General features: G+C 42.4%; 2 protein-coding genes and 1 pseudogene across 3 annotated transcripts; 2 read left to right on the top strand and 1 right to left on the bottom strand.

Moving 5' to 3' along the window:
• Nucleotides 1–1,926: 1,926 nt before the first annotated feature.
• Nucleotides 1,927–6,300, top strand: LOC139412456 (uncharacterized; annotated as a pseudogene).
• A 48,396-nt stretch (nucleotides 6,301–54,696) lies between these two features.
• Nucleotides 54,697–55,815, top strand: LOC139412251 (cyclin-dependent kinase inhibitor 1B-like). Its single transcript, XM_071159091.1, has 2 exons — nucleotides 54,697–55,291; nucleotides 55,439–55,815. Exons 1-2 carry the CDS (start codon nucleotides 54,751–54,753, stop codon nucleotides 55,552–55,554), a joined length of 657 nt encoding a protein of 218 aa, XP_071015192.1. The 5' UTR covers nucleotides 54,697–54,750; the 3' UTR covers nucleotides 55,555–55,815.
• A 3,397-nt stretch (nucleotides 55,816–59,212) lies between these two features.
• Nucleotides 59,213–127,571, bottom strand: LOC139411686 (potassium voltage-gated channel, KQT-like subfamily, member 1.1). 2 transcript variants are annotated; one of them, XM_071158321.1, is made up of 17 exons: nucleotides 127,488–127,571; nucleotides 117,448–117,538; nucleotides 88,646–88,772; nucleotides 85,990–86,068; nucleotides 81,563–81,659; nucleotides 81,190–81,330; nucleotides 80,731–80,841; nucleotides 80,215–80,310; nucleotides 79,045–79,161; nucleotides 78,429–78,578; nucleotides 77,318–77,374; nucleotides 77,014–77,186; nucleotides 69,024–69,099; nucleotides 63,224–63,318; nucleotides 62,545–62,591; nucleotides 61,812–61,873; nucleotides 59,213–61,171 (listed from the first exon to the last, which is right to left on the bottom strand). In XM_071158321.1, the coding sequence occupies exons 1-17, from the start codon at nucleotides 127,547–127,549 to the stop codon at nucleotides 60,938–60,940; spliced, it is 1,815 nt and encodes a 604-aa protein (XP_071014422.1). In that variant the 5' UTR covers nucleotides 127,550–127,571; the 3' UTR covers nucleotides 59,213–60,937. The 2 variants fall into 2 exon arrangements, with proteins under 2 accessions (XP_071014422.1, XP_071014421.1); XM_071158320.1 differs by lacking the exon at nucleotides 127,488–127,571 and adding an exon at nucleotides 126,859–127,476 and having other exon boundaries at nucleotides 77,014–77,137; nucleotides 78,440–78,578.
• Between the last annotated feature and the right edge of the window lie 16,608 nt (nucleotides 127,572–144,179).

The raw sequence follows: 144,179 nt of genomic DNA, 5'->3' as shown, positions 1-144,179 counted from the left end.
CTGTTCCACTGAGGATATGACACATTTTCGAAGCAAAGTTGTTTTGTTAAAAGGTAAAGGCCAACCCGGTTTAAAACCATTTAAAACAGCCGCATTTATTAAAGGCTGGAATCAATCCGTATCGCGGAAATATCGCAGATAATCTGCGTTGAAATGTAAAGGCAATTTAAGATTGAGCCGATATAGACAGCGTTTACAGTTAATGCCGTCTCCGCTCATTCCTTTTACATTTCAATCCAGCTATGACGCGGATCTTCCGCGATTTCGACGATACAGATTGAATCCTGCCCCAAACAGCAGAAATACGTAGGCTACAATCACTCCTGCAGTGCAGAAAGTCTGTCATTAAACTTCCTGCAAGGATGCAAAAGTGAACCTCATTTGGTGCCATTCCAAATACCCCCCACCAAGCCACCCAATTAGACTTGTTTTTCTCTCTATCTCTACCGCACCTGCTGTCTCTAACTCTTAATGATCGGCTATGAAAAGCCAACTGACATTTATTCCTGAGGTGCTGACCTGTTGCACCCTCTACAACCACTGTGATTATTATTATCTGACCCTGCTGGTCATCTATGAACGTTTGAACATCTTGGCCATGTACTGACCACCGCACACTGCTCTTGATAGTATCACTGATATTTAAAAAGTTTACGTATCAGCCTCACGGCCTTCGTCAGAGCTTTTGTGAATTTTTAAAAATTAGGGTTAGGGTTAAAAATTCACAAAAGCTCTGACGTAGGCCGTGAGGCCGATACATAAGCTTATTAATTATCACTGATACTATCAAGAGCAGTGTGCCGTTTCCTTTTCCCTTCATCTTGTTCAACTGTTGCCAGGCACCAGCCAATAAGATTGCTCAGATGTGCGAGTGCCTTCTGAATTTAGTACAGCACTTTGTGACATCGGTTGATGTAAAAAGGTCTTTATAAATACATTTCATTGAATATCTGAAAGGTTGCTGGATCGAATCCCCGAGCTGACAAGGTCATTTGCCCCCAGTAATAGCAATATTACACGTCAATACAGGGACATTCTTGTGAATACAATGAAACAATAAAAAATAGAACCCACCCCCCCCCCCCCCCCCCCTCATTATGTCCATAACCCCATGTACATTTGTGAATATAATATTAGGCCAGGAGAATAATGATGTTAATAAAATAGTTATGATCGGAATTACAAGGATAAGCATAATGCCATTTAACATCATGAAATGTGAACATAGGAAATTCTGGAGATTTTATACACGACCATTCATGAATTTCAATCCTTAGTTCACTAGGATGGCGGCACGAAAAAAATAAATGCTGTATAGATTCTAAATCAGAGGAACATAAAACACAAGGCATTTTGTCAAAATGGAATCTTTTGGGCAAGAAATCATTAACGGGATAAATGGAAGGACATATTTTAAAATGAGTTTCTTTAACTTTTGGGATAACCGGACAATTAAGGTAAAAGATAGTCGCTTTTGACCCTAGCATGAGGGTTGGTCACTTCCATAGCAATATATTGAATTATAATCACCAAAAATGACTTCATTAACTGCCAATCATATCCACTTATTGTTGCATTTTTTTTATCCAAAAGATTCAAGTCATTATTTGTAGACTTGGAAAACAGAGAACAACCTCAAATAACAAAGTGTTCATAATAAGTCCAAGTAAAGAAAGTGGAATTGCTTTGCAAACCTTCATATATTCTCTCTGAGCAATATTAACCTGAAATTGCCCAATGAACTGATCAAACGGCAAAAACTCCTAATTAGACTACAGTCACGCCATTTAAAAGGTGAAAGGGGCGTGTTTTCACTCAAATGGACAACCAATAATCAAGACCGGACAATAATATAGTCGGCATCCTCGGGCCTTTAAATAGCCTACCGCTCACAAAATGTCAGTGATCGCATCGGAAGTCAGAGGTAACATCCATTTTTTTTTTCTTCAATCTGGACATATTGCAGGACGTCATGACGAATGTTCCGACGCCAACTGGTTTGGAGAGCGCGGTAGCACAGAGAGCAACTCTTCCCCGTCGCCATTCAAGCGTTTGTCGGAACTTATTTGGACCCGTCGACCATGATGCGCTGAACCGCGAGTTGAAGGCGAAGCTGAAGGAAATATCTGAACGAGACCAGCGTCGATGGAATTTCCACTTCGAGACAGACGCACCGATTCCCGGGATTTATGAATGGGAAGGAATGTCAGCGGAGTCGATGCCAGCCTTCTACCAGGTGTCGGAAGTTGGAGCACGCAGGTAAGCCAAGCCCTAGCCTTTTTCTGACCAATCAGTCTTCACTGAGCTCAGTGGCGACTATGTGAATCTTGGTGGTGCGAACTCCATATTTTCTTATGCATACAAGCAAAGCCACAATACATTCATTGCACTAACCACGACAAGCGTTCCCACAAACTGTTAGGGCCTACATATAGTTATCCCAGTAGAGTTCTTTCCAGCACAATGGAGCGAATGAAGTCTCTTACAACATTAGATGCCATTTCTCGAACGGGTTATAGGCTGCATGTGCACCACCAAGTCAGAACAGGTGAAAATAGACACAATTATTATTAGGTTGAGGCATATGTGCTACTATCAGTTTGATACACAACATACACTTAGTATTTATCTACAGTATACATATCTCCCTGGCATATTACATCATTGATGCAGCACCATACAATATGTTTTTGATTCACCTTGTGATCTGATCACGTAAACCGGAAGATTCCGTGGTGGTCCTTTGTTGGCATTTTTTTAGTCTGGCATTCTCTAGCTTTATGGTAAACGCACAACCACTCCGTTGAATAGCAGGCTAGTTGTTGCTTTGCAGTTAGCCACTGATTCCTTCCAAACGACTAATTGTTGAATTTTGTTATTTCCAACTTGTGTGATCTTTATAGCCGATGAGCACCAGTATGTTAAGTTTAATTCATCTTCATATGACAAGGATTAAAATGCATTGGTTTGATTTAATGATGCCCACTAGCTAATTGGCAGATGAGGGGCAACCCTGATTAGAAGCACCTGCTGCTCACCTGTTCCCTATGCTGGTTTGAATGAAAATGATGAATACCCACACTGAAGGCTAAAGCAGAAACGTCTGTGTACGCTTCCCTGACGCAGCGACAATAAGAAATTAAGTGAACGTTAAGCAACTACTTTATGAATGCGGACCATCACATTTTATCTTATCTAAAATTACGGGTTTTACGCACCAACTTAACTTCTAGGCGAGTCCGATGTTCCTCTTTTGAAAGGCCACGACTTTTTCCCCGCTTGATTATACGTTTTCAATAGTTTCTCCAAAATGTCCTACAGTTTGGATTGGCAGAAACGCTTAAAGTAATAACCAGTATATCATTGGAACCGGCTTCAAATGACGGCATATGTTCTGAAACCTATTAGCTGTACCTGTCCTGGAGTGTTGGGTGCCAAGAGGTATTTTAAAAACGAACATGTTCATAACCGAGTAGTACGTTACTTTTAGGTCCACGTTTGCACCTATACTTGGAATAACTGGGGACATGGGCTGGGAACCAGGTGAGATGGATGGATGGCGTCTATGGTGACATTTTGGAATAGACTGTTGGATTTGCCAGAATAGTTAGCAGTTTCAGTGGTATCTATCCTGGGCAACTGAAATGTCTTGACTGAACATCTGCACGAATCTAATTTAAGGGAGACATGGATATTATTAAACAACTGATGCAATATGAAGACGATGGGTGGAAGAGATTAATCATGAGCCTGTTTGAGTTAAGGGTGAATTCGTAAGATATTATGTCGGACCTTTCTAAAAGCCAGGATATTGCCTCTGCGTAGTGAAACACTTCGGTATTGTGGTGAAGAGGAAAGACGATGTAACTATTGTGACCTTGAAAAATGCCGGATAAAATTAGGGTAATTCTCTATTGGCCTTTTCTACCATGATATAAGCTTGCTCTTATTCCAGAAACCACACCAGATATGCACTATGTGGCTGAGTGAGGAGGAATTATTTATTATTATTTTTGTCCCTTGTATTTCCGTTTGAGGAATATTTAGATAAAGCCTAGAATAAAAGGGCTGCCTGTAATTAAATTGTACAAATATGTTTTCTGTGTGTATAGGCTTGTCTGTCATGAGTACTTTGTGCCAGACTGCATCCTAGTGACTAATGTTTGTTTTTCTGTGTTTACTGCTCCAGGGTTGTAATTGTTTGTATAACCTTATTTACTATGTATTGATTTATTTTTCACTGATGCGCAATGCAGACAACGACGGAATAATTGATTTACCATTGTGAATTATTCATGTTTGTCAATTAATCCCATAAAGGGTGGGTTGACGATATGACAAATACATTTTAATTCCATTCAACGCCGATATTCCGCGATTTCAACGATAGATTGAATCCAGGCCTAAACAGAAGAAATACGTAGGCTACAATCCATCCTGCAGTGCAGAAAGGTTAAATAATTCAACCCCCTGCAAGGATGCAAAAGTGAACCTCATTTGGCGCAATTTCAGGTTGTGACATCAGACTATAGCGCCGAGGTTGTCACTGATCATGTGCGTGGTTGTTGCCTCAACCAAACCCCTCTGACTTCACTTTGTTCCAACGAAGTTAACCAAGAGAATTGGTCCAATACGAGAAAATGTAACTATAACCCAACACGATCTCTTCGGTGTAAGAGGTCGAGGACAACATTTTATGAACGTACAGTCAACGCCACTCAAATTATAGGTAGGTCTATACAGTGGCGATTTTAGCGTCCGCATTTTGGTGGGGCAAACAAATAATATATATATTTTTTAGATGCAACACAACACATTTCACTGTGACACACTGTTAGGGCCTACATACAGCTGTCCCAACAGTTTACCACTGCTACACCTTTCTATCAGTGGAGTCTTGTCTGGCAGCGAAATGGTTAATTCGGCCTAATTTTCCAGTAAAAAAAAAAAAAAGAAGACTTGCCTAAGTCTTTTCCACTGACAATTTGAAATGGGGTGGCAGGTAGGCTAGTGGTTCGAGCGTTGGACTAGTAACTGAAAGATTGCAAGATTGAATCCCTGAGCTGACAAGGTAAACCTGTTCTGCCCCCTAACAAGGCAGTTAAACCCACTGTTCCTAGGCCTTCATTGAAAATAAGAATTCTTAAATGACTTGCCTAGTTAATGTGGGCCTTTTTTTGTTTGGTTCTGACTTGGTGTACAGGAAACAGGATAAAGGGGGCATATAAACAGACAATGAAAACTCAAAATAATCTGACAGTTCCATAAAATAGGCTAATATGGGAGGAGGGGAGGGACCAAATTGTTAGGGTAGTCACATGGGCTACTAACGGCTTACTACACAACATACCTTAGCTACAGTATACCTCCTTGGCATATTACATAATTTATGCAGCATACAATAAATTTTTGGACAGGAAGATGGCACAGCGGTCTTTGTGGGCAAATTGTCATGTGACTGTTAGTTTTGCATTCTCTGGATTTATGGTGCTTTCTAGATCACTGGGGGTTTGAAACGAGGTTGAATCGTCAGCACTCTAAACTTGGAACTCGGAGTTACATTTTGAATGCTCATCCATTTCCAAGTCTGCACTTTATTTTATTTTTTATCCTTAGTTCCCAATTGTCTTGAATGTGGCAGAATATATTTAACCTTTTCTGGCCCATGGTGTTGCTGTGAATGTTTATCCTTAAGCTTGGAAAAGAGCCTTAAACCCAGACTTGGACCCCACACCCTCCACCAACTAGCTGGCAGTGGAGGTCAACATTTTTAGGGATTGTTTTGCAACTCCGTCTCTGACTCCTTCCAAACCACTCATTGTTGAAATTGCAATTTCCAACTTGTGTAATGGCCGATGCCCTTTAGGCTTCTTGGATTGGAATGTCTAATGTAACTATGGCAGCACCCGAGGGGGCATGAACTTTCTAGCTCTCCCTGTAGTTTTTTTTTCTTAACAAGACTGGTGAGGCTCCGCTGCCCTGAATGACTTGTCACTAACAAACTCTTTAATGAGAAACTTGTTTTAATGACTTGTCGACTACATAATGTTGATATTGTATTATTGACTAGTATGGATTGAAGGCTAAACGTTCTGCACTTCTTCCCTGCAGATTTGTTCCCGAGGAGAAGATCGATGTCTGAGATGACTAGCCCCCAGCACAATTATTCTCTCAATTCCCCTTGAAGAAACGAGGGAACCTTTTCGATTAACCACGCTGACAAATGCTACCATCTGCCGCTTCTGCAGTTCATATTTTCTATCTCGGGCCAAAAAAAGATGGAGTAACCCTCCCAAATAAGCAACATGTGTTTATGTATTTAAAGAGAATAATTCAAGTAACTTGTGTTAATTTATTACGTGTCTGATTGTTTGAAATGGCATCTGTGAAAGACAAACAATTTTGTTGACTTTCTGCTCACTTTATTGCATTAGTGAGCCCTCAAATGATACTTAAGCTTAATTTGCTACATAGGTTATCTGCCTTTTTGCAATTGTTTTCCATTGGACAAAAGATGTAACCCACAAATATGTTGGCTTAGGTTTTTTGCCAAAGTAACAATGTTTTTAAATTATTTTATTTGATTTCAACTAATTTATGTTTTAATTCAATTAAGTTTTCGATTGTTTAAATGGTAGCTGGGGAAACTATTAAAACAATGTAGTTTACATTTTGACTTTCTGCTCATTTTATTGTATTAGTGAGCCCTCAAATGGCTAACGAGATGAACAGGGACACCACCTGCCCATGCCCACCTCACACTAGAGAAACAAGAGCAGCAGTCGTTTGATTTGACAGCACTTGAGTGCCTCAACAAATTGCTGCAGCAGTAGACCTATGGACTAGCCCTACACTGAATCATTTGAGATCTGCCTCATTATGGCTCGTTGGTAGATATACTAATCCCACGAGCTTTAAATTTACTGCTCATTATTCCGCACGGAGATGCAGATGCTATTACCCTCGCTGTCGATATGCAAATCAACTCATCCATTCTACAGCAGGTCAGCATATTTCCGATATGAGACTAATGTGGGGGGTTTCCGATTGACTAGCCCTTAACAGGGATTTGGGGAAGATTATCTGATTTGTGCCTTAACACCTAAGACGGCTGTCTAGTAATACACCAAACAATGTAACACGTAATCAATACTTTTACACACATGATTGGCGGTTCTTTTCAAATTCTGTATTAACTCCAAGTGCTTTCGCTTTTCAATATCGGGCTATGAAGATGCCCAACCGTTAAGTCAAATAGTGTGCCCCTGCCATTATCTGTTATAAAGCAAATACGTCAGGTGTATAAAATAAACACGTTTAGAAGTGCAAAACATTGTATCTTAACCTACGTCTGCCTGTATAGAGTAACGTGTCAACTTTTAAATTGACCTATCAAATAGACTGATTTATGTATCAGATTTGGTCTGGTTCTAGTAGAAGTATAACCTAATAGTTTTATTGAGAGTAATGAATAAGCGGGACTATGGAAATGTATGTAGTTAAGTCAATAGTGACTGCGATAGCAATCGTGCAAAAACCGTGAGTAATATGACCGAATTAGATCCATGAGCGACGCGCGCGCATATACATTACGCAGTAGGAGGCTGGGAGATTTGCAGGACAATTTAACGTCTCAAGGATTGGCCATACAGCAGGAAATTATTTAAATATAGATATCAAGTAAAGAAATCTTTATACACCAAGTCTAGATGTTTAATGAAAAAACGAATCAACTAGTCTAGTACACACTAGTGGTATATTAATGGTTGACTATATTCATTTTCACAGCATTTCATTTTGGTTCCATATTTAATGGAGTTGTCAATATTATAGTCCGTACCTGCAGTAGTGTAGACTGAATTCTGCCCGGACTAGTGCACTTTCCTCCCGTAACAGATGGTCTATATTGTGTCGCCCCAAGGCATCCAACTTTACCATCAATGTTTCATTAAATCTGTCCCAAGGGCTTGTCATTGCCCACCCACTGATAGAATTCCCTCGATGTAACTTTGTTCCCTCTCCTTTGTCCAGTGTGTGTGATACAGTGACAGTTGATCTGCCTGTAGGGGAGACTATATGACACACCACACGTGGACAAGCAGCTTTAATTGGTAATAGTTTGGTCTGCACTGTAACGGATGTTATTATAATGGAATCAAAAGGATGAAAGACCATCTATGCATTAATACTGTCTTGGCCAATCAGTTTGATCACTGAACTGTCTCTTAGGACCAATATGGATGGTGGTACGGAACCATTTCTAACATGGTGTAACAGTGTTCCCTTGTCCTACTGGTGCCAGTGAAGTCATGTTCCCCACTCGTCCTGTTGCCCAGTGTCTCCTCGTCCAGCTGAGTAGCAACAGCAGGCCAACAGAGCACTGCCACAGCACAGAGACACGTTATACATCGCACATCACATACAGTATTTACAGTCCAGTCATTAACAGTCCATGACAAACACAAACCACTCCTACCTTTGCTCCAGTGACCACTCCTGTACATCGTGGGCATCGTCTCTGCAGCGGTAGCGCCCCCTATAGACAGAGCACCCAAAGTGCACAACATGACTTTTACCCCACAGCCAGGTAAATCTAAGCCAGAATCATTCACCAGTCACTCTGCTGTTGATGACAAGTGTGAGGCATCTCCAAGAGCTTAGACCTATATGCAAAGCATATGTAGTTAGCCTTTTCATTTTTGCTCTACATGCAAAAAGCTTCCTGAGCTCTGTCGTCATAGTGAACCACATGCTCTCTGTAGAAGGGGGGCAGCGGCGGCGGCTCTGAGCTCCATTTGCCCTCTACATTTGTTTAACAATTAGAAGGTAAATATACAAACATTGGGTGACAAATCACAAATGAACAAAGCAGTCGGATCACATGCTAGCTTGTTCATTTTATTTTTATTTAACAAATGAGTGCGTGCTAGCTAGAAAGCTAAACATGAATGTTTAACAACAATATAAAAACCTACATAAGTTCCCCAAGAAGCAATGTCAAACATGTTTCCTTGGAAGTGATATTTTCATAAGATCTTCACTGCTTATGTATTCAAGAGACCTGGATAAACCCACTGTCAGTACCCCTTTATCAATACACATTACTACCAACTATATCACACTGTCAGCACTCCTTTATCAATACACATTACTACCAACTATATCACACTGTCAGCACACATTACTACCAACTATATCACACTGTCAGCACCCCTTAATTCACATTACTACCAACTATATCACACTGTCAGCACCCCTTATCAATACACATTACTACCAACTATATCACACTGTCAGCACCCCCTTATCAATACACATTACTACCAACTATATCACACTGTCAGCACCCTTTATCAATACACATTACTACCAACTATATCACACTGTCAGCACCCTTTATCAATAAACATTACTACCAACTATATCACACTGTCAGCACCCCTTAATACACATCACTACCAACTTTATCACACTGTCAGCACACATTACTACCAACTATATCACACTGTCAGCACTCCTTTGTCAATACACATTTTTACCAACTATATCACACTGTCAGCACACATTACTACGAACTATATCACACTGTCAGCACCCCTTAATACACATCACTACCAACTATATCACACTGTCAGCACCCTTTATCAATACACATTATTACCAACTATATCACACTGTCAGCACCCCTTAATACACATCACTACCAACTATATCACACTGTCAGCACCCTTTATCAATACACATTATTACCAACTATATCACACTGTCAGCACACATTACTACCAACTATATCACACTGTCAGCACACATTACTACCAACTATATCACACTGTCAGCACACATTACTACCAACTATATCACACTGTCAGCACACATTACTACCAACTATATCACACTGTCAGCACCCTTTATCAATACACATTATTACCAACTATATCACACTGTCAGCACCCCTTATCAATGCACATTATTACCAACTATATCACACTGTCAGCACCCCTTATCAATACACATTACTACCAACTATATCACACTGTCAGCACACATTACTACCAACTATATCACACTGTCAGCACACATTATTACCAACTATATCACACTGTCAGCACACATTACTACCAACTATATCACACTGTCAGCACACATTACTACCAACTATATCACACTGTCAGCACCCTTTATCAATACACATTATTACCAACTATATCACACTGTCAGCACCCCTTATCAATACACATTACTACCAACTATATCACACTGTCAGCACCCCCTTATCAATACACATTATTACCAACTATATCACACTGTCAACACCCCTTAATACACATCACTACCAACTATATCACACTGTCAGCACCCCTTATCAATACACATTACTACCAACTATATCACACTGTCAGCACCCCTTTATCAATACACATTATTACCAACTATATCACACTGTCAGCACCCCTTAATTCACATTACTACCAACTATATCACACTGTCAGCACCCCTTATCAATACACATTACTACCAACTATATCACACTGTCAGCACCCCCTTATCAATACACATTACTACCAACTATATCACACTGTCAGCACCCTTTATCAATACACATTACTACCAACTATATCACACTGTCAGCACCCTTTATCAATAAACATTACTACCAACTATATCACACTGTCAGCACCCCTTAATACACATCACTACCAACTATATCACACTGTCAGCACACATTACTACCAACTATATCACACTGTCAGCACTCCTTTATCAATACACATTTTTACCAACTATATCACACTGTCAGCACACATTACTACGAACTATATCACACTGTCAGCACCCCTTAATACACATCACTACCAACTATATCACACTGTCAGCACCCTTTATCAATACACATTATTACCAACTATATCACACTGTCAGCACCCCTTAATACACATCACTACCAACTATATCACACTGTCAGCACCCTTTATCAATACACATTATTACCAACTATATCACACTGTCAGCACACATTACTACCAACTATATCACACTGTCAGCACACATTACTACCAACTATATCACACTGTCAGCACACATTACTACCAACTATATCACACTGTCAGCACACATTACTACCAACTATATCACACTGTCAGCACCCTTTATCAATACACATTATTACCAACTATATCACACTGTCAGCACCCCTTATCAATACACATTATTACCAACTATATCACACTGTCAGCACCCCTTATCAATACACATTACTACCAACTATATCACACTGTCAGCACACATTACTACCAACTATATCACACTGTCAGCACACATTATTACCAACTATATCACACTGTCAGCACACATTACTACCAACTATATCACACTGTCAGCACACATTACTACCAACTATATCACACTGTCAGCACCCTTTATCAATACACATTATTACCAACTATATCACACTGTCAGCACCCCTTATCAATACACATTACTACCAACTATATCACACTGTCAGCACCCCCTTATCAATACACATTATTACCAACTATATCACACTGTCAACACCCCTTAATACACATCACTACCAACTATATCACACTGTCAGCACCCCTTATCAATACACATTACTACCAACTATATCACACTGTCAGCACCCCTTTATCAATACACATTATTACCAACTATATCACACTGTCAGCACCCCTTAATTCACATTACTACCAACTATATCACACTGTCAGCACTCCTTTATCAATACACATTACTACCAACTATATCAAACTGTCAGCACCCCCTTATCAATACACATTACCAACTATATCACACTGTCAGCACCCCCTTATCAATACACATTATTACCAACTATATCACACTGTCAGCACCCCTTTATCAGCACACATTACTACCAACTATATCACACTGTCAGCACCCCTTAATACACATTACTACCAACTATATCACACTGTCAGCACACATTACTACCAACTATATCACACTGTCAGCACACATTATTACCAACTATATCACACTGTCAGCACACATTACTACCAACTATATCACACTGTCAGCACACATTACTACCAACTATATCACACTGTCAGCACCCTTTATCAATACACATTATTACCAACTATATCACACTGTCAGCACCCCTTATCAATACACATTACTACCAACTATATCACACTGTCAGCACCCCCTTATCAATACACAATATTACCAACTATATCACACTGTCAACACCCCTTAATACACATCACTACCAACTATATCACACTGTCAGCACCCCTTATCAATACACATTACTACCAACTATATCACACTGTCAGCACCCCTTTATCAATACACATTATTACCAACTATATCACACTGTCAGCACCCCTTAATTCACATTACTACCAACTATATCACACTGTCAGCACTCCTTTATCAATACACATTACTACCAACTATATCAAACTGTCAGCACCCCCTTATCAATACACATTACCAACTATATCACACTGTCAGCACCCCCTTATCAATACACATTATTACCAACTATATCACACTGTCAGCACCCCTTTATCAGCACACATTACTACCAACTATATCACACTGTCAGCACCCCTTAATACACATTACTACCAACTATATCACACTGTCAGCACACATTACTACCAACTATATCACACTGTCAGCACACATTATCAATAAACATTACTACCAACTATATCACACTGTCAGCACCCCTTAATACACATTATTACCAACTATAACACACTGTCAGCACCCCTTTATCAGCACACATTACTACCAACTATATCACACTGTCAGCACCCCTTAATACACATTACTACCAACTATATCACACTGTCAGCACCCCTTAATACACATCACTACCAACTATATCACACTGTCAGCACACATTACTACCAACTATATCACACTGTCAGCACACATTACTACCAACTATATCACACTGTCAGCACTCCTTTATCAATACACATTATTACCAACTATATCACACTGTCAGCACACATTACTACCAACTATATCACACCGTCAGCACACATTACTACCAACTATATCACACTGTCAGCACCCCCTTATCAATACACATGACCAACTATATCACACTGTCAGCACCCCCTTATCAATAAACATTACTACCAACTATATCACACTGTCAGCACCCCCTTATCAATACACATTATTACCAACTATATCACACTGTCAGCACCCTTTATCAATACACATTACTACCAACTATATAACACTGTCAGCACCCTTTATCAATACACATTACTACCAACTATATCACACTGTCAGCACCCATTATCAATACACATTATTACCAACTATATCACACTGTCAGCACCCTTTATCAATACACATTACTATCAACTATATCACACTGTCAGCACCCCTTAATTCACATTACTACCAACTATATCACACTGTCAGCACCCCCTTATCAATACACATTACTACCAACTATATCACACTGTCAGCACCCTTTATCAATACACATTACTACCAACTATATCACACTGTCAGCACACATTACTACCAACTATATCACACTGTCAGCACTCCTTTATCAATACACATTTTTACCAACTATATCACACTGTCAGCACACATTACTACGAACTATATCACACTGTCAGCACCCCTTAATACACATCACTACCAACTATATCACACTGTCAGCACCCTTTATCAATACACATTATTACCAACTATATCACACTGTCAGCACCCCTTAATACACATCACTACCAACTATATCACACTGTCAGCACCCTTTATCAATACACATTATTACCAACTATATCACACTGTCAGCACACATTACTACCAACTATATCACACTGTCAGCACACATTACTACCAACTATATCACACTGTCAGCACACATTACTACCAACTATATCACACTGTCAGCACACATTACTACCAACTATATCACACTGTCAGCACCCTTTATCAATACACATTATTACCAACTATATCACACTGTCAGCACCCCTTATCAATACACATTATTACCAACTATATCACACTGTCAGCACCCCTTATCAATACACATTACTACCAACTATATCACACTGTCAGCACACATTACTACCAACTATATCACACTGTCAGCACACATTATTACCAACTATATCACACTGTCAGCACACATTACTACCAACTATATCACACTGTCAGCACACATTACTACCAACTATATCACACTGTCAGCACCCTTTATCAATACACATTATTACCAACTATATCACACTGTCAGCACCCCTTATCAATACACATTACTACCAACTATATCACACTGTCAGCACCCCCTTATCAATACACATTATTACCAACTATATCACACTGTCAACACCCCTTAATACACATCACTACCAACTATATCACACTGTCAGCACCCCTTATCAATACACATTACTACCAACTATATCACACTGTCAGCACCCCTTTATCAATACACATTATTACCAACTATATCACACTGTCAGCACCCCTTAATTCACATTACTACCAACTATATCACACTGTCAGCACTCCTTTATCAATACACATTACTACCAACTATATCAAACTGTCAGCACCCCCTTATCAATACACATTACCAACTATATCACACTGTCAGCACCCCCTTATCAATACACATTATTACCAACTATATCACACTGTCAGCACCCCTTTATCAGCACACATTACTACCAACTATATCACACTGTCAGCACCCCTTAATACACATTACTACCAACTATATCACACTGTCAGCACACATTACTACCAACTATATCACACTGTCAGCACACATTATTACCAACTATATCACACTGTCAGCACACATTACTACCAACTATATCACACTGTCAGCACACATTACTACCAACTATATCACACTGTCAGCACCCTTTATCAATACACATTATTACCAACTATATCACACTGTCAGCACCCCTTATCAATACACATTACTACCAACTATATCACACTGTCAGCACCCCCTTATCAATACACAATATTACCAACTATATCACACTGTCAACACCCCTTAATACACATCACTACCAACTATATCACACTGTCAGCACCCCTTATCAATACACATTACTACCAACTATATCACACTGTCAGCACCCCTTTATCAATACACATTATTACCAACTATATCACACTGTCAGCACCCCTTAATTCACATTACTACCAACTATATCACACTGTCAGCACTCCTTTATCAATACACATTACTACCAACTATATCAAACTGTCAGCACCCCCTTATCAATACACATTACCAACTATATCACACTGTCAGCACCCCCTTATCAATACACATTATTACCAACTATATCACACTGTCAGCACCCCTTTATCAGCACACATTACTACCAACTATATCACACTGTCAGCACCCCTTAATACACATTACTACCAACTATATCACACTGTCAGCACACATTACTACCAACTATATCACACTGTCAGCACACATTATCAATAAACATTACTACCAACTATATCACACTGTCAGCACCCCTTAATACACATTATTACCAACTATAACACACTGTCAGCACCCCTTTATCAGCACACATTACTACCAACTATATCACACTGTCAGCACCCCTTAATACACATTACTACCAACTATATCACACTGTCAGCACCCCTTAATACACATCACTACCAACTATATCACACTGTCAGCACACATTACTACCAACTATATCACACTGTCAGCACACATTACTACCAACTATATCACACTGTCAGCACTCCTTTATCAATACACATTATTACCAACTATATCACACTGTCAGCACACATTACTACCAACTATATCACACCGTCAGCACACATTACTACCAACTATATCACACTGTCAGCACCCCCTTATCAATACACATGACCAACTATATCACACTGTCAGCACCCCCTTATCAATAAACATTACTACCAACTATATCACACTGTCAGCACCCCCTTATCAATACACATTATTACCAACTATATCACACTGTCAGCACCCTTTATCAATACACATTACTACGAACTATATAACACTGTCAGCACCCTTTATCAATACACATTACTACCAACTATATCACACTGTCAGCACCCATTATCAATACACATTATTACCAACTATATCACACTGTCAGCACCCTTTATCAATACACATTACTACCAACTATATCACACTGTCAGCACCCCTTAATTCACATTACTACCAACTATATCACACTGTCAGCACCCCCTTATCAATACACATTACTACCAACTATATCACACTGTCAGCACCCTTTATCAATACACATTACTACCAACTATATCACACTGTCAGCACACATTACTACCAACTATATCACACTGTCAGCACTCCTTTATCAATACACATTTTTACCAACTATATCACACTGTCAGCACACATTACTACGAACTATATCACACTGTCAGCACCCCTTAATACACATCACTACCAACTATATCACACTGTCAGCACCCTTTATCAATACACATTATTACCAACTATATCACACTGTCAGCACCCCTTAATACACATCACTACCAACTATATCACACTGTCAGCACCCTTTATCAATACACATTATTACCAACTATATCACACTGTCAGCACACATTACTACCAACTATATCACACTGTCAGCACACATTACTACCAACTATATCACACTGTCAGCACACATTACTACCAACTATATCACACTGTCAGCACACATTACTACCAACTATATCACACTGTCAGCACCCTTTATCAATACACATTATTACCAACTATATCACACTGTCAGCACCCCTTATCAATACACATTATTACCAACTATATCACACTGTCAGCACCCCTTATCAATACACATTACTACCAACTATATCACACTGTCAGCACACATTACTACCAACTATATCACACTGTCAGCACACATTATTACCAACTATATCACACTGTCAGCACACATTACTACCAACTATATCACACTGTCAGCACACATTACTACCAACTATATCACACTGTCAGCACCCTTTATCAATACACATTATTACCAACTATATCACACTGTCAGCACCCCTTATCAATACACATTACTACCAACTATATCACACTGTCAGCACCCCCTTATCAATACACATTATTACCAACTATATCACACTGTCAACACCCCTTAATACACATCACTACCAACTATATCACACTGTCAGCACCCCTTATCAATACACATTACTACCAACTATATCACACTGTCAGCACCCCTTTATCAATACACATTATTACCAACTATATCACACTGTCAGCACCCCTTAATTCACATTACTACCAACTATATCACACTGTCAGCACTCCTTTATCAATACACATTACTACCAACTATATCAAACTGTCAGCACCCCCTTATCAATACACATTACCAACTATATCACACTGTCAGCACCCCCTTATCAATACACATTATTACCAACTATATCACACTGTCAGCACCCCTTTATCAGCACACATTACTACCAACTATATCACACTGTCAGCACCCCTTAATACACATTACTACCAACTATATCACACTGTCAGCACACATTACTACCAACTATATCACACTGTCAGCACACATTATTACCAACTATATCACACTGTCAGCACACATTACTACCAACTATATCACACTGTCAGCACACATTACTACCAACTATATCACACTGTCAGCACCCTTTATCAATACACATTATTACCAACTATATCACACTGTCAGCACCCCTTATCAATACACATTACTACCAACTATATCACACTGTCAGCACCCCCTTATCAATACACAATATTACCAACTATATCACACTGTCAACACCCCTTAATACACATCACTACCAACTATATCACACTGTCAGCACCCCTTAATTCACATTACTACCAACTATATCACACTGTCAGCACTCCTTTATCAATACACATTACTACCAACTATATCAAACTGTCAGCACCCCCTTATCAATACACATTACCAACTATATCACACTGTCAGCACCCCCTTATCAATACACATTATTACCAACTATATCACACTGTCAGCACCCCTTTATCAGCACACATTACTACCAACTATATCACACTGTCAGCACCCCTTAATACACATTACTACCAACTATATCACACTGTCAGCACACATTACTACCAACTATATCACACTGTCAGCACACATTATCAATAAACATTACTACCAACTATATCACACTGTCAGCACCCCTTAATACACATTATTACCAACTATAACACACTGTCAGCACCCCTTTATCAGCACACATTACTACCAACTATATCACACTGTCAGCACCCCTTAATACACATTACTACCAACTATATCACACTGTCAGCACCCCTTAATACACATCACTACCAACTATATCACACTGTCAGCACACATTACTACCAACTATATCACACTGTCAGCACACATTACTACCAACTATATCACACTGTCAGCACTCCTTTATCAATACACATTATTACCAACTATATCACACTGTCAGCACACATTACTACCAACTATATCACACCGTCAGCACACATTACTACCAACTATATCACACTGTCAGCACCCCCTTATCAATACACATGACCAACTATATCACACTGTCAGCACCCCCTTATCAATAAACATTACTACCAACTATATCACACTGTCAGCACCCCCTTATCAATACACATTATTACCAACTATATCACACTGTCAGCACCCTTTATCAATACACATTACTACCAACTATATAACACTGTCAGCACCCTTTATCAATACACATTACTACCAACTATATCACACTGTCAGCACCCATTATCAATACACATTATTACCAACTATATCACACTGTCAGCACCCTTTATCAATACACATTACTACCAACTATATCACACTGTCAGCACCCCTTAATTCACATTACTACCAACTATATCACACTGTCAGCACCCCCTTATCAATACACATTACTACCAACTATATCACACTGTCAGCACCCTTTATCAATACACATTACTACCAACTATATCACACTGTCAGCACCCTTTATCAATAAACATTACTACCAACTATATCACACTGTCAGCACCCCTTAATACACATCACTACCAACTATATCACACTGTCAGCACACATTACTACCAACTATATCACACTGTCAGCACACATTACTACCAACTATATCACACTGTCAGCACCCCCTTATCAATACACATGACCAACTATATCACACTGTCAGCACCCCCTTATCAATAAACATTACTACCAACTATATCACACTGTCAGCACCCCCTTATCAATACACATTATTACCAACTATATCACACTGTCAGCACCCTTTATCAATACACATTACTACCAACTATATAACACTGTCAGCACCCTTTATCAATACACATTACTACCAACTATATCACACTGTCAGCACCCATTATCAATACACATTATTACCAACTATATCACACTGTCAGCACCCTTTATCAATACACATTACTACCAACTATATCACACTGTCAGCACCCCTTAATTCACATTACTACCAACTATATCACACTGTCAGCACCCCCTTATCAATACACATTACTACCAACTATATCACACTGTCAGCACCCTTTATCAATACACATTACTACCAACTATATCACACTGTCAGCACCCTTTATCAATAAACATTACTACCAACTATATCACACTGTCAGCACCCCTTAATACACATCACTACCAACTATATCACACTGTCAGCACACATTACTACCAACTATATCACACTGTCAGCACACATTACTACCAACTATATCACACTGTCAGCACCCCTTAATACACATTACTACCAACTATATCACACTGTCAGCACACATTACTACCAACTATATCACACTGTCAGCACACGTTACTACCAACTATATCACACTGTCAGCACCCATTACTACCAACTATATCACACTGTCAGCACTCCTTTATCAATACACATTACTACCAACTATATCACACTGTCAGCACTCCTTTATCAATACACATTACTACCAACTATATCACACTGTCAGCACCCCTTAATACACATTACTACCAACTATATCACACTGTCAGCACCCCTTATCAATACACATTACTACCAACTATATAACACTGTCAGCACCCCTTATCAATACACATTACTACCAACTATATAACACTGTCAGCACCCTTTATCAATACACATTACTACCAACTATATCACACTGTCAGCACACGTTACTACCAACTATATCACACTGTCAGCACCCATTACTACCAACTATATCACACTGTCAGCACTCCTTTATCAATACACATTACTACCAACTATATCACACTGTCAGCACTCCTTTATCAATACACATTACTACCAACTATATCACACTGTCAGCACCCCTTAATACATATTACTACCAACTATATCACACTGTCAGCACCCCTTATCAATACACATTACTACCAACTATATCACACTGTCAGCACCCCTTTATCAATACACATTATTACCAACTATATCACACTGTCAGCACCCCTTAATTCACATTACTACCAACTATATCACACTGTCAGCACTCCTTTATCAATACACATTACTACCAACTATATCAAACTGTCAGCACCCCCTTATCAATACACATTACCAACTATATCACACTGTCAGCACCCCCTTATCAATACACATTATTACCAACTATATCACACTGTCAGCACCCCTTTATCAGCACACATTACTACCAACTATATCACACTGTCAGCACCCTTTAATACACATTACTACCAACTATATCACACTGTCAGCACACATTACTACCAACTATATCACACTGTCAGCACACATTATCAATAAACATTACTACCAACTATATCACACTGTCAGCACCCCTTAATACACATTATTACCAACTATAACACACTGTCAGCACCCCTTTATCAGCACACATTACTACCAACTATATCACACTGTCAGCACCCCTTAATACACATTACTACCAACTATATCACACTGTCAGCACCCCTTAATACACATCACTACCAACTATATCACACTGTCAGCACACATTACTACCAACTATATCACACTGTCAGCACACATTACTACCAACTATATCACACTGTCAGCACTCCTTTATCAATACACATTATTACCAACTATATCACACTGTCAGCACACATTACTACCAACTATATCACACCGTCAGCACACATTACTACCAACTATATCACACTGTCAGCACACATTACTACCAACTATATCACACTGTCAGCACTCCTTTATCAATACACATTATTACCAACTATATCACACTGTCAGCACCCTTTATCAATACACATTACTACCAACTATATCACACTGTCAGCACCCCTTAATACACATCACTACCAACTATATCACACTGTCAGCACACATTACTACCAACTATATCACACTGTCAGCACACATTACTACCAACTATATCACACTGTCAGCACTCCTTTATCAATACACATTATTACCAACTATATCACACTGTCAGCACCCTTTATCAATACACATTACTACCAACTATATAACACTGTCAGCACCCTTTATCAATACACATTACTACCAACTATATCACACTGTCAGCACCCATTATCAATACACATTATTACCAACTATATCACACTGTCAGCACCCTTTATCAATACACATTACTACCAACTATATCACACTGTCAGCACCCCTTAATTCACATTACTACCAACTATATCACACTGTCAGCACCCCCTTATCAATACACATTACTACCAACTATATCACACTGTCAGCACCCTTTATCAATACACATTACTACCAACTATATCACACTGTCAGCACACATTACTACCAACTATATCACACTGTCAGCACTCCTTTATCAATACACATTTTTACCAACTATATCACACTGTCAGCACACATTACTACGAACTATATCACACTGTCAGCACCCCTTAATACACATCACTACCAACTATATCACACTGTCAGCACCCTTTATCAATACACATTATTACCAACTATATCACACTGTCAGCACCCCTTAATACACATCACTACCAACTATATCACACTGTCAGCACCCTTTATCAATACACATTATTACCAACTATATCACACTGTCAGCACACATTACTACCAACTATATCACACTGTCAGCACACATTACTACCAACTATATCACACTGTCAGCACACATTACTACCAACTATATCACACTGTCAGCACACATTACTACCAACTATATCACACTGTCAGCACCCTTTATCAATACACATTATTACCAACTATATCACACTGTCAGCACCCCTTATCAATACACATTATTACCAACTATATCACACTGTCAGCACCCCTTATCAATACACATTACTACCAACTATATCACACTGTCAGCACACATTACTACCAACTATATCACACTGTCAGCACACATTATTACCAACTATATCACACTGTCAGCACACATTACTACCAACTATATCACACTGTCAGCACACATTACTACCAACTATATCACACTGTCAGCACCCTTTATCAATACACATTATTACCAACTATATCACACTGTCAGCACCCCTTATCAATACACATTACTACCAACTATATCACACTGTCAGCACCCCCTTATCAATACACATTATTACCAACTATATCACACTGTCAACACCCCTTAATACACATCACTACCAACTATATCACACTGTCAGCACCCCTTATCAATACACATTACTACCAACTATATCACACTGTCAGCACCCCTTTATCAATACACATTATTACCAACTATATCACACTGTCAGCACCCCTTAATTCACATTACTACCAACTATATCACACTGTCAGCACTCCTTTATCAATACACATTATTACCAACTATATCACACTGTCAGCACCCCTTTATCAGCACACATTACTACCAACTATATCACACTGTCAGCACCCCTTAATACACATTACTACCAACTATATCACACTGTCAGCACACATTACTACCAACTATATCACACTGTCAGCACACATTATTACCAACTATATCACACTGTCAGCACACATTACTACCAACTATATCACACTGTCAGCACACATTACTACCAACTATATCACACTGTCAGCACCCTTTATCAATACACATTATTACCAACTATATCACACTGTCAGCACCCCTTATCAATACACATTACTACCAACTATATCACACTGTCAGCACCCCCTTATCAATACACAATATTACCAACTATATCACACTGTCAACACCCCTTAATACACATCACTACCAACTATATCACACTGTCAGCACCCCTTATCAATACACATTACTACCAACTATATCACACTGTCAGCACCCCTTTATCAATACACATTATTACCAACTATATCACACTGTCAGCACCCCTTAATTCACATTACTACCAACTATATCACACTGTCAGCACTCCTTTATCAATACACATTACTACCAACTATATCAAACTGTCAGCACCCCCTTATCAATACACATTACCAACTATATCACACTGTCAGCACCCCCTTATCAATACACATTATTACCAACTATATCACACTGTCAGCACCCCTTTATCAGCACACATTACTACCAACTATATCACACTGTCAGCACCCCTTAATACACATTACTACCAACTATATCACACTGTCAGCACACATTACTACCAACTATATCACACTGTCAGCACACATTATCAATAAACATTACTACCAACTATATCACACTGTCAGCACCCCTTAATACACATTATTACCAACTATAACACACTGTCAGCACCCCTTTATCAGCACACATTACTACCAACTATATCACACTGTCAGCACCCCTTAATACACATTACTACCAACTATATCACACTGTCAGCACCCCTTAATACACATCACTACCAACTATATCACACTGTCAGCACACATTACTACCAACTATATCACACTGTCAGCACACATTACTACCAACTATATCACACTGTCAGCACTCCTTTATCAATACACATTATTACCAACTATATCACACTGTCAGCACACATTACTACCAACTATATCACACCGTCAGCACACATTACTACCAACTATATCACACTGTCAGCACCCCCTTATCAATACACATGACCAACTATATCACACTGTCAGCACCCCCTTATCAATAAACATTACTACCAACTATATCACACTGTCAGCACCCCCTTATCAATACACATTATTACCAACTATATCACACTGTCAGCACCCTTTATCAATACACATTACTACCAACTATATAACACTGTCAGCACCCTTTATCAATACACATTACTACCAACTATATCACACTGTCAGCACCCATTATCAATACACATTATTACCAACTATATCACACTGTCAGCACCCTTTATCAATACACATTACTACCAACTATATCACACTGTCAGCACCCCTTAATTCACATTACTACCAACTATATCACACTGTCAGCACCCCCTTATCAATACACATTACTACCAACTATATCACACTGTCAGCACCCTTTATCAATACACATTACTACCAACTATATCACACTGTCAGCACCCTTTATCAATAAACATTACTACCAACTATATCACACTGTCAGCACCCCTTAATACACATCACTACCAACTATATCACACTGTCAGCACACATTACTACCAACTATATCACACTGTCAGCACACATTACTACCAACTATATCACACTGTCAGCACCCCCTTATCAATACACATGACCAACTATATCACACTGTCAGCACCCCCTTATCAATAAACATTACTACCAACTATATCACACTGTCAGCACCCCCTTATCAATACACATTATTACCAACTATATCACACTGTCAGCACCCTTTATCAATACACATTACTACCAACTATATAACACTGTCAGCACCCTTTATCAATACACATTACTACCAACTATATCACACTGTCAGCACCCATTATCAATACACATTATTACCAACTATATCACACTGTCAGCACCCTTTATCAATACACATTACTACCAACTATATCACACTGTCAGCACCCCTTAATTCACATTACTACCAACTATATCACACTGTCAGCACCCCCTTATCAATACACATTACTACCAACTATATCACACTGTCAGCACCCTTTATCAATACACATTACTACCAACTATATCACACTGTCAGCACCCTTTATCAATAAACATTACTACCAACTATATCACACTGTCAGCACCCCTTAATACACATCACTACCAACTATATCACACTGTCAGCACACATTACTACCAACTATATCACACTGTCAGCACACATTACTACCAACTATATCACACTGTCAGCACCCCTTAATACACATTACTACCAACTATATCACACTGTCAGCACACATTACTACCAACTATATCACACTGTCAGCACACGTTACTACCAACTATATCACACTGTCAGCACCCATTACTACCAACTATATCACACTGTCAGCACTCCTTTATCAATACACATTACTACCAACTATATCACACTGTCAGCACTCCTTTATCAATACACATTACTACCAACTATATCACACTGTCAGCACCCCTTAATACACATTACTACCAACTATATCACACTGTCAGCACCCCTTATCAATACACATTACTACCAACTATATAACACTGTCAGCACCCCTTATCAATACACATTACTACCAACTATATAACACTGTCAGCACCCTTCATCAATACACATTACTACCAACTATATCACACTGTCAGCACACGTTACTACCAACTATATCACACTGTCAGCACCCGTTACTACCAACTATATCACACTGTCAGCACTCCTTTATCAATACACATTACTACCAACTATATCACACTGTCAGCACTCCTTTATCAATACACATTACTACCAACTATATCACACTGTCAGCACCCCTTAATACATATTACTACCAACTATATCACACTGTCAGCACCCCTTATCAATACACATTACTACCAACTATATCACACTGTCAGCACCCCTTTATCAATACACATTATTACCAACTATATCACACTGTCAGCACCCCTTAATTCACATTACTACCAACTATATCACACTGTCAGCACTCCTTTATCAATACACATTACTACCAACTATATCAAACTGTCAGCACCCCCTTATCAATACACATTACCAACTATATCACACTGTCAGCACCCCCTTATCAATACACATTATTACCAACTATATCACACTGTCAGCACCCCTTTATCAGCACACATTACTACCAACTATATCACACTGTCAGCACCCTTTAATACACATTACTACCAACTATATCACACTGTCAGCACACATTACTACCAACTATATCACACTGTCAGCACACATTATCAATAAACATTACTACCAACTATATCACACTGTCAGCACCCCTTAATACACATTATTACCAACTATAACACACTGTCAGCACCCCTTTATCAGCACACATTACTACCAACTATATCACACTGTCAGCACCCCTTAATACACATTACTACCAACTATATCACACTGTCAGCACCCCTTAATACACATCACTACCAACTATATCACACTGTCAGCACACATTACTACCAACTATATCACACTGTCAGCACACATTACTACCAACTATATCACACTGTCAGCACTCCTTTATCAATACACATTATTACCAACTATATCACACTGTCAGCACACATTACTACCAACTATATCACACCGTCAGCACACATTACTACCAACTATATCACACTGTCAGCACCCCCTTATCAATACACATGACCAACTATATCACACTGTCAGCACCCCCTTATCAATAAACATTACTACCAACTATATCACACTGTCAGCACCCCCTTATCAATACACATTATTACCAACTATATCACACTGTCAGCACCCTTTATCAATACACATTACTACCAACTATATAACACTGTCAGCACCCTTTATCAATACACATTACTACCAACTATATCACACTGTCAGCACCCCCTTATCAATACACATTATTACCAACTATATCACACTGTCAGCACACGTTACTACCAACTATATCACACTGTCAGCACCCCTTATTACTACCAACTATATCACACTGTCAGCACTCCTTTATCAATACACATTACTACCAACTATATCACACTGTCAGCACTCCTTTATCAATACACATTACTACCAACTATATCACACTGTCAGCACCCCCAACTTATCACACTACATATTACTACCAACTATATCACACTGTCAGCACCCCTTATCACATACACACGTTACTACCAACTATATCACACTGTCAGCACCCATTACTACCAACTATATCACACTGTCAGCACTCCTTTATTACACATTACTACCAACTATATCACACTGTCAGCACTCCTTTATCAATACACATTACTACCAACTATATCACACTGTCAGCACCCCTTAATACACATTACTACCAACTATATCACACTGTCAGCACATTACACCCATTACCAACTATATCACACTGTCAGCACCCCACACTTTATCAATACACATTAGCACCCCTTAATTCACATTACTACCAACTATATCACACTGTCAGCACCCCCTTATCAATACACATTACTACCAACTATATCACACTGTCAGCACCCTTTATCAATACACATTACTACCAACTATATCACACTGTCAGCACCCTTTATCAATAAACATTACTACCAACTATATCACACTGTCAGCACCCCTTAATACACATCACTACCAACTATATCACACTGTCAGCACACATTACTATATATCACACTGTCAGCACCCCACATTACTTAACTACCAACTATATCACACTGTCAGCACCCCTTATCAATACACATTACTACCAACTATATAACACTGTCAGCACCCCTTATCAATACACATTACTACAATACACATTATATCTACCAACTATATCACACTGTCAGCACCCTACCAACTTATCACACTGTCACACATTACTACCAACTATATCACACTGTCAGCACTCCTTTATCAATACACATTACTACCAACTATATCAAACTGTCAGCACCCCCTTATCAATACACATTACCAACTATATCACACTGTCAGCACCCCCTTATCAATACACATTATTACCAACTATATCACACTGTCAGCACCCCTTTATCAGCACACATTACTACCAACTATATCACACTGTCAGCACCCTTTAATACACATTACTACCAACTATATCACACTGTCAGCACACATTACTACCAACTATATCACACTGTCAGCACACATTATCAATAAACATTACTACCAACTATATCACACTGTCAGCACCCCTTAATACACATTATTACCAACTATAACACACTGTCAGCACCCCTTTATCAGCACACATTACTACCAACTATATCACACTGTCAGCACCCCTTAATACACATTACTACCAACTATATCACACTGTCAGCACCCCTTAATACACATCACTACCAACTATATCACACTGTCAGCACACATTACTACCAACTATATCACACTGTCAGCACACATTACTACCAACTATATCACACTGTCAGCACTCCTTTATCAATACACATTATTACCAACTATATCACACTGTCAGCACACATTACTACCAACTATATCACACCGTCAGCACACATTACTACCAACTATATCACACTGTCAGCACCCCCTTATCAATACACATGACCAACTATATCACACTGTCAGCACCCCCTTATCAATAAACATTACTACCAACTATATCACACTGTCAGCACCCCCTTATCAATACACATTATTACCAACTATATCACACTGTCAGCACCCTTTATCAATACACATTACTACCAACTATATAACACTGTCAGCACCCTTTATCAATACACATTACTACCAACTATATCACACTGTCAGCACCCATTATCAATACACATTATTACCAACTATATCACACTGTCAGCACCCTTTATCAATACACATTACTACCAACTATATCACACTGTCAGCACCCTTTATCAATACACATTACTACCAACTATATCACACTGTCAGCACCCCTACACATTACTACCAACTATATCACACTGTCAGCACCCCCTTATCAATACACATTACTACCAACTATATCACACTGTCAGCACCCTTTATCAATACACATTACTACCAACTATATCACACTGTCAGCACCCTTTATCAATAAACATTACTACCAACTATATCACACTGTCAGCACCCCTTAATACACATCACTACCAACTATATCACACTGTCAGCACACATTACTACCAACTATATCACACTGTCAGCACACATTACTACCAACTATATCACACTGTCAGCACCCCTTAATACACATTACTACCAACTATATCACACTGTCAGCACACATTACTACCAACTATATCACACTGTCAGCACACGTTACTACCAACTATATCACACTGTCAGCACCCATTACTACCAACTATATCACACTGTCAGCACTCCTTTATCAATACACATTACTACCAACTATATCACACTGTCAGCACTCCTTTATCAATACACATTACTACCAACTATATCACACTGTCAGCACCCCTTAATACACATTACTACCAACTATATCACACTGTCAGCACCCCTTATCAATACACATTACTACCAACTATATAACACTGTCAGCACCCCTTATCAATACACATTACTACCAACTATATAACACTGTCAGCACCCTTTATCAATACACATTACTACCAACTATATCACACTGTCAGCACACGTTACTACCAACTATATCACACTGTCAGCACCCATTACTACCAACTATATCACACTGTCAGCACTCCTTTATCAATACACATTACTACCAACTATATCACACTGTCAGCACTCCTTTATCAATACACATTACTACCAACTATATCACACTGTCAGCACCCCTTAATACACATTACTACCAACTATATCACACTGTCAGCACCCCTTATCAATACACATTACTACCAACTATATAACACTGTCAGCACCCTTTATCAATACACATTACTACCAACTATATCACACTGTCAGCACCCATTATCAATACACATTATTACCAACTATATCACACTGTCAGCACCCTTTATCAATACACATTACTACCAACTATATCACACTGTCAGCACCCCTTAATTCACATTACTACCAACTATATCACACTGTCAGCACCCCCTTATCAATACACATTACTACCAACTATATCACACTGTCAGCACCCTTTATCAATACACATTACTACCAACTATATCACACTGTCAGCACCCTTTATCAATAAACATTACTACCAACTATATCACACTGTCAGCACCCCTTAATACACATCACTACCAACTATATCACACTGTCAGCACACATTACTACCAACTATATCACACTGTCAGCACACATTACTACCAACTATATCACACTGTCAGCACCCCTTAATACACATTACTACCAACTATATCACACTGTCAGCACACATTACTACCAACTATATCACACTGTCAGCACCCCGTAATACACATTACTACCAACTATATCACACTGTCAGCACACATTACTACCAACTATATCACACTGTCAGCACACATTACTACCAACTATATCACACTGTCAGCACAAGTTACTACCAACTATATCACACTGTCAGCACCCATTACTACCAACTATATCACACTGTCAGCACTCCTTTATCAATACACATTACTACCAACTATATCACACTGTCAGCACTCCTTTATCAATACACATTACTACCAACTATATCACACTGTCAGCACCCCTTAATACACATTACTACCAACTATATCACACTGTCAGCACCCCTTATAAATACACATTATTACCAACTATATCACACTGTCAGCACACATTACTACCAACTATATCACACTGTCAGCACTCCTTTATCAATACACATTACTACCAACTATATCACACTGTCAGCACCCATTACTACCAACTATATCACACTGTCAGCACTCCTTTATCAATACACATTACTACCAACTATATCACACTGTCAGCACCCCCTTTATCAATACACATTACTACCAACTATATCACACTGTCAGCACCCCTTAATACACATTACTACCAACTATATCACACTGTCAGCACCCCTTATCAATACACATTACTACCAACTATATCACACTGTCAGCACTCCTTTATCAATACACATTACATTACCAACTATATCACACTGTCAGCACTCCTTTATCAATACACATTACTACCAACTATATCACACTGTCAGCACCCCTTAATACACATTACTACCAACTATATCACACTGTCAGCACCCCTATTCAATACACATTACTACCAACTATATCACACTGTCAGCACCCCTTTATCAGCACACATTACTACCAACTATATCACACTGTCAGCACCCCTTAATACACATTACTACCAACTATATTACACTGTCAGCACACATTACTACCAACTATATCACACTGTCAGCACACATTATCAATAAACATTACTACCAACTATATCACACTGTCAGCACCCCTTAATACACATTATTACCAACTATATCACACTGTCAGCACCCCTTTATCAGCACACATTACTACCAACTATATCACACTGTCAGCACCCCTTAATACACATTACTACCAACTATATCACACTGTCAGCACACATTACTACCAACTATATCACACTGTCAGCACCATTTATCAATAAACATTACTACCAACTATATCACACTGTCAGCACCCCTTAATACACATCACTACCAACTATATCACACTGTCAGCAATCATGACTACCAACTATATCACACTGTCAGCACACATTACTATCAACTATATCACACTGTCAGCACTCCTTTATCAATACACATTATTACCAACTATATCACACTGTCAGCACACATTACTACCAACTATATCACACCGTCAGCACACATTACTACCAACTATATCACACTGTCAGCACCCCCTTATCAATACACATTACCAACTATATCACACTGTCAGCACCCCCTTATCAATAAACATTACTACCAACTATATCACACTGTCAGCACCCCCTTATCAATACACATTACTACCAACTATATAACACTGTCAGCACCCTTTATCAATACACATTACTACCAACTATATCACACTGTCAGCACCCATTATCAATACACATTATTACCAACTATATCACACTGTCAGCACCCTTTATCAATACACATTACTACCAACTATATAACACTGTCAGCACCCTTTATCAATACACATTACTACCAACTATATCACACTGTCAGCACCCTTTATCAATACACATTACTACCAACTATATCACACTGTCAGCACCCCCTTATCAATACACATTATTACCAACTATATCACACTGTCAGCACCCCTTAATTCACATTACTACCAACTATATCACACTGTCAGCACCCCCTTATTAATACACATTACTACCAACTATATCACACTGTCAGCACCCTTTATCAATACACATTACTACCAACTATATCACTGTCAGCACCCTTTATCAATAAACATTACTACCAACTATATCACACTGTCAGCACCCCTTAATACACATCACTACCAACTATATCACACTGTCAGCACACATTACTACCAACTATATCACACTGTCAGCACACATTAGTACCAACTATATCACACTGTCAGCACCCCTTAATACACATCACTACCAACTATATCACACTGTCAGCACACATTACTACCAACTATATCACACTGTCAGCACACATTACTACCAACTATATCACACTGTCAGCACCCCGTAATACACATTACTACCAACTATATCACACTGTCAGCACACATTACTACCAACTATATCACACTGTCAGCACACATTACTACCAACTATATCACACTGTCAGCACACGTTACTACCAACTATATCACACTGTCAGCACCCATTACTACCAACTATATCACACTGTCAGCACTCCTTTATCAATACACATTACTACCAACTATATCACACTGTCAGCACTCCTTTATCAATACACATTACTACCAACTATATCACACTGTTAGCACACATTACTACCAACTATATCACACTGTCAGCACCCCTTCATCAATACACATTACTACCAACTATATCACACTGTCAGCACCCCTTATCAATACACATTACTACCAACTATATCACACTGTCAGCACCCCTTCATCAATACATATAACTACCAACTATATCACACTGTCAGCACACATTACCAACTATATCACACTGTCAGCACACATTACTACCAACTATATCACACTGTCAGCACCCCTTTAATCAATACACATTATTACCAACTATATCACACTGTCAGCACCCTTTATCAATACACATTACTACCAACTATATCACACTGTCAGCACCCTTTATCAATACACATTACTACCAACTATATCACACTGTCAGCACCCTTTATCAATACACATTACTACCAACTATATCACACTGTCAGCACCCTTTAATCAATACACATTACTACCAACTATATCACACTGTCAGCACTCCTTTATTAATACACATTACTACCAACTATATCACACTGTCAGCACTCCTTTATTAATACACATTACTACCAACTATATCACACTGTCAGCACTCCTTTATTAATACACATTACTACCAACTATATCACACTGTCAGCACCCCTTAATACACATCACTACCAACTATATCACACTGTCAGCACCCCCTTATCAATACACATTACTACCAACTATATCACACTGTCAGCACCCTTTATCAATACACATTACTACCAACTATATCACACTGTCAGCACCCTTTATCAATAAACATTACTACCAACTATATCACACTGTCAGCACACATTACTACCAACTATATCACACTGTCAGCACACATTAGTACCAACTATATCACACTGTCAGTACCCCTTTATCAATACACATTACTACCAACTATATCACACTGTCAGCACACATTACTACCAACTATATCACACTGTCAGCACCCCTTAATACACATTACTACCAACTATATCACACTGTCAGCACACATTACTACCAACTATATCACACTGTCAGCACCCTGTAATACACATTACTACCAACTATATCACACTGTCAGCACACATTACTACCAACTATATCACACTGTCAGCACACATTACTACCAACTATATCACACTGTCAGCACAAGTTACTACCAACTATATCACACTGTCAGCACCAATTACTACCAACTATATCACACTGTCAGCACTCCTTTATCAATACACATTACTACCAACTATATCACACTGTCAGCACTCCTTTATCAATACACATTACTACCAACTATATCACACTGTCAGCACCCCTTAATACACATTACTACCAACTATATCACACTGTCAGCACCCTTTAATCAATACACATTACTACCAACTATATCACACTGTCAGCACACATTACCAACTATATCACACTGTCAGCACACATTACTACCAACTATATCACACTGTCAGCACCCCTTTAATCAATACACATTATTACCAACTATATCACACTGTCAGCACCCTTTATCAATACACATTACTACCAACTATATCACACTGTCAGCACCCTTTATCAATACACATTACTACCAACTATATCACACTGTCAGCACCCTTTATCAATACACATTACTACCAACTATATCACACTGTCAGCACCCTTTAATCAATACACATTACTACCAACTATATCACACTGTCAGCACTCCTTTATTAATACACATTACTACCAACTATATCACACTGTCAGCACTCCTTTATTAATACACATTACTACCAACTATATCACACTGTCAGCACTCCTTTATTAATACACATTACTACCAACTATATCACACTGTCAGCACTCCTTTATTAATACACATTACTACCAACTATATCACACTGTCAGCACCCCTTAATACACATCACTACCAACTATATCACACTGTCAGCACCCCCTTATCAATACACATTACTACCAACTATATCACACTGTCAGCACCCTTTATCAATACACATTACTACCAACTATATCACACTGTCAGCACCCTTTATCAATAAACATTACTACCAACTATATCACACTGTCAGCACACATTACTACCAACTATATCACACTGTCAGCACACATTAGTACCAACTATATCACACTGTCAGTACCCCTTTATCAATACACATTACTACCAACTATATCACACTGTCAGCACACATTACTACCAACTATATCACACTGTCAGCACCCCTTAATACACATTACTACCAACTATATCACACTGTCAGCACACATTACTACCAACTATATCACACTGTCAGCACCCCGTAATACACATTACTACCAACTATATCACACTGTCAGCACACATTACTACCAACTATATCACACTGTCAGCACACATTACTACCAACTATATCACACTGTCAGCACAAGTTACTACCAACTATATCACACTGTCAGCACCCATTACTACCAACTATATCACACTGTCAGCACTCCTTTATCAATACACATTACTACCAACTATATCACACTGTCAGCACTCCTTTATCAATACACATTACTACCAACTATATCACACTGTCAGCACCCCTTAATACACATTACTACCAACTATATCACACTGTCAGCACCCCTTATCAATACACATTATTACCAACTATATCACACTGTCAGCACACATTACTACCAACTATATCACACTGTCAGCACTCCTTTATCAATACACATTACTACCAACTATATCACACTGTCAGCACCCATTACTACCAACTATATCACACTGTCAGCACTCCTTTATCAATACACATTACTACCAACTATATCACACTGTCAGCACCCCCTTTATCAATACACATTACTACCAACTATATCACACTGTCAGCACCCCTTAATACACATTACTACCAACTATATCACACTGTCAGCACCCCTTATCAATACACATTACTACCAACTATATCACACTGTCAGCACTCCTTTATCAATACACATTACTACCAACTATATCACACTGTCAGCACTCCTTTATCAATACACATTACTACCAACTATATCACACTGTCAGCACCCCTTAATACACATTACTACCAACTATATCACACTGTCAGCACCCCTTATCAATACACATTACTACCAACTATATCACACTGTCAGCACCCCTTTATCAGCACACATTACTACCAACTATATCACACTGTCAGCACCCCTTAATACACATTACTACCAACTATATTACACTGTCAGCACACATTACTACCAACTATATCACACTGTCAGCACACATTATCAATAAACATTACTACCAACTATATCACACTGTCAGCACCCTTTATCAATAAACATTACTACCAACTATATCACACTGTCAGCACCCTTTAATCAATACACATTACTACCAACTATATCACACTGTCAGCACTCCTTTATTAATACACATTACTACCAACTATATCACACTGTCAGCACTCCTTTATTAATACACATTACTACCAACTATATCACACTGTCAGCACTCCTTTATTAATAGACATTACTACCAACTATATCACACTGTCAGCACTCCTTTATTAATACACATTACTACCAACTATATCACACTGTCAGCACCCCTTAATACAAATCACTACCAACTATATCACACTGTCAGCACCCCCTTATCAATACACATTACTACCAACTATATCACACTGTCAGCACCCTTTATCAATACACATTACTACCAACTATATCACACTGTCAGCACCCTTTATCAATAAACATTACTACCAACTATATCACACTGTCAGCACACATTACTACCAACTATATCACACTGTCAGCACACATTAGTACCAACTATATCACACTGTCAGTACCCCTTTATCAATACACATTACTACCAACTATATCACACTGTCAGCACACATTACTACCAACTATATCACACTGTCAGCACCCCTTAATACACATTACTACCAACTATATCACACTGTCAGCACACATTACTACCAACTATATCACACTGTCAGCACCCCGTAATACACATTACTACCAACTATATCACACTGTCAGCACACATTACTACCAACTATATCACACTGTCAGCACACATTACTACCAACTATATCACACTGTCAGCACCCCGTAATACACATTACTACCAACTATATCACACTGTCAGCACACATTACTACCAACTATATCACACTGTCAGCACACATTACTACCAACTATATCACACTGTCAGCACAAGTTACTACCAACTATATCACACTGTCAGCACCCATTACTACCAACTATATCACACTGTCAGCACTCCTTTATCAATACACATTACTACCAACTATATCACACTGTCAGCACTCCTTTATCAATACACATTACTACCAACTATATCACACTGTCAGCACCCCTTAATACACATTACTACCAACTATATCACACTGTCAGCACCCCTTATCAATACACATTATTACCAACTATATCACACTGTCAGCACACATTACTACCAACTATATCACACTGTCAGCACTCCTTTATCAATACACATTACTACCAACTATATCACACTGTCAGCACCCATTACTACCAACTATATCACACTGTCAGCACTCCTTTATCAATACACATTACTACCAACTATATCACACTGTCAGCACCCCCTTTATCAATACACATTACTACCAACTATATCACACTGTCAGCACCCCTTAATACACATTACTACCAACTATATCACACTGTCAGCACCCCTTATCAATACACATTACTACCAACTATATCACACTGTCAGCACTCCTTTATCAATACACATTACTACCAACTATATCACACTGTCAGCACTCCTTTATCAATACACATTACTACCAACTATATCACACTGTCAGCACCCCTTAATAAACATTACTACCAACTATATCACACTGTCAGCACCCCTTATCAATACACATTACTACCAACTATATCACACTGTCAGCACCCCTTTATCAGCACACATTACTACCAACTATATCACACTGTCAGCACCCCTTAATACACATTACTACCAACTATATTACACTGTCAGCACACATTACTACCAACTATATCACACTGTCAGCACACATTATCAATAAACATTACTACCAACTATATCACACTGTCAGCACCCCTTAATACACATTATTACCAACTATATCACACTGTCAGCACCCCTTTATCAGCACACATTACTACCAACTATATCACACTGTCAGCACCCCTTAATACACATTACTACCAACTATATCACACTGTCAGCACACATTACTACCAACTATATCACACTGTCAGCACCATTTATCAATAAACATTACTACCAACTATATCACACTGTCAGCACCCCTTAATACACATCACTATCAACTATATCACACTGTCAGCAATCATGACTACCAACTATATCACACTGTCAGCACACATTACTACCAACTATATCACACGGTCAGCACTCCTTTATCAATACACATTATTACCAACTATATCACACTGTCAGCACACATTACTACCAACTATATCACACCGTCAGCACACATTACTACCAACTATATCACACTGTCAGCACCCCCTTATCAATACACATTACCAACTATATCACACTGTCAGCACCCCCTTATCAATAAACATTACTACCAACTATATCACACTGTCAGCACCCCCTTATCAATACACATTACTACCAACTATATAACACTGTCAGCACCCTTTATCAATACACATTACTACCAACTATATCACACTGTCAGCACCCATTATCAATACACATTATTACCAACTATATCACACTGTCAGCACCCTTTATCAATACACATTACTACCAACTATATCACACTGTCAGCACCCTTTATCAATACACATTACTACCAACTATATCACACTGTCAGCACCCTTTATCAATACACATTACTACCAACTATATCACACTGTCAGCACCCCCTTATCAATACACATTATTACCAACTATATCACACTGTCAGCACCCCTTAATTCACATTACTACCAACTATATCACACTGTCAGCACCCCCTTATCAATACACATTACCAACTATATCACACTGTCAGCACCCCCTTATCAATAAACATTACTACCAACTATATCACACTGTCAGCACCCCCTTATCAATACACATTACTACCAACTATATAACACTGTCAGCACCCTTTATCAATACACATTACTACCAACTATATCACACTGTCAGCACCCATTATCAATACACATTATTACCAACTATATCACACTGTCAGCACCCTTTATCAATACACATTACTACCAACTATATCACACTGTCAGCACCCTTTATCAATACACATTACTACCAACTATATCACACTGTCAGCACCCTTTATCAATACACATTACTACCAACTATATCACACTGTCAGCACCCTTTATCAATACACATTACTACCAACTATATCACTGTCAGCACCCTTTATCAATAAACATTACTACCAACTATATCACACTGTCAGCACCCCTTAATACACATCACTACCAACTATATCACACTGTCAGCACACATTACTACCAACTATATCACACTGTCAGCACACATTAGTACCAACTATATCACACTGTCAGTACCCCTTTATCAATACACATTACTACCAACTATATCACACTGTCAGCACACATTACTACCAACTATATCACACTGTCAGCACCCCGTAATACACATTACTACCAACTATATCACACTGTCAGCACACATTACTACCAACTATATCACACTGTCAGCACACATTACTACCAACTATATCACACTGTCAGCACACGTTACTACCAACTATATCACACTGTCAGCACCCATTACTACCAACTATATCACACTGTCAGCACTCCTTTATCAATACACATTACTACCAACTATATCACACTGTTAGCACACATTACTACCAACTATATCACACTGTCAGCACCCCTTCATCAATACACATTACTACCAACTATATCACACTGTCAGCACCCCTTATCAATACACATTACTACCAACTATATCACACTGTCAGCACCCCTTCATCAATACACATTACTACCAACTATATCACACTGTCAGCACACATTACCAACTATATCACACTGTCAGCACCCTTTATCAATACACATTACTACCAACTATATCACACTGTCAGCACCCTTTATCAATACACATTACTACCAACTATATCACACTGTCAGCACCCTTTAATCAATACACATTACTACCAACTATATCACACTGTCAGCACTCCTTTATTAATACACATTACTACCAACTATATCACACTGTCAGCACTCCTTTATTAATACACATTACTACCAACTATATCACACTGTCAGCACTCCTTTATTAATACACATTACTACCAACTATATCACACTGTCAGCACTGCTTTATTAATACACATTACTACCAACTATATCACACTGTCAGCACCCCTTAATACACATCACTACCAACTATATCACACTGTCAGCACCCCCTTATCAATACACATTACTACCAACTATATCACACTGTCAGCACCCTTTATCAATACACATTACTACCAACTATATCACACTGTCAGCACCCTTTATCAATAAACATTACTACCAACTATATCACACTGTCAGCACACATTACTACCAACTATATCACACTGTCAGCACACATTAGTACCAACTATATCACACTGTCAGTACCCCTTTATCAATACACATTACTACCAACTATATCACACTGTCAGCACACATTACTACCAACTATATCACACTGTCAGCACCCCGTAATACACATTACTACCAACTATATCACACTGTCAGCACACATTACTACCAACTATATCACACTGTCAGATCACATTACTACCAACTATATCACACTGTCAGCACACGTTACTACCAACTATATCACACTGTCAGCACCCATTACTACCAACTATATCACACTGTCAGCACTCCTTTATCAATACACATTACTACCAACTATATCACACTGTCAGCACTCCTTTATCAATACACATTACTACCAACTATATCACACTGTTAGCACACATTACTACCAACTATATCACACTGTCAGCACCCCTTCATCAATACACATTACTACCAACTATATCACACTGTCAGCACCCCTTCATCAATACACATTACTACCAACTATATCACACTGTCAGCACACATTACCAACTATATCACACTGTCAGCACACATTACTACCAACTATATCACACTGTCAGCACCCCTTTAATCAATACACATTATTACCAACTATATCACACTGTCAGCACCCTTTATCAATACACATTACTACCAACTATATCACACTGTCAGCACCCTTTATCAATACACATTACTACCAACTATATCACACTGTCAGCACCCTTTAAACAATACACATTATTACCAACTATATCACACTGTCAGCACCCTTTAATCAATACACATTACTACCAACTATATCACACTGTCAGCACTCCTTTATTAATACACATTACTACCAACTATATCACACTGTCAGCACTCCTTTATTAATACACATTACTACCAACTATATCACACTGTCAGCACTCCTTTATTAATACACATTACTACCAACTATATCACACTGTCAGCACTCCTTTATTAATACACATTACTACCAACTATATCACACTGTCAGCACCCCCTTTATCAATACACATTACTACCAACTATATCACACTGTCAGCACCCCTTAATACACATTACTACCAACTATATCACACTGTCAGCACTCCTTTATCAATACACATTACTACCAACTATATCACACTGTCAGCACTCCTTTATCAATACACATTACTACCAACTATATCACACTGTCAGCACCCCTTAATACACATTACTACCAACTATATCACACTGTCAGCACCCCTTATCAATACACATTACTACCAACTATATCACACTGTCAGCACCCCTTTATCAGCACACATTACTACCAACTATATCACACTGTCAGCACCCCTTAATACACATTACTACCAACTATATTACACTGTCAGCACACATTACTACCAACTATATCACACTGTCAGCACACATTATCAATAAACATTACTACCAACTATATCACACTGTCAGCACCCCTTAATACACATTATTACCAACTATATCACACTGTCAGCACCCCTTTATCAGCACACATTACTACCAACTATATCACACTGTCAGCACCCCTTAATACACATTACTACCAACTATATCACACTGTCAGCACACATTACTACCAACTATATCACACTGTCAGCACCATTTATCAATAAACATTACTACCAACTATATCACACTGTCAGCACCCCTTAATACACATCACTACCAACTATATCACACTGTCAGCAATCATGACTACCAACTATATCACACTGTCAGCACACATTACTACCAACTATATCACACTGTCAGCACTCCTTTATCAATACACATTATTACCAACTATATCACACTGTCAGCACACATTACTACCAACTATATCACACCGTCAGCACACATTACTACCAACTATATCACACTGTCAGCACCCCCTTATCAATACACATTACCAACTATATCACACTGTCAGCACCCCCTTATCAATAAACATTACTACCAACTATATCACACTGTCAGCACCCTTTATCAATACACATTACTACCAACTATATCACACTGTCAGCACCCATTATCAATACACATTATTACCAACTATATCACACTGTCAGCACCCTTTATCAATACACATTACTACCAACTATATCACACTGTCAGCACCCTTTATCAATACACATTACTACCAACTATATCACACTGTCAGCACCCTTTATCAATACACATTACTACCAACTATATCACACTGTCAGCACCCCCTTATCAATACACATTATTACCAACTATATCACACTGTCAGCACCCCTTAATTCACATTACTACCAACTATATCACACTGTCAGCACCCCCTTATCAATACACATTACTACCAACTATATCACACTGTCAGCACCCTTTATCAATACACATTACTACCAACTATATCACTGTCAGCACCCTTTATCAATAAACATTACTACCAACTATATCACACTGTCAGCACCCCTTAATACACATCACTACCAACTATATCACACTGTCAGCACACATTACTACCAACTATATCACACTGTCAGCACACATTAGTACCAACTATATCACACTGTCAGTACCCCTTTATCAATACACATTACTACCAACTATATCACACTGTCAGCACACATTACTACCAACTATATCACACTGTCAGCACCCCGTAATACACATTACTACCAACTATATCACACTGTCAGCACACATTACTACCAACTATATCACACTGTCAGCACACATTACTACCAACTATATCACACTGTCAGCACACGTTACTACCAACTATATCACACTGTCAGCACCCATTACTACCAACTATATCACACTGTCAGCACTCCTTTATCAATACACATTACTACCAACTATATCACACTGTCAGCACTCCTTTATCAATACACATTACTACCAACTATATCACACTGTTAGCACACATTACTACCAACTATATCACACTGTCAGCACCCCTTCATCAATACACATTACTACCAACTATATCACACTGTCAGCACCCCTTATCAATACACATTACTACCAACTATATCACACTGTCAGCACCCCTTCATCAATACACATTACTACCAACTATATCACACTGTCAGCACACATTACCAACTATATCACACTGTCAGCACACATTACTACCAACTATATCACACTGTCAGCACCCCTTTAATCAATACACATTATTACCAACTATATCACACTGTCAGCACCCTTTATCAATACACATTACTACCAACTATATCACACTGTCAGCACCCTTTATCAATACACATTACTACCAACTATATCACACTGTCAGCACCCTTTATCAATACACATTACTACCAACTATATCACACTGTCAGCACCCTTTATCAATACACATTACTACCAACTATATCACACTGTCAGCACCCTTTAATCAATACACATTACTACCAACTATATCACACTGTCAGCACCCTTTAATCAATACACATTACTACCAACTATATCACACTGTCAGCACTCCTTTATTAATACACATTACTACCAACTATATCACACTGTCAGCACTCCTTTATTAATACACATTACTACCAACTATATCACACTGTCAGCACTCCTTTATTAATACACATTACTACCAACTATATCACACTGTCAGCACTGCTTTATTAATACACATTACTACCAACTATATCACACTGTCAGCACCCCTTAATACACATCACTACCAACTATATCACACTGTCAGCACCCCCTTATCAATACACATTACTACCAACTATATCACACTGTCAGCACCCTTTATCAATACACATTACTACCAACTATATCACACTGTCAGCACCCTTTATCAATAAACATTACTACCAACTATATCACACTGTCAGCACACATTACTACCAACTATATCACACTGTCAGCACACATTAGTACCAACTATATCACACTGTCAGTACCCCTTTATCAATACACATTACTACCAACTATATCACACTGTCAGCACACATTACTACCAACTATATCACACTGTCAGCACCCCGTAATACACATTACTACCAACTATATCACACTGTCAGCACACATTACTACCAACTATATCACACTGTCAGCACACATTACTACCAACTATATCACACTGTCAGCACACGTTACTACCAACTATATCACACTGTCAGCACCCATTACTACCAACTATATCACACTGTCAGCACTCCTTTATCAATACACATTACTACCAACTATATCACACTGTTAGCACACATTACTACCAACTATATCACACTGTCAGCACCCCTTCATCAATACACATTACTACCAACTATATCACACTGTCAGCACCCCTTATCAATACACATTACTACCAACTATATCACACTGTCAGCACCCCTTCATCAATACACATTACTACCAACTATATCACACTGTCAGCACACATTACCAACTATATCACACTGTCAGCACACATTACTACCAACTATATCACACTGTCAGCACCCCTTTAATCAATACACATTATTACCAACTATATCACACTGTCAGCACCCTTTATCAATACACATTACTACCAGCTATATCACACTGTCAGCACCCTTTATCAATACACATTACTACCAACTATATCACACTGTCAGCACCCTTTAAACAATACACATTATTACCAACTATATCACACTGTCAGCACCCTTTAATCAATACACATTACTACCAACTATATCACACTGTCAGCACTCCTTTATTAATACACATTACTACCAACTATATCACACTGTCAGCACTCCTTTATTAATACACATTACTACCAACTATATCACACTGTCAGCACCCCTTAATACACATTACTACCAACTATATCACACTGTCAGCACCCCTTAATACACATTACTACCAACTATATCACACTGTCAGCACCCCTTAATACACATTACTACCAACTATATCACACTGTCAGCACTCCTTTATTAATACACATTACTACCAACTATATCACACTGTCAGCACTCCTTTATTAATACACATTACTACCAACTATATCACACTGTCAGCACCCCTTTATCAATACACATCACTACCAACTATATTCAAAGGAAAATGTAACTGCTGCACTATGTACCTTAATAGGACAGCTCTTATAAGGATGTGAATTAAATGAGACTGGATTTTATCAGAGGGAGTTAGATGGACAGGGAGAGGAGGAGAGGTTAACCTCATTGGTTGCGAAGTTGAATACCAGAAAAACTTTCTCCATGTAACTGAAAGGAGTAGTTGGCTTTTATTTTTCTTCTCAATCGATGGATGCCACTCAGCTCAGGGCTGAGGGTTGGCTGTAAAATGAGATTAGACTGCTGCATTTAACCTATATTCTCCCCTAGACTGAGCTAAGGGTTGGCTGTCAGATGAGATTAGACTGCTGGAAAAGAACCATAAAAGATTTGTCACCTACTGGCAGCGATTAAGAATTTGCATCGGAGTCAACATTACTTGACGGTGCTCATTTGCATAGGATGCCTGGTAAAAGATGATCATCAGAAATGGGAAGAGATTCGAGGCCCATGCCTGCACAGCAAAAACAAGCAGCTTCAGCTTATTACCGTATTTGGCCACTCAGTAAAATGTATCTGGATCATGGCAGTCGTTTGGACAAGTTATGGGCAAAGATCCACATAACACATTTAGGTTTTTCACCCCTAAAGTATATTTCATCCTTTTTTTTGCCTCATAGTAGAACAAAGGTGCTCTTTTCATAAGAAAATACAAGTTAGTCATAAACTAGTATTTCACTGCTTCTCAAAACTGATACTGGGGTCCATTCTTCCTGTCACTGTCCTTCAGCTCACTGTCCTCAGAGGGCATGTATGATCCTAACTGCTCTGTGAAGCTCCGCCCATAGAATGTCTGTCAGTGTCCTTCAGCTCACTGTCCTCAGAGGGCATGTATGATCCTAGCTGCTCTGTGAAGCTCCGCCCATAGAATGTCTCTGTCAGTGTCCTTCAGCTCACTGTCCTCAGAGGGCATGTATGATCCTAGCTGCTCTGTGAAGCTCCGCCCATAGAATGTCTCTGTCAGTGTCCTTCAGCTCACTGTCCTCAGAGGGCATGTATGATCCTAGCTGCTCTGTGAAGCTCCGCCCATAGAATGTCTCTGTCAGTGTCCTTCAGCTCACTGTCCTCAGAGGGCATGTATGATCCTAGCTGCTCTGTGAAGCTCCGCCCATAGAATGTCTCTGTCAGTGTCCTTCAGCTCACTGTCCTCAGAGGGCATGTATGATCCTAACTGCTCTGTGAAGCTCCGCCCATAGAATGTCTCTGTCAGTGTCCTTCAGCTCACTGTCCTCAGAGGGCATGTATGATCCTAACTGCTCTGTGAAGCTCCGCCCATAGAATGTCTCTGTCAGTGTCCTTCAGCTCACTGTCCTCAGAGGGCATGTATGATCCTAACTGCTCTGTGAAGCTCCGCCCATAGAATGTCTCTGTCAGTGTCCTTCAGCTCACTGTCCTCAGAGGGCATGTATGATCCTAACTGCTCTGTGAAGCTCCGCCCATAGAATGTCTCTGTCAGTGTCCTTCAGCTCACTGTCCTCAGAGGGCATGTATGATCCTAACTGCTCTGTGAAGCTCCACCCATAGAATGTCTCTGTCAGTGGATATGTTGGAGAAAATATTCACCAATGCTTTCATTTTACATCAACTTTCATAGAGCCTGATATTACCCTGAAAAGTAGCCAAACTGACAACGTTGCCCTGAGGCGACACAAAGAAACCTACAAAATGGCATTGTGCTGAGGGCACCGATGTGCACTAGAGGGTTAAGACATACTGATGGCGTGCAGTTTGTCTTGATTGTTTTTTTTAATGTAAAAGTGAGTCTGGTCTCGACGGGTCTTATTTGAATGAGGGGCAGGAGGGACTGTGAGGCTAAAGGACTGGGGGGGGGGGGGGGGGTGGGAGGGTGGAGAGGGAATACGTGGGTGCCTGTTTGTATACGTGTACGGTATGCTCCTCAGTATAGAGGCGTGCTCCTCGGTATAGAGGCGTGCTCCTCGGTATAGAGGCGTGCTCCTCGGTATAGAGGCGTGCTCCTCGGTATAGAGGCGTGCTCCTCGGTATAGAGGCGTGCTCCTCGGTATAGAGGCGTGCTCCTCGGTATAGAGGCGTGCTCCTCTGTATAGAGGCGTGCTCCTCGGTATAGAGGCGTGCTCCTCGTTATAGAGGCGTGCTCCTCGGTATAGAGGCGTGCTCCTCGGTATAGAGGCGTGCTCCTCGGTATAGAGGCGTGCTCCTCGGTATAGAGGCGTGCTCCTCGGTATAGAGGCGTGCTCCTCGGTATAGAGGCGTGCTCCTCGGTATAGAGGCGTGCTCCTCGGTATAGAGGCGTGCTCCTCGGTATAGAGGCGTGCTCCTCGGTATAGAGGCGTGCTCCTCGGTATAGAGGCGTGCTCCTCGGTATAGAGGCGTGCTCCTCGGTATAGAGGCGTGCTCCTCGGTATAGAGGCGTGCTCCTCGGTATAGAGGCGTGCTCCTCGGTATAGAGGCGTGCTCCTCGGTATAGAGGCGTGCAGGCTTGAGTCAGTGTGTCTTGTATTGTGATTTCTGCTCCACTAGATTAGTGGGCTGTTATCACTCAAATAATGAGGTCACGGGCCAATAGTTGGACGAGGTAACTTCAACCAACTCTACAGTCTCAGGAAGTATGATGCACACTACGTCATAACTTGTTTACAAATCAATGCTGAATTTTCTATGAGCTCAAGTGTTCTACCACTTTAATAATGAAACATATTTGGAAGGTAAGGTAGAGTACTGTTGACTTTTCTTTTAAAACTAGTCATTTATGTTAAGGCCCACAGGCAATGTTGAATTAAACAATTTGTCCCACAGCTATTTGAGTATCACTGTTTAAACCCCCCAACAGGAATGAAAGCCACACACTGTAAGATGTGTTTACCATCAGAGTGGGTCCACTGACAGGAACAATATTCCAAGAGGCATTTCAAGACCTTTTCAAAAGGAAATATAGCACTTGATTATATTCTATGATTATATACTACAGATAATATCCGTAGTGACATTCCACTAGACGAGAGACACATTACACCATGAATCATATGATTACAACATGTCTACAAATCACAAAGAAGAATGCAGTAGTGCATCCAAACTGTAAAAATGTATAATTTTCCGTCTCTGTAACAGGTTGTGAAATAATATTTCCAAGAACCAAATAAATGTCAGAGGAAATGATTCTTAAAAGCTGAACACTTGATCACAGACATGCATATAGAATAGTGCCTGCACACTCAAATGGAAAAAATCAATTAAAAAATGACGACAAATTAACAGAAACGTTGGAGAGTTTGGTCAACCTGTTCAACAGTGCCTCATAAAATGTGATCCACTTACAGTCGCTAACATAGTTACTTACCAGAGGCGTGTCTTGTCTCTCTGGTCTCTCTGGCCTGTGGTCTAATGTGCAGTCAGCTTCACTCCAGTCACCAATCTCTGTCCTGCGGAAGGTGAGCCCTTGGAGACTCCAGGAAGCAGCAGGTAGGTAAACCACGCCCCGGCCTTCCTCTGACCAATCACAGTCCCCAATGAGCTCCATTATCTTTGCGTCATTATCTGCACCACCAGTGCACCTGTACAGGAGTCCCATCAGAACAATGTGATACACATGGCTACACTACAGGGAATTATTCAATGGGCTAGAATACAGCAACTGATAACTGATATAATACAGCAACTGATCTAATGCAGCAACTGATATGGCCCAGATCCCCATCATTTGCTTGAAGAGAAGGCAGAGAAAAAGGTGCTGGAGGGCGGGCTACCTTCTGAGAATTTGTAGGCGATCGAAGAAAAAAAACCCACTGCCTTCCGTTCTGCTAGCAAACGTGCAATCTTTGAAAAATAAAATGGATGACCTATGAGGAAGATTAAACTACCAACGGGACATTCAAAACTGAAGTATTTTATGCTTCACGGAGTCGTGGCTGAACGACGACATTATCAACATACAGCTGGCTGGTTATTACGCTGTATCAGCAGGATAGAACAGCGGCGTCTGGTAAGACAAGGGGTGGCGGACTATGTATTTTTGTAAATAACCGCTGGTGCACGATATCTAAGGAAGTCTCGAGGTTATGCTCGCCTGAGGTAAAGTATCTCATGATAAGGTGTAGCCCATACTATCTACCTAGAGTTTTCATCTGTATTTGTCGTAGCTGTCTACACACCACCACAGACCAAGGCTTATTTTCCACCAGAATTTGCAAATAATTCATTAAAAATCCTACAATGTGATTTTCTGGATTTTTTTTTCTCATTCTGTCTGTCATAACTGAAGTGTACTGATATGATGCAACCAACTGATAACGGATATGATGCAACCAGCAGATAACGGATATGATGCAACCAACTGATAACGGATATGATGCAACCAGAAGATAACGGATATGATGCAACCAACTGATAACGGATATGATGCAACCAGCAGATAACGGATATGATGCAACCAACTGATAACGGATATGATGCAACCAACTGATAACGGATATGATATAATAACGGATAATGGATATAATACAACAACGGATAACTGATAAGATAACGGATATGATACAACAATAACGGATACGATACAACAACGGATAACTGATAAGATAACGGATACGATACAACAACGGATAACTGATAAGATAACGGATATGATACAACAATGGATAACAGATATGATACAACAGTTATAATACAATAACTGATAACTATCATATAACTGATATTTTATTTAACCTTTATTTAACTAGGCAAGTCAGTTAAGAACAAATTCTTATTTACAATGACGGCCTACCAAAAGGCAAAAGACCTCCTGTGGGGACGGGGGCTGGGATTTTTTTTATTTATATATATATATATTTTTTACATAGAAATATAGGACATAACACACATCACGACAAGAGAGACAACACAATACTACATAAAGAGAGACCTAAGACAACAACAAAGCATGGTAGCAACAACAACATGGTAGCAGCCCAAAACATGGTACAAACATTATTGGGCACAGACAACAGCACAAAGGACAAGAAGTTAGAGACAACAATACAACAACATAATACTATAATACGATATAATACAATAACGGATATGATACAACTGACTTAAAGCAGATGACATTCCCTGGTCCACATGGGAATCATATCTGCTCTTCACAATGTATTTCTATGTTATTGTAAAATTGCCTTCACCTGAACAAGCCCCTGTGTCTCCCAAATAGGACCGACAATAGGTTAAGTCGTGGATGCTCTAATACTTGCCACTGGGGGTCAGTATATCACCATAAAGTCACAAATAAACAGCTCCAGGCTGGTCTAATGTGGTCTTAGGTTGGTTTTAATGAAACATGGTTGATGGGTCTTCTATCTTTATCTGAGGCTAAACCCCATAGGTATATGAAGAACATTTTATTTATATTGAACATTTTAACTTGTATACAGGTAGACCAGAGACGCCACATCCCTTTTGATTGGCAGGTGAGTGGCAACCCTGATTAGAAGCACCTGCTGCTCATCGGTTGCTCACCTGTGTTCCCTATAAATGCTGTTTAGAATGGAAAAGGTTTGTACCTACACACTGAAGAAGGGTGCAAAGCAGAAACGTCCGTCTTCACCAGGTCTGGACAACTCCAGTCCTCAGGGCCTGATTGGTGTCACACTTTTCCCCCAGTCCCAGCTAACACACCTGTCAGTCCCAGCTAACACACCTGTCAGTCCCAGCTAACACACCTGTCAGTCCCAGCTAACACACCTGTCAGTCCCAGCTAACACACCTGTCAGTCCCAGCTAACAGACCTGTCAGTCCCAGCTAACACACCTGTCAGTCCCAGCTAACACACCTGTCAGTCCCAGCTAACACACCTGTCAGTCCCAGCTAACACACCTGTCAGTCCCAGCTAACACACCTGTCAGACCCAGCTAACACACCTGTCAGTCCCAGCTAACACACCTGTCAGTCCCAGCTAACACACCTGTCAGTCCCAGCTAACACACCTGTCAGTCCCAGCTAACACACCTATCAGTCCCAGCTAACACACCTGTCAGTCCCAGCTAACACACCTGTCAGTCCCAGCTAACACACCTGTCAGTCCCAGCTAACACACCTGTCAGTCCCAGATAACACACCTGTCAGTCCCAGCTAACACACCTGTCAGTCCCAGCTAACACACCTGTCAGTCCCAGATAACACACCTGTCAGTCCCAGCTAACACACCTGTCAGTCCCAGCTAACACACCTGTCAGTCCCAGCTAACACACCTGTCAGTCCCAGCTAACACACCTGTCAGTCCCAGATAACACACCTGTCAGTCCCAGCTAACACACCTGTCAGTCCCAGCTAACACACCTGTCAGACCCAGCTAACACACCTGTCAGTCCCAGCTAACACACCTGTCAGTCCCAGCTAACACACCTGTCAGTCCCAGCTAACACACCTGTCAGTCCCAGATAACACACCTGTCAGTCCCAGCTAACACACCTGTCAGTCCCAGCTAACACACCTGTCAGTCCCAGCTAACACACCTGTCAGTCCCAGCTAACACACCTGTCAGTCCCAGCTAACACACCTGTCAGTCCCAGCTAACACACCTGTCAGTCCCAGATAACACACCTGTCAGTCCCAGCTAACACACCTGTCAGTCCCAGCTAACACACCTGTCAGTCCCAGATAACACACCTGTCAGTCCCAGCTAACACACCTGTCAGTCCCAGCTAACACACCTGTCAGTCCCAGCTAACACACCTGTCAGTCCCAGATAACACACCTGTCAGTCCCAGATAACACACCTGTCAGTCCCAGATAACACACCTGTCAGTCCCAGCTAACACACCTGTCAGTCCCAGCTAACACACCTGTCAGTCCCAGCTAACACACCTGTCAGTCCCAGATAACACACCTGTCAGTCCCAGATAACACACCTGTCAGTCCCAGCTAACACACCTGTCAGTCCCAGATAACACACCTGTCAGTCCCAGATAACACACCTGTCAGTCCCAGCTAACACACCTGTCAGTCCCAGCTAACACACCTGTCAGTCCCAGCTAACACACCTGTCAGTCCCAGCTAACACACCTGTCAGTCCCAGCTAACACACCTGTCAGTCCCAGATAACACACCTGTCAGTCCCAGCTAACACACCTGTCAGTCCCAGCTAACACACCTGTCAGTCCCAGCTAACACACCTGTCAGTCCCAGCTAACACACCTGTCAGTCCCAGCTAACACACCTGTCAGTCCCAGATAACACACCTGTCAGTCCCAGATAACACACCTGTCAGTCCCAGCTAACACACCTGTCAGTCCCAGATAACACACCTGTCAGTCCCAGCTAACACACCTGTCAGTCCCAGCTAACACACCTGTCAGTCCCAGATAACACACCTGTCAGTCCCAGCTAACACACCTGTCAGTCCCAGCTAACACACCTGTCAGTCCCAGCTAACACACCTGTCAGTCCCAGCTAACACACCTGTCTGTCCCAGCTAACACACCTGTCAGTCCCAGATAACACACCTGTCAGTCCCAGATAACACACCTGTCTGTCCCAGCTAACACACCTGTCAGTCCCAGATAACACACCTGTCAGTCCCAGATAACACACCTGTCAGTCCCAGATAACACACCTGTCTGTCAGTCCCAGATAACACACCTGTCAGTCCCAGATAACACACCTGTCAGTCCCAGATAACACACCTGTCAGTCCCAGATAACACACCTGTCAGTCCCAGATAACACACCTGTCAGTCCCAGATAACACACCTGTCAGTCCCAGATAACACACCTGTCAGTCCCAGATAACACACCTGTCAGTCCCAGATAACACACCTGTCTGTCCCAGCTAACACACCTGTCAGTCCCAGATAACACACCTGTCAGTCCCAGATAACACACCTGTCTGTCAGTCCCAGATAACACACCTGTCAGTCCCAGATAACACACCTGTCAGTCCCAGCTAACACACCTGTCAGTCCCAGATAACACACCTGTCAGTCCCAGATAACACACCTGTCAGTCCCATCTAACACACCTGTCAGTCCCAGATAACACACCTGTCAGTCCCAGATAACACACCTGTCAGTCCCAGATAACACACCTGTCAGTCCCAGATAACACACCTGTCAGTCCCAGATAACACACCTGTCTGTCCCAGCTAACACACCTGTCAGTCCCAGCTAACACACCTGTCAGTCCCAGATAACACACCTGTCAGTCCCAGATAACACACCTGTCTGTCAGTCCCATTTTTTAACTGATCTTCAGTTAAACAATGCAATTAGTTTAAATCAGGTGTGTTTCTAGGGATGGAGAAAAGTGACACCATTCAGGCCCCTGAGGACTGGAATTGCCCTGGCCTGGTCTACGCTATCCATGATGCAGTGAAAATAATAACAAATTCATTTATGTGACATCTTTTTGAGTTGGGACCCATTACACATTTTTGCTTATCTGAATTTACCACCAACCAAACTTCTGGGAGAGCCTGACGGTCCCCTTTTGATTGGCCACGACACCACACAATTTTCAGCTTGAATCCATCCAAGGTTTCAATTCATATTTCTTTCTCCAAATTGTCCGTCAGCTTGGATAGGCTGAAACGCCTAAAGTAATTAATAAACAGAGTGTAATAAATACTGGTAATAACCAGTATATTGATAAGCATATCCTCGTCTATCATTTGAAAATGCTTCTAATAACCTCATAATGTTCTGAAACGTGTTTGTGTTTGTGTTTGGCCGGGGTAGACCTTCATTGTCAATAAGAATTTGTTCTTAACTGACTTGCCTGGTTAAATACAAAATAACTAAAATAAATGCAGGGTTTACCGTGGCTTCAGTCTCTGCTGATTGGCTTTACATTTAAATCCAACTATAACGCGGACCTTCCACGATGTCGACGTGGAGGCTACAATCCCTCCTGCAGTGCAGAAAGGTTAAATCATCAAACCCCTCGCAAGGAGGCAAAAAGTCAACCTCATTTGGCGCCATTCCAAATACCCCCCAGCAAGCAGAGTAGTAAGAAAGGGGCGTGAATAAACCAAGGGGCAACCAATAAGCAAGACCTGCTATTATATAGGCGGCATCCTCTGGTCTTTAAATAGCCTTCCTATATCCACATTATATCAGTAGTCGCAGTTGAAGTTACATTGTAGTTAGGTGAAACAGCCCAGTGTGAATCCATTTTGTATTTCTTCAAGACTGGATATATTGCAGGACGTCATGACAAACTTTCAGACGCCAACTGGTTTGGAGAGCGCGGTGGCACAGAGAGCAACTCTTCCCCGTCGCCATTCAAGCGTTTGTCGGAACTTATTTGGACCCGTCGACCATGATGCGCTGAACCGCGAGTTGAAGGCGAAGCTGAAGGAAATATCTGAACGAGACCAGCGTCGATGGAATTTCCACTTCGAGACAGACACACCGATTCCCGGGAGTTACGAATGGGAAGGAATGTCAGCGGAGTCCACACCTGCCTTCTACCAGGAGTCGACGGAAGTTGGAGACATGAGGGTTCAGGTTGTGACATCAAACACCGACTATAGCGCAGAGGTTGTCACTGATAATGTGCGTGGTTGTTGCCTCAACCAAACCCCTCTATCAGACTGTGAACAGACTGCACTTTGTTCCAACGAAGTTAACCAAGAGAATTGGTCCAATTCCCCCAATACGAGGAAATTGAACTCCAAATCAACACAATGTATTCGGCGTAAGAGGTCGAGGACATCTTATGAACGTGCAGTCAACGTTACTCAAATTACAGGTAGGTCTACTTTTTCTTTGTAACGCTATATAACTCCTTAATAAGCAACTCGTTTTAATGGCTTGCCGACTACATAACGACGATGTTCTCATATGATTGACTCTAATGTGAATTAAAGACTAACCGTTCTACATTTCTTCCCCGCAGATGTTTTCCCAAAGAGAAGGAGAAAATCAACGTCAGAGATGAAGAGCACCCAGCCCAATTCTTCCCTCTCAATTCCTCTTGAACAAACGCCACGCAAAGCTCAAATAATTCGATAAACAACGTGGACAAATCGTACCATCGCCTATGTGGAAAATTAGGCTATCTGCCTCTTTTTGTTATGTTATTATTATTGTCTGTCTTGGACAAAAAAAAAGATGGAGTAACCATCCAAAATATGTTGGCCTATGTTTATGCCAAAGTAACAATGTTTTGTATTTTATTTAAAATATTGTTTAATTTATTTTATTTAAGTTTCAAATGTGTTTAATTCAACTAAGGTTTATGAGATATTGTTTGTCTGTTGACTTGTATCCGTGAAAAATACTATTAAAAAAAAACTATTTAGTTTACATTTTGCTGACGTTCTGCTCATTTTATTATTGAATTAGTGAGACCTCAAAACGACTATCAGTGTGCTAACGAGGTGAACAGGGACACCACCTGCCCATGCCCACCCCTCACACACACTAGAGAAACAATAAGAGCAGCAGTCGTTCCATTTGACAGCACTTGAAGAGTGCCTCAACAAATTGTAGCAGCAGTAGACCTATGGACTAGCCCTACACTGAATGAATGCGTTATGTCCATGGGCATTGTTCAAGAAAATAAAATCAGTCTGCATTGTGCCTTTTTGGTAGATACACCAATCACGAACTTTCACTTGCTGTGCATAATCCCGCATGGACACATGGCGTGCGCACATAGAACAGCAGACACACTATAACCTAATTACCATCGCAGATGCTATTACCCTCACTGTCGATATGCAAATCAACTCATCCATTCTACAGTATGTAAGCATAGACCAATGTGGGGGTTTTCCGATTGATTAGCCCTTAACAGGGATTTGGGGAAGATCTCTCTGATTTGTGCCTTAACACCTAAGACGGCTGTATAGTAATACAACCAAACAATGTAACACGTAATCAAGACTTACACAAATGATTGCCGTTTCTTTTCAAATTCTGTATTAACTCCAAGTGCTTTCGCTTTTCAATATCAGGCTATGAAGATGACCAACAGTTAATGGCAGGTGCACACTATTTAACGTATCTTTTATAAAGAAAATACGTCTGTACATAAAAATAATACACAAATATTTTTTTAAGTTTAGAAGTGCAATACCTTTTAAAATAAATCTTAACCTACGTCTGACGGTAGAGATTATTTAATGTGTCTTTGAAATTGTTGACCTAACGGTCCCTATAAAATAGACATGAATACATCAACCACAATGAAATGTATTAGATTTGGTCTGGTTCTAGTGAGAGAATAAAGTATAAACTAATAGTTGTTTTATTGTGAGAAGAATGAGTAAGCGTGACTATATGGTAATGTAATGCATATACTTAAGTCAATAGTGACTGCAAAAGCAATCGTGCAACAACAGGAAGTAATAGATCCATGAGCGATGCGCGCATATACATTACGCAGTGGGAGGATGGGAGATTTGCAGGACAATTTAAGGTTCGCACGTCTCAAGGATTGGCCATAGAGCAGGAAAAGAACAATACCCTGAAGAATTTAAGTGGCCATCTGGCATCGGGGCTTGCGACATGGAAGAAGGGACATGTGGAGAAAGAGTGTGCCATTTCTTTCACCTGCAAATGCGGATTGGTGGCTAAATGAACGCTCCCAGACCCCCCGCGTTTTTACTGACGAAGTTACATTCTTCTTTTTCAGTTAAATGCGTTTTATTATTCTTACTTCTCGTGCCGAAACCCATTCGAATGGTTATTTTTAGTTCCAAACTCTATTAGCCCTTCGTTCTATCTGTAGGCCTAACCAATTAAGATCTATGGGCTACACAGAAAAAACACTTATTAGTTTAAAAAAATGGCACTATCTTTATAAATTATAGATATATTTATATTTATACAATATTTATCTTTATACACTATCTTTACTTCAGATACGTCTTTAGACATGAATGAACAACGAATAAACTAGTCTAGTACACAGTAGTGTTGTATTATATGTTTATTGACTATAGTCACTTTTTCACAGCATTTAATAGTTCATTTTGGTTCCATATTTAATGGAGTTGTCCATATTATAGTCTGTACCTGCAGTAGTGTAGACTGAATTCTGCCCGGACTAGTGCACTTTCCTCCCGTAACAGATGGTCTATATTGTGTCGCCCCAAGGCATCCAACTTTACCATCAATGTTTCATTAAATCTGTCCCAAGGGCTTGTCATTGCCCACCCACTGATATAATTCCCTTCATGATGTAACTTTGTTCCCTCTCCTTTGTCCAGTGTGTGTGATACAGTGACAGTTGATCTGCCTGTAGGGGAGACTATATGACACACCACACGTGAACAAGCAGCTTTAATTGGTAATAGTTTGGTCTGCACTGTAACGGATGTTATTATAATGGAATCAAAAGGATGAAAGACCATCTATGCATTAATACTGTCTCGGTCCCATCTGTATTAATACTGTCTCGGTCCCATCTATGTATTAATACTGTCTCGGCCCATTTGAGATTTAATCAATAGACCTACTAAGAAGTCAAACACAGATGGAATTCTATTATGACCTCAGCAGAACTTAATTCGGGAACATTTTCTGTCTAGGCTCACTAGGGCATGTTAATAGCAGAAACATCACGTTCCCTCTACATGACTGACTTACTCTAGACAAGATACTTCATGTTTCTTGACATGTCGGCAGGGTAGCCTAGTGGTTAGAGTGTTGGACTAGTAACTGGAAGGTTGCAAGTTCAAACCCCCGAGCTGACAAGGTACAAATCTTTCATTTTGCCCCTGAACAGGCAGTTAACCCACTGTTCCTAGGCCATCATTGAGAATTTGTTCTTAACTGACTTGCCTGGTTAAATAAAGGTAAAAATTTAAATAAAATGTTGTTGATTCAATGCCAATTAGTGCAGTAGCATAGGGGTTTATTTGTCTCTCTACCCAGAATATGAGGACCATTCTGAATGTATCATAGACCAACATTGAAACATAGTAGCGATCACCAGCGTGATAAAGGATGTGTTTGTGGAGCTGTTATTTCCCTCTTTGTTGGTCAGAATACCAAGCCCGTCTTATCACAATGACCAGTAAGACCAGTCAACCGGACCTCTACAAAGCTCTAGAACCCAGCAGTGTCCCTATAGCAACACCTCTCTCCTCTCCCCTCACCCACCCCCAAAAGCACCACAATGACTGCCACAACGACCCCCACACTTACACACCACACTTAGAGAGGGGGTGCTATTGTCACGAGCACCCAGGCAGAAGGCAGGCAAGGCCCAGATGGTCATCTGCTCTTTTATCTGTGTGCCTACTACTACTGAAGGAATGGAAGGATCCCCGGAAGGCAAGCGGGATGAGGTCACCATCTGCTGCAGCTGAGGTCATCTGTCCAAAGCTCTGGTATTAGCCACGCCACTGGTCCTTCCATCCACCATCCCCCAAGGCACAAGACATGAGAGGGGAAGGGGGATCTAGGTGCAATTAACTCTTCCCTCCCTTTGGTCTTCATGGAATGGAGTCTACTCCGGGGGGGAGGCAGGGGCAAGGTTAATGTTGTGGGTTTTAAAGGGACAGGACAATGTATCTGAAATGTTATAGTCCTTTAAGGCACATTCCACACATACAGCTTCCAATGGGACATTGATATGACCTAACTTGGATGTAATAATCTATAACTGAATTATTGATGTAAGATCCATGGTTGAACAGAATTGTTTGACAATAAGAAGTTATGGATATTTGCCACATTCATTTATTGGCAATTCAAAATCTTTATAAAACAGGATAGCTACACAATTTGATTGCATTTGAAAATCTACATAAAAGCCCTCACCCCGACCCCAACACTTCAGTTTATGTTTCGACGGTACATACATGGAGAACCTTTTGAAAACATAGTGTTATTATAACTGCCTACTTTTAGTATGGACATCATTCCATATTCACCATCAAAAAACATAGCTACCTTTATACTGAAGTGTTGGCTTTGCATAGCAACATATTTCAAATCAAATAGAACACTACCGTTACTTTTTGACGTTGTAACATTCCAATGCTCTTACACAGCCGGAATAATGTTATATGTGCACTCTAATCTTATTTCCTTTTGATTGAGGGGAAAGCGTTTGAATATGGCGCTTGCTCACATTTCCCCCTGGAACATTGACAATTGCAGTAAATGAGAATTCAGAATCATAATCATATCCAGGATCTGTGAAAAATATGTCCCGTCGGTGTGTCTAGCTGGCTTGTCCTGTAGGCTGAGGCACTGTTCTGTTCTAGGGAAGGGAGTCCTGCAGCTACCTCGCTGTCCAACCAAGGTGCATGAATTGAGGAGCAAACTGAAGTAGAGAGGAGATATAGCAACTCTTGGGAGGACATTGGAATTAAATTAAATAATCTTTGTTTAAAGGCCAAAAGCTGAATCGTGTTGGTTCCACTTTTAACAATAAAAACAAATATTTTTATTTAATTCGATTGTCCTCCAAGAGTTGCTAAATCTCCTGTCTATACGGTTCTTCTCTAGGGCAGGGTTTCCCAAACTTGGTCCTGGGGCCCCCATTGAGTGCACATTTAGTTTTTTGCCCTAGCACTACACAGCTGGTTCATTATCATGAAGAACACTGATCTCAGAATAAGACAAAGAGAGAAAGCGTTAAAATGGTTTTGGTGTTTCTCTGCATCAGGAGCTCTTGTCCTAGCTGAGGCTGGGGTTGAGGGTGGATGGAGGGTCGATTCAGGAGCTCTTGTCCTGGCTGGGGTTGAGGGGTGGATGGAGGGTCGATTCAGGAGCTCTTGTCCTGGCTGAGGCTGGGGTTGAGGGGTGGATGGAGGGTCGATTCAGGAGCTCTTCTCTTGGCTGAGACTGGGGTTGAGGGGTGGATGGATGGTCGATTCAGGAACTTTTGTCCTGGCTGAGGCTGGTGTTGAGGGTGGATGGATGGTCGATTCAGGAGCTCTTGTCTTGACTGAGGCTGGGGTTGAGGGTGGATGGAGGGTCAATTCAGGAGCTCTTGTCCTGGCTGAGGCTGGGGTTGAGGGTGGATGGATGGATGGTCGATTCAGGTGCTCTTGTCCCGGCTGAGGCTGGGGTTGAGGGGTGGATGGATGGTCGATTCAGGAGCTCTTGTCCCGGCTGAGGCTGGGGTTGAGGGGTGGATGGATGGTTGATTCAGGAGCTCTTGTCCTGGCTGAGGCTGGGGTTGAGGGGTGGATGGAGGGTCGATTCAGGAGCTCTTGTCCTGGCTGAGGCTGGGGTTGAGGGGTGGATGGAGAGTCGATTCAGGAGCTCTTGTCCTGGCTGAGGCTGGGGTTGAGGGGTGGATGGAGGGTCGATTCAGGAGCTCTTGTCCTGGCTGAGGCTGGGTTTGAGGGGTTGAGGGGTGGATGGAGGGTCGATTCAGGAGCTCTTGTCTTGGCTGAGGCTGGGGTTGAGGGGTGGATGAAGGGTCGATTCAGGAGCTCTTGTCTTGGCTGAGGTTGAGGTTGAGGGGTGGATGGAGGGTCGCGGTGGAGAGCTGCTCGTAGCTGGGTAGGCTATCCTGGCTGGGGACACCTGCCCCACCCTGTGACCTCCTCCTACCTTGCCCCTGTGCTCCCCCCATGTCCCCCTGCCCCTGGCTTGTCCCAGACAACAGCTGGGTAAGGGACTCTGCGATTTGGTTGAGTGTCTGGTCCATGCGTTGTATCTGTAAGTAGATGGACAAACAGAAAAGCTGTACACATCAATATAATATAATTAATAGATACTCTTTCTATTTTATTGTCTGTTTTTGCAGAAAATGGAAATGTGTATTCTAATTTTCTCTTTATCTGCCTTTTTCAGGCAAATCACCAAATCCTTTTCCTCTTGGGAAAACAAACCAAGACATTATCATCCCTCATTAAATGATCAAAAGAGTTTTAATGAAAGCCAAAACAAATAGAAAACTTGAAAGGTTTTGTAAATGAAAATCCACCCTGGTTTCTCAACTCCTATTTAGGGGTATCATTAGGGGACTGATTATGTCGGTATAGAGTGAATTCCCTCCTATCAGACCTCTGTGCTGGAGAAAAAAAAACTGACTGTCCTCTGCAAAGCATCAGTCTGAACACAGTTGAACCAAATTGGTGGCTTTTCTATAGTCAAACTGACTTGGCACAAACCGATTTGGCACAAAATGGCTGCTGTGTGTCACTGAGTTGGGTGCTTAACATTGGCTGTGGGTAAGGTGGCACAAAATGGAGGGCTTTGAAATCTGATTAAAGGCACAATAGAAATGACACTTGTAGATGAGTAGCCATACTCTGTTCAGAGAGCAGAGGGTGTAACGTGGCGTAACGTCCTACCTTGTCCTCCATCCTGTTGAGTCTGGAGCCGATGGTGTTGGTGCCTTTGTCTTTGGCTTTGTCTTTTGCCCCAGGAGCATCATGGTCCAAGTCATAGAACAGCGAAACAAGACGACGTAACAAGAAACAAGAAGAGACGTAAGATTCTGTAAGATACAGTAGAGATATAGTACACTGTGTCCAGCCCCTCTAAGATGCTGTAAGATACAGTAGAGATATAGTACTGTGTCCAGCCCCTCTAAGATTCTGTAAGATACAGTAGAGATATAGTACACTGTGTCCAGCCCCTCTAAGAGGCTGTAAGATACAGTAGAGATATAGTACACTGTGTCCAGCCTCTCTAAGATGCTGTAAGATACAGTAGAGATATAGTACACTGTGTCCAGCCCCTCTAAGATTCTGTAAGATACAGTAGAGATATAGTACACTGTGTCCAGCCCCTCTAAGAGGCTGTAAGATACACTAGAGATATAGTACACTGTGTCCAGCCCCTCTAAGAGGCTGTAAGATACAGTAGAGATATAGTACACTGTGTCCAGCCTCTCTAAGATGCTGTAAGATACCGTAGAGATATAGTACACTGTGTCCAGCCAATCTAAGATTCTGTAAGATACAGTAGAGATATAGTACACTGTGTCCAGCCCCTCTAAGATGCTGTAAGATACAGTAGAGATATAGTACACTGTGTCCAGCCCCTATAATATTCTGTAAATTACAGTAGAGGACTGTTTACCTGAGCTAGTCTGGAACAGGGTCAGCTTCCCTAGAGACTGGTCCAGTCTAGAGGAGAATTAAACACATTGAATGCAGTGCTTTGGGTTATATACAGGTGCAGTCACGGCACAGCATGCCGCACTCACCTGGGTCAAAATCTGAGAGAGAAAGTCAGACACAAAATGTCATTTCCGTGGTGATAAGGAGGATATTTATTATTTCAATGTAATGCAGTAAAAAAAAATCTTTGTGGATTTTGACCCAGACGAGTGACAACAAAAAGACTGCATCCCCACTGTGCAAAAACAGGTTGAAACAACGTTGTTTCCACGTCATTTAAACCCTCAAAAATCTATGTGATGACGTTGTATCAACGTAGAAAACAAATTGGTTTTTGCAAAACGTCACGAACGTGAGGTCATTCATCTTTTTTTTTCACCCAACTTTTAACCTAAATCTAATGACATGGTGATTGTTTTTGTTGATTTGACGTTGTATTCACATTAATTGACAACTCAACTAAATGTAAATCAAAACTAGATGTTGAACTGATGTCTATGCCCAGTGGGTCTGTAGTGTGCAAGTCACATGCACTTTTATCAGTGAGTTAATTGCAATGAATGAGCTAACCCGCATAAAGACCTTGATATCAATTTCAAATGAACGGGACTTAGGAGACCGTTTGAGATGCAGCCCACCTCCTCTGTAGCTCCTTGATGCGCACCATGAGATTCAGGTGTCCTTGGGAATACTGCTCGATCACGTCTCGCACGTCATAGGGTTTACGTGCTTGCTGCAGAACACACACACGGTGTTAATCACCCTCAGCAGTAAAAACTCTAAAGAACTCAACAGATCAAAAAGCTGCCATCGTGTAAAAATGAGTCTTTCTAACACAGTTTAAGTTGCAGACTAGATAATATATGAAAAGATCTCTCTCTGACGTAAACACATCAGACAGTCATACCACACGAACACACAATTATTGAAAGCAGCCAAGACAATACACAGACACACCCCCCCCCCCCCCCCCCCCCCCCCCAAAAATGGCATATTGCAGCTTTAAAGCTGAGAACTATGATTTATAACACTCGTGGTTTTAACCCACTAATCTGAGAACTATGACTTAAAACACTCATGGTGTTAACCCACTTTAATCTGAGAACTATGACTTAAAACACTCAGGGTGTTAACCCACTTTAATCTGAGAACTATGTTTTAAAACACTCATGGAGTTAACCCACTTTAATCTGAGAACTATGACTTAAAACACTCATGGTTTTAACCCACTGAGTGTTTTTTTTCCTGTCATAAACCAACATGATGTACAGCAGTTGTGTAAAGTACTTAGGTAAAAATACTTTAAGGTACTTCTTAAGTCATTTTTTGGGGTATCTGTATTTTACTATTTATATTTTTGACAACTTTTACTTCACTACATTCCTAAAGAAAATATAGTACTTTTTACTCCACACATTTTCCTTAACACCCAAAAGTACTCATTATATTTTGAATGCTTTGCAGAAGAGGAAAAGTCCAATTCATGCACTTATCAAAAGAACACCCCTGGTCACTCTCTGATCTGGCAGACTCACTAAACAGAGAACATCCCTGGTCACTCTCTGATCTGGCAGACTCACTAAACAGAGAACATCCCTGGTCACTCTCTGATCTGGCAGACTCACTAAACAGAGAACATCCCTGGTCATCCCACAGTCTCTGATCTGGAGGACTCACTAAACAGAGAACATCCCTGGTCATCCCTACTGCCTCTGATCTGGTAGACTCACTAAACAGAGAACATCCCTGGTCATCCCTACTGCCTCTGATCTGGAGGACTCACTAAACAGAGAACATCCCTGGTCATCCCTACTGCCTCTGATCTGGCAGACTCACTAAACAGAGAACATCCCTGGTCATCCCTACTGCCTCTGATCTGGAGGACTCACTAAACAGAGAACATCCCTGGTCATCCCTACTGCCTCTGATCTGGCAGACTCACTAAACAGAGAACATCCCTGGTCATCCCTACTGCCTCTGATCTGGCAGACTCACTAAACAGAGAACATCCCTGGTCATCCCTACTGCCTCTGATCTGGAGGACTCACTAAACAGAGAACATCCCTGGGCATTCCTACTGTCTCTGGTCTGGCAGACTCACTAAACAGAGAACATCCCTGGTCATCCCTACTGCCTCTGATCTGGCAGACTCACTAAACAGAGAACATCCCTGGTCATCCCTACTGCCTCTGATCTGGAGGACTCACTAAACAGAGAACATCCCTGGTCATCCCTACTGCCTCTGATCTGGTGGACTCACTAAACAGAGAACATCCCTGGGCATCCCTACTGCCTCTGATCTGGTGGACTCACTAAACAGAGAACATCCCTGATCATCCCACTGCCTCTGATCTGGAGGACTCACTAAACAGAGAACATCCCTGGTCACCACTACTGTCTCTGATCTGGAGGACTCACTAAACAGAGAACATCCCTGGGCATTCCTACTGTCTCTGATCTGGTGGACTCATTAAACAGAGAACATCCCTGATCATCCCACTGCCTCTGATCTGGCAGACTCACTAAACAGAGAACATCCCTGGTCATCCCTACTGCGTCTGATCTGGCGGACTCACTAAACAGAGAACATCCCTGGGCATTCCTACTGTCTCTGATCTGGTGGACTCATTAAAAAGAGAACATCCCTGGTCATCCCTACTGCCTCTGATCTGGCAGACTCACTAAACAGAGAACATCCCTGGTCATCCCTACTGCCTCTGATCTGGCAGACTCACTAAACAGAGAACATCCCTGGTCATCCCTACTGCCTCTGATCTGGCGGACTCACTAAACAGAGAACATCCCTGGTCATCCCTACTGCCTCTGATCTGGCAGACTCACTAAACAGAGAACATCCCTGGTCATCCCTACTGCCTCTGATCTGGCAGACTCACTAAACAGAGAACATCCCTGGTCATCCCTACTGCCTCTGATCTGGCAGACTCACTAAACAGAGAACATCCCTGGTCATCCCACTGCCTCTGATCTGGAGGACTCACAAAACAGAGAACATCCCTGGTCATCCCTACTGCCTCTGATCTGGCAGACTCACTAAACAGAGAACATCCCTGGTCATCCCACTGCCTCTGATCTGGCAGACTCACTAAACAGAGAACATCCCTGGTCATCCCACTGCCTCTGATCTGGAGGACTCACTAAACAGAGAACATCCCTGGTCATCCCTACTGCCTCTGGTCTGGTGGACTCACTAAACAGAGAACATCCCTGGTCATCCCTACTGCCTCTGATCTGGCGGACTCACTAAACAGAGAACATCCCTGGGCATTCCTACTGTCTCTGATCTGGTGGACTCATTAAACAGAGAACATCCGTGGTCATCCCTACTGCCTCTGATCTGGAGGACTCACTAAACAGAGAACATCCCTGGTCATCCCTACTGCCTCTGATCTGGCGGACTCACTAAACAGAGAACATCCCTGGTCATCCCACTGCCTCTGATCTGGAGGACTCACAAAACAGAGAACATCCCTGGTCATCCCTACTGCCTCTGATCTGGCAGACTCACTAAACAGAGAACATCCCTGGTCATCCCACTGCCTCTGATCTGGCAGACTCACTAAACAGAGAACATCCCTGGTCATCCCACTGCCTCTGATCTGGAGGACTCACTAAACAGAGAACATCCCTGGTCATCCCTACTGCCTCTGGTCTGGTGGACTCACTAAACAGAGAACATCCCTGGTCATCCCTACTGCCTCTGATCTGGCGGACTCACTAAACAGAGAACATCCCTGGGCATTCCTACTGTCTCTGATCTGGTGGACTCATTAAACAGAGAACATCCGTGGTCATCCCTACTGCCTCTGATCTGGAGGACTCACTAAACAGAGAACATCCCTGGTCATCCCTACTGCCTCTGATCTGGCGGACTCACTAAACAGAGAACATCCCTGGGCATCCCTACTGCCTCTGATCTGGCGGACTCACTAAACAGAGAACATCCCTGGTCATCCCACTGCCTCTGATCTGGCAGACTCACAAAACAGAGAACATCCCTGGTCATCACTACTGCCTCTGATCTGGAGGACTCACAAAACAGAGAACATCCCTGGTCATCCCTACTGCCTCTGATCTGGCGGACTCACTAAACAGAGAACATCCCTGGGCATTCCTACTGTCTCTGATCTGGTGGACTCATTAAACAGAGAACATCCCTGGTCATCCCTACTGCCTCTGATCTGGAGGACTCACTAAACAGAGAACATCCCTGGGCATTCCTACTGTCTCTGATCTGGAGGACTCACTAAACAGAGAACATCCCTGGGCATTCCTACTGTCTCTGATCTGGCGGACTCACTAAACAGAGAACATCCCTGGGCATCCCTACTGCCTCTGATCTGGCGGACTCACTAAACAGAGAACATCCCTGGGCATTCCTACTGTCTCTGATCTGGTGGACTCACTAAACAGAGAACATCCCTGGTCACCACTACTGTCTCTGATCTGGTGGACTCACTAAACAGAGAACATCCCTGGGCATCCCTACTGTCTCTGATCTGGTGGACTCACTAAACACAAATGCTTTGTTTGTAAATTATGTCTGAATGTTGGCGTGAACCTCTGGCTTTCCATAAATTAAAAAAAACAAGAAAATGATGTCATCTGGTTGGCTTAATATAAGGAATTTGGAATGATTTATACTTTAACTTTTTATACTTTAGTACAGATATGTACTTTGGATACTTAAGTTTATTTTTAACCAAATACGTTTAGACTTATACACAAGTACAATTTTACTGGGTGACTTTTACTTGACTCATTTTCTATGAAGGTATCTTTACTTTTACTCAAGTATGACAGGGACTTTTTCCACCACTGATGTCCAGTATCTATCCTTCATGAGCCACTAGGTGTGTTTGACTGTAGAGTCAGTTTCTCTGTGCGTGCCGTGCAGTGTGCTAACAGGGTAGAGCCGTGGGCCTGTAGCCAGGAGAGTAGCTACCTCAGCTGAACTCAGGCCTCGACTGACGTGGACTCAGACGTTACTGTACTTCAACACAGCCTCACAGTAGATGGTGTTCCAAAGATGTCACCAGATCAAACACACCTACTTCACACCAAACATAAAGACATTCCACACACACACACACACACACACACACACACACACACACACACACACACACACACACACACACACACACACACACACACACACACACACACACACACACACACACACACACACACACACACACACACACACACACACACACCACCAGTCTCTTCAACTAAAACCCTGGAAAACACACCACAGAGTATTCTAGAACCCTAAAGACAGCCGGATCACTCAAACACTAAGCCCATACACACAACCATAATAACACTACAATCCAAAACCAAGTCCAAATCCTCCCCACCGCCACCCTCCCATCCCCCACGCACACTACTGAGAACCCAGACACACACAGACTCAAAGGCAAACCCACAACTTGAGTGATGTCCGCTGTCCTGCTTTTTAGCCTGAGAGAAGAGCCTCTTCATTGATTGACTATGTTAGTTTTAGGCTGAGCTCCACAACACCTGCTCAGACAGCAGTGTGAAGCTGCCTGTTTGTCCTGGAGTCCCGGTGTGACTTGATCAAGGCAGCCTGTCTGGAAGGCAAACAGTCACACCGAAGTGAGGACAAGCAGACCCGTTAAGAGGACGTGAGGACAGGCAGTCCCGTTAAGAGGCGGGCAAACAGTCATCAGCGTGACATCATTGTCCCAAACACTATCTAGCGCTAGTCTGCGGCTAACAGCCTGCTGATAAAACAGGATATGCTGTGTGTTGACTGCTGAGGGCAAGCAGAAAGAACCAGGATGGGGGGGGCGAGAGAGGAGGGAAGAGGGGGGGGGGGGGGGGGGGCGTGTGAATGTATGGAGTGGATTGTAATGGTGTTAGGGTAGAGAGGGACGGAGGAAAGAGCTGAAATAGCAGTAGACCTGGGTGCAAATATATGTGCATTTGAGTATTTATCTAAATACTTTTTTTCTGTGTATTTGAGTATTTTCAAATAAACAGCCCAAAACAAGTACTTTTATTTGAGGATTTTAATGGTTATTTGTAAAAAAAAATAATAATAATTGTCGATCAGAATGTATGTGAAAGTACTTTCAAATTTTTCAAATGCATGGGTTCAATGCATGGGTTCAATGCATGGGTTCAATGCATGGGTTCAATGCATTCGAGTCAGTGTATTTGAGTATTTGTTTTATACTTTCCAAGTCTATTTACAAATACATTTCAATATTCAACTACTTGTTTTTTTAAAATCTTTTATATCTGAATACTTGTTTTGAAAAGTAATTAAAATACCTGAAATAGTATTTGAACCCAGGTGTGGTAGCCTATACCAGAATGTAGGTAGTGGTATCTGTCAATACAGTGGATCGTTCCGCTGGTCAAAAACACTCCTACAAACAACGTACCCACCTGGAATCTCTTCTTAGCGACAAAGTAGCGCATCCGTAGGATCACGTGGATAGCTGCTCTGTGACTCCCCTGCAGCCTGTGTGAGGGAGATGGCTATGAGTGATTTTTTTATAGCACAGTATTCAGAAAGTATTCACACCCCTTTACTTTTTCCACATTTAGTTGTGTTACAGTCTGAATTTAACATTTATTAAATGTTTATTATTTTAAAATTAAAAACTGTGTCACTGGCCTACACACAATACCCCATAATGTCAAAGTGGAATTGTGTTTTTCTATTTTTGTTTACAAATTAATTAAAAATGAAAAGATGAAATGTCTTGAGTAAATAAGTATTCAACCCTTTTGTCATGACAAGCCTAAATACGTTCAGGAGTAAAACAGTTTCTTAACAAGTCACATAATAAGTTGCATGGACTCACTGTGTGCAATAATAATATATATATATATATATATATATATATATATATATATAATATATATATTTTTGAATGACTACCTCATATCTGTACACCACACAAACAATTATCTGTAAAGTCCCTCAGTCGAGCAGTGATTTTCAAACACAGATTCAACCACAAGGACCAGGGAGATTTTCCAATGCCTCACAAAGAAGGGAACCTATTGGTACTACAAAGGTACAGGTGTCGTTCCTAACTCAGTTGACAGAAAGGAAGGAAACCACTCAGGGATTTCACCATGAGGCCCATTGTGACTTTAAAACAGCTACAGAGTTGAATGGTTGTGATAGGAGAAAACTGAGGATGGATCCACAACATTTGTAGATACTCCACAATACCGATCTAAATGACAGTGTGAAAAAAAGAACGCCTGTACAGAATATATCTATTCCAAAACATTCATCTGTTTTCAACAAGGCACTAAAGTAATACTTCAATACAATGTGGCAAAGCAATTCACCTTTCGTCCTAAATACACAGTGTTATGTTTGGGGAAAATACAATAGAACACATTACTGAGTACTACTCTCCATATTTTCAAGCATACTGGTGGCTGCATCATGTTATGGGTATGCTTGTAATTGTTAAGAGCTGGGGAGGTTTTCAGGATAAAAAATGTAACTGGCGCTTAACACAGGCAAAATCCTAGAGGAAAACCAGGTTCAGTCTGCTTTCCACCAGACACTGGGAAATGAATTAACCTTTCAGCAGGACAATAACCTAAAACACAAGGCCTATTATATACACTGGAGTTGCTTACTAACTATCCAGGAATATTCTCAAGTCAAAACTAGTTAAGTAAACCATACTGTCACAAGGAAATTCATTTGTACAGCACCCTACAACAGTGGTTCTCAACTGGTTTTGCCTCGGGGATCCAAATTGAACCAGGTCGTCTCAGTCGCGCCGCAATATTGGAATCGCGATAAATAATCACCAAAATACAATCTGGAAAACTATATTTGTATTTTCAAATGCTATATTGATAGTAAATGTAGCAATTATATGACAAGGGAACAACATTCCCAACTCTTTCATTGTCAATAATACCATTTTGCCCTTATGAAGAATGTTAATAAACTCATTGGCTTGAGACCACAAAATCAACAAACATATCACTGATAATAGCTCTATATTGGAAATACTGTGATTGAAGAAAACATTTTCAGAAATTAAATTACTCATAAAAAAATATGTGTTATCATGTCTACACACTTTCTCCTTGTTTGAAGTTATTTGAGTTCAGAGTATTTCTTCATACCTTATTATTATATTTTATACTCCCATGACCCACTCAAAACCTCCCTTGACCCAAATTTTGGTTGCGACCCACCAGTTGAGAATCGCTGTCCTAGAGCATGAGGGTAATTCTGTAGCTGAAGAGTGTCAGGGTGTGTCAGCATAAATGCTGCCTAAATTGACCCCGGCCTCATTTCTTCTGAATAAACAGATGGAGCCAGATTGAGACGGGGCCATTCCCTACAGACTACACTTCCAGCAGAGAGTTTAGGTCTGATTATCCTATGAGGCTTCATTCACAGCAATCCCTGCCCACTGGACACAGACAAGTTTAACGTTTGGTTTTGATTTACATTTGGTTGAGTTGTAAACTAACGTCAAATAAATATAAAATTAACAAATAAAATAGTCTATGTCATTGGATTTAGGTAAACATTTTTGGTGAAAAAGACACAATTCCCTTATGTTGGCTTTTTGCAAAACCAATCCGTTTTCCACAGTGATTGAACGTCATCACATAAACATTTTTCAGGTTGAAATGACGTGGAAACAACATTGATTCAACCACTTTTTGCCCAGTGGGTGTCAACTAAGTGGTTTTGCAACATACAGTAAATAAATATATTGATGAATATGTATGTGGCTCAGAAACACTAATGTTTTATTCTCAATGTCTCTGTCATTTGCCTCTGATAAAGTGGCTCAAAAAACACGGGTGTTTCCAAAACATCAGTGGATCGGTCTCTGAGTGTCGTTGTGAACACTAAGCCCAGAGTGGTGCTTTAACTAAGTGGTGGATGGTCCTGGTGCTTAGCATCCATTAGAGGGAACCTGTACTCTCTCAGGCCTCATCACCCTGGTAGAACCTGTAGTCTGTCTGGTCTCATCACCCTGGTAGAACCTGTACTCTGTCAGGCCTCATCACCCTGATAAAACCTGTAGTCTGTCTGGTCTCATCACCCTGATAGAACCTGTAGTCTGTCTGGTCTCATCACCCTGGTAGAACCTGTAGTCTGTCTGGTCTCATCACCCTGGTAGAATCTGTAGTCTGTCTGGTCTCATCACCCTGGTAGAACCTGTAGTCTGTCTGGTCTCATCACCCTGATAGAACCTGTAGTCTGTCTGGTCGCATCACCCCGATAGAACCTGTAGTCTGTCTGGTCTCATCACCCTGATAGAACAGTGAGGGAGCCAGCAGCACACCACTCTGATCTGGGGAGGACTGAGAAAGGGAACTGGGGACATCCACCATAGAGGAAGAGGAATTGAAAGGGGGGAGGGGGGGTGTGTGACTGGGTAGGAAACTAATAGTCTATTTCAATCTATCGTCCCTGCACTCTTGCAGTAATCTTACCACCCCTACACGACCATACACACCAAGCCTAAACCTAGAAGACCATGCACTAACTTTTTCCCCTAGCCTAGACAAACACCCATGGATTTAATCCTGCCTTCTCTCTCTCCATCTCTCCCCCTCTTTCACCAAAGTGACACTTGGGTGACAAGAGGAGAAATGACCTTGGTAGTGTGGGTCTGGACTGTGTCTGTCTGTCTGTCTTTCTGTTTGTTTGTTTGTTTGTTTGTTGGGGACAACAACAAGGCAGGCGTATGAAAGGAGCTGAAAGTGACAGGAAAAGGTAATGTCATTACTGGTGTCAACACCCTGGTCTAAACAGCCACTCCCTCTCTCTCTGATCTCAGAGCAGCTGACACTGTGATGTCACAAGCAACGTTGACTCCTCCTACTTTCTTTAAGCCAAAAACAACCCAGATGAGTTAACGTCTTTGACTTGCCACGTTATGAATGTCTATAGTTGCTACTCTATCTTCATACTAGTAGCTGTCAATGACCGAGGGGAGTCTTAAACCAAACTACAAACAGCAGCACTATCACAAAATGGCCGCCCCCTCCCCTGCTGTCATTGTGCTAAAGATTGTGGAGTCATCTTGGCTGTTATCTACCAGGGAGCTGAACAGTAGCTGCCTGCCAATCATTCCTCTCCAGTGCCCTCCCCTGATGGGAAAGAAAAGAGCTACCTCCTCGACTGCCCAACACTGCAATCAGGATAAGATAAACAGGAACCTTATCTTGTTGGTCAAAATACACCACATGTTAACTCATCAAAACAATTGCAAGAAACATTAAAGGCCAGTAGGAAGATCCAGGAACGTTTTACAAATCTCAAATAACTGCTGTGTCATCTGAGCAAAATCTGCCCATAATAAGCCTGCATCTATCTATCTATAGCCAGTAGCTAGTAGACACCCATTGTTGGAGTCACAGGCCCCAATAAACCAATGATATACCTTACTGTACCTGACAGTAGCCTATCAGGGTAAAACCATTAGCCTATAACACACAGAGATCACTAGAGGACCTGATGTCATAGATCCTCATAGTTACACAGTGTGCTGATTGTGGCAGCCATTTTAGTGAAGGATAAATCCGTCTAATATGCCTAGAAAGTTATTATAATTTTTTTTAAACAATTTTGTACATTTAACCTATATTTAACTACGCCAATGATTATTTACAATGACAGCCAACCCCGGCCAAACCTGGATGATGCTGGGCCAATTGCAAGTAAAACTAAATGCATGCTCTTCAACCGATCGCTGCCTGCACCTGCCCGCCCGTCTAGCATCACTACACTGGACGGTTCTGACTTAGAATATGTGGACAACTACAAATACCTGGGTGTCGACTTAGACTGTAAACTCTCCTTCCAGACTCACATTAAACATCTCCAAACCAAAAATGAAATCTAGAATCGGCTTCCTATTTCACAACAAAGCATCCTTCACTCATGCTGCCAAACATACCCTCGTAAAACTGACTATCCTACTGATCCTCGACTTCGGCAATGTCATTTACAAAATAGCCTCCAATACCCTACTCAATAAATTGGATGCAGTCTATCACAGTGCCATCCGTTTTGTAACCAAAGCCCCATATACTACCCGCCACTGCGACCTGTATGATCTCATTGGCTGGCCCTCGCTTCACACTCATCACCAAACCCACTGGCTCCAGGTCATCTACAAGTCTCTGCTAGGTAAAGCCCTGACTTATCTCAGCTCACTGGTCACCATAGCAGCACCCACCCGTAGCACTCGCTCCAGCAGGTATAGCTCTCTGGTCACCCCCAAAGCCAATTCTTCTTTTGGCCGCCTCTCCTTCCAGTTCTCTGCTGCCAATGACTGGAACGAACTGCAAAAATCTCTGAAGCTAGAGACTCTTACCTCCCTCACTAGCTTTAAGCACCAGCTGTCAGAGCAGCTCACAGATCACTGCACCTGTACATAGCCCATCTGTAAACAGCCCATCCAATCTTCCTCATCCCTATAGTGTATTTATTTATCTTGCTCCTTTGCACCACAGTATCTCTACTTTCACATTCATCTTCTGCACATCTACCATTCCAGTGTTTAATTGCTATACTGTAATTACTTCGCCACCATAGCCTATTTATTGCCTTACCTCCCTTAATTTACCTCATTTGCACATACGGTATATAGACTTTTTCTACTGTATTATTGACTTGATTATTGTTTGTTTATTCCATGTGTAAATCTGTGTTTTTGTATGTGTCAAACTGCTTTGCTTTATCTTGGCCAGGTCGCAGTTGTAAATGAGAACTTGTTCTCAACTTGCCTACCTGGTTAAATAAAGGTGAAATAAAAAAAATAAATAAAATAAAAATTGTGCACCGCCCTATGGGACTCCCAATCACAGCCAGATATGATACAACCTGGATTTGAACCAGGGACTGGTTTAGATCGCTGCATCACTCGGGAGCACAGTGGTCCCTGCTTGTTTAATTAAGGAGCATTGTTTAATGGGGCCGTGCTGGTTTCAAGGGGTTTAGCAGGCAATGGGGCAGAGAGAGGGTCACAGTTAATGATGTCCCTGCATGCAATAGCTAGCCTGACCCATTACCCCACTGTTTAGCATGGAGCCTTCAGGGACAGGAACTCAGCCTCATTTACACCACTTATCTCACAGAGGTCTATATCACAGTGGCTTTCACCATGCCCATGATACGCATACTATGCAAGTGCGTTTGTGTGTGTTTGTGAGTGTGTGTGCGCATGCGTCTTTGTGTCTATCTGTGTGTGTCCTCAGGGAGCTAAGTCTTCAGGTATCAGACAAGGTTAGTCATCATCAAGAGAGTTGCAACCGCTGTTACGGTAACTGAGGCTCAACCGCTGCCACGGTAACTGAGGCTCAACCGCTGTTACGGTAACTGAGGCCCAACCGCTGTTAGGGTAACTGAGGCTCAACCGCTGTTAGGGTAACTGAGGCCCAACCGCTGTTAGGGTAACTGAGGCCCAACCGCTGTTAGGGTAACTGAGGCCCAACCGCTGTTAGGGTAACTGAGGCCCAACCGCTGTTAGGGTAACTGAGGCCCAACCGCTGTTAGGGTAACTGAGGCCCAACCGCTGATACGGTAACTGAGGCCCAACCGCTGTTAGGGTAACTGAGGCCCAACCGCTGATACGGTAACTGAGGCTCAACCGCTGTTACGGTAACTGAGGCCCAACCGCTGTTAGGGTAACTGAGGCTCAACCGCTGTTACGGTAACTGAGGCCCAACAGCTGTTAGGGTAACTGAGGCTCAACCGCTGTTACGGTAACTGAGGCTCAACCGCTGTTACGGTAACTGAGGCCCAACCGCTGTTAGGGTAACTGAGGCTCAACAGCTGTTAGGGTAACTGAGGCTCAACCGCTGATACGGTGAATTAGACTCAACCGCTGTTACGGTGAATTAGGCTCAACCGCTGTTACGGTAACTGAGGCCCAACCGCTGTTACGGTAACTGAGGCTCAACCGCTGTTACGGTAACTGAGGCTCAACCGCTGTTACGGTAACTGAGGCTCAACCGCTGTTACGGTAACTGAGGCCCAACCGCTGTTACGGTAACTGAGGCCCAACCGCTGTTACGGTAACTGAGGCCCAACCGCTGATACGGTAACTGAGGCTCAACCGCTGTTACGGTAACTAAGGCTCAGGCTGGAAATAGAGCACAGACTGAAAGGGAAACAGACTCACTGGGATGATGTCATTATGATGGGACCAATCAGAAAGCAGGGTTATAATGATGTCATTACGAAAGGCACAATCACAGAGCAGGGTTATAACAATGTCATTATGAAGGGACCAATCCGAGAGCAGGGATATGATGACGTCATTATGAATACACCACTTAGAGAGCAGGGTTATAACAATGTCATTATGAAGGAACCAATCAGAGAGCCGGCTAATGATGATGTCATTGTCTCACTGTGACACGTGGGTGATGGACCACAGACTGAAAGGGAAACAGACTGACTGTGACATGTGGGTGATCGACGACAGACTGAAAGGGAAACAAACTGACTGTGACACGTGGGTGATGGACCACAGACTGAAAGGGAAACAGACTGACTGTGACACGTGGGTGATAGACCACAGACTGAACGGGAAACAGACTGACTGTGACATGTGGGTGATCGACGACAGACTGAAAGGGAAACAAACTGACTGTGACACGTGGGTGATAGACAACAGACTGAAAGAGAAACAGACTGACTGTGACACGTGGGTGATAGACCACAGACTGAATGGGAAACAGACTGACTGTGACACGTGGGTGATAGATGACAGACTGAAAGGGAAACAAACTGACTGTGACACGTGGGTGATAGACGACATACTGAAAGAGAAACAGACGACAGACTGAAAGAGAAACAGACTGACTGTGACACGTGGGTGATAGACGACAGACTGAAAGAGAAACAGACTGACTGTGACACGTGGGTGATAGACGACAGACTGAAAGAGAAACAGACTCACTGTGACACGTGGGTTATAAACGACAGACTGAAAGGGAAAAAGACTGACTGTGACACGTGGGTGATAGACGACAGACTGAATGGGAAACAGACTGACTGTGACACGTGGGTGATAGACGACAGACTGAAAGAGAAACAGACTGACTGTGACACGTGGGTGATAGACGACAGACTGAAAGAGAAACAGACTCACTGTGACACGTGGGTTATAAACGACAGACTGAAAGGGAAAAAGACTGACTGTGACACGTGGGTGATAGACGACAGACTGAAAGAGAAACAGACGACAGACTGAAAGAGAAACAGACTGACTGTGACACGTGGGTGATAGACGACAGACTGAAAGAGAAACAGACTGACTGTGACACGTGGGTGATAGACGACAGACTGAAAGAGAAACAGACTCACTGTGACACGTGGGTGATAAACGACAGACTGAAAGGGAAAAAGACTGACTGTGACACGTGGGTGACTGGGGTCAGAACACACTGGTCCTCCTGGTCCAGATCGTCCCCAAAGCTGCTGTTCCTCTGGAGGGGATGAGGGTGCTGCACCTCCAACAAACCAGGGGTCTTTTTCACTGCCAACACATACAGTCCCACGCACGCACGCACGCACACACAAACACACTCAGAATATGCATAGCCAAGTAACAGAAGATTTCCCTATGATCTTATAATGTCATTTAAAAAAATCCAAGCAAACCTTTCACATTTCTATATTTCTGTAGTGAAAACAAAACAGCTCAGTGCTTTGTTACCTGGGAGTGGAGAGCTGAACGTAAGGGAGGAAAGAGAGGTCCAGGACTGCTGGGTATCTGTGAGACCAAGAAGAGGAGGGAAGGGAGGGATGGAGACAAACACACAAGAGGATCATGTAGCTAGCAACTTAGTAGATACATGATCCTCTGGGTGGGATTGGAAAGGCTGGGAGGCATGCTTTCTACGGGTCATGGAGAGGGGTGGGGGCTAGGCGGGATGGGATGGGATGGAAAGCATGGTTTCTGGGTGGGGACGGAGGATTGCGGCAGGTGGATGGGGACTAAGGGGGCAATGGGTTGGGGTTATCTTTGTATGCATTCAAATGTATTTTTTTAAAGCCCTCTTTACATCAGCAGTTGTCAACGTGCTTCATAGATACCCAGCCTGAAACACCAACAAGCTACTAAGATAATCACGATAACAAGATAGAAGGGTGGCACAACTGAGACATTGTGAAGGGGGTTCCAGAACCACTACAACCTCAATGTGCTGGAACCAACACAATCAACTGAAGACTGATTTATCTGCAGTTGACTGACTAAAGGGTTATTTACCTATACACACAGGCAGTGAGAGACAGATATAACAGTAACCGAGACAGCGATTGGCCAAGAGGACAGCTGCAGTGATTGGTCATGAGGACAATGACAGATGCAGTGATTGGTCAAGAGGACAATGACAGATGCAGTGATTGGTCAAGAGGACAGTGACAGATGCAGTGATTGGTCAAGAGGACAGTAACAGATGCAGTGATTGGTCAAGAGGACAGTAACAGTGACAGTGATTGGTCAAGAGGACAGTAAAAGTGACTGGACAGGAGGAGTGGACACTAACAGGAGCTCACCACATCCTAGTGCTTCAGCTAAACAGAAGCCAGAAAAAGCAGATACGGAAAAAGAGAGAGGGGGAGAAAGAGAAACAGAGAGGTAAAGAGAATAGAGAGTGTGTGGGAAATGTCTAATACATTCATAAAATGAATCATAATTCATTTGACAGAAATGGAAATGACTCTTATAACCCCTGGCAGAGTGCCATTAAAATGGGGGTGAACTGCCCCTTTAGGTTACTCCAAGTCACTAAGATGCAGTGTAAATGTATATAAGAGAGTACCCCTCTCCTACCTGTACACACAGTGCTGTAGACATCAGAGCTGAGCTCCCTCCCACTATTGAACACTGAGTCGTAGGAGATACTGGGAACAGTGGGAGAACCAGGCCCGTCATCCTTCTCACTGCTCTTCAACTTCCTCCTCAGCTTCACCTGTTTACAGAGGGACAGACGTGAATGGATGGAAGGACGGATGGATGGGTGGGTAGGTGGATGGATGGGTGGGTAGGTGGATGGATGGATGGATGGATGGATGGGTGGGTGGGTGGATGGATGGATGGGTGGGTGGATGAATGATGGATGGATGGGTGGGTGGGTATACGGACAGTGGGTGAATGGATGGGTGGATAGATGAATGGATGGGTGGATGGATAGATGGATGAATGGGTGGATAGATGAATGGATGGGTGGATAGATGGATGAATGATGGATGGATGAATGGATGGATGGACAGATGGATGGGTGGGTGGGTCAATGGACGGACGGAGAGCGGATTGGCTGGATGGGTAAATGGATGGGTGGGTAAATGGGTGGGTGGATAAATGGATGGGTAGAAGAATGGATTGATGAATGAAATAGCATCGATCTGATAACCAGTGATTCTATATGGACAGCTGACCGTTTTCTTGGGCTTGGGACTGGATACAGAGGAGCTGAGCAGAGCAGGTCTCCTCCTCACAAACATCTTGAAGGTGGCCGAGTCAGGGTTCTCCACAGCAAAGACCCTCCACGAAGTCTGGACAGAGAATGTGATCAGGAAGTAAACAGACATTAACATTGCAGGTGACTACTAGAATCTACACCACAGTTGACTCGAGATGAAGGTACTTTTAAGGAATAGTGAGGAATGCATCTCCCTAACCAAGCTCCACAGCATCTCCAGACTAACAGGTTTTCTGAAATGCAACAGGTGTTGTGAAGTAAAAGAGCATGCTGGTATAACAGAGATGAGAACGGGCCCGAAAAGCTCACTTCACGGCTAGCTTGAAATGTCGCCAATTGTGCCATCGAATTGGATCCTTTTCTATAGCTCAACTGGTTCGTACGTTGTCAAGGGAGGGGCGGTCAAGCGTGTTAGCGAGGCAGAGGGCCCCAGGTTTGAGCTGTGGAACAGACAGTTTACTCTGAGTTGTAGTCAGAGAGAAGGAAGCTAATGTTGCTTATCTAGCACACTGATGTCAGTTCCACTGGGTACTGTCTCTGTCAGACTCACCTGGATGAGAATGGCAGCTGCAGGGATCTGTCTGTTGAAGTGCTTCTGTCTCTGTCAGACTTACCTGGATGAGAATGGCAGCTGCAGGGATCTGTCTGTTGAAGTGCTTCTGTCTCTGTCAGACTCACCTGGATGAGAATGGCAGCTGCAGGGATCTGTCTGTTGAAGTGCTTCTGTCTCTGTCAGACTTACCTGGATGAGAATGGCAGCTGCAGGGATCTGTCTGTTGAAGTGCTTCTGTCTCTGTCAGACTCACCTGGATGAGAATGGCAGCTGCAGGGATCTGTCTGTTGAAGTGCTTCTGTCTCTGTCAGACTCACCTGGATGAGAATGGCAGCTGCAGGGATCTGTCTGTTGAAGTGCTTCTGTCTCTGTCAGACTCACCTGGATGAGAATGGCAGCTGCAGGGATCTGTCTGTTGAAGTGCTTCTGTCTCTGTCAGACTCACCTGGATGAGAATGGCAGCTGCAGGGATCTGTCTGTTGAAGTGCTTCTGTCTCTGTCAGACTCACCTGGATGAGAATGGCAGCTGCAGGGATCTGTCTGTTGAAGTGCTTCTGTCTCTGTCAGACTCACCTGGATGAGAATGGCAGCTGCAGGGATCTGTCTGTTGAAGTGCTTCTGCCTCTGTTTCTGTTGAACCTTCAGTGCAAAGCCTGAACCCAGGATCCCCTGCAAACAAACGCAGAGGATTACTACACTAGAAAAGCCTGAACCCAGGATCCCCTGCAAACAAACGCAGAGGATTACTACACTAGAAAAGCCTGAACCCAGGATCCCCTGCAAACAAACGCAGAGGATTACTACACTAGAAAAGCCTGAACCCAGGATCCCCTGCAAACAAACGCAGAGGATTACTACACTAGAAAAGTAGGGGGTGTTACCTAGTACCATAAAGGGTTCTTCAATTGTCTCCTAAGGAGAACCCTCTGAAAATAACTATTTGGGGTTCCAAGTAGAACCTCCAAAGGGTTCTACCTGGAACGAAAAAAAAGGTTATCCTATGGGGACAAACGAATAAACTTTTTTTTCTAAGAGTGGTGTTACTGATGAACAAACAGTATCTTTCCACCTGATTACTCCTGCACTCACAGCTGGTAGGGCGAAGAAGGAGATGGCAAAGACTGAGAAACACGATGCAATGGTTTTACCGATCCACGTCTGAGGCACCTTGTCTCCATAGCCTATAGTTGTGACGGTCACCTGCAAAAGACAAAAGACTGCTAGGAGAGTCATCCCAGACACCTGCCTTGTTAAGTGAAGCCAGACACACACACACACCAGTGGAGGCTGCTGAGAGGAGGACAGCTCATTATAATGGCTGTAACGGAGCCAATGGAATGGCATCAAATATCTGGAAACCATGGAAACCATGTGTTTGATACCATTCCACTGATTCCGCTCCAGTCATTACCATGAGCCTGTCCTCCCTGATTAAGGTGTCACCAACCTCCTGTGAAACATACACACACACACACACACACACACACACACACACACACACACACACACACACACACACACACACACACACACACACAGCAGCCTTACCACCCCCCACCACAAGGCGTCAGCGTAGCTCCCGAACTCATTGGCTCCATTGCTGTCCACAGCATCCTTCTCTGCCAGGTACACAAAGTAGGAGGAGAAGATGAGCCCCAGGAAACCAATGTACAGCGTGGTGATGAGCTCCTGGAAACACACACACAGTCCCGCACACACACACACACACACACGACAACTTATTTAACATAGTTATCTAGAGAGGAATAAATGTATTCATAAAAAATAAAAGTTTGTCGCTCAGCATTAAATTAGGAGTGTGTGTTAGTGTTAGTCAACTGTGTTAATCTGTGCAGTGAACAACTCATAATAATAAGAATACATGGTATTTATATAGCGCTTTTCAAGGATCCAAACTAACCTGCCTGTGGATGAAGACCACAGAGCCCAGCAGACGCCACGTCCCTCCCTGCCGGTCCACATGAAGCATACGCAGGATCTGCAGGAAGCGAATTCCTCTGGAACAAACAACACACGGTCTGTGATCGGGGCTCCAGACAAACATTTTCCCCTGATGGAACTGCACACAATAGAAAACAACTGGTAATCATCTGATAAAGTGATTTAGTTATAGACAGACGACTGAGATGGTATTACAGATATTACCAATTAGTAATCATCTGATAAAGTGATTTAGTTATAGACAGACGACTGAGATGGTATTACAGATATTACCAATTAGTAATCATCTGATAAAGTGATTTAGTTATAGACAGACTCCTGAGATGGTATTACAGATATTACCAATTAGTAATCGTCTGATAAAGTGATTTAGTTATAGACAGACTACTGAGATGGTATTACAGATATTACCAATTAGTAATCGTCTGATAAAGTGATTTAGTTATAGACAGACTACTGAGATGGTATTACAGAAATAAGCTGTTTCATCTAACATGTCCACGCCAGGAATGCATGATTCAACGAATCCAGTGATGTCATGAATTTTGGGACAAATAGTCTATAGTTGTTATAGCTGTTTTTTTTTTTTTTCTTTTTGTTCAATAGAGATACATTTGCGCACATCTTTAATGCGCAATAATATCATAGGCTGATTTATTTGGGACTATTTCACCACCTGAGTAAGTGGAAACTCCAAAAATATTAGCTTGATCGCTAACTCTAAACATAATAGCCACTGATGGTGACCATGTAGGATTCCAACACTAAAGTCAATGTCCTAAAAAAACATTGCAGTTGTAGCCTACTACCCAATGAGGCTATGGCCGATGCAACGTCCGATTCGCATTGCTCCAGCTGCATATCTCAAAGCCATATTAAATATCTTGGTTGTAAAATAGCTTACTGAGAGTTGAGAAATAAAAACTACACCGACAGAAAGCTGAGAACCTCCTCTCTTTAACAGTGACAACTGTAGTTGCTGAGAACCTCCTCTCTTTAACAGTGAAAAGATGCTCTACTATGCATATTTTGGAAAGAAAACACTCTGAAGTTTCAGAATCTGCAAAGATTTTGTCTGTAAGTGCCCCAGAACTCATTCTACAGGCGAAACCAAGATGATACGTCAAACAGGAAATGAGCAGAATTTCTGAAGCTCTGTTTTCTAATGTCTCCTTATATGGCTGTGAATGCGACAGGAATAAGCTTAGACCTTCTGCCGTTTCCCCAAGATGTCGGCAGCATTGTGACGTATTTGTAGGCATATCATTGGAAGATTGACCATAAGAGACTACATTTTCCAAGTGTCCGCCTGGTGTCCTGCGTCGAAACAGGTGCGCAAAGCAATGTGCAAGTATTTTTCCATTTGATTGAGAGGAGAAACCATGCTTCCACGAACGATATATCATCGAAGAGATATGTGAAAAACACCTTGAGGATTGATTCTAAACAACGTTTGCCATGTTTTCAGTCGATATTATGGAGTTAATTTGGAAAAAAGTTCACGTTTTGAGGACTGAATTTTCGTTTTTTTTTGGTAGCCAAATGTGATGTACAAAACGGAGCTATTTCTAATACACAAAGAATCTTTTTGGAAAAACTGAGCTTCTGCTATCTAACTGAGAGTCTCCTCATTGAAAACATCAGAAGTTCTTCAAAGGTAAATTATTTTATTTGAAGGCTTTTATGTTTTTGTTGAAATGTTGCGTGCTGGATGCTAACGCTAATGCTAACGCTAAATGCTACGCTAGCTAGCTACTTTTACACAAATGATTGTTTTCCTATGGTTGAGAAGCATATTTTGAAAATCTGAGATGACAGTGTTGTTTACAAAAGGCTAAGCTTGAGAGATGGCATATTTATTTCATTTCATTTGCGATTTTCATGAATAGTTAACGTTGCGTTATGGTAATGAGCTTGAGTCTGTATTCACGATCCCGGATCCGGGATGGGGAGATCAGAAAGGTTAACAGTGACAACCGTAGTTGCTGAGAACCTCCTCACTTTAACAGTGACAACCGTAGTTGCTGAGAACCTCCTCTCTTTAACAGTGACAACCGTAGTTGCTGAGAACCTCCTCTCTTTAACAGTGACAACCGTAGTTGCTGAGTACCTCCTCTCTTTAACAGTGACAACCGTAGTTGCTGAGAACCTCCTCTCTTTAACAGTGACAACCGTAGTTGCTGAGAACCTCCTCTCTTTAACAGTGACAACCGTAGTTGCTGAGAACCTCCTCTCTTTAACAGTGACAACCGTAGTTGCTGAGAACCTCCTCTCTTTAACAGTGACAACCGTAGTTGCTGAGTACCTCCTCTCTTTAACAGTGACAACCGTAGTTGCTGAGAACCTCCTCTCTTTAACAGTGACAACCGTAGTTGCTGAGAACCTCCTCTCTTTAACAGTGACAACCGTAGTTGCTGAGAACCGCCTCTCTTTAACAGTGACAACCGTAGTTGCTGAGAACCTCCTCTCTTTAACAGTGACAACCGTAGTTGCTGAGAACCTCCTCTCTTTAACAGTGACAACCATAGTTGCTGAGTACCTCCTCTCTTTAACAGTGACTACTGTAGTTGCTTCCAAAGATGTTTATTACCCGCAATTTGGATTTTGAAATGTTACAGCCTATACAATCTGAAAGAAATTAAAAATTGTGAGTGTGAGTAAGTGGCTCGCTCATTACAGCAGCAGGCCCCAGCGAAACAGGCACAGAGACCTTCATTACAGCAGCAGGCCCCAGCGAAACAGGCACAGAGACCTTCATTACAGCAGCAGGCCCCAGCGAAACAGGCACAGAGACCTTCATTACAGCAGCAGGCCCCAGCGAAACAGGCACAGAGACCTTCATTACAGCAGCAGGCCCCAGCGAAACTGGCACAGAGACCTTCATTACAGCAGCAGGCCCCAGCGAAACAGGCACAGAGACCTTCATTACAGCAGCAGGCCCCAGCGAAACAGGCACATAGACCTTCATTACAGCAGCAGGCCCCAGCAAAACAGGCACAGAGACCTTCATTACAGCAGCAGGCCCCAGCGAAACAGGCACAGAGACCTTCATTACAGCAGCAGGCCCCAGCAAAACAGGCACAGGGGCAGAGAACTTCACTACAGCAGCAGGCCCCAGCTAAACAGGCACAGAGACCTTCATTACAGCAGCAGGCCCCAGCGAAACAGGCACAGAGACCTTCATTACAGCAGCAGGCCCCAGCAAAACAGGCACAGGGGCAGAAACCTTCACTACAGCAGCAGGCCCCAGCGAAACAGGCACAGAGACCTTCATTACAGCAGCAGGCCCCAGCAAAACAGGCACAGGGGCAGAAACCTTCGTTACAGCAGCAGGCCCCAGCGAAACAGGCACAGAGACCTTCATTACAGCAGCAGGCCCCAGCAAAACAGGCACAGGGGCAGAGACCTTCACTACAGCAGCAGGCCCCAGCTAAACAGGCACAGGGGCAGAGACCTTCACTACAGCAGCAGGCCCCAGCTAAACAGGCACAGGGGCAGATACCTTCACTACAGCAGCAGGCCCCAGCTAAACAGGCACAGGGACAAAGACCTTCAGTACAGCAGCAGGCCCCAGCTAAACAGGCACAGGGACAGAGACCTTCATTACAGCAGCAGGCCCCAGCTAAACAGGCACAGGGACAAAAACCTTCACTACAGCAGCAGGCCCCAGCAAAACAGGCACAGGGACAGAGACCTTCAGTACAGCAGCAGGCCCCAGCTAAACAGACACAGGGACAGAGACCTTCAGTACAGCAGCAGGCCCCAGCGAAACAGGCACAGAGACCTTCATTACAGCAGCAGGCCCCAGCAAAACAGGCACAGGGGCAGAAACCTTCATTACAGCAGCAGGCCCCAGCGAAACAGGCACAGAGACCTTCATTACAGCAGCAGGCCCCAGCAAAACAGGCACAGGGGCAGAGACCTTCACTACAGCAGCAGGCCCCAGCTAAACAGGCACAGGGGCAGAGACCTTCACTACAGCAGCAGGCCCCAGCTAAACAGGCACAGGGGCAGATACCTTCACTACAGCAGCAAGCCCCAGCTAAACAGGCACAGGGACAAAGACCTTCAGTACAGCAGCAGGCCCCAGCTAAACAGGCACAGGGACAGAGACCTTCATTACAGCAGCAGGCCCCAGCTAAACAGGCACAGGGACAGAAACCTTCATTACAGGAATCATGAGGATAATAATGCACATGACTATTTGACCAAATCATGGTTACAGCCAAGTTTGGAGTGAGGTGACCATGTAGAATGTGCAGCTTGGCAATAGCCAAGTCAAAAGTGTAGCAAAATGCAACTAAATGGTCGCAGTCTGGAGCCCTGCATGATAGTGCTGTAAACATAGATGATTTAGGACATGAGAGTCGAGGGCCAGTGTCTTACCTGACAGCAGACGTGGCAAACACCTGTCCATTGGAGCCTACTACCAGTACGATGATGGAGGCCACCACTACAATCAAATCTGCAGAGAAGCACACAGTGGAGGGGAGACATGTTACAGGAGGGAGCCGTGTTACAGGAGGGAGACATGTTACAGGAGGGAGCCGTGTTACAGGAGGGAGACATGTTACAGGAGGGGAGACATGTTACAGGAGGGAGACATGTTACAGGAGGGAGACATGTTACAGGAGGGAGCCGTGTTACAGGAGGGAGACATGTTACAGGAGGGAGACATGTTACAGGAGGGAGACGTGTTACAGGAGGGAGACATGTTACAGGAGGGAGACATGTTACAGGAGGGGCCATGTTACAGGAGGGAGGCATGTTACAGGAGGGAGCCGTGTTACAGGAGGGAGACATGTTACAGGAGGGAGACATGTTACAGGAGGGAGCCGTGTTACAGGAGGGAGCCGTGTTACAGGAGGGAGACATGTTACAGGAGGGAGACATGTTACAGGAGGGAGACATGTTACAGGAGGGAGACATGTTACAGGAGGGAGACATGTTACAGGAGGGGCCATGTTACAGGAGGGAGACATGTTACAGGAGGGAGACATGTTACAGGAGGGAGACATGTTACAGGAGGGAGACATGTTACAGGAGGGAGCCGTGTTACAGGAGGGAGACATGTTACAGGAGGGAGCCGTGTTACAGGAGGGAGACATGTTACAGGAGGGAGACATGTTACAGGAGGGAGACGTGTTACAGGAGGGAGCCGTGTTACAGGAGGGAGACATGTTACAGGAGGGGCCATGTTACAGGAGGGAGACGTGTTACAGGAGGGAGCCGTGTTACAGGAGGGAGACATGTTACAGGAGGGAGACATGTTACAGGAGGGAGCCGTGTTACAGGAGGGAGCCGTGTTACAGGAGGGAGACATGTTACAGGAGGGAGACATGTTACAGGAGGGAGCCGTGTTACAGGAGGGAGCCGTGTTACAGGAGGGAGACATGTTACAGGAGGGAGACATGTTACAGGAGGGAGCCGTGTTACAGGAGGGAGACATGTTACAGGAGGGAGCCGTGTTACAGGAGGGAGACATGTTACAGGAGGGAGACATGTTACAGGAGGGAGACATGTTACAGGAGGGAGACATGTTACAGGAGGGAGACATGTTACAGGAGGGAGACATGTTACAGGAGGGAGCCGTGTTACAGGAGGGAGACATGTTACAGGAGGGAGACATGTTACAGGAGGGAGACGTGTTACAGGAGGGAGCCGTGTTACAGGAGGGAGACATGTTACAGGAGGGGCCATGTTACAGGAGGGAGACATGTTACAGGAGGGAGACATGTTACAGGAGGGAGACATGTTACAGGAGGGAGACATGTTACAGGAGGGAGCCGTGTTACAGGAGGGAGCCGTGTTACAGGAGGGAGACATGTTACAGGAGGGAGACGTGTTACAGGAGGGAGCCGTGTTACAGGAGGGAGCCGTGTTACAGGAGGGAGACATGTTACAGGAGGGAGACATGTTACAGGAGGGAGACATGTTACAGGAGGGAGACATGTTACAGGAGGGAGCCGTGTTACAGGAGGGAGACATGTTACAGGAGGGAGACATGTTACAGGAGGGGCCATGTTACAGGAGGGAGCCGTGTTACAGGAGGGGCCATGTTACAGGAGGGAGACATGTTACAGGAGGGAGCCGTGTTACAGGAGGGAGACATGTTACAGGAGGGAGACATGTTACAGGAGGGGGACATGTTACAGGAGGGGCCATGTTACAGGAGGGTGACATGTTACAGGAGGGGCCATGTTACAGGAGGGAGACATGTTACAGGAGGGAGCCGTGTTACAGGAGGGGCCATGTTACAGGAGGGAGCCGTGTTACAGGAGGGAGCCGTGTTACAGGAGGGGAGACATGTTACAGGAGGGCAACGTGTTACAGGAGGGAGCCGTGTTACAGGAGGGGTCATGTTACAGGAGGGGCCATGTTACAGGAGGGGCCATGTTACAGGAGGAGCAATGTTACAGGAGGGTGACATGCTACAGGAGGGGCCATGTTACAGGAGGGAGACATGTTACATGAGGGGAAATGTTACATGAGGGGCCATGTTACAGGAGGGTACAATTTGACAGGATGGAACCATGTTACAGGAGCGGCCATATTACAGGAGGAGCCATGTTACTAGAGGGGCCATGTTACAAGAGGGTACAATTTTACAAAATGGAACCATGCTACAGGAGGGACCATGTTACAGGAGGGGCCATGTTACTAGAGGGGCCATGTTACAGGAGGGACCATGTTACAGGAGGGGCCATGTTACAGGAGGGGCCATGTTACAGGAGGGGCCATGTTACAAAAGGGGCCATGTTACAAGAGGGTACAATTTGACAGGATGGAACCATGTTACAGGAGGGGCCATGTTACAGGAGGGAGCCGTGTTATGGGAGGGAGCCGTGTTACAGGAGGAGACATGTTACAGGAGGGAGCCATGTTACAAGAGGGATCTCAGGGTTGTTGAATTGTCACTGTTACTTAATTAGGATATCTATTTGCATACTGAATGCAAATAATTGCCATTATTGTACATGTTTTTATCTTATTTTATCTGAAGACTAAGGATGCCAGTGTGGAGTTTGTTCCAGGCACTTGCCGATGATGGAGATAGGCTTCCTGGCAAAGCGCAGACGACCCCAAACGCCAACATATTTACTACGGCACCCTGCCGACCACAGCCGCACACCATACTCCACACCAAATAACACCACCAGCACTATCTCCTGTTAAAGACAGAGAGTTGGGTGGGGGGGGGGGGGTGTAGAGAGACAACTTCTGTGAGTGTAATGTTCACTGTCAATTGTTATTGTTTATTATCTATTTCACTTGTTTGGGCAATGTAAACATATGTTTTCCATGTCAATACAGCCCCTTAAATAAATAAATAAACAAATGAATTAATAAATAAAGAGAGCGAGACACACACAGAGAGAGAGACACACACAGAGAGACACACACACACAGAGAGACACACAGAGAGAGAGAGAGACACACAGAGAGAGAGAGACACACACAGAGAGAGAGACACACACAGAGAGACACACACACAGAGAGACACACACACAGAGAGAGAGACACACACAGAGAGAGAGAGACACACACAGAGAGAGAGACACAGAGAGAGAGAGAGAGAGAGAGAGAGGGGAGAGAGAGAGAGAGAGAGACAGAGAGACACAGAGAGAGAGAGACCACACAGAGAGAGAGAGACCACACAGAGAGAGAGACCACACAGAGAGAGAGAGACACAGAGAGAGAGAGAGAGACACACACACATAGAGAGAGACAGAGAGAGAGACACACACAGAGAGAGAATGTAGGAAATAGTAAGTGATTCTCAGATAGAAAAAGAGGGAATAGAGCAGGTGATAAAACTAAAGGCTCAGACACACCAACAGCTGGCCCAGAGCACTTAGCACCTCTGAACGTAATTTGAGAACCAAGTGTGCACTGATTTTACATGTAGAATGTTGTGAAATATGTGGCCAGTCAGACATCTCCAGCTGGTGGTCCCTAAAACACAGCGTGCTGAACTATCTGCAGCCCAAAATTACATCCAGGATGTGTGACAGGCTTCAGGGAACCACAACAGGACTAATATATGACCCTGTGTTGTGGTTATTCATGTCACATCACCTGGATTCTAACTTTCCTTTTCCAGGAAGGAGAATTAGATCAAACATGAAAGCAAACGGTGTAAGGATGGTGCTGGACGATTGGTGCCTGAGGAATGGTGCTGGAGGATTGGTGCCTGAGGAATGGTGCTGGACTATCTGACATAAAAATAAAAGGGGACAGTTAGATGAAAACACTTTATTAAATAAAGGTTCAAATTCAGGTCATGTGACATGATTAACCGAAACCCAGGGCCCTAGTACACTAAGAACAGCTTCTGACAATAGAACAAGAACTCTAATGTACAGTAGGGATAACATTGGTAACCAGGACAATAGAACAAGAACTCTAATGTACAGTAGGGATAACATTGGTAACCAGGACAATAAAACAAGAACTCTAATGTACAGTAGGGATAACATTGGTAACCAGGACAATAGAACAAGAACTCTAATGTACAGTAGGGATAACATTGGTAACCAGGACAATAGAACAAGAACTCTAATGTACAGTAGGGATAACATTGGTAACCAGGACAATAGAACAAGAACTCTAATGTAAAGTAGGGATAACATTGGTAACCAGGACAATAGAACAAGAACTCTAATGTACAGTAGGGATAACATTGGTAACCAGGACAATAGAACAAGAACTCTAATGTACAGTAGGGATAACATTGGTAACCAGGACAATAGAACAAGAACTCTAATGTACAGTAGGGATAACATCAGGAACCAGGACAATAGAACAAGAACTCTAATGTACAGTAGGGATAACATTGGTAACCAGGACAATAGAACAAGAACTCTAATGTACAGTAGGGATAACATTGGTAACCAGGACAATAGAACAAGAACTCTAATGTACAGTAGGGATAACATTGGTAACCAGGACAATAGAACAAGAACTCTAATGTACAGTAGGGATAACATTGGTAACCAGGACAATAGAACAAGAACTCTAATGTACAGTAGGGATAACATTGGTAACCAGGACAATAGAACAAGAACTCTAATGTACAGTAGGGATAACATTGGTAACCAGGACAATAGAACAAGAACTCTAATGTAAAGTAGGGATAACATTGGTAACCAGGACAATAGAACAAGAACTCTAATGTAAAGTAGGGATAACATTGGTAACCAGGACAATAGAACAAGAACTCTAATGTACAGTAGGGATAACATTGGTAACCAGGACAATAGAACAAGAACTCTAATGTAAAGTAGGGATAACATTGGTAACCAGGACAATAGAACAAGAACTCTAATGTACAGTAGGGATAACATTGGTAACCAGGACAATAGAACAAGAACTCTAATGTACAGTAGGGATAACATTGGTAACCAGGACAATAGAACAAGAACTCTAATGTACAGTAGGGATAACATTGGTAACCAGGACAATAGAACAAGAACTCTAATGTACAGTAGGGATAACATTGGTAACCAGGACAATAGAACAAGAACTCTAATGTACAGTAGGGATAACAATGGTAACCAGGACAATAGAACAAGAACTCTAATGTACAGTAGGGATAACATTGGTAACCAGGACAATAGAACAAGAACTCTAATGTAAAGTAGGGATAACATTGGTAACCAGGACAATAGAACAAGAACTCTAATGTAAAGTAGGGATAACATTGGTAACCAGGACAATAGAACAAGAACTCTAATGTACAGTAGGGATAACATTGGTAACCAGGACAATAGAACAAGAACTCTAATGTACAGTAGGGATAACATTGGTAACCAGGACAATAGAACAAGAACTCTAATGTACAGTAGGGATAACATTGGTAACCAGGCCTATTGCTTCTAGTTCCTTGTTCCCTGAATGGACAAAATAACCAATATGTTCCTATACATCAAATGACTCCCAGTGCATGACATGAATCAAACAATGAACTAACAATGAACGCCAAATGACTCCCAGTGCATGACATGAATCAAACAATGAACTGAAATTAAACGCCAATGCAATTCCATTCAAATTTGCAAGTTTAGCACTGAGCAATTTAGAAGACCAATACCAAATCAATAACCTTTAATGGACTTTTGACAGATACCCAATACATGTTCCGTCCTGGCGCTGGACAAACACATGTTCGTATCAGGGGTCCCGAGTGGCACAGCGCTCTAGTTAAATAAAGGTTCAATAAAATGTTTCATTAAATCACAAAAGTGCCACAGATGCACTAGGTTACTCCTTCCAGGAAGAGAGAATCGACACTGGACCTTGGTAACAGTGAGTAAAGTGGTGACCTCACGTGCAGTGGGGTGCAAACCAGACAAAGGAAGAGCTGTTGTTGTTGTTGTGGTGGGGATGGGAGTGGAGGGAGGAGGACGGAGGGCAGGGTCATCAGCGTTGAGGTCCAGTCATTCCACCTATAGGCCCCTTTCTGATCAGACTTACTAACGTAGTTATACTGAGGTCAGACACTATGTGGCACCAAAATATGGACACAAAAAGTGAAGAATCAAATCCAGGGTTATGTATATGGACACAGATGGCCACAGAAAAAGAAGAATCAAATCCAGGGATATGTATATGGACACAGATGGCCACAGAAAAAAAGCACTGTCCCTGATCAGTTGAACATTATGTGGGTCGTGTCATGAATTTACTCAAAACAGTCTTTCACGTTCTGACGACTCACACATCTCTTTCTTTATTTTTCCTATAGTTGAGAAACAAAAGAGGGACAACTGTCCTAGCAGAGCTAGTTAGGGCCCCTGGTAAACAGAAGCGCCTCTCTAGTTAGGGCCCCTGGCAAACAGAAGGGCCTCTCTAGTTAGGGCCCCTGGCAAACAGAAGGGCCTCTCTAGTTAGGACCCCTGGCAAACAGAAGGGCCTCTCTAGTTAGGGCCCCTGGCAAACAGAAGGGCCTCTCTAGTTAGGGCCCCTGGCAAACAGAAGGGCCTCTCTAGTTAGGGCCCCTGGCAAACAGAAGGGCCTCTCTAGTTAGGGCCCCTGCTAATCCCACCTCTGCAGGCGCAGATTAATCTGTGATTCTGGGCGTCGTCCTGATGAGTGGACAGCGTCATTTAATCCTGTTAGACACTGGCTGAGGTGAACTTTCCACCTGCGTGTGCGTGACCTTGTGGCCCCCACACTCCGACCCCGCTCCCGTCTAACCCTAATCCCTCGTTCTCTCTCTCTTTCCCCTCTTTCTTTCTCCTCTACGACAACTCTCAAGCATAGTCCCCCTCTTTCTTCTCCTTTGTCTCTGTTCCTCTGACTGCAGAAGGGATCTGTCAGCCAGACTATACAAACACAAGAGCTGTTTAACTCCGCAGCTGGTCGGTGGTGTCTAGGTTTGAGGGAAGGATTTAGGGGGCAGGGTCTGGATGGGTTTAAAAATTCAGAGTTGCTTTGGCTGACCGCACAGACATCACATTTAGGGATGTATGTCAACACAGATTTGTGAGCATGGACAAATGTGACAGTTCTTTTGGTTCACAAATAATATCATTTTGACTATGGCAATGAGGACCCATCCAGGTGGATGCTACACATTGGTGATGAATGTGATTGAGTTTCACTCATACAATGAAGAGCGCTTCCATCCAATCAACTATTGTCATTACAGTATTATTCCCTAAAATGAGACTTAAAGAATGAAATGGTCTTTAGACAGAAGGATAGGGCGAGGAATCAGACAAGGGTGAAGATTAAATACAATGTCAAATGCAGGTTTGGTGTTAGGGGCTGGTATGGCTGAAGTTTAGGGTCAGGTTTGATGTTTGATGTTTGGGATAGCTATCTGACCATGCATGTTGTGCTGAAGGTTTGGGCGGATGGGGAGAGAGAGGACTGTCATAGGAAGAATGACCTTTCTATAGTGTAGAGAGAAAATAGACCACTACTGCTCTCTGCTGGCCAAGCAACTCTGTTACACAATAAGGATCTGCCCTCTGCAGGCCAAGCAACTCTGTTACACAATAAGGATCTGTCCTCTGCTGGCCAAGCAACTCTGTTACACAATAAGGATCTGTCCTCTGCTGGCCAAGCAACTCTGTTAAACAATAAGGATCTGTCTTCTGCAGGCCAAGCAACTCTGTTACACAATAAGGATCTGTCCTCTGCAGGCCAAGCAACTCTGTTACACAATAAGGATCTGTCCTCTGCAGGCCAAGCAACTCTGTTACACAATAAGGATCTGTCCTCTGCTGGCCAAGCAACTCTGTTACACAATAAGGATCTGTCCTCTGCAGGCCAACCAACTCTGTTACACAATAAGGATCTGTCCTCTGCAGGCCAAGCAACTCTGTTACACAATAAGGATCTGTCCTCTGCTGGCCTAGCAACTCTGTTACACAATAAGGATCTGTCCTCTGCAGGCCAAGCAACTCTGTTACACAATAAGGATCTTAATATTGTGGAGAAATGCAGGAACATTTTGGGTTTGGCCTACTGGCAAGTAACCAAAAAGCATAAATGTATCCACTGATTCCTAATTGGCTGACTGATTCATCAATCGTCCCCTCCTCAGTGTAAGCATTCTGTCTCCCATGGCATCACCCAGGTGAGTGTTACACTTTGGCAGTAAATAACATAAATATCCTACTGAATTACCCAAACCTGACTGTAAACATGAGGAGGACTGGCCATCTCTCAGAGCCTGGTTCCTCTCTAGGTTTCTTCCCAGGTTTCTGCCTTCTAGGGAGTTCATCCTAGCCATTGGGCATTGCTTGCTCTTTGAAGATTCAGGCTGGGTTTCTGTAAAGCACTTTGTGACAACTGCTGATGTAAAATGGGCTTCATAAAATAAATTAAATTGAGAGCATGTTGCTGTTCCAACTCACCACACAGAAGAGAGTGTCAGAGCCTGGTACTGACCTATAGTAGAGTATATACTAACTCCCCACCCAGAAGAGAGTGTCAGAGCCTGGTACTGCCCTATAGTAGAGTATATACTAACTCCCCACCCAGAAGAGAGTGCCAGAGCCTGGTACTGCCCTATAGTAGAGTATATAATAATATAAGAACTCACCACCCAGAAGAGAGTGCCAGAGCCTGGTACTGCCCTATAGTAGAGTATATAATAATATAAGAACTCACCACCCAGAAGAGAGTGCCAGAGCCTGGTACTGCCCTATAGTAGAGTATATAATAATATAAGAACTCACCACCCAGAAGAGAGTGTCAGAGCCTGGTACTGCCCTATAGTAGAGTATATAATAATATAAGAACTCACCACCCAGAAGAGAGTGTCAGAGCCTGGTACTGACCTATAGTAGAGTATATAATAATATAATAACTCACCACCCAGAAGAGAGTGTCAGAGCCTGGTACTGCCCTATAGTAGAGTATATAATAATATAAGAACTCACCACCCAGAAGAGTGTCAGAGCCTGGTACTGCCTTATAGTAGAGTATCTAATAATATAAGAACTCACCACCCAGAAGAGTGTCAGAGCCTGGTACTGCCCTATAGTAGAGTATATAATAATATAAGAACTCACCACCCAGAAGAGAGTGCCAGAGCCTGGTACTGCCCTATAGTAGAGTATATAATAATATAATAACTCACCACCCAGAAGAGAGTGTCAGAGCCTGGTACTGCCCTATAGTAGAGTATATAATAATATAAGAACTCACCACCCAGAAGAGAGTGCCAGAGCCTGGTACTGCCCTATAGTAGAGTATATAATAATATAAGAACTCACCACCCAGAAGAGAGTGCCAGAGCCTGGTACTGCCCTATAGTAGAGTATATACTAACTCACCACCCAGAAGAGAGTGTCAGAGACTGGTACTGCCCTATAGTAGAGTATATAATAATATAAGAACTCACCACCCAGAAGAGAGTGCCAGAGCCTGGTACTGCCCTATAGTAGAGTATATACTAACTCACCACCCAGAAGAGAGTGTCAGAGACTGGTACTGACCTATAGTAGAGTATATACTAACTCACCACCCAGAAGAGAGTGCCAGAGCCTGGTACTGCCCTATAGTAGAGTATATACTAACTCACCACCCAGAAGAGAGTGCCAGAGCCTGGTACTGCCCTATAGTGGAGTATATAATAATATAATAACTCACCACCCAGAAGAGAGTGTCAGAGCCTGGTACTGCCCTATAGTAGAGTATATAATAATATAATAACTCACCACCCAGAAGAGAGTGCCAGAGCCTGGTACTGCCCTATAGTAGAGTATATAATAATATAAGAACTCACCACCCAGAAGAGAGTGCCAGAGCCTGGTACTGCCCTATAGTAGAGTATATAATAATATAAGACTGCACCACCCAGAAGAGAGTGCCAGAGCCTGGTACTGACCTATAGTAGAGTATATAACAATATAAGAACTCACCACCCAGAAGAGAGTGCCAGAGCCTGGTACTGCCCTATAGTAGAGTATATACTAACTCACCACCTAGAAGAGAGTGTCAGAGCCTGGTACTGCCCTATAGTAGAGTATATAATAATATAAGAACTCACCACCCAGAAGAGAGTGTCAGAGCCTGGTACTGCCCTATAGTAGAGTATATAATAATATAATAACTCATCACCCAGAAGAGAGTGTCAGAGCCTGGTACTGCCTTATAGTAGAGTATATAATAATATAAGAACTCACCACCCAGAAGAGAGTGCCAGAGCCTGGTACTGACCTATAGTAGAGTATATAATAATATAATAACTCACCACCCAGAAGAGAGTGTCAGAGCCTGGTACTGCCCTATAGTAGAGTATATAATAATATAATAACTCACCACCCAGAAGAGAGTGCCAGAGCCTGCTACTGCCCTATAGTAGAGTATATACTAACTCACCACCCAGAAGAGAGTGCCAGAGCCTGGTACTGCCCTATAGTAGAGTATATACTAACTCACCACCCAGAAGAGAGTGTCAGAGCCTGGTACTGACCTATAGTAGAGTATATAATAATATAAGAACTCACCACCCAGAAGAGAGGGTCAGAGCCTGGTACTGCCCTATAGTAGAGTATATAATAACTTACCACCCAGAAGAGAGTGTCAGAGCCTGGTACTGCCTTATAGTAGAGTATATAATAATATAAGAACTCCCCACCCAGAAGAGAGTGTCAGAGACTGGTACTGCCCTATAGTAGAGTATATAATAATATAATAACTCACCACCCAGAAGAGAGTGTGAGAGCCTGGCACTGCCCTATAGTGGAGTATATAATAATATAAGAACTCACCACCCAGAAGAGAGTGCCAGAGCCTGGTACTGCCCTATAGTAGAGTATATAATAATATAAGAACTCACCACCCAGAAGAGAGTGTCAGAGCCTGGTACTGCCCTATAGTAGAGTATATAATAATATAAGAACTCACCACCCAGAAGAGAGTGTCAGAGCCTGGTACTGCCCTATAGTAGAGTATATAATAATATAATAACTCATCACCCAGAAGAGAGTGCCAGAGCCTGGTACTGCCCTATAGTAGAGTATATAATAATATAAGAACTCACCACCCAGAAGAGAGTGCCAGAGCCTGGTACTGACCTATAGTAGAGTATATAATAATATAATAACTCACCACCCAGAAGAGAGTGTCAGAGCCTGGTACTGCCCTATAGTAGAGTATATAATAATATTAGAACTCACCACCCAGAAGAGAGTGCCAGAGCCTGGTACTGCCCTATAGTAGAGTATATACTAACTCACCACACAGAAGAGAGTGTTAGAGCCTGGTACTGCCTTATAGTAGAGTATATAATAATATAAGAACTCACCACCCAGAAGAGAGTGTCAGAGCCTGGTACTGCCCTATAGTAGAGTATATAATAATATAAGAACTCCCCACCCAGAAGAGAGTGTCAGAGCCTGGTACTGCCCTATAGTAGAGTATATAATAATATAAGAACTCACCACCCAGAAGAGAGTGTGAGAGCCTGGCACTGCCCTATAGTGGAGTATATAATAATATAAGAACTCACCACCCAGAAGAGAGTGCCAGAGCCTGGTACTGCCCTATAGTAGAGTATATAATAATATAAGAACTCACCACCCAGAAGAGAGTGTCAGAGCCTGGTACTGCCCTATAGTAGAGTATATAATAATATAAGAACTCACCACCCAGAAGAGAGTGTCAGAGCCTGGTACTGCCTTATAGTAGAGTATATAATAATATAAGAACTCACCACCCAGAAGAGAGTGTCAGAGCCTGGTACTGCCCTATAGTAGAGTATATAATAATATAATAACTCCCCACCCAGAAGAGAGTGTCAGAGCCTGATACTGCCCTATAGTAGAGTATATAATAATATAATAACTCACCACCCAGAAGAGAGTGTCAGAGCCTGGTACTGTCCTATAGTAGAGTATATAATAATATAATAACTCACCACCCAGAAGAGAGTGTCAGAGCCTGGTACTGCCCTATAGTAGAGTATATAATAATATAAGAACTCACCACCCAGAAGAGAGTGCCAGAGCCTGGTACTGCCCTATAGTAGAGTATATACTAACTCACCACCCAGAAGAGAGTGTCAGAGCCTGGTACTGCCCTATAGTAGAGTATATAATAATATAAGAACTCACCACCCAGAAGAGAGTGTCAGAGCCTGGTACTGCCCTATAGTAGAGTATATAATAATATAATAACTCATCACCCAGAAGAGAGTGCCAGAGCCTGGTACTGCCCTATAGTAGAGTATATAATAATATAAGAACTCACCACCCAGAAGAGAGTGTCAGAGCCTGGTACTGACCTATAGTAGAGTATATAATAATATAATAACTCATCACCCAGAAGAGAGTGTCAGAGCCTGGTACTGCCCTATAGTAGAGTATATAATAATATAATAACTCATCACCCAGAAGAGAGTGCCAGAGCCTGGTACTGCCCTATAGTAGAGTATATAATAATATAAGAACTCACCACCCAGAAGAGAGTGCCAGAGCCTGGTACTGCCCTATAGTAGAGTATATAATAATATAAGACTGCACCACCCAGAAGAGAGTGCCAGAGCCTGGTACTGACCTATAGTAGAGTATATAATAATATAAGAACTCACCACCCAGAAGAGAGTGCCAGAGCCTGGTACTGCCCTATAGTAGAGTATATACTAACTCACCACCCAGAAGAGAGTGTCAGAGCCTGGTACTGCCCTATAGTAGAGTATATAATAATATAAGAACTCACCACCCAGAAGAGAGTGTCAGAGCCTGGTACTGCCCTATAGTAGAGTATATAATAATATAATAACTCATCACCCAGAAGAGAGTGCCAGAGCCTGGTACTGCCCTATAGTAGAGTATATAATAATATAAGAACTCACCACCCAGAAGAGAGTGTCAGAGCCTGGTACTGACCTATAGTAGAGTATATAATAATATAAGAACTCACCACCCAGAAGAGAGTGTCAGAGCCTGGTACTGCCCTATAGTAGAGTATATAATAATATAAGAACTCACCACCCAGAAGAGAGTGTCAGAGCCTGGTACTGCCTTATAGTAGAGTATATAATAATATAAGAACTCACCACCCAGAAGAGAGTGCCAGAGCCTGGTACTGACCTATAGTAGAGTATATAATAATATAATAACTCACCACCCAGAAGAGAGTGTCAGAGCCTGGTACTGCCCTATAGTAGAGTATATAATAATATAATAACTCACCACCCAGAAGAGAGTGCCAGAGCCTGCTACTGCCCTATAGTAGAGTATATACTAACTCACCACCCAGAAGAGAGTGCCAGAGCCTGGTACTGCCCTATAGTAGAGTATATACTAACTCACCACCCAGAAGAGAGTGTCAGAGCCTGGTACTGACCTATAGTAGAGTATATAATAATATAAGAACTCACCACCCAGAAGAGAGGGTCAGAGCCTGGTACTGCCCTATAGTAGAGTATATAATAACTTACCACCCAGAAGAGAGTGTCAGAGCCTGGTACTGCCTTATAGTAGAGTATATAATAATATAAGAACTCCCCACCCAGAAGAGAGTGTCAGAGACTGGTACTGCCCTATAGTAGAGTATATAATAATATAATAACTCACCACCCAGAAGAGAGTGTCAGAGCCTGGCACTGCCCTATAGTGGAGTATATAATAATATAAGAACTCACCACCCAGAAGAGAGTGCCAGAGCCTGGTACTGCCCTATAGTAGAGTATATAATAATATAAGAACTCACCACCCAGAAGAGAGTGTCAGAGCCTGGTACTGCCCTATAGTAGAGTATATAATAATATAATAACTCACCACCCAGAAGAGAGTGTCAGAGCCTGGTACTGCCCTATAGTAGAGTATATAATAATATAAGAACTCACCACCCAGAAGAGAGTGCCAGAGCCTGCTACTGCCCTATAGTAGAGTATATACTAACTCCCCACCCAGAAGAGAGGGCCAGAGCCTGGTACTGCCCTATAGTAGAGTATATAATAATATAATAACTCATCACCCAGAAGAGAGTGCCAGAGCCTGGTACTGCCCTATAGTAGAGTATATACTAACTCACCACCCAGAAGAGAGTGTCAGAGCCTGGTACTGCCCTATAGTAGAGTATATAATAATATAAGAACTCACCACCCAGAAGAGAGTGTCAGAGCCTGGTACTGCCCTATAGTAGAGTATATAATAATATAATAACTCATCACCCAGAAGAGAGTGCCAGAGCCTGGTACTGCCCTATAGTAGAGTATATAATAATATAAGAACTCACCACCCAGAAGAGAGTGCCAGAGCCTGGTACTGACCTATAGTAGAGTATATAATAATATAATAACTCACCACCCAGAAGAGAGTGTCAGAGCCTGGTACTGCCCTATAGTAGAGAATATAATAATATTAGAACTCACCACCCAGAAGAGAGTGCCAGAGCCTGGTACTGCCCTATAGTAGAGTATATACTAACTCACCACACAGAAGAGAGTGTTAGAGCCTGGTACTGCCCTATAGTAGAGTATATAAGAACTCACCACCCAGAAGAGAGTGTCAGAGCCTGGTACTGCCTTATAGTAGAGTATATAATAATATAATAACTCACCACCCAGAAGAGAGTGTCAGAGCCTGGTACTGCCTTATAGTAGAGTATATAATAATATAAGAACTCACCACCCAGAAGAGAGTGTCAGAGCCTGGTACTGCCCTATAGTAGAGTATATAATAATATAAGAACTCCCCACCCAGAAGAGAGTGTCAGAGCCTGGTACTGCCCTATAGTAGAGTATATAATAATATAATAACTCACCACCCAGAAGAGAGTGTCAGAGCCTGGTACTGCCCTATAGTAGAGTATATAATAATATAAGAACTCACCACCCAGAAGAGAGTGCCAGAGCCTGGTACTGACCTATAGTAGAGTATATAATAATATAATAACTCACCACCCAGAAGAGAGTGTCAGAGCCTGGTACTGCCCTATAGTAGAGTATATAATAATATAATAACTCACCACCCAGAAGAGAGTGCCAGAGCCTGCTACTGCCCTATAGTAGAGTATATACTAACTCACCACCCAGAAGAGAGTGTCAGAGCCTGGTACTGACCTATAGTAGAGTATATAATAATATAAGAACTCACCACCCAGAAGAGAGGGTCAGAGCCTGGTACTGCCCTATAGTAGAGTATATAATAACTTACCACCCAGAAGAGAGTGTCAGAGCCTGGTACTGCCTTATAGTAGAGTATATAATAATATAAGAACTCCCCACCCAGAAGAGAGTGTCAGAGACTGGTACTGCCCTATAGTAGAGTATATAATAATATAATAACTCACCACCCAGAAGAGAGTGTGAGAGCCTGGCACTGCCCTATAGTGGAGTATATAATAATATAAGAACTCACCACCCAGAAGAGAGTGCCAGAGCCTGGTACTGCCCTATAGTAGAGTATATAATAATATAAGAACTCACCACCCAGAAGAGAGTGTCAGAGCCTGGTACTGCCCTATAGTAGAGTATATAATAATATAAGAACTCACCACCCAGAAGAGAGTGTCAGAGCCTGGTACTGCCCTATAGTAGAGTATATAATAATATAATAACTCATCACCCAGAAGAGAGTGCCAGAGCCTGGTACTGCCCTATAGTAGAGTATATAATAATATAAGAACTCACCACCCAGAAGAGAGTGCCAGAGCCTGGTACTGACCTATAGTAGAGTATATAATAATATAATAACTCACCACCCAGAAGAGAGTGTCAGAGCCTGGTACTGCCCTATAGTAGAGTATATAATAATATTAGAACTCACCACCCAGAAGAGAGTGCCAGAGCCTGGTACTGCCCTATAGTAGAGTATATACTAACTCACCACACAGAAGAGAGTGTTAGAGCCTGGTACTGCCTTATAGTAGAGTATATAATAATATAAGAACTCACCACCCTGAAGAGAGTGTCAGAGCCTGGTACTGCCCTATAGTAGAGTATATAATAATATAAGAACTCCCCACCCAGAAGAGAGTGTCAGAGCCTGGTACTGCCCTATAGTAGAGTATATAATAATATAAGAACTCACCACCCAGAAGAGAGTGTGAGAGCCTGGCACTGCCCTATAGTGGAGTATATAATAATATAAGAACTCACCACCCAGAAGAGAGTGCCAGAGCCTGGTACTGCCCTATAGTAGAGTATATAATAATATAAGAACTCACCACCCAGAAGAGAGTGTCAGAGCCTGGTACTGCCCTATAGTAGAGTATATAATAATATAATAACTCACCACCCAGAAGAGAGTGTCAGAGCCTGGTACTGCCCTATAGTAGAGTATATAATAATATAATAACTCACCACCCAGAAGAGAGTGTCAGAGCCTGGTACTGCCTTATAGTAGAGTATATAATAATATAAGAACTCACCACCCAGAAGAGAGTGTCAGAGCCTGGTACTACCCTATAGTAGAGTATATAATAATATAATAACTCACCACCCAGAAGAGAGTGTCAGAGCCTGGTACTGCCTTATAGTAGAGTATATAATAATATAAGAACTCACCACCCAGAAGAGAGTGTCAGAGCCTGGTACTGCCCTATAGTAGAGTATATAATAATATAATAACTCCCCACCCAGAAGAGAGTGTCAGAGCCTGGTACTGCCCTATAGTAGAGTATATAATAATATAATAACTCACCACCCAGAAGAGAGTGTCAGAGCCTGGTACTGCCCTATAGTAGAGTATATAATAATATAATAACTCACCACCCAGAAGAGAGTGTCAGAGCCTGGTACTGCCCTATAGTAGAGTATATAATAATATAAGAACTCACCACCCAGAAGAGAGTGCCAGAGCCTGGTACTGCCCTATAGTAGAGTATATACTAACTCACCACCCAGAAGAGAGTGTCAGAGCCTGGTACTGCCCTATAGTAGAGTATATAATAATATAAGAACTCACCACCCAGAAGAGAGTGTCAGAGCCTGGTACTGACCTATAGTAGAGTATATAATAATATAATAACTCATCACCCAGAAGAGAGTGTCAGAGCCTGGTACTGCCCTATAGTAGAGTATATAATAATATAATAACTCATCACCCAGAAGAGAGTGCCAGAGCCTGGTACTGCCCTATAGTAGAGTATATAATAATATAAGAACTCACCACCCAGAAGAGAGTGCCAGAGCCTGGTACTGCCCTATAGTAGAGTATATAATAATATAAGACTGCACCACCCAGAAGAGAGTGCCAGAGCCTGGTACTGACCTATAGTAGAGTATATAATAATATAAGAACTCACCACCCAGAAGAGAGTGCCAGAGCCTGGTACTGCCCTATAGTAGAGTATATACTAACTCACCACCCAGAAGAGAGTGTCAGAGCCTGGTACTGCCCTATAGTAGAGTATATAATAATATAAGAACTCACCACCCAGAAGAGAGTGTCAGAGCCTGGTACTGCCCTATAGTAGAGTATATAATAATATAATAACTCATCACCCAGAAGAGAGTGCCAGAGCCTGGTACTGCCCTATAGTAGAGTATATAATAATATAAGAACTCACCACCCAGAAGAGAGTGTCAGAGCCTGGTACTGACCTATAGTAGAGTATATAATAATATAAGAACTCACCACCCAGAAGAGAGTGTCAGAGCCTGGTACTGCCCTATAGTAGAGTATATAATAATATAAGAACTCACCACCCAGAAGAGAGTGTCAGAGCCTGGTACTGCCTTATAGTAGAGTATATAATAATATAAGAACTCACCACCCAGAAGAGAGTGCCAGAGCCTGGTACTGACCTATAGTAGAGTATATAATAATATAATAACTCACCACCCAGAAGAGAGTGTCAGAGCCTGGTACTGCCCTATAGTAGAGTATATAATAATATAATAACTCACCACCCAGAAGAGAGTGCCAGAGCCTGCTACTGCCCTATAGTAGAGTATATACTAACTCACCACCCAGAAGAGAGTGCCAGAGCCTGGTACTGCCCTATAGTAGAGTATATACTAACTCACCACCCAGAAGAGAGTGTCAGAGCCTGGTACTGACCTATAGTAGAGTATATAATAATATAAGAACTCACCACCCAGAAGAGAGGGTCAGAGCCTGGTACTGCCCTATAGTAGAGTATATAATAACTTACCACCCAGAAGAGAGTGTCAGAGCCTGGTACTGCCTTATAGTAGAGTATATAATAATATAAGAACTCCCCACCCAGAAGAGAGTGTCAGAGACTGGTACTGCCCTATAGTAGAGTATATAATAATATAATAACTCACCACCCAGAAGAGAGTGTCAGAGCCTGGCACTGCCCTATAGTGGAGTATATAATAATATAAGAACTCACCACCCAGAAGAGAGTGCCAGAGCCTGGTACTGCCCTATAGTAGAGTATATAATAATATAAGAACTCACCACCCAGAAGAGAGTGTCAGAGCCTGGTACTGCCCTATAGTAGAGTATATAATAATATAATAACTCACCACCCAGAAGAGAGTGTCAGAGCCTGGTACTGCCCTATAGTAGAGTATATAATAATATAAGAACTCACCACCCAGAAGAGAGTGCCAGAGCCTGCTACTGCCCTATAGTAGAGTATATACTAACTCCCCACCCAGAAGAGAGGGCCAGAGCCTGGTACTGCCCTATAGTAGAGTATATAATAATATAATAACTCATCACCCAGAAGAGAGTGCCAGAGCCTGGTACTGCCCTATAGTAGAGTATATAATAATATACTAACTCACCACCCAGAAGAGAGTGTCAGAGCCTGGTACTGCCCTATAGTAGAGTATATAATAATATAATAACTCATCACCCAGAAGAGAGTGCCAGAGCCTGGTACTGCCCTATAGTAGAGTATATAATAATATAAGAACTCACCACCCAGAAGAGAGTGCCAGAGCCTGGTACTGACCTATAGTAGAGTATATAATAATATAATAACTCACCACCCAGAAGAGAGTGTCAGAGCCTGGTACTGCCCTATAGTAGAGAATATAATAATATTAGAACTCACCACCCAGAAGAGAGTGCCAGAGCCTGGTACTGCCCTATAGTAGAGTATATACTAACTCACCACACAGAAGAGAGTGTTAGAGCCTGGTACTGCCCTATAGTAGAGTATATAAGAACTCACCACCCAGAAGAGAGTGTCAGAGCCTGGTACTGCCTTATAGTAGAGTATATAATAATATAAGAACTCACCACCCAGAAAAGAGTGTCAGAGCCTGGTACTACCCTATAGTAGAGTATATAATAATATAATAACTCACCACCCAGAAGAGAGTGTCAGAGCCTGGTACTGCCTTATAGTAGAGTATATAATAATATAAGAACTCACCACCCAGAAGAGAGTGTCAGAGCCTGGTACTGCCCTATAGTAGAGTATATAATAATATAAGAACTCCCCACCCAGAAGAGAGTGTCAGAGCCTGGTACTGACCTATAGTAGAGTATATAATAATATAATAACTCACCACCCAGAAGAGAGTGTCAGAGCCTGGTACTGCCCTATAGTAGAGTATATAATAATATAATAACTCACCACCCAGAAGAGAGTGTCAGAGCCTGGTACTGCCCTATAGTAGAGTATATAATAATATAAGAACTCACCACCCAGAAGAGAGTGCCAGAGCCTGGTACTGCCCTATAGTAGAGTATATACTAACTCACCACCCAGAAGAGAGTGTCAGAGCCTGGTACTGCCCTATAGTAGAGTATATAATAATATAAGAACTCACCACCCAGAAGAGAGTGTCAGAGCCTGGTACTGCCCTATAGTAGAGTATATAATAATATAATAACTCATCACCCAGAAGAGAGTGCCAGAGCCTGGTACTGCCCTATAGTAGAGTATATAATAATATAAGAACTCACCACCCAGAAGAGAGTGTCAGAGCCTGGTACTGACCTATAGTAGAGTATATAATAATATAATAACTCATCACCCAGAAGAGAGTGTCAGAGCCTGGTACTGCCCTATAGTAGAGTATATAATAATATAATAACTCATCGCCCAGAAGAGAGTGCCAGAGCCTGGTACTGCCCTATAGTAGAGTATATAATAATATAAGAACTCACCACCCAGAAGAGAGTGCCAGAGCCTGGTACTGCCCTATAGTAGAGTATATAATAATATAAGACTGCACCACCCAGAAGAGAGTGCCAGAGCCTGGTACTGACCTATAGTAGAGTATATAATAATATAAGAACTCACCACCCAGAAGAGAGTGCCAGAGCCTGGTACTGCCCTATAGTAGAGTATATACTAACTCACCACCCAGAAGAGAGTGTCAGAGCCTGGTACTGCCCTATAGTAGAGTATATAATAATATAAGAACTCACCACCCAGAAGAGAGTGTCAGAGCCTGGTACTGCCCTATAGTAGAGTATATAATAATATAATAACTCATCACCCAGAAGAGAGTGCCAGAGCCTGGTACTGCCCTATAGTAGAGTATATAATAATATAAGAACTCACCACCCAGAAGAGAGTGTCAGAGCCTGGTACTGACCTATAGTAGAGTATATAATAATATAAGACCTCACCACCCAGAAGAGAGTGTCAGAGCCTGGTACTGCCCTATAGTAGAGTATATAATAATATAAGAACTCACCACCCAGAAGAGAGTGTCAGAGCCTGGTACTGCCTTATAGTAGAGTATATAATAATATAAGAACTCACCACCCAGAAGAGAGTGCCAGAGCCTGGTACTGACCTATAGTAGAGTATATAATAATATAATAACTCACCACCCAGAAGAGAGTGCCAGAGCCTGGTACTGACCTATAGTAGAGTATATAATAATATAATAACTCACCACCCAGAAGAGAGTGCCAGAGCCTGCTACTGCCCTATAGTAGAGTATATACTAACTCACCACCCAGAAGAGAGTGCCAGAGCCTGGTACTGCCCTATAGTAGAGTATATACTAACTCACCACCCAGAAGAGAGTGTCAGAGCCTGGTACTGACCTATAGTAGAGTATATAATAATATAAGAACTCACCACCCAGAAGAGAGGGTCAGAGCCTGGTACTGCCCTATAGTAGAGTATATAATAACTTACCACCCAGAAGAGAGTGTCAGAGCCTGGTACTGCCTTATAGTAGAGTATATAATAATATAAGAACTCCCCACCCAGAAGAGAGTGTCAGAGACTGGTACTGCCCTATAGTAGAGTATATAATAATATAATAACTCACCACCCAGAAGAGAGTGTCAGAGCCTGGCACTGCCCTATAGTGGAGTATATAATAATATAAGAACTCACCACCCAGAAGAGAGTGCCAGAGCCTGGTACTGCCCTATAGTAGAGTATATAATAATATAAGAACTCACCACCCAGAAGAGAGTGTCAGAGCCTGGTACTGCCCTATAGTAGAGTATATAATAATATAATAACTCACCACCCAGAAGAGAGTGTCAGAGCCTGGTACTGCCCTATAGTAGAGTATATAATAATATAAGAACTCACCACCCAGAAGAGAGTGCCAGAGCCTGCTACTGCCCTATAGTAGAGTATATACTAACTCCCCACCCAGAAGAGAGTGCCAGAGCCTGGTACTGCCCTATAGTAGAGTATATACTAACTCACCACCCAGAAGAGAGTGTCAGAGCCTGGTACTGCCCTATAGTAGAGTATATAATAATATAAGAACTCACCACCCAGAAGAGAGTGTCAGAGCCTGGTACTGCCCTATAGTAGAGTATATAATAATATAATAACTCATCACCCAGAAGAGAGTGCCAGAGCCTGGTACTGCCCTATAGTAGAGTATATAATAATATAAGAACTCACCACCCAGAAGAGAGTGCCAGAGCCTGGTACTGACCTATAGTAGAGTATATAATAATATAATAACTCACCACCCAGAAGAGAGTGTCAGAGCCTGGTACTGCCCTATAGTAGAGTATATAATAATATTAGAACTCACCACCCAGAAGAGAGTGCCAGAGCCTGGTACTGCCCTATAGTAGAGTATATACTAACTCACCACCCAGAAGAGAGTGTCAGAGCCTGGTACTACCCTATAGTAGAGTATATAATAATATAATAACTCACCACCCAGAAGAGAGTGTCAGAGCCTGGTACTGCCTTATAGTAGAGTATATAATAATATAAGAACTCACCACCCAGAAGAGAGTGTCAGAGCCTGGTACTGCCCTATAGTAGAGTATATAATAATATAAGAACTCCCCACCCAGAAGAGAGTGTCAGAGCCTGGTACTGACCTATAGTAGAGTATATAATAATATAATAACTCACCACCCAGAAGAGAGTGTCAGAGCCTGGTACTGCCCTATAGTAGAGTATATAATAATATAATAACTCACCACCCAGAAGAGAGTGTCAGAGCCTGGTACTGCCCTATAGTAGAGTATATAATAATATAAGAACTCACCACCCAGAAGAGAGTGCCAGAGCCTGGTACTGCCCTATAGTAGAGTATATAATAACTCACCACCCAGAAGAGAGTGTCAGAGCCTGGTACTGCCCTATAGTAGAGTATATAATAATATAAGAACTCCCCACCCAGAAAAGAGTGCCAGAGCCTGGTACTGACCTATAGTGGAGTATATAATAATATAAGAACTCACCACCCAGAAGAGAGTGCCATGTGCCAGAGCCTGGTACTGCCCTATAGTAGAGTATATAATAATATAAGAACTCACCACCCAGAAGAGAGTGTCAGAGCCTGGTACTGCCCTATAGTAGAGTATATAATAACTCACCACCCAGAAGAGAGTGTCAGAGCCTGGTACTGCCCTATAGTAGAGTATATAATAATATAAGAACTCACCACCCAGAAGAGAGTGTCAGAGACTGGTACTGCCCTATAGTAGAGTATCTAATAATATAAGAACTCACCACCCAGAAGAGAGTGTCAGAGCCTGGTACTGCCCTATAGTAGAGTATCTAATAATATAAGAACTCACCACCCAGAAGAGAGTGTCAGAGCCTGGTACTGCCCTATAGTAGAGTATATAATAATATAAGAACTCACCACCCAGAAGAGAGTGTCAGAGCCTGGTACTGCCCTATAGTAGAGTATATAATAATATAACAACTCACCACCCAGAAGAGAGTGTCAGAGCCTGGTACTGCCCTATAGTAGAGTATATAATAATATAAGAACTCACCACCCAGAAGAGAGTGTCAGAGCCTGGTACTGCCCTATAGTGGAGTATATAATAATATAAGAACTCACCACCCAGAAGAGAGTGCCATGTGCCAGAGCCTGGTACTGCCCTATAGTAGAGTATATAATAATATAAGAACTCACCACCCAGAAGAGAGTGTCAGAGCCTGGTACTGCCCTATAGTAGAGTATATAATAATATAAGAACTCACCACCCAGAAGAGAGTGCCAGAGCCTGGTACTGCCCTATAGTAGAGTATATAATAATATAAGAACTCACCACCCAGAAGAGAGTGTCAGAGCCTGGTACTGCCCTATAGTAGAGTATATAATAATATAAGAACTCCCCACCCAGAAGAGAGTGTCAGAGCCTGGTACTGCCCTATAGTAGAGTATATAATAATATAAGAACTCACCACCCAGAAGAGAGTGTCAGAGCCTGGTACTGCCCTATAGTAGAGTATATAATAATATAATAACTCCCCACCCAGAAGAGAGTGTCAGAGCCTGGTACTGCCCTATAGTAGAGTATATACTAACTCCCCACCCAGAAGAGAGTGCCAGAGCCTGGTACTGCCCTATAGTAGAGTATATAATAATATAAGAACTCACCACCCAGAAGAGTGTCAGAGCCTGGTACTGCCCTATAGTAGAGTATATAATAATATAAGAACTCCCCACCCAGAAGAGAGTGTCAGAGCCTGGTACTGACCTATAGTAGAGTATATAATAATATAATAACTCACCACCCAGAAGAGAGTGTCAGAGCCTGGTACTGCCCTATAGTAGAGTATATAATAATATAATAACTCACCACCCAGAAGAGAGTGTCAGAGCCTGGTACTGCCCTATAGTAGAGTATATAATAATATAAGAACTCACCACCCAGAAGAGAGTGCCAGAGCCTGGTACTGCCCTATAGTAGAGTATATACTAACTCACCACCCAGAAGAGAGTGTCAGAGCCTGGTACTGCCCTATAGTAGAGTATATAATAATATAAGAACTCACCACCCAGAAGAGAGTGTCAGAGCCTGGTACTGCCCTATAGTAGAGTATATAATAATATAATAACTCATCACCCAGAAGAGAGTGCCAGAGCCTGGTACTGCCCTATAGTAGAGTATATAATAATATAAGAACTCACCACCCAGAAGAGAGTGTCAGAGCCTGGTACTGACCTATAGTAGAGTATATAATAATATAATAACTCATCACCCAGAAGAGAGTGTCAGAGCCTGGTACTGCCCTATAGTAGAGTATATAATAATATAATAACTCATCGCCCAGAAGAGAGTGCCAGAGCCTGGTACTGCCCTATAGTAGAGTATATAATAATATAAGAACTCACCACCCAGAAGAGAGTGCCAGAGCCTGGTACTGCCCTATAGTAGAGTATATAATAATATAAGACTGCACCACCCAGAAGAGAGTGCCAGAGCCTGGTACTGACCTATAGTAGAGTATATAATAATATAAGAACTCACCACCCAGAAGAGAGTGCCAGAGCCTGGTACTGCCCTATAGTAGAGTATATACTAACTCACCACCCAGAAGAGAGTGTCAGAGCCTGGTACTGCCCTATAGTAGAGTATATAATAATATAAGAACTCACCACCCAGAAGAGAGTGTCAGAGCCTGGTACTGCCCTATAGTAGAGTATATAATAATAGAATAACTCATCACCCAGAAGAGAGTGCCAGAGCCTGGTACTGCCCTATAGTAGAGTATATAATAATATAAGAACTCACCACACAGAAGAGAGTGTCAGAGCCTGGTACTGACCTATAGTAGAGTATATAATAATATAAGAACTCACCACCCAGAAGAGAGTGTCAGAGCCTGGTACTGCCCTATAGTAGAGTATATAATAATATAAGAACTCACCACCCAGAAGAGAGTGTCAGAGCCTGGTACTGCCTTATAGTAGAGTATATAATAATATAAGAACTCACCACCCAGAAGAGAGTGCCAGAGCCTGGTACTGACCTATAGTAGAGTATATAATAATATAATAACTCACCACCCAGAAGAGAGTGTCAGAGCCTGGTACTGCCCTATAGTAGAGTATATAATAATATAATAACTCACCACCCAGAAGAGAGTGCCAGAGCCTGCTACTGCCCTATAGTAGAGTATATACTAACTCACCACCCAGAAGAGAGTGCCAGAGCCTGGTACTGCCCTATAGTAGAGTATATACTAACTCACCACCCAGAAGAGAGTGTCAGAGCCTGGTACTGACCTATAGTAGAGTATATAATAATATAAGAACTCACCACCCAGAAGAGAGGGTCAGAGCCTGGTACTGCCCTATAGTAGAGTATATAATAACTTACCACCCAGAAGAGAGTGTCAGAGCCTGGTACTGCCTTATAGTAGAGTATATAATAATATAAGAACTCCCCACCCAGAAGAGAGTGTCAGAGACTGGTACTGCCCTATAGTAGAGTATATAATAATATAATAACTCACCACCCAGAAGAGAGTGTCAGAGCCTGGCACTGCCCTATAGTGGAGTATATAATAATATAAGAACTCACCACCCAGAAGAGAGTGCCAGAGCCTGGTACTGCCCTATAGTAGAGTATATAATAATATAAGAACTCACCACCCAGAAGAGAGTGTCAGAGCCTGGTACTGCCCTATAGTAGAGTATATAATAATATAATAACTCACCACCCAGAAGAGAGTGTCAGAGCCTGGTACTGCCCTATAGTAGAGTATATAATAATATAAGAACTCACCACCCAGAAGAGAGTGCCAGAGCCTGCTACTGCCCTATAGTAGAGTATATACTAACTCCCCACCCAGAAGAGAGGGCCAGAGCCTGGTACTGCCCTATAGTAGAGTATATAATAATATAATAACTCATCACCCAGAAGAGAGTGCCAGAGCCTGGTACTGCCCTATAGTAGAGTATATACTAACTCACCACCCAGAAGAGAGTGTCAGAGCCTGGTACTGCCCTATAGTAGAGTATATAATAATATAAGAACTCACCACCCAGAAGAGAGTGTCAGAGCCTGGTACTGCCCTATAGTAGAGTATATAATAATATAATAACTCATCACCCAGAAGAGAGTGCCAGAGCCTGGTACTGCCCTATAGTAGAGTATATAATAATATAAGAACTCACCACCCAGAAGAGAGTGCCAGAGCCTGGTACTGACCTATAGTAGAGTATATAATAATATAATAACTCACCACCCAGAAGAGAGTGTCAGAGCCTGGTACTGCCCTATAGTAGAGTATATAATAATATTAGAACTCACCACCCAGAAGAGAGTGCCAGAGCCTGGTACTGCCCTATAGTAGAGTATATAATAATATAAGAACTCACCACCCAGAAGAGAGTGCCAGAGCCTGGTACTGACCTATAGTAGAGTATATAATAATATAATAACTCACCACCCAGAAGAGAGTGTCAGAGCCTGGTACTGCCCTATAGTAGAGTATATAATAATATAATAACTCACCACCCAGAAGAGAGTGCCAGAGCCTGCTACTGCCCTATAGTAGAGTATATACTAACTCACCACCCAGAAGAGAGTGCCAGAGCCTGGTACTGCCCTATAGTAGAGTATATACTAACTCACCACCCAGAAGAGAGTGTCAGAGCCTGGTACTGACCTATAGTAGAGTATATAATATAAGAACTCACCACCCAGAAGAGAGGGTCAGAGCCTGGTACTGCCCTATAGTAGAGTATATAATAACTTACCACCCAGAAGAGAGTGTCAGAGCCTGGTACTGCCTTATAGTAGAGTATATAATAATATAAGAACTCCCCACCCAGAAGAGAGTGTCAGAGACTGGTACTGCCCTATAGTAGAGTATATAATAATATAATAACTCACCACCCAGAAGAGAGTGTCAGAGCCTGGCACTGCCCTATAGTGGAGTATATAATAATATAAGAACTCACCACCCAGAAGAGAGTGCCAGAGCCTGGTACTGCCCTATAGTAGAGTATATAATAATATAAGAACTCACCACCCAGAAGAGAGTGTCAGAGCCTGGTACTGCCCTATAGTAGAGTATATAATAATATAATAACTCACCACCCAGAAGAGAGTGTCAGAGCCTGGTACTGCCCTATAGTAGAGTATATAATAATATAAGAACTCACCACCCAGAAGAGAGTGCCAGAGCCTGCTACTGCCCTATAGTAGAGTATATACTAACTCCCCACCCAGAAGAGAGGGCCAGAGCCTGGTACTGCCCTATAGTAGAGTATATAATAATATAATAACTCATCACCCAGAAGAGAGTGCCAGAGCCTGGTACTGCCCTATAGTAGAGTATATACTAACTCACCACCCAGAAGAGAGTGTCAGAGCCTGGTACTGCCCTATAGTAGAGTATATAATAATATAAGAACTCACCACCCAGAAGAGAGTGTCAGAGCCTGGTACTGCCCTATAGTAGAGTATATAATAATATAATAACTCATCACCCAGAAGAGAGTGCCAGAGCCTGGTACTGCCCTATAGTAGAGTATATAATAATATAAGAACTCACCACCCAGAAGAGAGTGCCAGAGCCTGGTACTGACCTATAGTAGAGTATATAATAATATAATAACTCACCACCCAGAAGAGAGTGTCAGAGCCTGGTACTGCCCTATAGTAGAGTATATAATAATATTAGAACTCACCACCCAGAAGAGAGTGCCAGAGCCTGGTACTGCCCTATAGTAGAGTATATACTAACTCACCACACAGAAGAGAGTGTTAGAGCCTGGTACTGCCCTATAGTAGAGTATATAAGAACTCACCACCCAGAAGAGAGTGTCAGAGCCTGGTACTGCCTTATAGTAGAGTATATAATAATATAAGAACTCACCACCCAGAAGAGAGTGTCAGAGCCTGGTACTACCCTATAGTAGAGTATATAATAATATAATAACTCACCACCCAGAAGAGAGTGTCAGAGCCTGGTACTGCCTTATAGTAGAGTATATAATAATATAAGAACTCACCACCCAGAAGAGAGTGTCAGAGACTGGTACTGCCCTATAGTAGAGTATATAATAATATAAGAACTCCCCACCCAGAAGAGAGTGTCAGAGCCTGGTACTGACCTATAGTAGAGTATATAATAATATAATAACTCACCACCCAGAAGAGAGTGTCAGAGCCTGGTACTGCCCTATAGTAGAGTATATAATAATATAATAACTCACCACCCAGAAGAGAGTGTCAGAGCCTGGTACTGCCCTATAGTAGAGTATATAATAATATAAGAACTCACCACCCAGAAGAGAGTGCCAGAGCCTGGTACTGCCCTATAGTAGAGTATATAATAACTCACCACCCAGAAGAGAGTGTCAGAGCCTGGTACTGCCCTATAGTAGAGTATATAATAATATAAGAACTCCCCACCCAGAAGAGAGTGCCAGAGCCTGGTACTGACCTATAGTGGAGTATATAATAATATAAGAACTCACCACCCAGAAGAGAGTGCCATGTGCCAGAGCCTGGTACTGCCCTATAGTAGAGTATATAATAACTCACCACCCAGAAGAGAGTGTCAGAGCCTGGTACTGCCCTATAGTAGAGTATATAATAATATAAGAACTCACCACCCAGAAGAGAGTGTCAGAGACTGGTACTGCCCTATAGTAGAGTATCTAATAATATAAGAACTCACCACCCAGAAGAGAGTGTCAGAGCCTGGTACTGCCCTATAGTAGAGTATCTAATAATATAAGAACTCACCACCCAGAAGAGAGTGTCAGAGCCTGGTACTGCCCTATAGTAGAGTATATAATAATATAAGAACTCACCACCCAGAAGAGAGTGTCAGAGCCTGGTACTGCCCTATAGTAGAGTATATAATAATATAAGAACTCACCACCCAGAAGAGAGTGTCAGAGCCTGGTACTGCCCTATAGTAGAGTATATAATAATATAAGAACTCACCACCCAGAAGAGAGTGTCAGAGCCTGGTACTGCCCTATAGTGGAGTATATAATAATATAAGAACTCACCACCCAGAAGAGAGTGCCATGTGCCAGAGCCTGGTACTGCCCTATAGTAGAGTATATAATAATATAAGAACTCACCACCCAGAAGAGAGTGTCAGAGCCTGGTACTGCCCTATAGTAGAGTATATAATAATATAAGAACTCACCACCCAGAAGAGAGTGCCAGAGCCTGGTACTGCCCTATATTAGAGTATATAATAATATAAGAACTCACCACCCAGAAGAGAGTGTCAGAGCCTGGTACTGCCCTATAGTAGAGTATATAATAATATAAGAACTCCCCACCCAGAAGAGAGTGTCAGAGCCTGGTACTGCCCTATAGTAGAGTATATAATAATATAAGAACTCACCACCCAGAAGAGAGTGTCAGAGCCTGGTACTGCCCTATAGTAGAGTATATAATAATATAATAACTCCCCACCCAGAAGAGAGTGTCAGAGCCTGGTACTGCCCTATAGTAGAGTATATACTAACTCCCCACCCAGAAGAGAGTGCCAGAGCCTGGTACTGCCCTATAGTAGAGTATATAATAACTCCCCACCCAGAAGAGAGTGCCAGAGCCTGGTACTGCCCTATAGTAGAGTATATAATAATATAAGAACTCACCACCCAGAAGAGAGTGTCAGAGCCTGGTACTGCCCTATAGTAGAGTATATAATAATATAAGAACTCACCACCCAGAAGAGAGTGTCAGAGCCTGGTACTGCCCTATAGTAGAGTATATAATAATATAAGAACTCACCACCCAGAAGAGAGTGTCAGAGCCTGGTACTGCCCTATAGTAGAGTATATAATAATATAATAACTCCCCACCCAGAAGAGAGTGTCAGAGACTGGTACTGCCCTATAGTAGAGTATATAATAATATAATAACTCCCCACCCAGAAGAGAGTGTCAGAGACTGGTACTGCCCTATAGTAGAGTATATAATAATATAATAACTCACCACCCAGAAGAGAGTGTCAGAGCCTGGTACTGCCCTATAGTAGAGTATATAATAATATAAGAACTCACCACCCAGAAGAGAGTGCCAGAGCCTGGTACTGCCCTATAGTAGAGTATATAATAATATAAGAACTCACCACCCAGAAGAGAGTGTCAGAGCCTGGTACTGCCCTATAGTAGAGTATATAATAATATAAGAACTCCCCACCCAGAAGAGAGTGTCAGAGCCTGGTACTGCCCTATAGTAGAGTATATAATAATATAAGAACTCACCACCCAGAAGAGAGTGTCAGAGCCTGGTACTGCCCTATAGTAGAGTATATAATAATATAATAACTCCCCACCCAGAAGAGAGTGTCAGAGCCTGGTACTGCCCTATAGTAGAGTATATACTAACTCCCCACCCAGAAGAGAGTGCCAGAGCCTGGTACTGCCCTATAGTAGAGTATATAATAACTCCCCACCCAGAAGAGAGTGCCAGAGCCTGGTACTGCCCTATAGTAGAGTATATAATAATATAAGAACTCACCACCCAGAAGAGAGTGTCAGAGCCTGGTACTGCCCTATAGTAGAGTATATAATAATATAAGAACTCACCACCCAGAAGAGAGTGTCAGAGCCTGGTACTGCCCTATAGTAGAGTATATAATAATATAAGAACTCACCACCCAGAAGAGAGTGTCAGAGCCTGGTACTGCCCTATAGTAGAGTATATAATAATATAATAACTCCCCACCCAGAAGAGAGTGTCAGAGACTGGTACTGCCCTATAGTAGAGTATATAATAATATAATAACTCCCCACCCAGAAGAGAGTGTCAGAGACTGGTACTGCCCTATAGTAGAGTATATAATAATATAATAACTCACCACCCAGAAGAGAGTGTCAGAGCCTGGTACTGCCCTATAGTAGAGTATATAATAATATAAGAACTCACCACCCAGAAGAGAGTGCCAGAGCCTGGTACTGCCCTATAGTAGAGTATATAATAATATAAGAACTCACCACCCAGAAGAGAGTGTCAGAGCCTGGTACTGCCTTATAGTAGAGTATATAATAATATAAGAACTCACCACCCAGAAGAGAGTGTCAGAGCCTGGTACTGCCCTATAGTAGAGTCTATAATAATATAAGAACTCCCCACCCAGAAGAGAGTGCCAGAGCCTGGTACTGCCCTATAGTAGAGTATATAATAACTTACCACCCAGAAGAGAGTGTCAGAGACTGGTACTGACCTATAGTAGAGTATATAATAATATAAGAACTTACCACCCAGAAGAGAGTGTCAGAGCCTGGTACTGCCCTATAGTAGAGTATATAATAATATAAGAACTCACCACCCAGAAGAGAGTGCCATGTGCCAGAGCCTGGTACTGCCCTATAGTAGAGAGCACACTGAGGATTAGACAGGCAAGCACGATGAGGAACCTGCAGGACAGAACAATAATCAAATCACTTTATGTAAGACGTGGAGAGGTATATAAAACAACGCAGAGTATGTGGGAAATGATTGAAAGCAGTCAAGAGAATACACAGACGCCCCCAAAAGTTACATATTGGAGCTTTAAAGCTGAGAACTATGATTTAAAACACTCATGGTTTTAACCCACTTTAAATTCAGAGCTATTACTTAAAACAATCAGGGTGTTAACCCACTTTAATCTGAGAACTATGATTTAAAACACTCATGGTTTTAACCCACTTTAAATTCAGAGCTATTACTTAAAACAATCAGGGTGTTAACCCACTTTAATCTGAGAACTATGATTTAAAACACTCATGGTGTTAACCCACTTTAATCTGAGAACTATGATTTAAAACACTCAGGGTGTTAACCCACTTTAATCTGAGAACTATGATTTAAAACACTCAGGGTGTTAACCCACTTTGAGTGGTTTTTTTCTCAGTCATAAACCGACATAATGTACAGTATCTATCCTTCATGAGCCACTAGGTGTGTTTGACTGTGGAGTCAGTTTCTCTGTGCGTGCCGTGCAGTGTGCTAACAGGGTAGAGCCGTGGGCCTGTAGCCAGGAGAGTAGCTACCTCAGCTGAACTCAGGCCTCAACTGACGTGGACTCTGACGTTACTGTACTTCAACACAGCCTCACAGTAGATGGTGTTCCAAAGATATGTCACCAGATCAAACACACCTACTTCACACCAAACATAAAGACATTCTGCACACACACACACACACACACACACACACACACACACACACAAACAAATAGACAAATACACATCCACACATTCTAATACCACTATCGTGCCAACCCCTGACATTCTGAAAGGACAACAACATCCTGTCATTCTCTTTGATCTCAAGGTCATACGTTATTTTTCCAACTGAACCAACAATCAGACCACTGAGTCCTCAAGAGATAAAATGCTTTTCTTTGTACAAGATAAGGCTACAAGCTGCTACAACACTACTGAGCCAGACACAATGCAGATGACGTTGTAAATGCCAATTTCCACCCCTTGACAAGTTGACTTTCCCTCAGTCAATGGGAATCCTATTGAGATGATATCCAGCAGTTTGTGTAGGTCTACACCAGTGGCCAGATAGTAATGATAGACCTACCGTATGAACCTATAGCAAAACTACAGATGTAGGATCTTAATTTGAGCCAGTTTGCTACAGCAGGAAAATAATCCTGCAGCAACAGGAAATGTGAATTATTATGTGGATAGGGCAAATCAAGTCTGAAATTTCTAAGTGGAAATTACAAACTTTAGAAGCCTTTTTAAAACTCAAATACACTACTGGTTTGCATTTCCTGCAGTGCAGGAAAATTATCTACAACAAAAGAGTTATCAAATTAAGGTCCTACATCTGTAGGGAGAGGGGTTGCTGTTTTGTTTGCGGTTAGTGTTTGTTCCATTGAGGCCCTTATCCCCTTATGTCTGGTGTGCTTACTGATGACTGGTCTGGAATCCAACCACCTCACCACCACACATAGAACAGAGAAGAAGAAGGATCCACTGTGCAGCAGCCAGTAGAACAGAGAAGAAGAGGGATCCACTGTGCAGCAGCCAGTAAAACAGAGAAGAAGAGGGATCCACTGTGAAGCAGCCAGTAAAACAGAGAAGAAGAGGGATCCACTGTGAAGCAGCCAGTAGAACAGAGAAGAAGAGGGATCCACTGTGCAGCAGCCAGTAGAACAGAGAAGAAGAGGGATCCACTGTGCAGCAGCCAGTAAAACAGAGAAGAAGAGGGATCCACTGTGAAGCAGCCAGTAAAACAGAGAAGAAGAGGGATCCACTGTGCAGCAGCCAGTAGAACAGAGAAGAAGAGGGATCCACTGTGCAGCAGCCAGTAAAACAGAGAATAAGAGGGATCCACTGTGAAGCAGCCAGTAGAACAGAGAAGAAGAGGGATCCACTGTGCAGCAGCCAGTAAAACAGAGAAGAAGAGGGATCCACTGTGAAGCAGCCAGTAAAACAGAGAAGAAGAGGGATCCACTGTGCAGCAGCCAGTAGAGCAGAGAAGAAGAGGGATCCACTGTGCAGCAGCCAGTAGAACAGAGAAGAAGAGGGATCCACTGTGCAGCAGACAGTAGAACAGAGAAGAAGAGGGATCCACTGTGCAGCAGCCAGTAAAACAGAGAAGAAGAGGGATCCACTGTGCAGCAGACAGTAGAACAGAGAAGAAGAGGGATCCACTGTGCAGCAGCCAGTAAAACAGAGAAGAAGAGAGATCCACTGTGAAGCAGCCAGTAGAACAGAGAAGAAGAGGGATCCACTGTGAAGCAGACAGTAGAACAGAGAAGAAGAGGGATCCACTGTGCAGCAGCCAGTAAAACAGAGAAGAAGAGGGATCCACTGTGAAGCAGCCAGTAAAACAGAGAAGAAGAGGGATCCACTGTGCAGCAGCCAGTAGAACAGAGAAGAAGAGGGACCCACTGTGCAGCAGCCAGTAAAACAGAGAATAAGTGGGATCCACTGTGAAGCAGCCAGTAGAACAGAGAAGAAGAGGGATCCACTGTGCAGCAGCCAGTAAAACAGAGAAGAAGAGGGATCCACTGTGAAGCAGCCAGTAAAACAGAGAAGAAGAGGGATCCACTGTGCAGCAGCCAGTAGAACAGAGAAGAAGAGGGATCCACTGTGCAGCAGCCAGTAGAACAGAGAAGAAGAGGGATCCACTGTGCAGCAGACAGTAGAACAGAGAAGAAGAGGGATCCACTGTGCAGCAGCCAGTAAAACAGAGAAGAAGAGGGATCCACTGTGCAGCAGACAGTAGAACAGAGAAGAAGAGGGATCCACTGTGCAGCAGCCAGTAAAACAGAGAAGAAGAGGGATCCACTGTGAAGCAGCCAGTAGAACAGAGAAGAAGAGGGATCCACTGTGAAGCAGACAGTAGAACAGAGAAGAAGAGGGATCCACTGTCCAGAACAGACTATGGGAGGCACACAGTACTACATGGAGCCATGGCTGCATGGAACTCTATTCCACATCAGGTAATTGATGCAAGTAGAATCATTTAAAAAACAGATAGAACCTTATGGAATAGCTGGGACTGTAAAGACACACACATGCTAACACAAGCACTCTACACACACAAACACATGGATGTTGTATTGTAGATATGTGGTAGTAGAGTAGTGGCCTGAGGGCACACACAATGCATTGTGAAAAGTGTTAAGAAATGTAATGTCATGTAATATTTGTAATTGTATATAACTGCCTTAATGTTGCTGGACCCCAGGAAGAGTAGCTGCTGCCTTGGCAGGAACTAATGGGGATCCATAATAACCCCCAGGAAGAGTAGCTGCTGCCTTGGCAGGAACTAATGGGGATCCATAATAACCCCCAGGAAGAGTAGCTGCTGCTTTGGCAGGGAACTAATGGGGATCCATAATAACCCACAGGAAGAGTAGCTGCTGCCTTGGCAGGAACTAATGGGGATCCATAATAAACCCCAGGAAGAGTAGCTGCTGCCTTGACAGGAACTAATGGGGATCCATAATAACCCCCAGGAAGAGTAGCTGCTGCTTTGGCAGGGAACTAATGGGGATCCATAATAACCCACAGGAAGAGTAGCTGCTGCCTTGGCAGGAACTAATGGGGATCCATAATAACCCCAAGGAAGAGTAGCTGCTGCCTTGGCAGGAACTAATGGGGATCCATAATAACCCCCAGAAAGAGTAGCTGCTGCCTTGGCAGGAACTAATGGGGATCCATAATAACCCCCAGCAAGAGTAGCTGCTGCCTTGGCAGGAACTAATGGGGATCCATAATAACCCCCAGGAAGAGTAGCTGCTGCTTTGGCAGGGAACTAATGGGGATCCATAATAACCCACAGGAAGAGTAGCTGCTGCCTTGGCAGGAACTAATGGGGATCCATAATAACCCCCAGGAAGAGTAGCTGCTGCTTTGGCAGGGAACTAATGGGGATCCATAATAACCCACAGGAAGAGTAGCTGCTGCCTTGGCAGGAACTAATGGGGATCCATAATAACCCCCAGCAAGAGTAGCTGCTGCCTTGGCAGGAACTAATGGGGATCCATAATAACCCCCAGGAAGAGTAGCTGCTGCTTTGGCAGGGAACTAATGAGGATCCATAATAACCCACAGGAAGAGTAGCTGCTGCCTTGGCAGGAACTAATGGGGATCCATAATAACCCCCAGGAAGAGTAGCTGCTGCTTTGGCAGGGAACTAATGGGGATCCATAATAACCCACAGGAAGAGTAGCTGCTGCCTTGGCAGGAACTAATGGGGATCCATAATAAACCCCAGGAAGAGTAGCTGCTGCCTTGACAGGAACTAATGGGGATCCATAATAACCCCCAGGAAGAGTAGCTGCTGCTTTGGCAGGAAACTAATGGGGATCCATAATAACCCACAGGAAGAGTAGCTGCTGCCTTGGCAGGAACTAATGGGGATCCATAATAACCCCAAGGAAGAGTAGCTGCTGCCTTGGCAGGAACTAATGGGGATCCATAATAACCCCCAGAAAGAGTAGCTGCTGCCTTGGCAGGAACTAATGGGGATCCATAATAACCCCCAGAAAGAGTAGCTGCTGCCTTTGCAGGAACTAATGGGGATCCATAATAACCCCCAGAAAGAGTAGCTGCTGCCTTGGCAGGAACTAATGGGGATCCATAATAAATACAAATAACATATAGTGGGCTGTGTGGGCCCTATTGAGCTCTACACAATACTGTAAGCATCACGTCTCCAAGCTCCATGTATTATTGATGGGCAGGATCTCTTCCAGTCTACTGCGTCTGCAGGGGGTAGCAGGACTGAGCAGAAAGGGGTAGACAGCAGCACTGTGTACAGGTAATCACATCATAAGGTTTTACTATCAGGCACTAGAACACATCTAAGGCAGGTTGACTTGTGACGTCATAGACGGCTGGCTTGTGGAGCGAAGGGACAAGGTGATAGTTTCATGAGGCAGTGTCACTGTGTAGGGTCTCAGTCTCCCTGTTATGTAGCTCAATCATTGTGAACGTCATGATCTCAGGATCTGAAAGTAAATGTAGGTATCCAACAGAATGTTGCCATGTCATTATCAATGGAAGCATTGTAAACAGCATACAGTAAGTAGCACAAGCACATAGCTTGAGGCAACATGCCAACACTACAGAGGTCATGGTGTAACGGAACTATTCAACCATGCAAACACACACACACACACACACACACACACACTCTCTCTCTCTCTCTTGTGGGGGAGGTCCTGCAGTCCTGATAGCACTCTGTCTGGAGCGCTCACTCTGGGTCAGTGATAAGCCAATGTTCATTCCTGCCTCCCACTCTTATAGTTACACAACAATGAAATAACATTAACATTACATGAGTTATTTAGCAGACACTAGTACCCAGAGTGACTTAAAGTTGGTGCATTCATCTCAAGGTAGCTAGGTGAGACAACCACATATCACAGTTATAAACTAGGTTTCCATCCAACCTTTTCATGTAAGTAAAGTACATTTCGGATTTTAAAACAATTAAAAAGTCATTCCAGGCTTGACATGGAAACAGAAAACAATTATGTATACTTTCCAAAAGTCAACAAGAACAAAAAAATAGACAAGGTGGGATCTTTTTGTGTCGGTAAAATGAATTATTATGCGAGAAATTTCATTGGAAACGCTTTTTTCAACGTAAACTTTGAGTCACACGATAACCTGTTGTGTGGTCCTCCCACTACGACTCGTCGGGAAAGCAGGCAGTGTATTAGGCTACAGATGAAATACATTAGGAAAAAATTCACAGGTTGGTGAAAGTGCAAGGTGATGAGTTTGATGCTCCAAAAATTAAAGGTCTTATTCTGATGACATGATCATCGATGCTTAGCTGCCATTTGACAAATACAAATAATCTTGCTCTTTTGTCCATAATAATCTCATCATGTAATGTCGGATATGCGTATCTGCGCGCTGTTGGCTAGAGCACACCGTGCCAATACTAAAGTGGGCACAGTCTCTACATAACGCAACATTTTGTTGTGAGAAAACTATAACAGTTCGAAATGCGATGGAAATCAATGTAATTTGTATTTTTTTATTCCGTACATGGAATTTAAGCGCGAAAGGGTATTTTTATGTGCACCACGTCGTCACGCACAGCCTTTTTATCTGACACAAGTACATTTGATGGAAACACATATGTGGGTGGGAAAATGAGGGTTTTTAGAATATTCACATGAAAAACTGTCGCCAATTGGATGGACACCTAGCTATAGTAAATACTTCCCTCGTTAAAGCAGCTATCAGCAAAGCCAGTGGTAGTAAGAAAAGACAAGTGTTTAGTGTAAAAAAGGAAAGGGTTTACCTTGCACCCTCATTGGAACGCTAGACATGACCTTTGTTAAGATGGTTTTGGCTTTGTAAAGTTACTTAGAAAGTCAGAACCCAACTGTCCAGACTCTTAACATCTGATATGTCACAATTAGGACAGTGCTGTGATTGGCCTCCTAAACAGGTGAGGAAAATGCTGCCTAAATACAAATGAATCTATTAAGTAGTTATTTAGTAGGCAACATTTGCAGAAACAAGGGGGCATTTGTAGTGGTGGTCCATTGGTATCCAGTGCTAACAGGACTATCTCTGCCCTGATGCATCAGGACCATCTCTGCCCTGATGCATCAGGACCATCTCTGCCCTGATGCATCAGGACCATCTCTGCCCTGATGCATCAGGACCATCTCTGCCCTGATGCATCAGGACTATCTCTGCCCTGATGCATCAGGACTATCTCTGCCCTGATGCATCAGGACCATCTCTGCCCTGATGCATCAGGACCATCTCTGCCCTGATGCATCAGGACCATCTCTGCCCTGATGCATCAGGACCATCTCTGCCCTGATGCATCAGGCTCACCCAAAGCAGCCAGCCTGCATCAGGCATCCCCCATCCCTCACCAGCAGGTCATGGAGTGGCAGTATCAGGCTACTGCTCTCTAAGCAGCCAGCCTGCCAAGTTTAGCTGCCTGCTATCAACTCCAGTGAGAGGAGATACTGAGCACTGGGGGTTGGTCTTCAGACTGAACATTCCTCAGCCAGAGATCAGGCCCCCGAAACACTAACAGTATGCCCACGTCCCTGGACAACATTCTATGATATAGGGCTGGTTTCCCCTGGACACCATGATGATATAGGGCTGGTTTCCCCTGGGCAACATGATGATATAGGGCTGGTTTCCCCTGGACAACATTATGATATAGGGCTGGTTTCCCCTGGGCAACATGATGATATAGGGCTGGTTTCCTCAGGACACCATGATGATATAGGGCTAGTTTCCCCTGGACAACATGATGATGTAGGGCTGGTTTCCCCGGGGCAACATGATGATATAGGGCTGGTTTCCCCTGGACAACATGATGATATAGGGCTGGTTTCCCTGGACAACATGATTATATAGGGCTGGTTTCCCCTAGACAACATGATTATATAGGGCTGGTTTCCCCTAGACAACATGATGATATAGGGCTAGTTTCCCCTGGACAACATGATGATGTAGGGCTGGTTTCCCCTGGACAACATGATGATATAGGGCTGGTTTCCCCTGGACAACATGATTATATAGGGCTGGTTTCCCCTAGACAACATGATTATATAGGGCTGGTTTCCACTAGACAACATGATGATATAGGGCTGGTTATGTTTATGTGTCGGGGGGCTAGGGTCAGTTTGTTATATCTGGAGTACTTCTCCTGTCCTATTCGGTGTCCTGTGTGAATCTAAGTGTGCGTTCTCTAATTCTCTCCTTCTCTCTTTCTCTCTCTCGGAGGACCTGAGCCCTAGGACCATGCCCCAGGACTACCTGACATGATGACTCCTTGCTGTCCCCAGTCCACCTGGCTGTGCTGCTGCTCCAGTTTCAACTGTTCTGCCTTATTATTATTCGACCATGCTGGTCATTTATGAACATTTGAACATCTTGGCCATGTTCTGTTATAATCTCCACCCGGCACAGCCAGAAGAGGACTGGCCATCCCACATATGCTCTCTCTAATTCTCTCTTTCTTTCTCTCTCTCGGAGGACCTGAGCCCTAGGACCATGCCCCAGGAATACCTGACATGATGACTCCTTGCTGTCCCCAGTCCACCTGACTGTGCTGCTGCTCCAGTTTCAACTATTCTGCCTTATTATTATTCGACCATGCTGGTCATCTATGAACATTTGAACATCTTGACCATGTTTTGTTATAATCTCCACCCGGCACAGCCAGAAGAGGACTGGCCACCCCACATAGCCTGGTTCCTCTCTAGGTTTCTTCCTAGGTTTTTACCTTTCTAGGGAGTTTTTCCTAGCCACCGTGCTTCTACACCTGCATTGCTTGCTGTTTGGGGTTTTAGGCTGGGTTTCTGTACAGCACTTTGAGATATCAGCTGATGTACGAAGGGCTATATAAATAAATTTGATTTGATTTGATTTCCCCTGGACAACATGATGATATAGGGCTGGTTTCCCCTGGACAACATGATGATATAGGGTTGGTTTCCCCTGGGCAACGTGATGATATAGGGCTGGTTTCCCCTGGACAACGTGATGATATAGGGCTGGTTTCCCTTGGACAACGTGATGATATAGGGCTGGTTTCCCCTGGACAACATGATTATATAGGGCTGGTTTCCCCTGGACAACATGATGATATAGGGCTGGTTTCCCCTGGGCAACATGATGATATAGGGCTGGTTTCCCCTGGACAACATGATGATATAGGGTTGGTTTCCCCTGGACAACATGATGATATCTGGCTGGTTTCCCCTGGACAACATGATGATATAGGGCTGGTTTCCCCTAGACAACATGATGATATAGGGCTGGTTTCCCATAGACTAAAAAGTCTGCTAAACTGAGAATCTCCATTGAAATATACAGTATTTTTAGACCAGTCATAGGCTTAATATGTGTCCAGGAAACCAGACCATGGAGATTGGCAGAAATGCCACGTTCAGACAAAACGGTCAATACTACATAATAGCAGTCTGACGCCAGTGCCCCCATGTTGTTCATTAAATACGGAAGGGAGTTTGTTCAGCTGTATACGTCTACATATAGCCTCCAGTTTATAGCCTATAGTGTAATTCAGTAACATAATTGTACCGTTAATGACGTGTAAAGTATTGTGTTAGGACTACTAGAAATAATCAAAAGGATAGCCTAGTGTCATGCCCTTGAACTGCTTTGAATCATTTGGCAAAACGCCCACAAAGCACTTGGCATGGTTGACAAATGCAAGTCATGTGTTATTTGTTATATCAACGTTATTCATTATAAACACTCACACCGAGAAGTGATACACGAAGCATTTCCACCCGGATGGTCTTTCCAGAAAGTTATAAGCGCGTCCTTGAATGTAAGCACGGCTGACGGTAACTTGACGAGTTGTGCTGTATACGGACATCCGGGGGTTCAGATTGAGCCCGGGTAGGTGAGACACCGACGGTCGAGTGACAGTTGTGTGAATGGTGATGCCCTCGGCGTCACACAGAAACCTGTTGTTAGAAATAAGCGCTCCAGGTTGTGAGGCTGACGCGGCTTGTGACATCTCAAACTCCGTCTGTTTTCTCCCATGTCCCGCCACCATCGAGGACCTCCGTATGTTATTCAGGACTTCATTCCTTTGGGTTGTCTTGTCTGGAGATGACATGCTGTTTGTTTTCTCATCAATGGGACGGACACACGCTTTAGTCTCCGCGTATTGCGGATTTGGTGGATAAATGAAGTGGGACAAAACAGAGACTGCATGCGGTGCGCGAAAAAACAACAACAAAAATCGTACTAAAGCCGCTGCCTTGCCTATTATAATAGCTTACATTGGTAGAGCAAGTATCCGACACATGTTAAATTACGGAAGAAATGTCCCTACCTGTTGCTGGACGGTTAGACTACTACTTATCATCAGTTGACTTACTTGTGCGTGCTTGTTTCGCGCTTGATCGCACAAAAGGGGAGGCAGTGCCCTCTGGGCAGCATTGAACAACAATAATTTGCAGCTGTGAGTGTTGAGTTGGTGAGTGTTGACCCCTCAAAACAGCATAGAACAACAGCACACACTCTTTCTCGCTCGCTCGCTCTCCCCCTCTCTTGCTCTCTCCCCCTCTCTTTCATTATCTCTCTCTCTCCCCCCTCTCTTTCGTTATCTCTCTCTCCCACCCTCTCTTTCATTATCTCTCTCTCTCCCCCTCTATCTTTCGTTATCTCTCTCTCTCCCCCTCTATCTTTCTTTATCTCTCTCTCTCCCCCTCCCTCTTTCGTTATCTCTCTCTCTCCCCCTCCCTCTTTCGTTATCTCTCTCTCTCCCCCTCCCTCTTTCGTTATCTCTCTCTCTCCCCCTCCCTCTTTCGTTATCTCTCTCTCTCCCCCTCCCTCTTTCGTTATCTCTCTCTCTCCCCCTCCCTCTTTCGTTATCTCTCTCTCTCCCCCTCCCTCTTTCGTTATCTCTCTCTCTCCCCCTCCCTCTTTCGTTATCTCTCTCTCTCCCCCTCCCTCTTTCGTTATCTCTCTCTCTCTCCAACACGCTCTTCCCATCTCTTTACCAATTAACTCCACGAAAGCATACCATACCCTACTGGCAGTTTATGTGTCCTGTAATGGTAACATAAGTAACAATACCATGCTTGACTGTCTCTGTGTAAAGTTACAATGCGGAATTCATTTAAATGACCTTGACCATCCTTGATAGTGAACGAGGGACACTGGTTTGCTTGCCTTATACAAGGGTTTTAATTGAGAAAAGTAATGTGGCGTTCTAGTGATGACAGACTCTGTTGTCAGGTACACATTAACCTAGCTTACCTGATGACCTGCATGTGAGAGAGCACTAGCCTACTGCAAGTGCTGAGCGATTAGTGCTTTTTAATATCGGTTCAGTTTCGGTTCGATTATTTAAAAAATAATTATGGTTCGGTTTCGATCATTTTTTTAAAAATACATTAAATGCACTACGCATTATGTTGGTTGAATGCTGTAACACAGAATAAAACAATGAATAAAAGTCCCATGATGGTTGTCACTGCCCATTACCGTTTATCACTTACTAACCATCATTTATTCACAAGACTTTACCTTCATGAAATATGTTTTATTTGATGACTTTATTATTTCATTCCAAGACATCTCATCTCTGTAGAGCTGCTGCCTATTCTGTCTAACAAAATAACTATTTTATTAGTTCTTCAAAGTACACCGAACAAAAATATAAAAGCATCATGCAACAATTTCAAAGATTTTACTGAGTTACATTCAATTTAAATAAATGCATAAGGCCTTAATCTATGGATTTCACATGACCAGGAATACAGATATGCATCTGTTGGTCACAGATACCTTTAAAAAAAAAGATAGGGGCGTGGATCAGAAAACCAGTCAGTATCTGGTGTGACCACAATTTGCCTCATGCAGCCCGACACATCTCCTTCACATATAGTTGATCAGGCTGTTGATTGTGGCATGTGGAATGTTGTCCCACTCCTTTCAATGGCTGTGCAAAATTGCTGGATATTGGCTGGAATTGGAACACGCTCTCGTACACGTTGATCCAGAGCATCCCAAACATGCTTAATGGGTGACATGTCTGGTGAGTATGCAGATCATGGAAGAACTGGGACATTTTCAGCTTCCAGGAATTGTGGACAGATCCTTCCGACATGCATTATCTGCCCGGTACAGTTAATACCGGGATTCATCCGTAAAGAGCACAATTCCCCAGTGTGCCAATGGCCATCGAAGGTGAGCATTTGCCCATTGAAGTAGGATTACAACTCCAAACTGCAGTCAGATCAAGACCCTTGTGAGGACGACAAGCATGCAAATGAGCTTCCCTGAGACAGTTTCTGACAGTTTGTGCAGAAATTCTTCAGTTGTGCAAACCCACAGTTTCATCAGCTGTCCAGGTGGCTGGTCTCAGACGATCCCGCAGTTGAAGAAGCCGGATATGGAGGTCCTGGGCTGGCATAGTTACACATGGTCTACGGTTGTGAGGCCGGTTGGACGTACTGCCAAATTCTCTAAAACAATGTTGGAGGTGGCTTATGGAAGAGAAATTAAAATGAAATTATCTGGCAACAGCTCTGGTGCACATTCCTGCAGTCAGTAAGCCAATTGCGTGCTTGTGTTGTGTGGCAAACTAATAGAGTGGCATTTTATTGTCTGCAGCACAAGGTGCACCTATGTAAAGACCATGCTGTTTAATCAGCTTCTTGATATGCCACACCTGTCAGGTGGATGGATTATCTTGGCAAAAGAGAAATGCTGACTAACAGGGATATACATATATATATATTTTAAATATGCTTTTTTGTGCGCATGGAAAACTTCTGAGATATTTTATTTCAGCTCATGAAACATGGGACCAACACTTTACATGTTGCGTTTTATATTTTTGTTCAGTGTAAATAAGGTATAATTTCATGATTGCTGAATACCAACTATCAATCAGAGTATGTGAGCGAAGTTGAACGGTTGCTCACCGCTCTTGCGCTTCAAATCCCCCCAAAAAACTGCCACCCCAAATCTGCTCCATTCATTAAAATACCAGTTTAACCAAGACCCATCTATTGTTGTGACTACCTGGACATACCATTTAACCAACACCCATCTATTGTTGTGACTACCTGGACCTACCATTTAACCAACACCCATCTATTGTTGTGACTACCTGGACATACCATTTAACCAACACCCATCTATTGTTGTGACTACCTGGACATACCATTTAACCAACACCCATCTATTGTTGTGACTTCCTGGACATACCATTTAACCAACACCCATCTATTGTTGTGACTACCTGGACATACCATTTAACCAACACCCATCTATTGTTGTGACTTCCTGGACATACCATTTAACCAACACCCATCTATTGTTGTGACTGCCTGGACATACCATTTAACCAACACCCATCTATTGTTGTGACTGCATGGACCTACATTACCATTTGGGTTTGAAGTATTGAAACCAAACCATATGATTTGAATGAAAAGTATTATAATTAACATGAAAAGGTGAATGTAAGAAGTTCTCATCATTTAAAATAGTCTCTATGTCATAGTTAACATCATAGAAACACTTTAAATAGGTCAGGACCCAGACAGGGAGCCTAATAATATGAATTATTTAGGCTATATTATTTCAATTGTTTCAAGGCTATAGCCTACAAAGAAACATATTGTGAAGCATTAGCGAGTGTGACACACTAGGCTGGTAGGGAGTCGGTGACTGTCAAGCGGTGGGTGTAGCTGGTGCATGGAAGTCAGGCGCAGGAGAGCAGAGATGAGTGGACAAAGCACTTTACTGAGGCAATATAATTAGAACAGAACGCGTCACAAAAACAAATGCCCAAAGAACAAGTGAGACAGCACAAAGTACAACAACCCAGTACATAGTACAACAACCCAGTACAAAGTACAACAACCCAGCACAAGGTACAACAACCCAGCACAAAGTACAACAACCCAGCACAAAGTACAGTACAAAGTACAACAACCCAGTACAAAGTACAACAACCCAGTACAAAGTACAACAACCCAGTACAAAGTACAACAACCCAGTACAAAGTACCGGCTGCCACAAAGCACGGGTACAAAACAAAACCCGGCGCAAACCAGCCGGAAACGAACCAACCTGACAATAAACAATACCCCACACAGACATGGAGGGAACAGAGGGCTAAATACACATAGTAATTATGAGGATATGTAAACCAGGTGTGCAGGAAAACAAGACAAAACAAATGGAAAATGAAGGTGGAGCGGCGATGGCTAGAAGACCGGTGACATCGACCACAGAACGCCGTACGAACAAGGAGAGGGACCGACTTCGGCTGAAGTCGTGACAGTGACATTAAGCGCTCAGCATTTTAACAACATTTTGTTGTATTCAATTATTATAGTCTATCAATTGCAAATATACTTACTTAGAATTAAATAGAAATTAAACTAAAAATGCCTTATTAGGCTCAGTCAACAGTGTCATTGAATTCATTTCTAGAAACACCAGTGTGGATTCAGTGCCTGGAGAGCAGGCCAGCAGGGGAGAATATCTTCTCTGTGCTTGCAGAGCCACTGGGAATGCTAAACACCCTTTGACTCTTGCCAGTCTGGGCAGGGATGCAGAGTTTATTTTCTTTTTTCTATAGGTAGACCTAAAGGTTTTTAGGCAAAATAACCCAATCAAAACGGAAAATCCTTGAACATGGGAATATGCCAGGCCACAATCAATGGCCTATTGTATAGATAACAGAACAAAAATGAAGGAAACGTTTAAGAGATCTGATTTTTTGTTTATACAGTGCCTTGCGAAAGTATTCGGCCCCCTTGAACTTTGCAACCTTTTGCCACATTTCAGGCTTCAAACATAAAGATATAAAACTGTGTTTGGTGTGTCTCCCAGGTGGCTTGTGGCAAACTTTAAACGACACTTTTTATGGATATCTTTAAGAAATGGCTTTCTTCTTGCCACTCTTCCATAAAGGCCAGATTTGTGCAATATACGACTGATTGTTGTCCTATGGACAGAGTCTCCCACCTCAGCTGTAGATCTCTGCAGTTGATCCAGAGTGATCATGGGCCTCTTGGCTGCATCTCTGATCAGTCTTTTCCTTGTATGAGCTGAAAGTTTAGAGGGACGGCCAGGTCTTGGTAGATTTGCAGTGGTCTGATACTCCTTCCATTTCAATATTATCGCTTGCACGGTGCTCCTTGGGATGTTTAAAGCTTGGGAAATCTTTTTGTATCCAAATCCGGCTTTAAACTTCTTCACAACAGTATCTCGGACCTGCCTGGTGTGTTCCTTGTTCTTCATGATGCTCTCTGCGCTTTTAACGGACCTCTGAGACTATCACAGTGCAGGTGCATTTATACGGAGACTTGATTACACACAGGTGGATTGTATTTATCATCATTAGTCATTTAGGTCAACATTGGATCATTCAGAGATCCTCACTGAACTTCTGGAGAGAGTTTGCTGCACTGAAAGTAAAGGGGCTGAATAATTTTGCACGCCCAATTTTTCAGTTTTTGATTTGTTAAAAAAGTTTGAAATATCCAATAAATGTCGTTCCACTTCATGATTGTGTCCCACTTGTTGTTGATTCTTCACAAAAAAATACAGTTTTATATCTTTATGTTTGAAGCCTGAAATGTGGCAAAAGGTTGCAAAGTTCAAGGGGGCCGAATACTTTCGCAAGGCACTGTAAATACTGTACTTTGCTACAATGACACACCTTGTTATATACCCACTTCATTTCTTTCTTTTAGCATGTGCACATAGTAAGTACACCACAGACTGGAATATGTTCCGGGATTCAGCCAATGGCATTGAGGAGTACACCACCTCAGTCACCAGCTTCATCAATAAGTGCATCGAAGACGTCTTCCCCACAGTACATATCCCCGACAGAAGCCATGGATTACAGGCAACATCCGCACTGAGCTAAAGGGTACAGCTGCTGCTTTCAAGGAGCGGGACACTAATCCGGACGCTTATAAGAAATCCTGCCAAACCATCAGTACAGGACGAAGATTGAATGCTACTACACCGGCTCTGACGCTCGTCGGATGTGGCAGGGCTTGAAAACTATTACGGACTACAAAGGGAAGACCAGCCACGAGCTGCCCATTTTTATTTTTTAAGTTTACTAGGCAAGTCAGTTAAGAACAAAGTGGTGTGTCAATGTAGCAAAGTACAGTATTTATAAACAAAAAATCAGATCTCTTAAACGTTTCCTTCATTTTTGTTCTGTTATCTATACAATAGGCCATTGATTGTGGCCTGCCATATTCCCATGTTCAAGGAGATTTCCATTTTGATTGGGTTATTTTGCCTAAAAACCTTTAGGAACAGTGGGTTAACTGCTTGTTCAGGGGCAGAATGACAGATTTGTACCTTGTCAGCTCGGGGATACAAACTTGCAATCTTTTGATTACTAGTCCAACGCTCTAACCACTAGGCTACCCTGCCGCCCAGTGATGTAAGCCTACCAGACAGGCTAAATGCCTTTTATGCTCGCTTTGAGGCTAGCAACACTGAAGCATGCATGAGAGTACTAGCTGTTTCGAAAGACTGTGCTATCACTCTCTCCATAGCCGATGTGAGCAAGACCTTTAAACAGGTCAACATTCACAACGCCGCGGGGCCAGACGGATTACCAGGTCGTGTACTCAGACCATGCGTGGACCAACTGGCAAGTGTCTTCACTGACATTTTCAACCTCTCTCTGACTGAGTCTGTCATACCTACATGTTTCAAGCTGACCACCATAGTCCCTGTGCCCAACAAAGCGAAGGTAACCTGCCGAAATGACTACCGCCCCATAGCACTCACGTCTGTAGCCATGAAGTGCTTTGAAAGGCTGGTCACGGATCACATCAACACCATCATCCCGGAACCCAGGACCCACTCCAATTCGCATACCGCCCCAACAGATCCACAGATGATGCAATCTCAATCGCACTCCACACTGCCCTCTCCCACCTGGACAAAAGGAACACCTACGTGAGAATGGTATTCATTGACTATAGCTCAGCGTTAAACACCATAGTGGCCACAAAGCTCATCACTAAGCTAAGGACACGAGGACTAAACACCTCCCTCTTCAACTGGATCCTGGACTTCCTGACGTGCCGCCACCAGGTGGTAAGGGTAGGCAACAACACATCTGCCATGCTGATCCTCAACATGGGGAGCCCTTTAGGGGTGCGTGCTTAGTCAGCTCTTGTAGCCGCTGTTCACTTACGACTGTGTGGCCAAACACAACTCCAACACCATCATTAAGTTTGCTGAGGACACAACAGTGGTAGGCCTGATCACCGACAACGATGAGACAGCCTACAGGGAGGAGGTCAGAGAACTGGCAGTGTGGTGCCAGGACAACAAACTCTCCCTTAATGTGAACAAAACAAAGGAACTGATCGTGGACTACAGGAAAAGGAGTGCTGAACACGCCCCCATTCACATCGACGGGCTGTAGTGGAGTGGGTCGAGAGTTTCAAGTTCCTTGGTGTCCACATCACCAACAAACTACCATGGTCCAAACACACCAAGAAATGCCTTTTCTCCCTCAGGAGACTGAACAGATTTTGCCTGGGTCCCCAGATCCTCCAAAAGCAGCAAGCCATAAGATTGCTGAACAATTAATCAAATGGCCACCGGACTATTTACATTGACCCCCCTTTGTTTTTACACTGCTGTTACTCGCTGCTTATTATTTATGCATAGGTACTTTACCCCTACTACAGTACATGTACAAATGACCTCTTCTAACGTGTACCTCTGCACATTGACTCGGTACCGGTACCCCCTGTATATAGCCTCATTATAATTATTTTATTGTGTTAAGTTATTATTATTATTTTTTTATATATATTTAGTTAAAACTGCATTGTTGGTTGAGGGCTTGTAAAGTAAGAATTTCACGTGCATGTGACAAATAAAATTTGACTTGATTTTTTTATTTTTACCATTCTTTAGGGATATGTGTCTTTTCAGATTCCACAATGATTCTTTAGTTGGGGACACTACATCACCACACTCCCTCTCTTGCTCTTGGTCCTCATCTTTGTAAGTCACCTTGATTTAACACCTGGGTGTTTTATCAGTTTCTTTATGAAAATATTTAGTGAACTCCATGACAGTAGCTAAAGCAAGGGGCTGTAGCAGCACACAAGTAGCCTTCAAATGCACGCCCTGCGCTCGTGAAGTGAGCGCTGTAGGAGCGAAATTAGAGCGGGCGAGAAGACCAACGCTCCATCCTTTGGGAATCTCGCTCAGTGCTCCAGTCAAATTGGGCACGCTCCAGCTCCGCCCCACTCACATACTCTGCTATCAATCACTTAGATCATGTATTTTCAGACTCGTGAAGAAACTGCTTTCTACCCCTCTCGATCGCATGCTCCGCACAGACCAGACAAGTTTAAGCGTGCACGCAATGGATTATGGTCATTATAGTTAATTACCATGTTTTCTGCGTTAAACTACGTAGAATATTGGCCGGTTGAAAACTGCAACTCCCTACTACATCGCACAGTTCAGGTTCGATCTAATTGATCTCTACAGAAACTGGACATTGAGCTCCCAGAAAAAAAAACAGAATTAAATGGAATTCAAATAAATTAACTGATGTCAGTCAATTAGTTGTTTATAAACCGAAAAATAACAAACGTTTTTGTTAATATCTCAGCACAACCTACTACATGGTTCCAGTATCGATGCGTGGGTAAAATCACCGGGAAGCCAAGTTACAATAATTGCGTTGTTTGTCCTATAACCTGTTAGTTCATAGGGAAAGGGGGATACCTAGTCAGTAGTACAAATGAATGCATTCAACTGAAATGTGTCTTCCCCATTTAACCCAACCCCTCTGAATCAGAGAGGTGCGGGGAGCTGCTTAATAGACATCCACGTCTTCGGTCCCTGGGGAACAGTGGGTTAACTGCCTTGCTCAGTGGCAGAATGACAGATTTTTTTTTACCTTCTCAGCTCGGGGATTCGATCCAGCAACCTTTCAGTTACTGGCCCAACGATCTAATCACTAGGCTACATATGCCTTGCCACTGTGATAAATAGGCCTAAAGGCCGAGACAATAAGAATAGATTCAACCACAACATTGTTTTATCATAAAACCGGAGAGCAACCCCTTACTGACCTACTGCATGGTCAAGCAAGGTAATGTTTCTGACATTTCTAAACAACTATTGATTTAGAACCATGAAGAGATACCGCAAGTCACAAAGAAAACAGGCTTTGCCTCCACTATTCCAGCACCATTTCAACATCATCTAATCACCTATGCTTAGTCTAAAACAGTGGCAACTAAAAGTGATTTAGTCCTATCAAAGTAAGCTAAATATGATGTGACTGTCCATGGTACTGGTGTGTGTGTGTGTGTGTGTGTGTGTGTGTGTGTGTGTGTGTGTGTGTGTGTGTGTGTGTGTGTGTGTGTGTGTGTGTGTGTGTGTGCAAGCAAGTGGAAAAACATGTTGACTCACCCTATTTTGTAGTGAACCGCTCATGCCATCCTCCTCTTTAATGTTTCTGAAACGGTCTATAACTCAAAATCATATCATTCAGTACACTCTTTCAGTTTTTGTTGTCCTAGGCAACCTGGCTAAAATGCTTGCTTGTTAGCTTAACTTCCTTTCATGGGCAACGATGCGCCAGGCCAGCTAGTTAACATTAGCCTAACTTTACTACATCGATCTACATGTTGAACTTCCATCCTTTCAGGCCAAGAGCACAATGTATGAATTTATGGTTTGACCAGAATCGCCGTTATGATCATTGGCCAGTACAGAGAATTACATTACCATTCAAACGTTTGGGGTCACTTAGAAATGTCCTTGTTTTTGAAAGAAAAGCACATTTTATGTCCATTAAAATATGGCCAGAACAAAGACCTTTCTTCTGAAACTCGTCAGTCTATTCTTGTTCTGAGAAATGAAGGCTATTCCATGCAAGAAATTGCCAAGAAACTGAAGATCTCGTACAACGCTGTGTACTACTCCCTTCACAGAACAGTGCAAACTGTCTCTAACCAGAATAGAAAGAGGAGTGGGAGGACCCGGTGCACAACTGAGTAATAGGACAAGTACATTAGAGTGTCTAGTTTGAGAAACAGACACCGCATAAGTCCTCAACTGGCAGCTTCATTAAATAGTACCCGCAAAACACCAGTCTCAACGTCAACAGTGAAGAGGTGACACCAGGATGCTGTCCTTCTAGACAGAGTTCCGCTGTCCAGTGTCTGTGTTCTTTTGCCCATCTTAATCTTTTATTTTTATTGGCCAGTCTGAGATATGGCTTTTTCTTTGCAAAAAACATTTTCAGCTACAACAGTCATTTACAACATTAACAATGTCTACACTGTATTTCTAATAAATGTCATGTTATTTTAATTAATGGACCATTTTTTTTGCTTTTCTTTCAAAAACAAGGTCATTTCTAAGTGACCCCAAACTTTTGAACGGTAATAGCACAATTCCAAATCCCTATCTCCATCCATGGCAAATTTAGGAAAATGAATGATTTTAGCTAGCTAGCTAGCCACCGAAGGACAACGACACAACAAGATGCAACAATACAAGTTTTCTGTCAATGACATCTGGCTTGATGTGATTTGATTGGTCTGAGCCAAATCCAAACGGGCTTCCCTTGACACTTTGTTTTGGTGCGCCAGGACCATTTACAGCTGAGCTCACCCAGTTTAGCTCAACACTGATTGGTTATTATTTTATCATTTTTTTATCAGTTGAGACCAAATGCTCGCTGGCTTCCCTGGTTTCCCTTGCATTCAATGCTATGCTCGGCAACAGTGTGGTTAGTGTTAGGGTTAAAGTTTGCCTGATGACTCATCCTGAATTAAATTCCGCTGCTCTATCGATCGCTCTATAAATCAGTTTGAACCTACCATCCTAGAAGTTGTTTATTAGGATGTCAAAATCACGAGATTCATGAAGAGATTCGTGTAGGTCAGCAAAACGCATTACTCTATTTTTTCAAAAATTCTATATCTTGATCGCTGACATGCAAAACATTTTGGACTGTATCAGCAGTGGACTAATGAAACAAATACCAAAATAGTGGTATTTTAAAATCTGATTTTAAGAAGAGAAATTGTAGAATTCCCTACATTGGTGTCAGCAGTTCCAGTGAGGTTATTGGAGAGGCTTGTATATTTCTCATAGACTAGACGTAACATAGTACATGTAAATCCGGGACACTCAAATTAGTATGATATGTTATGTTAGGTATGGTTAAATACTGTAAGACACAAGGTCACTTAATGCAAAAATTAAAGTAGGGTGCTTGGTCGGGCGTATAACACGAGCGTCTACCAACCCAAAGGTTGCGAGCTCGAACCTCATCATGGACAACTTTAGCATTTTAGCTAACTAGCAACTTTACAACTACTTACTACTTTTTTTAGCTAGGATACTTTGCAACTTCTTAACATATTAGCTAACCCTTCCTCTACTAATTAACATTAACCTTAATCCTTTAACCTAACTCCTAACCCTATCCATACCTCTAACCCCTAGCCTAGCTAACGTTAGCCACATAGCTAACATTAGCGTTAGCAACCTAGTTAAATAAAGGTTCAATAAAAAATAAAAAATATACTTTGAACAAAGAGGTTCTTGACTAATGTACTGAACAGTATTACTGTTGTAGGGTTAACAGTATTGTAGGGTTCACCATTCACCAAGATCCTGCAATATGTGTTTTGGGATATAATCCAGGCTAACTACTGTAACAGTCACAAAAAGAAGTGGATAGCCTGAGCCCTAACAGTCACAAAAATAGGTGGATAGCCTGGGCCCTAACAGTTTCAAAAACTGTGCAGCGGTACGAGGTAATCGAGGTAGATATGTACATATACCAGTGGAGGCTCCTCAGAGGAGGAAGGGGAGGACCATCCTCCTCACTGAAATATCATACAAATAAAAAATAGTGAAACACTAAAAAAAGTGATCGTTTTTAGATGAAACTATACTAATATATTCATGTCACCAAATAATTAAAGGACATTGTTTTGCAATGAAAGTCTATAGTAACTTCAACAGCACTCTCTGGGGTAGTGCCATGGTATAGCCAGGGAACAGCTAGTTTCTGTCCTCCTCTGGGTACATTGACTTCAATATAAAACCTAGGAGGCTTGTAGGCCTCACCCCCTTCCATAGACATACATGGTAATTATGACCACTTCCGGAGGACGACCTCCAACTAATCAAAGCTTTTTCAGAATAAACTGACATGTTGTTCATCCAATCATAGGATTAGGATCAGAGAACGAACCAATTGAGTTGTATTGGGGTTTCTGTGTGTTGAGAAACTTGGTGACATTATTGGATAGAGATTGAAAAGTGATAGTTGAGCATTTTTTCAAATTAGTTTCTTCAAATTACAAGAGACGGAGGAAGTAGATAAAAAATTGTTTTCTTGGTTTTAGAATGTATGTTTGTGCCCAGTCAGTGCAATTTATTTCAATTTGCCCTGTTAGTAGCAGTAGCTAGCTTGCTAACGTGGCCAGCTCCAGTGTGCAGTTTTCGACGCCAACATTACCTACAATTTTGTTGACTTGGTTGAAAAACCCCTTTCATTCTCTGGGGTACACGGAAAAGATGCGAATTAAAACTGAGAATTCGTTTCATGAATACAGATGCAAAGGTGAGGGCGTTCAATACCAATTGGTATCAGTATAGCTGGTTACAGGGAGCCTGTCATCAAGCCTCCTGTATTGCTAGCCTGCTTTTTTGGGAAGTCTGAGCCTTAGTCGAAAGGTGGGTACAGATCAAAATCAAATCAAATGTATGTATATAGCCCTTCGTACATCAGCTGATATCTCAAAGTGCTGTACAGAAACCCAGCCTAAAACCCCAAACAGCAAGCAGTGACCTGAAGAACATCGATCGTTCAGCTAAACGGCAAAACAAAAGCAGGGAGCGTATAAATGCCCACATCAGATTCAAGCTTCTGGGAAAAAGCCGCATAGCTCGTTATGAAGGTCTGCGTATTCAAACTGCACAACACAACGAGACAGTAAAAATAAATTGGGATGTTCTCAAGCGGATTATCCACACCATTGCGTTTTTGGGCACGCAATAATAGGCTTTTAGAGGACACCACAAGAGGGAAAGTTCCGCTAACAGCGGTAATTGCACGTTACGATGCTTTACATCCTGAACATATGGAACTTTCGACTGTCTTTTCTGGGATGTCGAAATCAAATCAGAAGGATTTGACAGCTTCCATCGTATCATACATTAAACATTTGATTAAAGAGTTTGACGCTTTTTTTTCCGCACGCGTTCATGTAGGCTTTCCACATTCCTCCGATATTTATTTAGCAAGATGATATCACATAATCACTCGGGACAAACACAAGCACACGCTTGTTACATAAATGTTGCAGCAGCCTAGGCTACACCTTACAATTAGAGATCTGACATGGAGTATGCGATGAAAACGAGACAATGTTTCAGTCTGATCAACGGTAGACTACTAATAAATGCTGTTGCATACAGCCTATGTGCGCTGTCCATTTGGTCAGGGTAAACTAATTAGGAACGTATTGTGTTTATAGTACATTTGTGTGTCAGGAGAAAATGTGGATGTGGTTTATATTCCAAATGGCTAGGCTGTCTATACGTTTTCAATCCCAAATGATTAACTGGAATGAATCAATCAACATAATAGTGGTTACAGATGTGAGTACATTTTTTAAAGGCCTACAGTTGCATAGACCTGCACGATACAAACATGCATAAAGCTCAGCCCTGAGAGTTCTATTCTCTATCAATTGTTGTCTCTGTGTCTGGGTAGAGGAAATCCCCCTCCTAATTTAGTCTGAATGTGATTAATGTGAACAAGTATAAAGTTGCTTCCCCCAGGGCCAGGAGTTTTTTTTCCAGTTTTTTAAAACCATGGGACCTGAAAAAAAACTGGTCCCATCATAGAAAACCATGTGACCTGAAACCTTTTTACAACTGATTAATCACTGTCATACCTTATAGGGTCCAGAGTTTTCCTGGTTAGGTTAACAGATAAGGAAAAACTCCGGGCCCCAGGGGTAAAAATTGCCCCACCAGTCTGCTTGCTTGTTTTCCGTTATTGTCAGGTACTTTGATGTGTCAAGTGGGCGAGATGCTCAGTCTATTTGACTTTGTGAATTTTGAGATATCCGAGTTTAACTTCATGGAGAAACTCGTTGTCCAAACCTACGGTGGTGCAGCTGTAATGGAATGTCTCTGCCATTTTGTATTTACAGCTCAGTCCCTTCCTGTTCACTGATTAAGAGGTGATGACTACTCCACTCTACTGCCATTGTCAACTTTATCCTGACATGAACTGAAGCCACGTCTCATGTGCCCGGTCATCCACTGGCACATTGAGTGTTTCCCCTCCAAGCACTGTGAGTACCTCTATCCATTTTCTCTCATTACTGTATGTAGAGTCAATCACATTATTACACATGAATGATTTTACTCCTTACTTGGACTAACTCATTATTAGCTCTTTTGTCTGACTGTGTAGTGTTATTGTTTTTTGTCTTCCCAGTCAAATCCTGTCCTGCACTGAAGTCAAGCCTCTGAACACCTCAACTCATGCCTCATACCCTCATTCAGTCACTGCTGTGATCCCTTCCCAACACTGTAAGTAACCCTCTCATTCCCCTTCCTTACAATATGGTACTATAAATGTCTTTATTAAATGCTTTAGTTTAAAATCATTTGTCTTTGATGATTTTCTTAAGCCCACTTTGTCGTCCCTGTGCGTTCCGCGCCTAAACTGCTCGTCTCCCATCTAAACTGCTCGTCTCCCACCTATACTGCGCGTCTCCCACCTAAACTGCTCGTCTCCCACCTATACTGCGCGTCTCCCACCTATACTGCGCGTCTCCCACCTAAACTGCGCGTCTCCCACCTATACTGCGCGTCTCCCACCTATACTGCGCGTCTCCCACCTAAACTGCTCGTTTCCCACCTATACTGCGCGTCTCCCACCTAAACTGCTCGTCTCCCACCTATACTGCGCGTCTCCCACCTAAACTGCGCGTCTCCCATCGTCCTCTATTTATCAAGTCACCAGCCTCCACTGACGTATAGGTAGGGGTAAAGTGACTAGGCAACATGATAAGTAATAAACAACAACAGCAGCGTATGTGACGAGTCTAAAGGGTTAGTGCAAAATGGTCAATGCAGAGAGCCTGTGTAGCTATTTGGTTAACTGCTTTATGTGAGACCCTTTCATAGAATATATGGTCTATTATACTCAGTGGTGTAAAGTACTTAATTGAAAATACTTTAAAGTACTACTGAAGTAGCTTTTGGGGGTATGTGTACTTTACTTTACTATTTATATTTTTGTCAACTTTTACTTCACTACATTCATAAAGAAAACGAATGTACTTTTTACTCCGTACATTTGACCTGACAGACAAAAGTACTCGTTACATTTTGAACGCATAGCAGGACAAAAATGGTTCAATTCACACACTTATTAAGAGAACATCCCTGGTCATGTCTACAGCCTCTTATCTGGTAGACTCACTAAACACAAATGCATCTTTTGTTAATGATGTCTGAGTGTTGGAGTGTGCCCCTGGCTATCCATACATTTTAAAAACAAGAAAATGGTGCTGTCTGCTTTGCTTAAAATAAGGAATTTGAAATAATTTATACTTCTACTTTTATTTTTGATACTAAAGTATACACTGCTCAAAAAAATAAAGGGAACACTAAAATAACACATCCTAGATCTGAATGAATGAAATATTCTTATTAAATACTTTTTTCTTTACATAGTTGAATGTGCTGACAACAAAATCACACAAAAATTATCAATGGAAATCAAATTTATTAACCCACGGAGGTCTGGATTTGGAGTCACACTCAAAATTAAAGTGGAAAACCACACTACAGGCTGATCCAACTTTGATGTAATGTCATTAAAACAAGTCAAAATGAGGCTCAGTAGTGTGTGTGGCCTCCACGTGCCTGTATGACCTCCCTACAACGCCTGGGCATGCCCCTGATGAGGTGGCGGATGGTCTCCTGAGGGATCTCCTCCCAGACCCGGACTAAAGCATCCGCCAACTCCTGGACAGTCTCCAGTTTCAACTGTTCTGCCTTATTATTATTCGACCATGCTGGTCATTTATGAACATTTGAACATCTTGGCCATGTTCTGTTATAATCTCCACCCGGCACAGCCAGAAGAGGACTGGCCACCCCACATAGCCTGGTTCCTCTCTAGGTTTCTTCCTAAGTTTTGGCCTTTCTAGGGAGTTTTTCCTAGCCACCGTGCTTCTACACCTGCATTGCTTGCTGTTTGGGGTTTTAGGCTGGGTTTCTGTACAGCACTTTGAGATATCAGCTGATGTACGAAGGGCTATATAAATACATTTGATTTGATTTGATTTGGTGCAACGTGGCATTGGTGGATGGAGCGAGACATGATGTCCCAGATGTGCTCAATTGGATTCAGGTCTGGGGAACGGGCGGGCCAGTCCATAGCATCAATGCCTTCCTCTTGCAGGAACTGCTGACACACTCCAGCCACATGAGGTCTAGCATTGTCTTGCATTAAGAGGAACCCAGGGCCAACCGCACCAGCATATGGTCTCACAAGGGGTCTGAGGATCTCATCTCAGTACCTAATGGCAGTCAGGCTACCTCTAGCGAGCACATGGAGGGCTGTGCGGCCCCCCAAAGAAATGCCAACCCACACCATGACTGACCCACCACCAAACCGGTCATGCTGGAGAATGTTGCTGGCAGCAGAACGTTCTCCACGGCGTCTCCAGACTGTCACGTCTGTCACATGTGTTCAGTGTGAACCTGCTTTCATCTGTGAAGAGCACAGGGCGCCAGTAGCGAATTTGCCAATCTTGGTGTTCTCTGGCAAATGCCAAACGTCCTGCACGGTGTTGGGCTGTAAGCACAACCCCCACCTGTGGATGTCGGGCCCTCACACCACCCTCATGGAGTCTGTTTCTGACCGTTTGAGCAGACACATGCACATTTGTGGCCTGCTGTAGGTCATTTTGCAGGGCTCTGGCAGTGCTCCTCCTTGCACAAAGGCGGAGGTATCGGTCCTGCTGCT

The sequence above is a fragment of the Oncorhynchus clarkii genome, chromosome 6 (genome assembly GCF_045791955.1).
Source record: "Oncorhynchus clarkii lewisi isolate Uvic-CL-2024 chromosome 6, UVic_Ocla_1.0, whole genome shotgun sequence".
Taxonomy (NCBI): domain Eukaryota; kingdom Metazoa; phylum Chordata; class Actinopteri; order Salmoniformes; family Salmonidae; genus Oncorhynchus; species Oncorhynchus clarkii.
This window is presented reverse-complemented; position numbering and strand designations above follow the sequence as displayed.

What these genes read in the sequence shown, in the direction of transcription:
- LOC139411686 (XM_071158320.1), bottom strand. Translation starts at nt 127,223, where the DNA reads ATGTCATCTCCAGACAAGACAACCCAAAGGAATGAAGTCCTGAATAAC. An exon ending in TTCGTGTATCACTTCTCGGT is followed by an intron (nt 117,539 to 126,858) that starts GTGAGTGTTTAT and finishes TCTGTCCTGCAG; the next exon opens with GTTCCTCATCGTGCTTGCCT. An exon ending in GTTCAGCTCTCCACTCCCAG is followed by an intron (nt 77,138 to 77,317) that starts GTAACAAAGCAC and finishes ATGTGTTGGCAG; the next exon opens with TGAAAAAGACCCCTGGTTTG.
- LOC139412251 (XM_071159091.1), top strand. Translation starts at nt 54,751, where the DNA reads ATGACAAACTTTCAGACGCCAACTGGTTTGGAGAGCGCGGTGGCACAG. An exon ending in CAACGTTACTCAAATTACAG is followed by an intron (nt 55,292 to 55,438) that starts GTAGGTCTACTT and finishes TCTTCCCCGCAG; the next exon opens with ATGTTTTCCCAAAGAGAAGG.